At 41.6% G+C, this 144,179-nt stretch overlaps 1 protein-coding gene across 6 annotated transcripts; it reads left to right on the top strand.

The window, feature by feature from the left end:
* The first annotated feature begins 25,545 nt into the window (after positions 1-25,545).
* On the top strand, positions 25,546-140,432 carry MBNL2 (muscleblind like splicing regulator 2). Of its 6 annotated transcripts, XM_065678038.1 has the most exons (9): positions 25,546-25,693; positions 63,758-64,614; positions 102,932-103,096; positions 106,091-106,291; positions 107,460-107,723; positions 114,419-114,472; positions 115,152-115,302; positions 120,152-120,246; positions 137,461-137,561. In XM_065678038.1, the coding sequence occupies exons 2-9, from the start codon at positions 64,441-64,443 to the stop codon at positions 137,473-137,475; spliced, it is 1,119 nt and encodes a 372-aa protein (XP_065534110.1). In that variant the 5' UTR covers positions 25,546-25,693; positions 63,758-64,440; the 3' UTR covers positions 137,476-137,561. The 6 variants fall into 6 exon arrangements, with proteins under 6 accessions (XP_065534110.1, XP_065534108.1, XP_065534112.1 ...); XM_065678036.1 differs by lacking the exon at positions 120,152-120,246 and having other exon boundaries at positions 137,461-140,432; XM_065678040.1 differs by lacking the exon at positions 114,419-114,472.
* Positions 140,433-144,179: the final 3,747 nt, after the last annotated feature.

The following is a 144,179-nucleotide window of genomic DNA, read 5'->3' as shown; positions in this document are numbered from 1 at the left end:
GAAAGGATCATTTAGAAGGATTCTAAATCCTTCCCCAGACACTATAAGGACTATACAAGTACCTAGTTTTCCAAAGCTTTGCCATCATAAACCCCCTAGAATGTACTCTTCCACAGTCTTCTGCAGCCTTCCAGGCAGATGCTTATTCTGTGCAAACAGCTCACAAGATCTCTGTAGAAAAATGTCCTTGCAAATTTAGATTGTTTTCCAGTTCACTTCCTAGAGTTTTTGACCTTGCTAGTCAAAAATGATTTCTTGAGCCCTTCGACAAATAGGTCCTAACCTTCTATGGACAGTTGCTGTGCTCTATATCAAATTGCAAGGACTTTGATAAATGGTTGTCTTGTCTTCTGCTTGTGTTCTCACAGAGGGTCAACAAACTGCTAGCAAAATAAAATCAAATCATCTGGATGTGATTATGCTAGTAACCATGCCCAGACCCTCAAGTGTTTTCAGCCCTATTGAAACCCTAATAAAAGCAAAGATGCTTCAGTACTTACAAGACTGATACATATATATATAATATATGTAAAATTACCACAGAGCTGCTGTATCCCTCACAAAGAAAATGGAAGAAGTCAGAAAAGATATATTCAAAATTATATCAAAGGAAGGAATAAATCTGACCGTAACTGGACTGAGTAATTCTGCTCCTTCCTAAGCCCAACCTCAAAACACAGTCACTTAACAGAAAACAACAACATTATTAAAATGAATAATTGGGCTAAGAAGAGAGGAGGTAACAGTGTACATAAGTCTGTGCTGCGTAAAGAGATAGTAGCAGGTAATTCAAAAAGGAAGCAAAGGAGCTGCTACCATAAATCAGTGTTGGACAAGTCAAGAGGAAGAGTGACCTCCATGGCTGCAGGAGGCATCAGCAGAGTGCACTGAGGAGAAGAACACCTGGCTTGGAAAAGCCAGCTCATCAAAGAAGAAAATAGTTTTAAAGGACAACGGGGCAGAGCTGATAGGAAGAGAAAGACCTGAAAGTGGGAGAAACCAACATAATGGTTAGGGCTTCTCTGGGTCACTGCTTCCTCCTAAAAAAAAATAATTATTAAAAACAGAAAAGTAAATATGTGACAAAAATTATGGCAACTGCTCGTTTTTTCTTTCTTTCAAAGGGGTTGTTAGCTGTAAGAAACTGAAATAAACTTATCTCTTGTTCTTATGCTGTACCCCAACAGTATCCCATGGCTATCTCTTCTCTACCTGTACTATAAATGCAGCATTATAATTTTATTTAGGGTTTTGGGGCCTAGTATGCTTATAGAATCATATAATCACAGAATGGTTTGGGTTGGAAAGGACCTTAAGATCACCGAGTTCCAGCTCCCTGCCGTTTGCAGGGACACCTTCCACTAGACCAGGTTGCTCCAAGCCCCATCCAGCCTGGCCTTGAACACTGCCAGAGATGGAGCATTCACAACTTTTCTGGGCAACCTGTTCCAGTGTCTCACAATAAGGACTGGGTTTCCTCCCAGCACTCAGCTCTGTGGCATCTGTGGAGTGGTATGTGGTGGTGGAGAAGGTCACCATCCCCACCATTACAGCAGGGGGGGACCATTGTGCACAAGCATGTGCAGCAAAACTCTTCTCAGGGAAAGCTCAGTGCTGTGATGCTAAACCACAGTCTCATGAACATGTGTTTTGATGGTGAGAGATGACAGGAGCCAAAATCCTGCCGGTGAAATATAGCAGCATCCAGAGTAGCTGTGTCCGGCAAGTCATTTGTCTTTAGCAGGTGACAGCATAATGTTACTTGTCAACAATGTGCTTTGAAATTTTGCTTTTTATTTCCCATGAAGTGGGACAAATGTGCAGATGTTTTACTAAATTCTGACAAATAAAGCCTTAGATCTTTTTTCCAAAATGATTTATTTTTGACTTCGTGTATCAGTCTTGCCCACTGGTGGGAAAACAGGAGTTGTCCCCTCCATACTGAGTGTCATGTGGATGAAATTGGCCTATATCTTTAGATATATCTTTAGATCCTATATCTTTAGATATGACAGTTTATCTCTTCTGAAACAGAACAGACATATTCTGTGGTGATGACTCTCTAAGTCTCTCTGCAAACCATTCTTTTCTAGGAAATCCCCTTCTACATGATTCTGTGCTTGCAAACATTTCTGTGCTTGCAAGCGTTTAATCACATAAAGTGAATGTATTTGACTTCCTTTGAACAGAAACCTCCCATACTATTCAGAACATGGGAGCCTTGCTGTTTGTTGAATTATGAACCCCTCAGCAAGACAAAATGTGGATGGCTACAAGTCAGGACAGATAGCAAGCTAGTGTGGTAAGTGCTGGTGGTAATCAGTGTTGCTCTATAGTAACTGCCTAGCTTCATGCTTTTTTACCTTTTGCTGCATGTTAAATAGCTTGTTCTTTCACTGAGGGGTAAGCAACCTCAAATTATGCCATAGACTCTCCACGTGCATCAGCACCATGTCCTCTAATTACATATTGTGCTAAAAAGTGTTATTTTTTTATCAGTTTTTCATTTGCTACCTTTACAATTTCACTGAATGTCTCCGTAGTCTTGTGTTGAGCCAGGGAGCAAAGCTGTCTCAACAAAGCTGTTAATCTACTTTGCCTGTACGATTCCTCACCTTAAATACTATTATCATTCTCTCTTTTAAATGTCTGCTTTGTGACATGAACAATCGCAATCACTTCAAGGTATTTGTGCATGGGTTTTCTGTACTTCTAATCATTCCTGCTGACTTCCTTTCAATACCCACAACCTCTGTTTGTGTGTTCTCTTGACAGAAGGTGCCATCACTTCTGCTACCTGTTTTCTTTTAATACAATAGGTAAGTGGCAGGTTTTGGTGGTTTTCTCAGAGCCGCTCTCAGGCAATTTAATGCCAGATTTTGTTTCTGCATACAGTTGCGTATTGAAGAAAGGCTTTCACTTGAGATGTCCCCAGTGGTAAGCACGTGTACCGCTGAATAAGAGTCCCGAATGCTTCCAAGTTTCCCTTCACACGTGAGTTACCTAGCAGCATTGAGTTTAGTCTGACATTGTGCTATTTGTTTACCTCACTAGGGTAAAGTCCCTTTGTGTTCCTAGGGGTCTTTTCAGGACTTGACCAGCTTGAGTAGCCATCACTGCGTGTGTAGCTGATAGCCAAGTCTGTAATTTGAGGAACACTTGAAGCCAGAATAAGCTTTCACTAGTCCCCAGCTGCTCACTCCCTGCTTTATAGAGTCATACATGTTTGCGTGGTTACGCCATGAACTAGGCTGGGGAACAGACCAGGCTAAAAGCTAACACAGGGCCTGACCCGATCTCCTGTCTGACTGAGCATGTAGCTGTGCCCACAAAAGGGCTGCAGTAGAGCAGAGGTGGGAATGAGCTGTGGAGTGTGGAGGAATCTGGGGACCCCTTCTTTCAGTGGCAGTGCTATCTTAAACTGTTAAGCATTCTTTGACTTACTCATTTTGGAAAAAGCTTTGTGCAGAAGTATCTGTTTACAGCCAACAGACTGATGATACCCAATCTGAACGCTACTGCTGAAGCCCCTGCTGCAGGGGGGATCTGCTCAGTGTGCCTCTCTGTGCTCCAGATTCTCTACCCTGGAATCCCAACAGAAGGGAGAAACGAAGAACTTTCATCCAAATGTTGGTATGAGATATTGTTTAAAAGCAGAGCTGGGCGCTGCATTAAAAATCAAATTGAACAGGTTTGGTATATTTAAAATGTCAGATGCATAGCAGAGGCTCTCAGAAACTTCCAACAATAGGCGTATGAAGAATTATTAGCCTTGAAAACCTAGAGGATGAGATCACAAGCACACAGTCCAATAAATCACATCGGTTGGGTTTGGAAAAGTTGATGTAGTATAGCAGCAATTTGTTTGTACTGTGATGGGTCAATTGGATCACAGTCAGATCTGCGGGATAAAAGATTTTGGTTTTAATGCATGTTCTTTCCTGAACTGCTTCTATGCAGCCTTCATATCAAACACCTCTGGTCATCCTCAGGATTACAAATGGCAAATCTAAACCAGATAGAACTGCTAGAACAGAATTACTGCAGGATTATTTCAAGATGCAGATTTCGTATTGAAAGATCTCCAGAGTAAAGTCGCATTACACGGCTCAAGTTCAATTCTATCTCAATCATTTTTAAATGTTTCTAGTATATTCTTATAATCTTGGCTTTAATCACAACCCCTTTTGAGAGAAGATTCCCTAATGCATATCTTTCTGAGGGAGACTTTAGAGCTAATGTGATCTTATTATTACCTTTCTAAAACCTTGACAAAAATTGTCTAATCATAGAAATAGTAATAAAGTTGGGAAGCATGATACAGATATAGAACCTTAGGCTTTTAATGACTGTAACACTGCTTCGACTGCTATGAATTGATTTGATAGCAAAAATCACTACACTTATGAAAGCCTTCCCTGCAATAATGCCCCAAATCTTTGCAGCATAAAAAGCAGATATATTAGTGTAATAGTGAAAATGAGAAAATGCAATTAAGACAAAGAAGAGTTGATACTAGTCTACTGTCACACCAAGTGAAAGATAACATGGCTACTCCTCTGGGGTGTTTTAACAGAAATGGAAGCTGTATTTTATGCTTTGGGCAATCTAACCTTTTGTCCCAGTTTACTGAGACTAGTATCACAGAGTCACTACTAATACACAGGTAAACACTTAATCTGAGTAAATCCTTTCCTTCTTCCTGTACTCACTTTCTACCACCTCATCTCAGATCACCACCCCTTTTGTTCTTCGCACATTGCACATCACAGTTTCAAATGTGGCCACCAGGCAGAGCAAAAATATTTTTCCAGATTGCCTCTGTACTTCACTAAAAAACAAACAAACAAACATCTCAAATGTGGCACAATCTCAATTGTTGGGTTTTGTTTTGGGTCTTTTTTTCCTTTTTAGGCAACTTTTTGGTAGGAAATGAAGCTCTGATAGTGAAGAGTTATCTTGTACTTAGGGTTTTTTCTTTTTCTTTTAATGGTGGTTTCTGCTGCTGTAAACCAAAAGGGTGATAATTAATGTCTCCTATTGTTTATGCTTACTGCCAGCTACAATGATGAGCTATTATTATTCTGTCTGCTAATACTTGGAAAGGATATCACTTGGATGGCTAATCCAAAATAGAGCAAGTAAGGATCATTGTCATGAACGCCTGGAATGAAGACATTGTTGGGAAATGAAAGGTTTTCTTGTATTGGATCATCCAGTCCATCTGCCAAGACTGTGCTTTGTGGTGCACTCCCTAACGACAAGTGCCAGGATATTGTAAGTACTAAATACGTTACATTCCTTGAAATACATCTTGTTCACTTGAAAAACTTCCTTAACTATGGTGCTAGGTAGACCTGATCTTGAAAAGTGGTACCGTTCAGTGGGGCTTTCTACAGCAATGTACTGGTCTTCTTGCTCAGATTCAGTTACTGGCCTGGAGTCAGTCTGTGGCAGTTGTTAGATTAGACAAGCTTCCTGTGGAGAGCTAGACTGCAAAACAGCACAGAATAAAAAGCAAGGCTCATCTCTATACCAGTGGGCTGAATGAAAAGAGAAGAGAAAAGGCTGGGGTTTCTTTTTTTCTGGATTTTTTTTTTCTTTTTTTTTTTTTTTTTAGTTTGGATTTTGTTGAAAAGAAGTCTCTACGTCTGCAAAAACTGTCAGGCTGCAGTTCTAAGTCTCCATATGGTCTCTTCATGGAGGCATGAACATAGTATGTTAGCTGTTACTCTCTTGTGTTTTCTGGTAGAAATCCAGAAGATTTCCAGAAAAGGCCAGTAGAGAGCTCCCAGCATCTGGATTTCACTCTTTTTACGTGCACTGCCCTTGGCAGTGGGAATGCAGAGAAGCTATCATCTTCAGTAATTTGGAGGAAGGTGTCTCTTAGCCACCTGGAGTGCTGCATTCATCACCGTGCTGACTCATGTGATGCAGCACTTCTTGTAGCTGACAACAAAAGGCATGGGATAGCTTGAGCTCTTTCTTTATTTTCAGTTCTTCTCTGCTGTGGCTGCATATCTCAGAAGCCATGCCGCTTCTCACAAATGACATAGAAGCCACCCCTCTTGTCAGTTCTCCTGCTGCAGGTGGTACAGGACCCCCTCCACCTCTCACACTCTGTCCTGGGTTCAGCAGTAGCAGTCATTTTTCTCCTTCTCAGTAGCTGGTGAGTGCTGTGTTTTCACTTTCTGCCTGGGAACAGAGCTGATAACACCGATGTTTTAGTCTGACCAAGGACTTTCTGAGCCTCACGCTCTGCCAGGGAGGAGGGGAGGCCGGGAGGAAGCAGAGACAGGACACCTGACCCAAACCAGCCAAAGAGGCATTCCATACCACAGCACGGCATGCCCAGGATGTAACGGAGAATTACCCGGAAGGGCTAGTTCACTGCAGGGTTGGACGAGGTATCAGTCAGTGCTCGGTCGGGTGGGGTTGGGCGAGTTATCGGTTGGCTGGTGTTGAGGTGTTGTATTCTTTCATCTTGTTATTTCCTTTATCATTATTATCATTGCTGGTAGCAGTAGTGATTTGTGTTATACCTTAGCTACCAAACTGTTCTTATCTCAACCCGTGGGAGGTGCATTCTTTTTGATTCTCCCCTCTGTCCCTCCGGGTGTAGGGGGAGGCCAAGAAGTGGGGGAGTGAGAGAGCAACTGCGTGATTTATGGCTGACTTTGCTTAAACCATGACACACTCACAAAATCTTCTTTTACCATTTCTAATTGCCTTCACCCCCCTATGTAAATCTATCTGCACGTTACCGATAAGCTATTGCGATCAATACCTATTGTTAGTTAAGCCCTGGAAGCCAGCAGAAAGTGTCATCAATGGGTCTCACTGATTATAAGCCAAAAGTACAAGACAACAATGCTTGAGTATTTAAAATAGAATTTAATTCTTGACAAGTCCTTCCAGTCTGTGGAGTGTTAAACTTTTGTCTTTCTTCTTGTAAGTAAATGTGACTGAAAAATAATTTAATTCCCTCATAACATGTAAGGGAGGAAAAAGCAACACTTTATTGTAGAACTTATGAATGACAGCAGCTGAAAGTTAAATCTATTTGATGGTTCCATCAGCCTTCCAAGCCAGCTCCTTGACTACACTGAAATGTTTCAGTGGGATGTTGAAATGTTGAATGTATGCGGGAGAGATCTACACTTTACAATGCTGGGGACCAAGAAACAGTGTTTTACACAGCACACGTGTAAAATATAATGAAAGTAAGTGCTTTCTTGCAGTCAGTAAGGTATTGATGTATTGATTAAAAAAAAAAATAGGACTTAAGAACATCCTTCCCTGTAAGAATCATGTACAATCCTCTCATTGTAGATATTTTACCTGTACCTCAAGTTTACATGCCTGTTGAATCACCATTCCCAAAGTAAGGGCAGGGGTTTTATAAGAAGCGAAGGAGTAGAGATCTTTAGAGACACCTGTCTATAGGGGTACCTTGGTGAAACAGTTACCTTAAAATAAATGTTTAAATCTAAAATGTAGCACCTATAGTGGGCAGATGGATTCACTGACCACATTGCTGATTTTTAACCCTTAGTGCAATTCCTCAAACTATGATTGTTTCAAGCGGAAAGAATAATACAATATGCTGTTTATTGCATCCTTTATGTAGTTGTTCCTACCTACAGTTTATCTTTGTTTAATGGAGAAGCTCAAAATGTAATACACTGCTCCTGCTCATCAAAGTTGGAGAAGAGCTGGTTTTGTTCTTGGCTTATTCAACACATGCAAATATCTCTTGCTCTTCCCTTACTTCTCTGTTTCACCATTGTTTCCTTGTTTAAGACATGTTTACTTTCACTATGCATTTTTAATAATGTGCCACTGCTGCTGTCCTAGGAAACTATTGATTTTGTCTCTCTACCTGTCAGTTGGTTCGTTTCAGTCTGCCCTAGACTCAGGATCTTTTGAAGCCATGCCTCAGGTTCAGATGAATTTGTCAAAGGGGTTGAAAGTTCAGATATTAAGTTTTCAGGAGTTTTAAGGAATTTTAAGTTTTGCTAGGTAGGCAGCCACATTAGCTGGACACCGCTGGAGAGGCTCCAGCATGACTTTGATCTGTTTGGCTTGCCCGTTAGCCAGCTAGCACATGTGTACTGGCCTGCTGTTCAGAATTCACACAGCTTGGAACAAGCCCAAGCACATGACATGAATCATATTCCCCCACAGTCACCCTTTTGCTAGACTAAGCAATCCAAAGCCTTTTAGTTTCCTCTCGTAAAACAAGCTTTCCATTCCCTGCATTACCTGAATATCATTGGCAACCACTGGAATTTCAGCTCCTCTCTTTTAACCATGGGTGGGCAGAGCAGTACATGGGAGTCCAGCTGAGGTCACATTAGGACTAGGTGGTACTAATTTTTGCTTGACTCCAATAGGACTATCTTGGCTGATTTAAGAGTCATTTTCAAAAGCAGCAAGAGAGTGCATACATTCATGCAGCAAGTGTGTTTGAAGAACTGCTGAGGACAAAAGGCCCTTTTTTACTCACAGCTACCTCTTTTTTTCACTCTTGAGTTGCACTGGAGCAGACTACCTTCTGCATCTGTACATCTCCTTAAAATGCCTCAGTGACATTTACATGTCTGTACATCTCCTTAAAATGCCTTGAGCCACACGATGGCTTTGAATGTCTGGCTGGTGACAACACCTTCAGTGAGTATCTCTAGAACAATGAAGATTACTTGTCTTGGTCTGGGACAGTCAGGAGATACAAACTTAAGCTTTTCCTTCCTTTTATTTACCTGAGGTTTTAAGCAGTAAAATCAACTTTATGAAAATGAAATTCTGTGAAATGCCGGAAAGCATTTCAATGTTGCATTCAGAGTTTATCTTTTAAGGGAGATTAATAATTTCTTGACTTCTCCCTCATTTATTCTTCAGGAATAAAACTCACAGTAGCAAATTTTGCTTCTTGACTATCCAGGTGTCTCTATCCTGCAGGAATAATGCTATTTTTTGAACAAGCTGTTACAGATTTTAGTCTTAACAATGTATCTGTGTCTGATAAGACAGGGAGAGATGAGTACATGCAAGAAGCAGAACTAACTGGAAATTAGAAAAAGAGAAAGCAAATTTCTTCAGCGTGGTGGCTGTAGAGACAGCCAAGCATTTAATGCTGGGCATTAGAATTTAGCACTTAAATGTATGCTTGAACTGCCATTTCTGCTTACTAAAGCTTTTTTTGGCCAAGCAAGTGGGTGTTCTGGTAAGTGTCCTTGGAAGTTGTGTCACGAGACAGAAACTGTCTTCTGGCCTGTTTGAAGTTTGTCTTTTTCAAACACACTGGTGGATTTTTAGCTGAAATACTGAGCATATGTGGGAAGTTTGCTCATCTCTACTTTAGTTGATAAAAAGAGTGAAATGAAAGCAGACTTTTTTATTTTTTTTAATGAGAAAAGATTCATTTCCCTACCTACCTGAAAAGTATTGAGTTATGCTATTTCATATGAAAGCCAGTTATCAGCAATGAAAGTGGTTTTCTTTTCACGTGATCAGACAGCTGGACTATAAAGTACCTATGAAAAGGAGGAATAGGAAATATATTACTTTAAAGAGCTACACCGTGTGCTTTTTGTTAGGATTGTTTTGTAAAACAGACTTGCTGGAAGTAATCCACAAATAGGCTTAAAAATAAGCCTCAGAATTTTATTCTGGATGTCTCATCAACAACAATAAGGGGAACGTTATGTATACTGACAGAGCTGTTGCATTTTCAAGTGTGTTTGCAAAACATCTCTGGACCTCTTGGACCTACTGAAGCCATGATTATTTTAATCTCTTATCTGAAGACTTCCTATGATTTCCATTCATTAATGTGAAAAAGGCAATCAACCACATGCATTTAGATAACCAGAGCTATGAGGAGCATCTGTTTTCCAGACATCTCTGTGTTCTACATGACCTATGGTCCGATTTGGCTGAAATCTGATAGCGTTGTATAATTTTGCATGCCATCATTAGAACATTCCTCTGAGGGGCACCGGAACAGGCCCCAGGCTTGGGAGCAGTGTCTTTGGGTGATCTTCCTGCTCTTAAAGAAGCTCTGTGCAAAATCTTGTCCAGCACATGTGGAGCAGTACCCTGAGGATGGTCACACAGTCTTTGGTGGACAGGCATGAGCTGGTCTGCATGCTGAGCTGCACAGTAGCCATGTAGCAGTGTTAGTGCAACCATCGACATATCTCATAACAAGGTATAGTAGCTGTGATTCAGTCAACCACAGCAATGGCTGTCTCAGCGCATGGGCTTGCACAATGGTTTGCAAAAATCGTGTAGGCACGTCCCTCCTTTTCTAGCTGTAGCTGTCCTACACATGCAGAGAAAACAGAGGCTATGTGCATGTTGTCCAGCAATTTGATGCATTAGGAGTGGGTCAATAGATCTGCTGTTAGATGCTGAGCCTTCTAAATCCTCAATAAATGAGGTCTGAAGTTTTGACTCAGAGTAGGTCTAATGTGGTGCTCTGGACCAAACGTCTCTGGCACACATGCAGTTAGAAACCTTCTGATGTTTGATTTGGGCATTGTGGTTAGGATCTTTGCACTGGGATGGAGCACATTTGGTGAGCACCTGGTGCAGTGCTTGAGATTTAGCTTCTCTGAAAGAAATCTAGTTTGTATGTAAAGAAAACATTCCTTCTACACAACAATGTGCAGTAAGTGTGAACAACTGGGGAATTTTATTCAAAACTGCTTTAAGGGTCCAAGACAAAATGTCAACATAGACACAGCCTGATTAATTTTCTAATCATATTTGGTCTCTCATTCAACGTTTCCTTCAGATCAGCAACATGTGTAGAATTCATGTACAGTTCAAAACCCAGTGTCATTCAGTATGCCTTCTCCTGAAAGAGAAGGCAAAAGTAACTGAAGAATGAAAAGTGGGCTATAATGAGGTGGAAAAATCCAAATGTTTTATTTCAGTGGCTTCCTCTGGAAAAGAAGCATGAATTTTATCAATATGAAGTTTACTTATGCTGTGATGCTGCATAGGTAATGGATTTAAACACCAGAGAAACAAGTTAAGCTATCAGAAGTCCTGACATGGTGGCTACCACCACAGTGTGATTGTTTACACAGACTTGAAAGTTATGTTATATTTTTGTGCAATACAGGAAATTGCATAAAAAAGTGATTCCAATAAAAAGCCTCTTGAATGCTCAAGTGCCTTTACCTTTACAAACTTGGGGAAAATGCAGCAGAAGAAAATTTTAAAATATGTATTTCAATTGAGATTATGATTTCTGATCCATGCTGGGAGTTGTAGATGAAAGGAGTATGAATTATATCCACTGACACTCAAAAAAGAAAAAATCGATTATAAATCAAGTTTAAAGCTAATCCTTTGATCTGTGTTTTAAATCAAATCCAGGTCAGTAATGACTGAAAGCTGTTATCATCAGGATGACCAGTCCCTAAAACAGTTGAGGAGATGTCAGGCTCACTTCCCTAAAGACTGGCGGGTATACCACAACACTCTCCACCACATTCCACCAGACCTAATGAATAGCTCAGATATCTGAACAGTAAGTAAATGGAGGAACAGAGAGATAGAAATGCCTTCTTAAGCCCACTGCCACTTCCATTTGAGGTTGGGCAAACCTAGAGGACTGCACTATTCAGTATCACATCCTTCTCTGCAAGTTAAGATCTCAGGGTTCCCCTAGTCCAACACCTTTCATAGCTATTCTGTCTAAATATCTATTTATTTGCATACAGGTTGCATGAACATTGTGTAACAGACTAATATTTTAAAGCAGTTTAGCAATGTTTAGTACTAGTCAGTGAGTCGTAAACATTTCTAAGTCTTAACAGAAAAAAAGCGCAAGTAAGAGTAACTTAAATCTTACATCCAATGTAAATCTTCCAATAAAGACATAAAAAACAAGTCCATGAAACATTATAATAAAACAAATTCCAAATTTTTACTTCATATTTTATTAATCTGAAATAACTTTATGATCTGATATGGGGCAAATCAAATCCTCATTACACATGAGGATAAAAGTCTGAGCATCTTTAACCCATGCCGTCTACAGATCTGGTGTCAGAATTGCTGTATTGAAATCACCACTCCAGATGACAGCAATCTAATGTGTTACCAGCCAAATGAATGAAAAAGGGAAAGATTAAAAAAAAAAAAGAGAAAGAAAAGCAGCATCATAAATAATCCTCTGTAGCAATATTGAAAGTGCTTTGAAGCAACAGTTCATTCCTTACTCAGAAAAGCTGGAGGCTGTAAAGGTCTCCAAGATTACCATAGTAACTAAAAGAATAATTTAAGTCTGCCTGTTAAAGAGTTGTAAATAATGCAAGTGCAATATCAGTCACTGCTCATTGCCATTTCACATGCTCCAGAAGGCAATTTGAAGAACATTGTGGTATCACAGCTCCTCTTGTAAGGAATTTCAGCATAATAAAATGATGTGTCCAAATCTATCCCTTTCTCTGTTGTTTCTTTCTCGATATAACTGATGAGAAATACGAACTTGTACAACAGGCTTCATTTACATGTCTCTTCAGGAAGCTGAAATGGTTGTAAGCATCCATTTCTCGGTTTTTCCATAAACCATCATTATAAAGGATTGAGACGATTAATTGGACACTTTCTCCACATGTGTGTGTGTGATGAGTTTTGAAGGATCTGCTGGAAGCATTACAGTGCTGGCACACAGCTGCAAAACGCACGTGAAGGTCTTCAGTGTTATCTGCAAGAGTGGAAACACACAGTAAGTGCTGCTTTCAATACTATTCAAAAGATTATCAGCAGGAGTCTTTGGGATGGGATTTTAAATACAAGGAGGAAATGGTGCTGATGATCTTGTACGGATTACTGTAAGTAAAAAGGGACAAAAAATTCCGATCCTGTGTGTTAGAATAAAAAATACAGCAGGCCAAGAAATTCATGAAGAACCACACGGATATCCCTCTTTGTCATCTAGAGAGTAGATATTATAAATAATTCAGAAGATATCCAAGGTACATGTATGAAGAGAAAAGATATAGATGCCAATTAGAGGGAAACTAGGAACTCTGAGCCAGTTCTCAGACGCTATCTTAATTCCAATGCAATTATTTTATAAAATACAGTAAAGCAGTGGTGTGTGTTTTAAAAGAGCAAATGTGTGTATGCTTTTAAGCATTAGACTTCAGTCCCTTTCATGGGTAGGTGTAGAATTTCATAGCATTCCTCCCCTTTGACTGGAATCAGGTGTTTCTGTATCTCCTGGGTCAACCTCTCATTGTCATGCTATCATGATGGGGCTGAGAAAAGAGCCTTCTGAAAGCAAGTTGAAAGTTGTTAGAAAATTGTGTAAAGTACTGCTTAGAAATTATTTTCTTTAACAAACAACTTACACACATTTTTGCCTCAGCTAATTACTGAGGTGGCCATCTTTGGGTACAGGAAAGGAACAGGTTCAGTTTACATTCTTAAGACAGCTCAGTTTTGGAATGTGGACAAAAAACTTTTCTTTCAGAGTCTCTGCCACCCACATTAATCTTCCCCCTGGAGAAGCCATGTTTTCTCAAAAATATAATGTTCTCCATGCTGTCTGGATCTGAATTCATGCATTGCTTGTTAGCTTCATTGCAGGGCCTAGAAATAAAGTCTTCCTTTTGCTTAGACTGCTCTTGAGCCCAGGCAGCCTCATGGACTGAGAATATATGCCTGTGTTGTCTGTGCCAAGGCTGTTTGGCCACGATCCAGGCAGCCTTTATGTCTTGTCCTAAAGGGAAATGTGCTGTTGCTGCCTTTTCTCCTTGACATATGAGACACCATCTCAGGAAACCTATACGTAAGATGCATTTCAAAACAGTAATACTTACCGCTAATGTTTACGGTATTTAATGGAGACTCAGTTGGAGCAAGTAGGAAAAACCTCTGGCATAGAGAGATATATCTAGAATTAAAAGACAGGGAAAGAAATAATAATAAAAAAAAGGATGTTGTGACAGACAATCTGTTAAAATATATTCATTTTAAAGAATCAGGTTCAGTGCCGACTATTAAGGCATGAGCCTTTGCCTTTTTAAAGGTATGGGAACTTCATTTACGTTGCAGTATTGGTACGAAGTGTACAAATCCTATAATGGCTCAGGCAGGGAAAGAGTAAAAGAAATTAGGCCATTTAGGACTGGTGTTAATCTTTGTTTAAAGACCCATATAGGTGGGCATAGCACTGGGTCTTAGAAGAAAACAGCTAGTTCTAATCAATAACACAAATAAAAGGACTTACTTTAAGGTAATTTCTAACTTGATAGCCTTCTTTTAAATTAATACAATCCTAGCCTATTAAACTTTAGCCTAACATCATATTGAATTCCTAGCACTTACGTTGCCCTTTGAAGAGGCAAAGAGCTGTGAAGCATTGATCACACAGCAAAAAGTTGTTACTGACTATTTAAAATTACTGTTTTACTTTACTACTGTTTGGTTGGGGTAGAGAAGATTACATCAGTCACTGAGCTCCGAAACCCAAAACTGAGATTTCCACTGAGTTAATTATTCTGTGCAATCCTCTGGTTTTCCAAATTTATTAGAGAGATCAGTAACAGAAATAGTTTTGAAACAACCCCCTCAATTTATACACAGTGCACTTTTAAAATTATCCAGTGATTTCATATCCATTTTGCCTGACTCATTTTTCCTATGTTGTCACACTTACTTTGTATTATGGTGCCACACTTACTTCGAATTTGCTCTGCAGACAACTCAAGTACCCCAGCAATGGTACATTTAATGGTAGATAATGGTAGGTAAAATAACAAATAAGATGGGCTAAATCCTCCTGACCTTTGATATTACCTAGGAATTCATATGGTTGCAAGTTTTAGCTGCACCCAGTTTTCACAAACCAGTTTAAAATGGCCCAAAAACTAACAGAAATTTTCTTACATAATTTAAACCCTACCAAGCTTACTTAAGATTTGCTGCTATAAAATAACCGTACTTTTAAAGATGTTTTTTTTTTATCCATAAGATTAGGTAAGGTGAATTTATATTATATATTTATATACAATCTAATATAACTTCTAGCATCACAAAACATCACTGGTGGAGTATACCATGCTTCCAAATGCTTCCATGTGAAACAGGTTTCAAAGCTTCATTTTTTAAAGCTTGGTTGTCTGGGTTTTTTTTTTCAAATAAAGCTCTGGTTAAGTTTTTAAAATAAAGAAGACTCTAACCCAGGTAGGCAGAGGACTTCCGCTGTTAAGTTCTTTTTGAGTCAAGTTGGTTAAAAAAAGGGGATCACTCAATAAATCATAGAGAAAAGGCCAAGCTAAAATAATGGAGATTACACCCAACATGTATTCCTCTTCAGACTTGTAAAACACAGTATAGACAACCACTGAAGTATAAAAGCATACATTCAACATACTTAAAACACCATTTATACCCTACATGCTGTAAATTCAGTCCAGACTAGCCAAATCACAATTAGAAATAGGATGCTGCCAAATCAGAGTTTTATTCCATATGGAACATCAGTACAAGATGGAAAAACAAGTACAAGGTTTCCATATTCAGTGCCAGATACCCTATTAGTTAACCTACAGATGTGTCTTCATAGTGCAATGTTGGATTTATCCACAAGAAAGTGTTGATATGAATCATACATTAGCGGTGAATTATGTAGATGTAAAAGCATGTATCACTTTCCTATCTGCAATTTCACTTTGTGTTGCTCTCTCTATTGATTTGGAAATAAAAATCCTGGTTTTGCTCAGTTCCACTTCCATGTTCTGCCAGGCTTGCCCAACATGATTGTCTTATCTGCAGCTCCTGGCTGGCCTCTCTGAGCTTTTGCTCTGTGGTTGCACCAAGTGTGTAGCAATGCCCAGCTCAGATGGCAATTGGAACTCAGTATTGTCTGGTTGTGAACCTGCTTCATTGCAGTTGGGATAATTCTACCGTACAATTTTTTTTTTCAATTTTTTTTTATTCATTTTAAAGGTGGTGGTTTTTTTTAATCTAAAGTGATTAGATGTCTCTTGTTTTCAACACTCATTGTTTATGTCAGAATTTATGCAACTTACTTCATAAAATCATGTTGTGAGGTTATGCAGTTGTTCACTAGGTACCCAGTCCCCTGAGCTGGAAGACAGGGACGGAGAGCAGAATGGAGCCACCATAATCTAAGGGGAAATGGTCAGTGACCTACTACACCACCTAGACACACACAGGTCTATGGGGCTGGATGGGATCCACAAAAGGGTGCTGAGGGAGCTGTTGGAATTGCTCATGGAGCCACTTCCCATCACTTACCAGCAGTCCTGGCTAACCAGGGAGGTCCCAGCTGACTGGAGGTTAGCAGATGCGACACCAGTATATGAGAAGGGCTGGAAGGAGGATCTGGTGAATTGTCAGTCTGACCTCAGTGCTGGGGAAGGTTATGGAGGAGATCATCTTGAGTGCCATCAAGGGACATGTACAGGATAACCAGGTGATCAGTCCCAGTCAGCACGGGTTTATGAGAGGCAGGTCCTGCTTGACTGACCTGGTCTCCTTCTATGACAAGGTGACCTGTTTAGCGAATGAGGGAAAGGCTGTGGATGTTGTCTACCTGGACTTTAGTGAAGCCTTTGACACTATTTCCTATGGTATTCTTCTGGAGAAACTGTCTGCTCATGTCTTGGATGTGTGTACTGTTTGCTGGGTAAAACTGGCTGGATGGCCCAGCCCAAAGAGTGGTGGTAAATGGAGTTAAATCCAGTTGGCATCTGGTCTCAAGTGGTGTTCCCCAGGGCTCAGTAGTGGGGCCACTTCTGTTTAATATCTTTGTTGATGATCTGGATGAGGGATTGAGTACACCCTCAGTGAGATTGCAGGCAATAAAAAATTGGGCAGGAGTGTTGATTTGCTTGAGGGAAGGAAGGCTCCTACAGAGGGATCAGGGCAGGCTGGATTGATGTGCTATGGCCAATTGTATGAGGTTCAACAAGGCAAAGTGCCAGGTCCTTCCTCTGGGTCTCCACAACCCCAGGCAATGCTACAGGCTTGGGGAAGAGTGGCTGGGAAGCTGCCCAGCGGAAAAGAACCTGGGGCTGTTGGTCAACAGTTGCTGAATATGAGCCAGCTTGTGCCCCAGGTGGCCAAGAAGGCCAGCAGCATCCTGGCTTGTGTCAGAAACAGTGTCAGCAGGGCCACGGCAGTGATCATCCCCCTGTACTTGGCACTGGTGAGGCCAAACCTCAAATACTGTGTTCTGTTTTTGGCCCTTCTCTACAAGAAAGACACTGAGGTACTGGAGTGGGTCCAAAAGTACAACAATGAAACTCATGAATGGTCTAGAGAACAAGTCCTACAAGGAGCTGCTGAGGTAGCTGGGGCAGTTCAGCCTGGAAAAATGGAGGCTTAGGGGAGAACTTACCGCTTTCTACAACTACCTGAAAGGAGGTTGCGGCGAGGTGGGTGTTGGTCTCTTCTCCCAAGGAACAAGTGATAGGACAAGATGAAATGGCCTCAAGTTGTACCAGGGGAGGTTTAGACTGGATATTTGGAAAAATTCCTTCCCCAAAAACGTTGTAAGCATTGGACCAGGCTGCCCAGGGCAGTGACAGATTCACCATCCCTGGAGGTATTTCAAAGATGTGTTGATGTGGCAGGCACACGGTGTAGTGGTAAACTTGGCAGTGGTAGTGTAATGGGCTCAGGTACCTAGGAGGGCACCTATGCTTGCCAATGCATTGCACGTAGAAGGAAATGAATTATTTAAACATTATCCATTTTCAGCAGTACTGCATAGGTATAAAACTCTGGCATAACTTCTGTGAAGCTGTGCCAGTACCTTTAGGGATCTGTTAAGTATTCATTGAGCATACCCCTGTAAGGGTCATTTGCACATTTTAAAAATTTACTATAGCTTATAAACCAGTGGCTATTTCAATACCTTGTTCTGTGTTTCCAAGGATAAATAATAAATAATATGTCCATATTTTTCATAAGTAATTTTAAAATCAAAGTTCTTAAACACCTATCATTCTTAGACATTAAGTAGGAGAAACACTGAAAGTGTGTATTAAATTGCAGAATAAGTCTCTATTTCAGAAGAAAAACCTGAACATGTGTATTTAAATACACCTCTGTTCAGCAAACCATTTAAACATACCAAGGCTCCACTGGAACTTCAAGACATACTTAAGTGGCCTGACAAATAGCAATGAACTTAAACAAATGCTTAAAGTTAAGTGCTTTGTTGAAACAGAACTTAGTGATGCAGTTCCCACCCTGTAAATTATTAAATAGATGTAGGTGAAACTGTAAAGTATGGACTTACTAATGTATCTGAGAAAACTTCTCTGTTTGGGAGCTAACAATAGTTTTATGTGTGTGCTATCTTTTTACAGAGTTATACAGTTTGGTTATGTTTGGGTACGAAACTGCTAGCTTTAAAAGCACGTGTAGAAAAGGGTACATGATGGAGTTTTGTTTAACATCAAAAAGAGTATTTTAAAAATACAGCCTCTTTAGCAGATGAGTATCTGCAGCATTAACTGATTTAGACAGTGTCATAGCGGTAGAAATAACTGGTGCAACATCTGACCTCTTGATGTTGTGAATTTAGGGGGATATGGCCTAGATGTAGCTCCTCTTTTAATGCAGGTCTGATTGGATTATTGCTTTGGTCTCTACTAGCCTTAAAAAGCTATAGGGTAAACCATGTGAAATATGTTCTCCTATATATGAGTTGTCAAAACTTATCTAATGACAAATTGGTTTATGCTAAAGCTTATGAACTACATATAAAACACCAAGATGGAAACTACATACCACTGGTTAATTTGACCTATGGAATGTTTGCTGGATAGTTTGTACAGAACAAAAGAAACTACAAGTTTCAAGGAGAAGGGTTATTTTCTTTTTACAGCTTCTTAATGCAGTACGCCCTGCTCCCAAAGGTAATGACTCATTATCAGACCTTCTCTTGACAAAGAATATTTAATTGTAACTCTAAAAATTACTCTGTTGTTTATGTATTTCTGATTAGAATCTGATTATACTCCATTTGCGTAAACATGTAATGATAGCACAATATCCATCCATGAAACTTCGAGAGGAGCTAATTACCCAAAGCTTAGACTAATTGTCAGCATAATGGACAGAGAACACGGCTTTGAAGTAGGAAGTGTTAGGAGAATCTGCCAGTTGTTCAAAGATAGCCAGCTGGATATGCAGACAGACATGATTTCATGAGCATGTACAGCTTTTACTGGGCAGAAAGCCACCCTGGTTAAAAAATGAAATAAGAAAATATAAAATCTATTTATAAAGACTCAGGTGGGAAACAAAGAAATTAATGACAGGTATTAAAATAACAAGATAAAAATGTTACTTCCTGGAGTACTAGTGGGCAACTGTATTAAATACAGTAAAGGGTCACTTTTAATAAGCATTAGGAGGAAAAAAAAGGAAGAATCCTTCATCAATTACACGTGAAGTGCAGCAGGTAAACAGTACAAGAGATTTCTGTTCGGTATTTAGAGCAAAGGGATTATGTATCCACACGAGAAAGAGGCAAAAAGAATAAATACCTCCTGCAAGAAAGCAAGCAGGCCAGGATCTGCTTGCTTCAAGTTCAAATTAAACTTCAGTCTTAACAGAGTTAGATGAGTACCTGTCATCAGCTGCTAATAAAACATTTCCCTAGGTCATAGGTAATTCCAGAAGTGTATTGTCAAAACTGCATCAGTTTTGACAGGCTTGAAAGGACCTACTGAATAATTAATGATGTCATTGGTAACCATGGCAAAGAGATTGCCAATTTGGTATCTTATTAACAAAAATCAGAGGTTAAATATAATTAAGATCAGTCAACCCAGAAGGTAAATCTTGCTATAGCTTTTTTTGACTGGGACGGTGTCTGTGTTTCTTTGCTTGCTTTGAAAAATATGTAACTCTGAAGTGCTAAAGATGACTGTGCTCACATAACAGCCATTGATTCCTTCAAAGCTTTTTAGTCAATCCACAATAACACTTTGATAGAAAAGAACTTCCATTATACGAAATTAACATTACACAGATTAAAAACTGACTCACTGGTTGATCTCCAGATATCACTGTTAATGAAAAGACATAAACAAAGAAAAGGATTATGATGAAGTTTTTTTCCCAGAAATCAGTTGTTTGGGGGTTTTCATTGTTGCTTGTTTGGGGTTTTTTTTTCCGCCTAATGCTTTAATCAGTGATCTAACATAAAACGTATGGGAAAGTTTGCAGATGATAGTACATATTGGAGAGCATGTTCTACATTTTTCAGTGGGACTGAATCATCTCATTGAGAGTCACAGTCAACAGAAAGGCAAATTAAAAGGGCCAAATAAAATGTATTACACATGAGTTTTGACAACATTGGCTGTATCTATGGGGTAGGAGACTTGGGGTCAGAAAGAGTTTTACCATGTGAGTCTTGAAAAATACAGTGCGTGTGGTTTATCAAAGACTGACAAGAATTAAACTGACAAGCAGAGGAGAGGGCTCAGTCCGGGCTGACTTTTCAACCTGGACATCAAAGGTATAATGCTATTTGATGGCTGGAAGTTTGAAGTTGGCTAAAAACAAACTTGAAATTGGAGACCACATGTTAGCAGCAAACATAACTGTCAGAATAGTTTATTTGGGAAGGTGGAAGATTCACGCTTACTAAAAGTGGGTGAAAACTAATAAAAATTCTCCACACATACAGTTTAGCCTAGTTTCAGGATGGATAGTCATAGCACTGCCATGGTTGAGGACCCCATGAGGTTACATGTAACTGCACAGGGCAAGAGTACAAGCTCAGCACTGGCAATTTGCGTTGGTCTATACTGTTTAATGACTACCTAACACATAGTGTAGTTACACAACAGCTAACATGCTTTCAGATGATACTGAATGAGCAAACAGATACCATCATCCCCTAAGATCAGGGAATAACTGTGCACACTAGGCAGCACAAAGGTGGCCGGCTTTACTGGGCCATGTGCATGCAACACAGAGTGTGTCACTTGGCCATAGGGTCAAAGAAGAGTCATACGTAGTAGTATAGAGATCTTCTTCTGCAGTCCTGGTGGAGGGTGTGAGTGCTGTATCATCATGAGCATGTTCTTTACATTTACAGCTCTTAATTAAGACAATGAATGCATTAAAATCTTGTATGTTTGGACTTCAGTTGGTTGGCTGCTGCAGTAAGGAAAGGCTCCTTTCTGATGAACAACAGCCCAACTGTATGTTGTGGTAGAGGGTTGTCTCCCTCTGACACACTGGAAATCAGCCTCTCCTGGAGCTGGAACAACAGTGGGAAAAATCTAATTTTCTCATTTTCTGAAATCATATGGAGAACCTTCCTTCTCAGATGCTTGTCTGCTATGGCTTTTTCACACAAAGTGTCAAAGTGTTCAACACATTCATAAATGCAAAAAAATTTGCTTCCAAGTCAGGGGTATCCTATCTTCCTTTGGAGCACAGGGCATGGGCTTTCTCTTAGGATCATCCTGAGATAAGACAGATTGAAAAAGCAGCCAGCCCCTGCCTTTCTCCTTTTCTTGGAGTGTAGCATGTAAAGCTCAATCTGCTGTGGAGCAAGAAAGCTTCTGCTGTGATTGCTGAAGAGGAGTGACAAAGTCATTGGGCTGGCTTTCTGTGGCTCTGTCTTGAGAAAATTTAATAGCACATGGCACATAGTGTCTGTAATCTATTGATCCACTATGGCCTTAAGTGCTGAAATAATGAAAGTTTGTGAAACTTCCTAATAAATGCACTGTGAATGTATCTGAAATATTATTTCAAAAATGCATCCTGAACAGATGGGTCAGATGCCAAAATCATAATATGAAAAATGTAATGTTGCATACATGAAAAAAGGCATTGCAAAACTTCTGCAGAAGCAGCAGCTTGCAGACTTAGTTTCCTTCGATGATGGCATTGCACAGACTGGGTGAATTGTTTATTGAAACCTAATGTTCCAGCATTAATTAATAAAATATTTGGTCAGTTATCTTGCATGAGTTCATAAGTTGTTTCATGTTTTCTCCTTATGATGTACATGCATATATACATTTAAAAAAAGGAAAGAAAATGATTTATAGCACTGACTATGAATCCTAATGGCCTTTCTATGTACATATAGGTGCCCACGTACAGGAAATCTTCATACTCCACTGAATTTTTCTGTTGTTTTAAAAAATGAGACAGTTGAACCGACGTGACTGCCTTTGAAACAACAAATTAATCTTACCTGTGTAGACAGGCATAACGTGAGTGAAATTATGCCAGCTTTAACTTGCTGCAGCATAGGAATATATAGACACCAAAAAGGGTCATTTGTAAAATTTCTTTTTAATGGTAGCCTTGAAAATTAAGGGGCAAAGAGAATTCATGTCTGAACTTAGGAGTTTGCCATGATCTAAACTAGGTTGTTAGATTTTCTTGGTACCTAATATTACTCAATTAAAAGCATAGCTTATGCCACTATGGGCTCAAGTTACTTCATTCCATACATCTTCCCTTACATGAAATTCCCCAAACGATTTAAGGCTCCGGAGAAAAAGTCGAACAAATCCCAATGTTTGAAATTCACGTGTGGAGACACACGAGGGCACCACTGGGCGGGGGATGGCCGCTGCTGGAAATTTGATGTTTGCTGGCACCGCCTACAGGCTAGCTCAGCTCATGGGATGCTCCTGGCTCCAGGCAGGGGACGCGGCTGGTGGCCTCAGGACAAGCCCCTGAGGTGCAAGTAGATCAGGAGTGGAGGGTGAAGACCAGAACAATGGCGCTCATGATCTGTTGAAAGATTTGACAGGTTGGCTGTAAGTATACACAAAACTTCTGAATCACATTTTGTAAAATATGAATGGCCCTATTCATACACTTTAATGGTAAGATACTGACAGTCTTTGTGGTACGTTATTACTAAAAAGTAATAACACAAAATAAGACAAAATAAGACAAAAAAAAAAAAAAAAACAAAACCCCAAACTCCTGTAAATATTAAAGAGTTAATAGTATAACTTTGTCTTGCTTTCTCATCAATTTTTTAGGCTACACCTTTCAAAATAGGAAAATATTAACTGAGCCCCCTTAAACTGATCTAGAAAGTATTTTTTAAAGAAGAATGTAAAACTAATGATCCATGATCTAATAAAAATAAGCCACTTCAGAATGTACACTGGTAAACTCTTGCTGCTAAAAATACTCTCTATTGGTGAATTGTATGCAAAATGAACAAGATGAGGGCAAGTTCTGGGTAGGCACTTAGGAAAGCATGAAAATTTATACTCAGTGAGTCAACAAGAAGTTGCCATTGCAACAAGATCAAATCCCACTGAGGGATTTATTGGCAAATAAGCTGTATGTTAGTCACCATTAATGAAGAATTACAATTCTTCTCATTTCTCCTTAGAATGATTGAATCACAAGAAGAAGACAAAATTTAGTTGGGTTAATTTGCAGAAAGAGGGGCTTGTGCAAAAACAGTTAATGGGCACAGGAAGATGCCTGAAGAGAACAAGCACTTCACTTGATGTTTTTAAAAGCAGGGTAAAAAAACATGTTGGATTTGGCCTGCAATATGTTTAATCCTGCTTTGCTATGAGTAGATGCCTAATAGAAGGCCTCGGGAGATCCTGCATTTTATGATATCAGCTGTGTACTGAGTGTCTTATTGATGGAATGTACTGTTGAGGCTTTCTGCATATTTAGCAACATCCCTTTCAATTCTGCTTTCTGTCGTTTAATGAAGATTAAAAAACAACGTGCTGCGAGAAAAAAATTACAATCTCCTTTATTTTCCTTCACAGAACTGCCATTCACCAAGGCCAAAATCGTACAGAGGGAAGGAACGGGCAGAGGTGTTGCTGTTGTTGCTCCTGGTTGCTTTTATTCATGGGGTCACCTCAAACATGTTAAAACTAGTTTCCAGTTTGCCTTAAAATATTAGTTCATTACTCTGCTTATTACTTTAAAAGAAAAAAGGGATTTTCTTTTGGTCTCTCAGCCTCTGAACACTGAAGCAGGCGGCTAAGTTGACAGGCTCACTTTCTTTCTCAAAATGTAACATGTTTTGCAGTAGCAGTTCAGTTACTGATTCTTGCGAAAGACTTCAAGGACAGATGAAAGGAATTTAGTTGAAATGGAAGTGCAGATTCTTTCTAATTTACTTCCTCCCCCTGCCTTTACATTGGAATGCTGCAGCAGTTCAGATCCACTTGGGCTGAGGCAGCTGTGGTCCAGCTCCTAGCCAGGCTTGACCATCTCCTTGCTGCCTGACTTTCTGGAGAGCCTGCTCAGGGACCTGAACTGCCTGGGAGCGAATAGTGGGGTTTGTCATATGAAGCTTCAGCCCTTTCAGTCCACAGAGCAGGAGTTAGCTGAGTTTGTGGGGTCCGCGGAAGATTCACAGCCAGAGTCAACAGTGTGCCCCAGTACAGAGTCTTAGAGTCAACTAGGTGGGAAAAGACCTTTAAGGTCATCAAGCCCAACCATTACCCCAGGACTGCCAAGACCACCAATAAACCGTGTCATTAAGGGCCTCATCAAAAAGGTTTTTGAACACTTGCAGGGATGGTGATTTCCCCACTGCCCTTGGGCAGCCTGTTCCAACGCCTGAGAACTCTTTCTGTGAAATTTTTTTTCCTAATATCCAAACTAAACCTCCTCAGGAGCAACTTGAGGCCGCTACCTCTTGTCTGAGCATTTGTTACATGGGAGAAGAAGCCAGACCTTCCTCTATCCTTTCAGCTAGAAAGCGGTAAGGTCCCCCCTGAGCCTTCTCCAGACTAAACAGCCCCACTTCCCTCAGCCGCTCCTCATCCGACTTGTGCTCCCGACCTGTCAGCAGCTTCGTTGTCCTCTTCTGGACCCGCTCCAGCACCTCAGTGTCTCTCTTGCAGTGAGGGGCCCAGAATAGAACGCGGGATTTGAGGTGCAGCCTCACCAGTGCCAAGCACAGGGGGACGATCACTTCCCCGGCCCTGCTGGCCACACTACTGCTGATACAAGCCAGGACGCTGCTGGCCGTGGTTGCCTGGGCACAGCTCCACCGAACCCCACAATGAGCTTCGGGTGGCAGAGCACAGGCACAGTTTGGTGGGCTGGGGGCAAACCAGGAACCGTTGCAGCTCTCCCTCTCTGGAGATACTCCGTGGTTTTGAGGAAGAGGTGGCATCCCCTGCCCCAAGAAGAGCACTCTGCTGGCTGCTGTGGGCGAGGGGAGAGCCCTTGTTTGCCTGTGAACGACCAGAACACTTCACGAATTCGGGCCAAAATCTGAGAACGAGCTCTGGGAGCCAAACCTGTTTGTTTCCTCCAGAAAATCGCTCACACTAATGGTGACACTTCACGGTTCCCTCAATAAAGAGGAGCCAGAACAACAGCATTTCTTTGAGGAAGCCTCCAACTCAGATTTCGGCCACTCTTCCACCACCGCCGTCGTCCTCCGTAGGAAACGCTCAGCCCCGGCCCGTGCGGGCTGCGGGGGGCGGTGCGGGCTGCGGCGGGCGGGCCCGGCCCGGCCCCGGGGCGGTGCGGAGCGGCGCCGCGCAGCGCTCGGCTCCGGCAGGGAGGGGCCGGACCGCCCCGACGCGAGGAGCCGCCGCCGCGGCGGGAGAGGTGACAAGCGGCCGCCTGGAGCCGTGTCCGCTCGGGTGGCAGAAGCGGGCGCCCTCCCCGCTCACCCCAGCCCCGCTCTGAGGTAAGGCAACTGCCGGCGCCGCCGCCTGGCCCCCGCGCTGCGGTGCCGCGGCGGGAGAATAGCGGGTCCCGCGGCGCCTCCATGTCCGTTCTTCTCCCCCCCACCCCACCGCGGGGCCGGGCCGCTCGGGGACGTTGCGGGTGCGCGGCGGCGAGAGTTGGGTTTCTCCGCCGCCCCGGGGAGGAGTCGCGGCGGCGGCGGTGCCAGCGGCCCCGGGGGAGCCCGGCGGCGGCCCGGGCGCCCTCCCTGCGCGGGGCGCGCCCAGCAGAGCCCCTGTCTGTCCCGCTGCACCTGGACGGGCGGCGGCCGAGCCCGCCTCGGCCTCTCCTCCTCCTGCCGCCGCAGCCGCCCCGGCAAGGAGCCCCGAGCCCGGTACTTGTGCCGGTCTCCTGCCCCCGCCGCCCGTTTCCCTTTGGGTCCTCCAGGGGAGCCGCCGGCGGGGCGGGACGGGCGCTGCTGCCTGCCCGCTGCATCTGGTTCAGCGGTGATTTATGGCTCTGTTAACTCAGCGTTTGGCACGGCGCGCTTGCGGGGAGCGGCAGCGAGCGCGAGTCCTAAGTTTTTGTTACTTCTGGAAGGAACAGGAAAAGGGCTCTTGAGGGCTGGGGCCATCCCGGCGGCTTCCCCTAAATCATCTCCTTCATGCCCTCCAGCCCTGCGGCCGCGGCTCGCTGTGGTCAGCAGGGAATAGTGCTGGGCAGGTTTGGGGACGAGGCGGGGATTGCCACCCGTGAAGGTGAGCGTGGCAGGAGGGAAAACCTGTCACAAATTAAACATTTGTCTGAGTGAAGGAACTAAAAAACCCAGCCACAAAACCCAGCACGTTTTTCTCACTATCACTTTTGTGTGGAAACCCTGCATATTTATTCTTTATGTGTACGTACATGTATGTTTATCTCTGCATGCCTGGAATACATACACATATTTTTTGAGCCACGAGAACATTGCCTATAGGCTTCTGTTTCCAGATGTTTTGTTTTCTCTTTCTCTTAGGCGTATTTGCATTTCTGCTGGGAGGGGAACAGACAACAGTAATGTTGCTGAATATGTATTTGAACAGTAGCACAGAGCAACTTGTGTGCCTTTAATTCAGCTGCAGAGGATATCCATGTGGGATTAATATACTTAAGTGATCATGTCATGCTGACGTATCTTGTTCAGACTTGTAGATTTTTAAAGCAGTGTGGACTTGTAGGTAGTAGCGGAAGTGTAATTATTTTTAAACATGTGACTTGGCCCAATGCTTATGATTTTAACGTGGTACTCGTACCTTGGTAAATAAGCATAGATTTAGCTGTCTGCTCTCTGTTTCCCCTTTGTGCACATACCACACTGTGCAAATGAAAAAGGTACCAGTGGCAGACCTTAGGGATGAATATTAAAACTGTTTTAGAAAGTGCTCTGAAGTTGTCAAGGACTAGCAGAAATCTTCCACGCAGTTTTTGAGTTGCTGCGGCATCAGTGATGCCAACTCGTAATTTGTATTTGGCATTAATGCTATTTACATACATCCAGTACAGTTGATACTGCTGCTAGAAGGCATATAATTCTTCACACTATGGACAAGGGCCTTTTGTGTAGCATCAACCTCTTGTGCTTTTATTGGGGGTATGAACCCCGGGCAGAGCCCTGCAGTTTCTCCCTCCTATGATAAGGTGGTGGGGTGCCAGCTGGTGTTGATAGTTGGAGATCTGAGGAACAAAACTCCAGCCATGGGCTGGAGCTTTGAGTTATTGTGCATTCAGTCTTTGGCACTTGCTGTATTTGCTGGTGTGTGCTGTGGCTTATCCACATGCAGGTGAAATTTGGAATAGCAGTGGGCTACAGTGGTGATGAGCACTAGTGCTGGCCTCTCTGTCCAAAGTAACTTGCAGGGCAGTGGCTGTACAGTAATGTTTTCCTATAGTCGAAGAGTTGGGCTGTTTTGTTGTGGTATACCTGCTGTCACCACTGGAGTGGTACTTCTGCGCTGTGCACATGGGTGGGTGGATGACTTGGGTCTGTTACATAGTTTCCCTCTGAAACTTCATCCCCTTTATCATTTAGGGCCCTCTCTCTGAAGAAATGGCCTGGTTTTAGACATGAGCAAACCTGCCAAAATCTCACAGTTTTGGCTTTGGTATGTCTGGGATTGTGATGTTGAAATCTTCATTTGAGCATCATTTTCATAAATTTGGCTTTTACAGAATAGCAGTTGTCATAAGATGGTTAAAAAAAGTCTACTTGCGGCTAACACTTGGTGGGTGAAATCTTCATCTCTTCTACTACAGCTGCTCTGTAGTTTTTCTTCTGGTTGCAGAGTTTCTGGAATTGTGGTGTGTGGTACTAAATAGGCTCCTTTTTTTTTTTTTTTTACTAACCTAAGGATTCTTAAACTGCGGTACACCTACCATAGCAAAAGATATGTGAAACACACTGCCACCAGTGGTGTGTGACTGCCATTTCTGGAACCTCCTTAGTCTTGCTTTTTCTTGGGTTAAATGCTTGATCACATGACACTGGAAAATGTTCTGTTAGCAATTTATGGCAGGAAGAAGTAAAAGCATATTAAATTGGTATTCCCATTGCTGCCTGACGGTGCTAGATGTTTTTGCACTATCCTCTGGGTAGCTCTTGGAATCTCAGCAACACTGCAGGATTGTTTTACTTCTTCCAGTGCTGAGTAAAATTGTGCAGACTAATTTATTTAGGTTTGGCATGTTCTCATGCCATGCTAGGTAAATTAACAGCCTGCTTTTATATTGCTTTCTTTCCCCCACTTATAATAGGCCCTCAAAGGTCTTAACATGATTCTACTGGAAGATTTCAGAATTTGGTCCAACCTGTCAGTAAAACCAGAAATTAAGAAAGATGAACCATTTTAAACCTGTTATTGAAGAAGTATTTTCATACTGTCAGTTATCAGGGTAGAAATCTCTCTTCACATGGCTCCAGCCAGTCCTGCAATCGCATTTACTGCTCTTCTGTAATTTTTTTTCCTGGCAGTTTATTGTTAGCTCTCTGGGGCTGAAGTACTCAGGGGAGATGTGAACTTGCTACCTTCATCTTTGCAGAAAAACAAAATAACCTAAGTGGCTTCCAGGTATCACTATCTTTCTTCATGCCCCTTTATCATAATTCAGACTCTTTCTGTTTACTTACTACTCCTTTCCAGATGTCTTTTATCAATCAGATCTTTGCTGGATCACTTTTCCCCAGACAAATTATTATTTATTTTCTCAGAGGCATACAAGAAATAAAATGCCTGATGACATTTTCTTCCCCTCCCCCCCATTACCTTTCTTCAGTGCTCTCCCACGTTCATTTGCAACTTTACGTAAGTAGAGCTAGTTAGAAAGTGTTCATTAAAATGTCATTTAAGTGAAAGGAAGAGTGTTGATCAAAAATGCTTTGCAGCTTCAAGTCACTTATTTCTGGTGAATAAACCTTCAAAAACAAAAATAATCTCTTTCTTTTCTACAGTTGCTATTTCCCCTGTGCATTTTGCTGTCTTGAGCATTGTGGTTGGATTATTTGTGATAACTGGGTTTGACATAATCAATTTTTTTACAGCTTCAGAGAAACACAGCATTGAAACAGTCAGCTAAGGTTGGAATTAAAATGCAGTCAGTATGGCTCAGTCAACTGCAGGTATGAAGGAAGAATAGACCTCTTGAGAGCTTAAGGCATTGAATAGCTCAACAGTTTATCTTGACTTGCAGCTGCACACCAGCATTGGATGCTGATGACAGTGATGACTGCTGGGGACTGTTCCTCTGCAGAGCCCAAGGTGGCCCTTCTGCTGCTGTGGATTGGGGCCACAGAGAGCTGTAAGATTATGGGTAGGTGTTTGAGCACTGTGAGGATGCAGCCTGGAAGATTGGAGGATGGTGGTATGCAGCTATATTACTTGGAAAGACATCACATTCTGGAGTAATCAGATTTCCTGTACTGGAAGGTTTCATGAGCTGCCTGCAGCATACTGGAGATGCAGGGCACTCTTTGCCTAGATAGAGCTGATACAGCAACACTGTTACTGAGTAATGTTTCAGTATGAAAGTATAAAGTCCAGAAATGCTTCTGACCTATGACCGGTTGGGATCATGTTTCTCAAACCACAAAACTAGAGTCTGTCTGTGGCTGCAAGCTCTTGACAGTCTTCTTCTCACCACCGAATTCCAGGTTTAGGTTTAATTTCAGCTACTCCTTGTTTTGGTGGTGCTGCAGCTGCTCAGGCTGAAGGATTAATAGGTCTGTTGTGTCTTCACATTGAGAGAGCTTGAGACTGTTTCTGCCTGGTTCACCTGGTGGTTTGATGCTGATGTTAGAAAGTAGTGTGGAGGGGATCGAGCTTTGTAGCTCCCTACAAAGGGAGGATTGAGTGATGTGGGAGTGGCTTCCCACTGCAGCTAGATTGCACTGCTGCTTGTTTCCTCATTGCTCCTAGTTTATAAAGGAAGGACCCAGACTGTTCATCATATTTTTGTGGGTCCTTGTAAGGTGTCCCCACCCCCTGGGAAAGAGACAAACATTTCATGCCTGGTGGTATCAAAAAGGAGGTCTGGCAGGTTGAGTATATATCAGCCCACACCTCCTCTGAAGGGTGATAATTTTAAGTACAGGAAGGTCCATGTCCTCTGTTTAATTTGGTGTCCCTGATCTGTAGCATTACATTCACTTAAACGAGCCAGTAGTTGGCTTTGTTACTGACTTTTTTTCAGGAATGGGAGATTAGGCACAAGCCACTTATGGCTTGGGATGGTATAGCCATGGCATGTTTCTTCAGTGGTGGTAGGACTGTTTTCAAGGAGGAATGAAACATCTGAATATGTTGTTAATGATTTAAGACTACAAGAAGTATTGGTTGAATTCACCAGTCTCAGAGAAAAAACAACTATCTTAAGCTGAGTACGTTACTCTTAAGATACGGGGGTATCTAAATGTGCTCAGCTTGTGTTGCGTAAGCTGTTGGTGGGTATGGGTGATGTGTATTTTTGTTACCCAGGAGGGTTTTCCAGAGCACAAGGTTTTAATGAAGTAGAGCATTTCTTTGCAGTGCAGTATGTCTGTATGGACATTGTAGGCCCTGAGCATTGAGGGCCTTAGCATAGGCTTTGATGCATTAATTACTTCAGCCTTTATTTGCCGTTCTCAAATGCAGAATTTCTCTGAGTGTGTATGGAGAGACATTGAAAACATCAAAGTGGTTTTGGGGTGTGTTTCTGGAGCAGTCATTGATCATCGCTAGTGTGGGGTTCCCTGAGCCCTGGGCCTTTGTCCTGCTGGCCATTTGTGAGCTCTGAAAGACTTTGGAGTTTCTTGATCTTTGATCTACTGAGGCTTTCTTTAGTTCCTGGGAAACTGGACATTCTTTCAGTTGCTGGAACGTGGTGATGCTCTTTCTGTAACAGCTGTAGTGTTGTGATAGCCTTTAATTTTCAACTTCACTGCCAAGCATCAGGTCAAAAATACAACCAACTTGCAGGTTGGACTGGAGCTGACCTGTGAAAGTGCTGAGGGGACTATAAGGAAACCGGCTTTTCATATGAAACTTGAAAATATGAAGTTTTGGAACTTCAGCATGTTCAGCCTTTCTAACGTATCTGTTGAAATTCCCAGGATTTATCATTCTGCGATATTTTGCTACCTTCTGTTACAAGATATTAGTGCTAGCCTTCCTAAAGCTGATTCTTTATTGCAGTCTTTGAATAAATGTTAGCTTTAGCTTTTCAGATTAATGAGATATAACAAAGATGCCTTACTAGAGGCACCTTAGATATAATGTTTGCAGAACAGGTGAACCAAGTGCTTCCTGCCATCTGCTTGTGCCTGAGTCTGTGACTCCATATCATGGAGGGGGGAGGAAAAAAACGTGGGATTTAGAGCTCATCTGGACAGCTTTGGGTGATGCAATGCATATCAGGTATTTCACTCTTGGGATTGTGTATTGCATATTGTTAGTTAGAGGTGGGTCTTGCATTACTCAATTCATTCTCTTAATTTCATAATGCTTTATGCTCTTTGCTTCCTGTTTGTATTTCTCCTGCTACTTGCAGCTATTAGAAGGTATCCGATTTCTCTGGTTCTTTTCGTAATTCCTTGAACAGTCCATTCCAGTTTATATGATGGCAGGTGAAAAGGACTGTGCCATTCAAATTACTGGGTGCCATGGGAGAGGCATGGGAATCACCCTGTGATTCTCCCTGGGAGGTGCAAGCTGTTGAAACGTGGGAATGGTTAGACCTGGGTATATATCCAGAAGGATCAGTTGTGAGTGTCGAGAGGAAGGGTGAGGGTGTAATAGTCATAATGGTAAGATTAAGACACATTCCAGCAGAAGGAGGTGTTGTTGGTGGCTTCAGTCACTCATTTCCTTGAAATAACGTGTTCTCACTATTGCGAATTAGAAGAGGGAAGGAAAATCAATACTCTTTTCCGAGCTATAAAGAGGCCTCTTGAACTACTAGTGTGGCAATAATTGGAAGCCAGAGCTGGGTGGAGCTCAACACTCCTCCCTCATGAAGCAGCAGAGTGGCTTGGTCATCTGAATTGTGGTGGTGGCCCCGGGGCTGACAGGAGGATTATTACAGCATTGTTCTTGCTTTCTAGAGAGCTTACCTCATTCTTCTTTACAAGTTTCAAAGATGATCGAATCACTTTTTCTTACATGGTACCAGGCAGTGCCAAACCTACTAGAGCTGCTCCTTGCTGCTGCTGTGTTCCTGGTAGAGCCTGCTGCTGGAACTTAACTGAAAAAGGGGGAGATGTCAGTCCGTGTAGAGCTGTTCAGAAGGCTTTTTAGGATTGAGATGATGAGTTTTCTAAATAAGGGCAATGAAACTGCTCTAGTTCCACTTTGCTTACTTAGGCGGATTTTGTCACTGGGTTCATAGTTATTTGTTGCTTTCTGCATAAGAGACTGAAAAAAAGGAGCAGAATGGATGGGATATCCTTAAAGGTTGGGGGTTTTTTTGTTGTTTTTTTTTTTTGTTGGTTTTTTTTTGTTGTTGTTTTTAGTTGTTGGTGGTGATTTTTGTTGTTTTTGTTGTTTCTTTTTTGTGCTGCCAATGCACTTACAGTTATGTTGTCTCAAAAAGAAAACCTTGGAGATAGCCGTAATTGAAAGTGTCCACATTAAATTTTTGGTTTTGAAGGATTTATAAAGAACTCTTCTGCAAAGTAATCACTAATAACTTCATTTTTTTGTTCTTAGGTGGCTTGGTCACAGGTATCTTCATAAAACGGAAGTGTATTTGATATGCATAATATCTGAGAGAAACTAAGGTCTAAAATTCTGTCGGCCTTTCTGTACAGGATCCAGAGCTTTAACCTATCCCTCTGTCAGCGGTTCAAAGAAGAATCAAAAGAAGCAAATGCAAAACACCTGAGTGATATTCCTTTATATATGCTGCCAACAATAAAGGGAAGAGAGAAAACTACATGTCTTTTTGGTTCGTCATTGGGAAACTGAGCACACAGTCACTGTTTTTGTCAGAGGTGGTACTCCTAGTTCATCTGAAGTGCTGTTGCTGTGCCTAGATCCCATGAAGAGTTATATTGTGAATGGGGGTCTAGGTTGAGGGAGTTGGGCTTCTTTAATTGGATGAAAAGGAGGCCAAGGGTCAATCCAGCAGCTTTTTACAGCTACTAGAGGGTGGTTATGAAGATTACAGGGCCAAACTCTACTTGGTAGTGCCAGATGGCAGTAAGAGACAATGCCAGTAAATTGTTGCTTTGGAGATTCAGGTTGGGTTTTGGGGAAAATCTTGTTACTAGGAAAGTAGTGCAGCACTGCAGCAGGTCATCCTGAGAAGCTAGTGTCTATCCTAAGAGCTTTTCAGGGCTCATCAAGGCTAAGCCACGACTGATCTGATATGCTATTGGTGATAGTCTTGTTTTGAGTCAGAAGTAAAAGGTAACCTCCAGAGGTTTCTTCCAAGGTTTTTATGCTCAGATAACCTCCAGAATAAAGAGTTATGTAGACAATCTTGAACTGAGCTGACCAGTTACTGTGGATACTTGGTGGTAAACTTAATTTCATGTCATAGACCTCACTACATCTATTGTAGCTCATACAATAATGCTTTGATGACCAGTACCAAAATTGATATTGTTGGCCTAAGTGTTTATGGCCTGAGGGCCTGCAGGTTATTTTTGTCAACAGGTTGCTTTTGGTCTTGTACAGCCCAGAGGGAAGGGGCAGATGGTTAATACTGCCCAAAAAGGAAAACCCCTCTTTGTTGGGCTGCCAAAGATGGCTTCAGGGGATGAAGTCACCAAGAAGGCAGGTGGACTGAGTGAAATTTGCTTTATGTTGTAAAGGGCATAATACTAAATACCCCACAGCAAAAGGTCTGCGTAACCTTCATATTGTGCTTTTCCTCTGCAGTCCCCTTTGCCTAGTACTGCATTTAAGGAAGCCAAAGACTTAGTTTGGTTATATTAATATGTATTAGTGCTTATGTTTTTCATTATTTGAGTTGTATGAGGGGGAATAACTAAATGAATGGCTTTGTCAATTTTATAATGCTTTTTTGGGGGGGGAGGAGGTAGAGGAAGAGTAGAGTCAGAGAAAAGTACAGAAGAGTGTTAGAAAGCTGGATACTGCCTGCTTACAAACTTTTTTTCCTGCAAATAAAACTTTCTGTTCTATCTTTGCACCATTGGTGAATGAAGTCCCCGTATGTGTTTTGATTTTTGAGGCATCTTTTCTGATATGTACTTAATTTTTGAGGTGGCAGGATTATATCTCGATGTGTGCTGCTTGAAACATGCTGTTGGCAGAGATCAGGCTTTTGGATGCCATTTTATCCCACACTTAGTGCTTATGCTAGAGGACCTTGTTTTTTGCTCTTCATTACTGTCATTTGCTTATTTTTCCTGCATGAAAACAATTCTTCTTTCTTCCTGTGTATACAGCTACTTATTTTTTTTGGTTTCTGTTACATGACATTGGCAAAAAAGAAAGTTCATGGATCATGTATATGATATTATGTATCTGAGTAATTAGGCAAAGATCCACGTGCACTGTTTAAAAACATTACACAAATAAAAGCATTCCTGGCACTTTACAGTAACTGAAGAATGAGCTGAAACAAAATGATGTCTTTTGAGGTGAAAATGGAAATTTGGTGCAAAACTCCTAACTGTTTGAATGCGTGTAAGTGATGTTTAAAGAAAAGCTTGCCTATGTGAACACAAACTCATAAACTTCACAAAACAGAGCTGCCTGCAAACCAAAAGACTAGCTGCTTGCCAGCAGTTCACTTGGCATAGCTTTCTCCTACCTATCATCTATACTTCACAGAAAGAAATAAAACCCTGTACTTACATACTCCAGGCCTTCCCTCCTTGCCAAAGAAATGCTTTGTTAATTATACGGAGTCCTCTGCTCTTACATGTGCAGGTTATTAATTGCCCTAAAAGGGTGAGGAATTGAATCCTGCTCTTGCTGATTTTAAAAAACAAAAATTATCCAATTGGCTCTCATTTTCTGCGAAGTCTCCTGGAGCCTATTTGCTCTGCTTACAGTAGAGATTGCTTGCTGATTTTGCTGCATGCCCCTGAGCATCTACCCTACAGACTTGTGCTGTTAGGTGGTAGTTTACAGGGAAACGGGAGCTAGCATCACCTGTTAAATAGCAATGGGGTGTTTTACACCTGTATGTGTGCAAAACCAACAGGATAATTTTAATGAATTAGACTGCCTTGATGTATTTTTGTGCTAATTGAAGATGGGAAAAATTCAAAATGTAGCTTAGTTTCAGTGCCATCATTTTTCTTTTGCGTTTATAATGGAGTAATGAAACAGAACTTTTGGATTGAAAGGATAACTAGAGTCCTCATTACATCACTGTCTGAAGATATATTATTTGCTGCCATTGCTTGAATTATATGCAGCATCTCGGATACATTAGAAGCTGGTAACTGAAGCTTCATAGGAGATAAAAAAAGGCACCTTGTTTTACCTGCAGAAAACATCATTAGAATATTTTTCTCATGTAGTTATGTGAAGTATTATTTTTGATAATTTAGGAACTTTTTAGAGGACAAATCTTGCTCCCCTGTAGGTTGGCTGTTGTGTGAAGCCAGCAAATTCTCAAGGTAAAGGGTAGTATTTAGTATATGCATCTTCCACCTATGCTCCCTGAAACACGAGGGTTTTTCTATGCCCATGTAACTTTGTGGCTGAGGCTAGTAGATTCTCTGAAAAGGTGATTTATCAAATGGTTTCCTCCTGTTGTGGGCTTGAATAGGAGCTACTCCAAACCTGAGGCCAGAACAATGGCTACGGAGGAAATTAGTCATGGAGGGATCTGAGGAGGAAGGAGCATGTTTTTATCAGCAGTGGAAGAACTTCCCAATACACAGGGGTCTCACTGAAGATAATTTAGGCATTAGTGAATAGTGGCAGTTTGTACCTTCTCATTGTTTCCAAATGGGTATTAAAGACTAAAGGGCACAACGCTTGTTTTCTTCTTAATTTGACACATTTGGAAAGTATTCTTCATAACCACGTAGATTGAAAATACATTTTTATGAAGGCTTAAGCATTTGGTGTTTATTTTGGCTGGAGTGAGAGGCTTGGGAGACTTCCATCACATAATTCCCTGGTTATGGTAGATGCTGAACAATATAGGCAACATGAAGTCAGTTAGCAAAGAGAAGGATTTATCTTGAATTTATGATTTATGTTCCTGGCTTAAAGGGTGCTTATGCTTTTACCCTATGATTCCTTGTGATCTTAAAACATCTATTCTGAGTAGGGTTCAGCAGTTGAAGATAAAGGATTTTGGTTTGTATGTAACCCTTATACGTTCTGCTAGAAGAGTTGGGAAGATCGATTCTGATATGTATCGATGAAATGGTGTAGATTTTTGGAAAGAGACAGGTACCTATATATATGGCATCTAAAATGACACTAAACAATTTTATATCTGGACATCTGCATGGGGCTGGCAGATAAAAGCCAAGACATAACTGTAGCCCGGGCCAACAGGAATTCCCTAGGACATCTAAGAAGGCACTAAATGCCTGGGTGCCAAAAATTTAAATGTTAATGGTTTAATACTTCTGTGATTTGGTATTTCAGATCAGCAAACTGCAGACAGCTTGTGGGGTTTGGTTTGGTTTTTTTTTTTTTTTCAGCTGTCATGAAGAAAAATAGGATCACTTTGCTGAAAAAAAAACCCCAAACTTTTGCATGCGTGTTGTAAGAGTAAGGTGATATAGGCTGTTTGGCAGTTTATTTTACCTAGCTTATTATTTTGCCAGTTTATATTATCCAGATTATATAGTCAGAGTCAACATGATATTGGTTGTTTTGTCAATCTTCCCTCCTCACAGAAAAGCTCCCCTCCCAGGCCAAAAAGAAAATCAGGAGGATCCCAGGCCAACTTCTCTTATGTTAATTTTGTATCAATCAGTTGTTCAGAGGAAGAAAGCCTGAGTGCAACATTGATGTTCAGTCAGGTGAAAAAAAAACTGGAACATGTTCAGCATAGCTTAGAGAACAAGCTTATGCAGCTTATATAGCAACATATCTGAAACATGCTTATGGCAAGCTGATTTACACCTAAGCTGTAACTGTACATTGTCAAAATACAGGTGTTCTTTAGCTGTATGTTAATGTCTTTAGTTATTTTAAATGAGTTTGGAAATCGAAAGTGCTATCCAGTGCATGCAAGTTAAGTGTCTAAATATTTGTGTTCCTAATAAAGCTTCTTATATGTTTAATGAAAGACATGATAGAAGGAGCCTAAGAGTGATCATCTCAGGTAACCAACAGAAGAGACACATAAATGCTTTTAGGATATGATGGAATCTCTTAGAATAGCTACTTTGGGATAGGATGAATCACAGCCCACAAATTCCTATTTCTCTTCAGTGGCTATAAAGAGAGAGGGGGAGTAGAGTGACTCAGTGAGATGTGGTTGTTTATATTTGGTCAAATGTATTTCAAGCTAAGTGCATAAGGCTACCATCCAGAGGCAGCTCAGCTCTCCACGGCACCCAGGATATGTATTCAAATGTTCAGCTATACAAAGCCTGGTTGGAGTGTACTGCAGCTCTGCTCTGCCTGGTGCCTTCAGCACCCTTCCCAACTGGGACCACCCTGTGGGAAGGCATGGGGCATATGTACTCAGTTTTCATCCTGATGGGGAATTGGTGTTATCCCGAAATAAAGTCAGGATGCAGACTGCATGTGTATGTGAACCCATGTGTTTGGATCTCACAATTTAGACATGGCTTAAATTCCTTGTGCAACCAGCGGAAGGAGAGGGGATTTGGAAAGCCTCCAGAAGACACCTTAATTTTGGTAAGATTGAATCTTAACACGTAACTTGAATATGTGCTTGCTTCAGTGGTGTGTTTTCATTTCATATTTCAGCATATATGATGAAAATAGAATAGTCTGTTTTCATGTCTGTGCAGTCAATCTCCAGTTTTCCTTGGTTAGGGAGATGTTGGGTTGTCTGCATGCTAGGAAGTTAAAACAGTTGAAATCCTGGACTTCTGATAACATGTCCTTTCAGTACAGCATACCTGCTTCCAGTTAGTAACTTGAATTTTGGCATTACTCTTTACTTTTGTAACTTACAATGATTTCTACCATCACTTCAGCTCTAAGAGAGAGTGAGGTATTTTGCAAAGGCTGGCATCAGTGGTATTATGCATGAATAGGTCTAGATGCCTAGTTTTAAAGTCTTGGCAGCCACCTAGACTTTTCTTTATGCTGTCACTCAGACCATAGCTACCAAAGCTGAATTTTGCTAGTAATAGTGAAAGTTACTACAAGAGAAGTCTATTAGTGACATAGAAAATAGTTTCAAAGTTCTGCTTGCCATTGCCGAACTTGCCAAAATGTTTCTGTTGCCATAGGTCATCTACACAAGGCTCAAAATCATATTTCTGCTATACTAAATGTCACATAAGTTGCTTGGTGCCTTCAGTGTTAGTATTATAGATATTCCGTGCTTCTTGCAAAACTCCCTTTATATTGAGACATTTTGTTGTTTCTGGGATTAATCACTGTAATTCAAGAGCTAAGAAGGAAAAAAAACGTCTGTGCAGGTTCTGTGTGTTCCGGTTCTCTTCCTCTTTATTGCTTCCAAAATAGTCTACTTTTCTCCGAAAGTTTTGTCAGAAAATTGTCTGTAATAGCCACCTTTAGCAGCATTTCCCCCTTGATTTATTAATTAAAGGAGTATGTCAAGCAGAGCAGATGGCATTTTCTGAGTGGGGAATTTACCTTTATTTGTTATTCTTTGTTGTGTTTAACATCTGAATTCTTCAGCTTCTCTAAGAGAATGTCATTTGGAAATGAAATCTATAATATGATTATAGAAGTTGGCCTGAAAACTGAAATCCTGGCCTTTTTCTTTGTAACTGATGTGAAAAATGAATGGGCACATGGGCACACCTCAGGGTACAGAGCAGGTATTTTTGAAATCATTTTCTTCAGTCCATGAACTCGTGCCTTATTTGTTGCACACAACTCGAGTGCCATTTTTGAGAAAGATTGTACATTTTCTGTTGAGCTTTTTGATGGGGCCTGACTGAAGGGTTCACAAACGTGATGTGATTTATTTTCAGCATGCCCTATTGAGTTGAGTGGATTCTGATCCTTTGGCAAGGGAGGAACTAAAAGGTAATAATCCACACGAGGAGCTGGGTGGGCTGCATGACTGACAGTTTTGTGTTCAGAATTCAAGAATCCTGGGAATGATATCAGGGAACACCTCAACCCTGTCTGACTGCAGTTGAAGCTCTGCAGTGATTGAACACTGGTGTATGGGCTGTGAAGTGGTGGTACTGAAATGTGGTTGTGCAGCCAGTGCTGAGCCCTTGCATATTGAGGGGTTGTGTTGGCAACCTGTCATGGGTTTGTGTTTTTTGTGGTGCTTTTGTTGGGGGTTTTAGTGTTGGGTGGTGTTTGTTTGTATTGTTTTTGAGGTAACCTGGAAGCTTCCTCTGTCTCTAGAAGCAAACTAACGGACAACAAGAGCTCTCGGCTTCTGTTGCCGTATGAACATAGACATTGTCCATGTGGAGGATGACTGGCTCCTGTTGACTGGTGGCGGCTGTGCTGCTTACTCCCCCCAGCTCCTTGTCAGGCTTGGGCACCATCATCTTCCTTGTTGTAGCCTTCTGCTCAACCAGACCCAGGATTTCCAGACCCTAGCTCGTGTCTCTCCCTCCCTTTCCCTCTCATTGCTCTCTCTTCCTCTTCTCAGCTTTGTGTCGCATTTTGGTCCACCAGACCTTTCTCACACCCCCTTTGCAGTGTGCTCTTGAGAGCTTGTCTCCTGCATGTCCGTGGGGCACTAGCCGAAGGGTCATGAGAGCAACAGGCAAGGTTGTCTTCCTGCTGTCAGCTCCAATGTCTGGTCTCTGGCAGATGGGAGCAGCAGTTACAGGGGAAATCCTGCTAATCTCCTGTAACTTGAGCCCATTACATGCTCAGTCACACTGTGGGGCTGGTGCTTTTCCAGCCACATACGGACGGGTGGCTGGAGGAGGTGGTGGACGCTTACTGCAGAATGTTTTCTGAGGTTTGCACTGTAGGTATCAGGAAAAGAATCAGAGCGATGGTGTGTGTCAGCTGAATTCTAGCAGGTTTTAAAGCTTTCTCAATAGGAAAATATTTTCGTAAGTATAGCAAAACAACATAGCCTTGATTTAGCAAAGAAAAAGCAAGGGATCAGCACTCTGCTAAATTTCAGACTGCCCCGACATGGCCAGGGGAGCCAGAGCTCCCCGGTGAGTGAGTTACAAGGGTAGCAGAGCAACATGTTTTTGTCTTAGCTGTCTCGGAAATGGGCAAACTGTGTTTTGGCAGAAAAGTAAATAAATCTTGCAGCAGATGTCCAGCATGGAAAATTTTTAACACGGGCAGCTCGAGACTGGCAAAGTCAAAAGGATGTGGAAAATACCAACTGGTCATCTTAGTAATGGATGGCATTACCACCCCTGTCCTTGAGGTCTTTCAAGAGCCATCAGAATCAATTATTTGGGGTTTTGGTTGGGTTTTATATACACACGCACACACATATATTTATAGATATAGGGCAAAATAGAGCAGAGCGGAGGGGGTGATTGAGCAGAGAGTAAGGGCTGGCTGGTCGGAGCACATTTTGGCTGTGATAGGGAGAGGAGGTTTTTGACAAATTGGCTGGGAGATGGCGGAGCCCAACGGAGAGTTTTTGCTTGTGGCATAGAGGAATAATAGATTTTTGGGAAGCCGTGTTTCTAATATGCAAAACAGCCCATAGGAAACAATGGGGCCTTGGGACAGAGCTGCCAGTGAATAAGAGCTTTGTTTTCCTCTTGTCTATTCATATTTCTAAACTTTTAGTGGAATTTTAAACACATTTTACACTTTTTTTTTTTTTTTAACGTAATGGATTGAATTGCATGAATGCTGTCTAAAGTAGTGTTGTACTGCAGTCTTTACCCTTCTCTGGATAAAGATTGACTTTCAGCTTAACCTCCTTTTTGATATTTTTCTAATCTGCAGCTCTCTCTCAATAATCCTTGCCTGCTTGTTCTCCTGTTTGAGAAAACTTCAGCAAAATTTCTGGGGAGAACTGACTGGCAGCAGACCTTGAGTACCAAGTGTATCGAGCTGCCCACAGTTTGACTTGAAAATGGCAATTGGTATCATAGTCCTTATGCCAGAGCCTTGATATAAATGAGCATCAGTGGTAAGCTAATCGCCCGAACCGCAGTTTAGATGCTACTGATGTGATTTGTCTGCCAAGGATATAAAAACACCATTGTAGAAATTACGTTTTTGTTGAGAAGGATCCCATACCTGCAGTCCCTAACAACTGGTCTCGAATATTCGGAAAGACATTATGCCTGTGTTGCTGTTAAATGCAAAGACTGCTCGTAAGATTATGCAGCATTAAAATATTGCTGCCTGAATTGGAGTGCGTTTTGGCTACGTGTTAAAAATAAGAGCTAGTTGGTTTGGTTTACGGTGCACAGCTCACCTCTACAAGCAGAATGGCATCCCTGCGGTTCCGCAGTTCTGGAAACCTTGTTTGTGCACGCGTTTACAATTAGCAAAGCTTTGAAAATCCTTGTATAAGAAGACATGGTGTAGCTGCTGTTGCAGTAGAGGGGAGGGGAGTTGTTTGCTTTTGCTGTGTATGTTATTTCATGGAGGTATCGCTTTACCTCACTGGTAAAACTCCTTCCCTGCGTGAGGGAAATTCCTGGTTCATCAGTATGGATGCATTGTTTTTACACATTAGAAGTGCTGTGTTGCTGTGTCAATCATCCTGTTAGGATTGGTTTGAGAGCACAGAGCTGACGAAGCTGGGTGTGATTGGTTGCCATATGCTGGGAGGGCTCTGGGAGAAGGAAGGGCTGCAGTCTTTCAGCAACAGAGTTTAGGCTGTGTCTTTGCTTCATCATCTGAGGAAAAATCCCCAGATAAGGCACAAGGCTTTCTGAGTGGGGGTGGAAGGGGAAAATTACAGGCTGCTTATCGTTTCATTTGAGAATGACTTGCCATGATGCGATGGGAAAGATATGGCTGTTTGTTTATATCAGATGTTCCTGTTCCCGCTGGAAATGTGCCGAATAGACAGGGCTAAACAAGGTAGGAGGATCGCTGTCTTTTATTGAATGTTTAAAGAGTTTGCTGCAGTATGCTGCATACTGTCTGTGTTGCTTGGGGGAGTCAGGGAAATGATGTTTCTCCGGTGAATATATTCTGTTTGCGTCCAGTAAGTGGATTTTATGGTAACTTGGTTTCAAAGGGAATTAATTTCCAACGTAAATAGCTCTTGTCAGAAATAGAATGTGAGTATACGCATATTAACGCAAGTAAAAAAAGAAATAGGTCAGTGTGTTTCAGAAGTGCTGTTACCCTAATTGGATTTTTAGCTGGGTTGTTGTCTGGTGGTGCTTCCTAGCTTTCAGAAAGAGGAGTCAGCCTGGAAATCTGTGAAGTTTATAGCAGCTATGTTTGAAGATTTAGGTGAATTAGACTGGCTGAGCTATGTAATTCCCTGTCGGAAGCTTTAACTGAAGCCAAGACTCCTTGTCTTAGACTTGTAGGAGCCATACAGTGAGATTACAATATTTTGCCCCGTTATAAAAGTGTGAGCTTTTTTGACTGCACTGTGATTCCTTGTGCTCTTGAAGGCAAGCTGGGAGAGATTTTTGTATTGTAGTTTATTGGAGCGTTTCCCCTGCCCTTTCCAGGTCTTTGTCTTGGCAGCAAAAGAGAACCCGTACATGAAAACAAGGTTAATAATATGTGCTGCAATTATCTGATCATTATACATTTTTAATGAGAGAACACACAGCTAGCAGTATAACTTAATGAGCAGGCTGGCTTTTAGAGCAATGATTTCACTGTGCTGAGGCACATCAACTTTCTTGCGGAGGTGGAGCCTCAGAAAGGAATGGGGAAAATTTATGTTAAATGCTGTGGAGAGAAGGAAGAGAGTTATTTGGACAAAAATCTGTAAAATTCTGGAAGAATGGAGCAGTTGTTATTTGTTAGATTGGAAGCAAACTTTACTGTCATATTGCGGAGGGGTCTGAGAACCATTGCCTCATCCTGTGATGTGCTGAAGCCCCATCAACTTTTAGACTGCCATGTGTACTGATGGTGCTCAGTACCTTTCAGGATCCCACACAATTAGTGACCTGAATTAGCGTGCTGTCTTCAATTATGTTATAGCAGCAATGTTTTATGTAGAGTATATAATGTAGGGGGTTTAATTTTTTTTTCCTTCAAGACTGACAGTAAACAGCAAAAAATTTTATCAACGTATTTCACCTGTAATAGCCATGAACACTGCATATAGATATTTGTATTCAAATAGCGTGTCAGTAGAAAAATCAAGCGGAAGACTAAAGATCAATTTCTTAAAGAAGAAATTAAAGTACTTCTTACTGCCTAGGAAAGCTCCCAGTGGTGTAATGTTGGGGGAGTTTTAAGATTTTTTTCCTATTCTAGGAACAGGTTACGCTAGTTTTAAAAGTATTGCATTAAATAGGCCCTTCTAGACCAGCTATCTACCCCTGACCTCCCTTTTCCAAGGAGAAGTGCAGGACATGGGCCCAAAACTCCTGATGTCGCCTCCTGGCTCCTCACAGCTGACTCTGCTTCAGAGGAGGTTGATTTAACTTCCCTGTGCCCTGGCTAAATACTCGAAGACCTGCAGTTAGGTTGTTGGCACATCTTCAGTTCATGAACCAGATATTTTTAAGACCTGTACTCTTCTAAGTAAAGTCAATCTTGTGTCTTCTGAGAATTTCAAAGTGGGGTAACACGTCAGGCTATAGATCATTATCATTATTAAAAATCCATGGGGTACTGATATGTATGTTTGTCTATCCCTACTGATGTTTAAATGGGTTGTTTGTGTGCAGAGCATGTTAAGCAAGCAAGGCAAGGCTTGGTACTTAGAAGCAAGTCAAATAATTTTTTTCAAGCTATAAAATGTGAGCTGAATTTTTAATTTTTGCAAGTAAAACCATTTTCATGCAGAGCTTTTGGAGAAAACTTTTGAGTCTTGTGTTTTGAGACTCTCACTTTCGGATAATTAAAGTGGCTGATTTTTGTACCTTGGAGATTGCAGTGTTTACAATTATCCTTATTATGCCTGACTGCCAAAGTGAAATTTGCATTCATCACTTAATCAAATAGTTTGGTACAAGCTATTGACAATCAAGTGACAAAAGCATTTTAAAAAATGATTCTTGCTCAAGGTGTATTTATACTACTACTTTATACATACAGGTAAGTGGGCTTTCGTCTTGGGGGGGGCAGAGGTGGTAGTAAATATTCTGCAATTACATTTTTATGTAAATAATAGCTAATAAGAGTATTTTGGACTAGATTCTGGTACCTCTTTTCATTTAGTAGTATCTTCTCTGCTTAATTGCTCTGTGGATTTCATCAGAGCTATTAGTGCGATAGCATCTTGCTGTATGCAGTCCGTTTTCAAGGAATAATTGCTGTTTAGAATTAGTTTCTTCATTTTCCTAAGGTAGGATTTTCTCGTAAGTTACAGGTCCTGAAGTATAGTGTTTGGTTATAGAGTGTTTATAAAGTCGAATCAAATTCTTCATTTGTAAGCTTTCATTTTATAGAAATCTAAGGTAATTGTATGGTGCTGAGAAAAATAGCTCTTAATGTTATGTGGGATTTCAGGCACTCAAGTCTGGTAACTCATCTCTGCTGTGAATGAATGTTCTTCTCTGTTGCTCACAAGTATGTCGGGAATAACCTGTACTGTGTTTATTTGTAAAAAGCTCTGTAAAATGTTCAGGTTTTATAGTACTAAGAGATGAGAAAAAGACTTAGTGTTCAAATGAAATTCCTCATTAATGATTGCACATATGGTTTTAATTTCCTAAATCATTAGTTAGACATATTGCTAGGATTTAAATTTCACATAATAGCTATTAATGATACCTTGTTCTCCAAAGTTACTAAAAAATTTCTGATGTTAAGGATTTTTTTTAATTTCTATTTCAGGGAAAAAACTTTTTTTTTAAAAGCCAAGTTATTTTACCCCATTTTTTGTGAATGTAGCTGTTATAAAAGCAACAAAAAGAGAATAAAATCACTTGCTTTATAATTTATTAGTACTTTTTTTTTAATTAAGCATTTCCAGCATTTGATTGTGAAACTAATTTGGTATGTTATATTTAATACAATGTGTTTATGGTTAACTAGTATGAGCTAGAGCTATGTAACTGGTCTGTAATCAGGCTGAAATTACAGCCTGAGGAAAAGCAAACTCATTTCAAGAGGCTGTCAATGCTGACAACTAGTTCAAATAATAGTAGCATTAACTGCTTGGCTAATTAAACTAATCTTCTTATACATTATTAGCAAATGCAGTGACAGCAGTCGGATATTGATATATGAGGTACAAAGTCTTCTTTTACAAACAAACTTTTTTGGCTGTATTTGGGGTAGAGGGTGCATGAGGAGAAATAAATTGTGCAGACCCGTTCTAGAACCTGCCAACTTCTTAATCTCCCCGTTTCTTTTGTTAATTATTCTTTTTAATAAGGCTGTTAAGACACCAAGCTCTCCCTCTGACCATGCTGGTGAGACAAAGTTCTTAGTTCAGTATTTTGGGCACACTAAAAAAGGAAAATCTGTGGGACTGTGAAAGAGCATACCCAACAGGAGATTAAATGCAGACTCCTTAGAACTAACATGAAGAAATACTAATTACGTAGGGGACTGTGTGCTACTGATGGTTACTGAAGCTGTTGAGAACTGCCAGTGTGCAGCTGGCTGCTTCTGCAGAAGACCTGTAGGATTTCTGGAGCCACGTAAGTCTGGCAAAAGGACCTGGTGGGCTTGTAATCAATACCTTAAACCTTGTATGTTACAGCTCAGCTGTAAACAGCAGCTAATAAAGACAGTGGGAGGGATTTAGTAGTGCAGTTGCATGAAGATACGCATCAAGACATAGGAACAGATAGTTCATATCAGAGCTTATGAGTGGTTGTTTTTTTTTTTTAGTTTAGATCAATATGGTTTTTAAAATCAGTTTCTGAGTGGATGATAAGCAGTGTTTCAGGAAGATCTGGTTGCTGCACATTGATGAACTCATAAATAGAGACAAGGTCGGTCTGGAGGTTCATGTACTGTAAAATCTTGCTTCCTGCAGGGAGTACAGCGCTTCTGACAATAGACAGGATTAGAGAATACAAGTAAGGAAGAATACAGAAATGTTTTCCCTCTGTAACTTTATGTATCTAGGACTCTGTTAAAATAACTTTTTTTTTCTTTTTTTTTCTCCTTGTGAATTCTGAAGACAACTTTTCACTGTTTTCTTGGGGTTTTTTTGTGATTATTTATAGAAGAGAGGTTTATAAAATATTGTTTTATTTAACCCTCTAGCATTCTCTCCTATCCAGGCTGAATACGTTTTTTTTCCCCCTGGTTTTTTTTTTAGGATTTTTATGTGTTGTGGGTGTTTTGTTTCTCTCCCTCTCTTAACACCCCTCTTCCCTCCCGTCATGTTCTGTTACATATGCTTCAGGTATACTAAGTGGCCCAGGCCTTTGCCCCCCTGTTTCCTGAATTGTCATGATTTCTGCATTTCATAGCTGTTACAGACAGTGTTCTGAACTTGGTCTAAAACTAATCTGAAACTGCAGAGTGGCAGGATTTCAGTTTATTTTCAAGTACTCAGAAGAACGATTTTTTTTTTCGGTGCTGGGTTTCAGCATGATGGGTTTATTAAGAAGAGCTTTAATGCTTTCTTCAGACAGCACTCTGTGGGAGACCTCCTGCTGACATCAAGGTGGGGGGAAGTAGCCACCTTGTAGGATATCAAAGCCTAGATATAGTCCATTTTTATGTTTTTCTGGGTACTCTTTCCCAGTTTTTGGATGGTCTGTGGTGCTGTTCCCAGCAGCTATATGGGTATTTCAAGCATACAGCTGCATTGGTTGTCAGCAAACAGCTCTGGCTGTGCTTCCAGTGGGACAGGCAGAAGCATACCTCTGTGCCTGATTAATGATTGAGGACATCAGAGCTGCCTCGCTTTTGTATTTATTTTAAAGGCTGCAATAACACGTATGGGATTTCCCTGATGACTGTTCACGCATGGCACAGCATTCCCAGCTACAGCCTCTGCCCGACGTTAGGAGACCAGTGCTGGCTTCCACATTTATCTCCCGAAAGCGCTGAGGCCTGGGGCATGTCCTCTGGCTGGCAAGAGGGTTTTGCAGAGGAGGATGCTGGTGTGTGGGCTGCTTGTGCTAGGGATTGCAGTGCTGCAGTCCTTATTGGCATGCTGAACATGCTCCGGCAGCACGGCGCGCCGCTGTCCTGGAGCTCTTTAAAAGGAGCTTGCCTTTAAAAACTTCGAGCTTTGCATGTATCTCTTTACAATTCCTGTGCATGTTTTAGTTCCCCTCTGCTAATGTTGGGGGACATTTTGGGGTTAGGTTGCTTTACTGCCATAATGTTAAAGGGGCAGGAGGAGCCAAAAAACTCTTAAAGATTTTCTTTCTGTGCCACAGTGGAGCAGGCATGAAAGGCTTTGGAAGTGGCTGCACCAATGTGTTTATAAAGCCAGTGCTTTTCTTTTTTGCTTTTCTTTTTTTTTTTTTTTTTTTTTTACCTTTTTTTTTCCTTTTCTTAAAAAAAAAAAAAAAAAAGAAAGGACCTCATTTAATGCTCATGACTTTGCAGTGAGGCCACTTTCAAAGGCTTTGGTATCCACAGTAGCAGCTCTTTGAAGTGGAAACGCCAGGGGGGAGACAAACCAGCAGCTTAATTCTTGGTGTAAAAAGTCCTAAGTGGTCAGAAGCCACAACATCCACCTCAAGGGGAGAAGTTGGAGAGCTGGGACTAAATCCATCTTCCAGACCTCACCTGTGAAGATAGACGTGGTTGGACACTTGTGTTGGACATGAGGTATCCAGTCCTTTTCCTCTCTTTTTTCCCCACTGCCTTTTTTTGCCCCCTTTCTTTCCCTGTTCTCTTGAGCAGGACACAACCACTGAAGGGCAAGGGAGTGAGTCCTGAGAACAAACACGTGTTTCTGCAGTGGGTTTTTTTTTTTTTGCATTCCCAAATTGATAAATCATCCCTCTGGAGTGCAGAGCAGTTGGCACAGCTCCTTGTGTGATCTGATGGTCCTTGTGTGCATGTGTCTGACCTGTTAGGTTGGTGGCTTCCTGGTGGCCCCAGGAGATTAAGCCATGCCTTCACGTTCTGCATCGTCCTTTGGAGATAGATGCCTGTCTCCCCTTTGGCATGAGGACACCAGAGATTGAGCTTTTTGGTTGCCAGTGCACATTTAAATGCCTGAAGATAGGGGGAATGAGTTCACCATCTCTGAAATCCATGTGTTTGAAATAGAAGATGGAAGTGTTGAGTTTCTTATGGGAGAACTTGAGGATCAGCATGTCCCTAAAGATCCATAGCCAGCTCTGGCTGCAGAACTAGGCTGCTTGTAAGGAGTTGCAGTCCCAAGGTGGAGAAGGCAAAAGGGTCAGCTGGCGACAGCAGTACATGCCTTGACTGGCGCATGACTCTAGCTGTTAGTCGCCAGGGATGAGAGGCACTCTGAGGAGGCCTTTCCTTGTCAACCACTGAATTTAGTATCCGTCAGTGATTCTAATGACTATTTAAATAACCTGATTAAGTTGAAAAATTATTTTTCACTTGTTTATATTTTTTGACCTTCAGTACATCACCTGTCACTTAATTTCACACTCTGGCTGTTTGGCATATGCAACGATAGAGCTCTCTTTTGTGTGGTTTCCTAGGTGGTAATTCACTGAGTCCCCCCTGCCTCCTAGTCAAAATTTAGTGGTCCTCATCATCCATCTGTATGAACATCATGTTCTTTCTGTGGTCAAAAGCATCACTGTGGCCTTTTCATACATGTCTGTCCTTTTGTAGTGCTGTTGGTGCTGTTGCTGTTCACCTCCTCTTTCCTAGCTCTGCAGTAATCTCCGGGATGAGTGGCTCTGAACTTGATTTATCACTCAAGAGTTACATGCTTCGTGACTACACATAGTAGCGTAATCCTTTTCTGGTTTTCTTTAATACTGCCAGATCTTCTGCTTGCTTTGTACTCCATCAGCTGCTGAGTATTTTGCCGCAGTTTTCATCGAATTGCCCGTAATGTCCACAAGGTCTTTCCTCTGTGGTAATGTCTTGTTCAATCCTAGTGTTGTATAGGTACTATTTATTACTTTTCAGTTCTTTCCTTCATCTGCATTATTTTGCCTTTGTGTTAAACTGTTGTATCACTTTATCATCCAGTGTACTCATTATCATGAGAACCTTTTGTAATTCTTTACAGTTGGCTTCAGATACGACTTTGCAAAAATTTCATGTTAACTGCAAACTACCCTTTATTGTTTGTGGTTATGTTGCAAAGCAGAGGATGAAAACTCTGTTGCCAAACTTCGTTATGAAAATTACAGTAGAATATTTAAAGTAAAAGCATGATCTTTAACAATGTGATTTTGCTTGGTTCAGGGGCTTTTGTAAAAGTGGTTGACCCTGAACTTCTGGTCTGACGTCAGTCTGCATATCATCTGCAAATGCTTAGCACTTTTAGCTACCATTTTAAATTAAATGTCTTTCAACATTCATAAGACTGACATCATCATGAGAACTAGGTCCCACAAAAATCAGCAGGTTAAAAAGGTGAGATGGTTAATTTGCTTTCATTTTGCTTATTTTTGAGCTTTTAGGATTTGTGTTTTCTTGTTCTTCTCTACAGTTGTCAGAATAGTACTCCTTAATAAAAAATGACAATTCCTTGTAAACATACTTGTAGATGATAAAGCTTTGTGAAATGCACTTATGTTTTCAGCCTTCCAGTGAAACGGGTGAGAGGTATCTGTGCTGCAGCAGGATTGTGTAGTGAGTCCTTAAGCTTGAGCATTCTTGTTTGCTTTTTTTTGTTAGAGGAATGAAATTAAAACACACTTAGTTGTAGTGGTCTGTAGTGGTCTACTTTGGTAAAGATAACTACCTGTATCTCAACCCTCTTGGCCTGTAGATGCCAAAATTTCAGCATACTTTTTACTTGGGAGAAAGGTAAATGTGCTGGGTTTCATTTCCGGAGTGCTTCGCTGGAAGCTAAAAATGGATGCCCTGAAACAAGACTGTAGACACAGCAGGCAAGTTTCTACTTTTCTGATTTTAAAGTACAAAACTTTGTGTGGCTCTGTTGGCTCCAGTGCTGCTGTTATGAAATTTAGTTGTGCCTTCTGCATCAGCAGGATTGTTCTTTCTGTATTTTTTTTTTTTTTGTGGTGAATGTTCGGCAATAGCAAAGCCAAAAAAAAAGTGGGACCTTAAATTGTGGATTTCCATCCCAATTTACAGAACCATAATAATTAAATTTAAGAATTCCCAAATCTTTCAATATGTAAATTTCTTTCCCCATAAGAAATCCTAAAATCATAAAACTAGAATACCACTGCATCTTTTTAGTCTCTCCCTTTTCTGTCTTTTTAGAGCATAACAGCACTTTTTTTTGGTAGCAGACAGGCAGTTCTGTTCAGTTGCTATAAAGTGGTACCATGGTTACTCCTATTTCAGATGATGGGCAGAGGAATAAATGTGGAGAAGAGCCTTTCAAGTAGGTTTTCAAGTTGAAGAGCCTATGCATTGTAATAAAGTGGGTATCTCTGTGAAAGCCAAATATTGGTAATGTATACTTTGCAGCTCATAAAGTAGCAGATGATTACTGGAGGGGATAATTTTGCTTGAGAGAGAGTTGGTTAATTTGTTTGGGGTTTTATTCTATTCCGATTTGATTTTTGTCTTACCTGCTTTGTCCTGGAAATGTTCTACGAAATGGAAAGAGGTCTTATCAAGTGTCAGGGCTATGTATGTAAGCTGGAGGTTAGAAGATATAAAATCTCTTATTTACAAGCTAAGCAGATACTACATTAAAATTAGGCACATTCAATGCAAAAACTAGCAAAGTTGATTTTTGGAATAGAAATGTGTGTAAGCGCAACAGCAGCAGTCTACTTTTTTATGTTTATATGTGGACAGTTTTTTATCCCTGAATGTTATGTTGAGGTTATTTATTTGACCAAATACAAAATATTTTTTGTGCTATTTATTGGCTTTGAAAGCTAATGTCAGATTTTCTGTGTTACAAAGACAGAGCTATCTAGCAAGGTAAGATTTATGAAGGGTTAAAGGAAAATTTTGAATTTTGATTTAACATAGAAGTTGTGCAAGGCAGTATAAATCATATGGTGCAAAACAAAATGTGACTTTAAATACCCATTTGGGATTAAGCTTGAAGTGCAACAAATGAATTAAACCTTTGAAAACAACAAAACTGTCAGGACTTATTTTAACCAGTCCAAATTTTCTGCTGCGATGTGAGCAGAAAACTCTCTTTTGCCAAAAGCCAGTTCTACTCAGTGTCACAAGCATATCCATTGCTTTGGAAGCGCTGGTGAACACCGAGCTGTGCTTCACAGTACTGACGTCCCCAGCAGGAGGGAGAAATCTCTGCAGTTACAGGTAAGCAGAGATGGCAGAGGAAGGTCTGGAAAAGTGCTTTGTCAAAACATTTCTGGGAAATATATTAAGTTTTCACTGCAAAGGTGTGGCAATTCATTGTGTCAAAGGATGAAAGAACTCTTTCAACTTCTCTATTGAAAAACAATTTACAGTGTATTCTTGAATAACTCTGTTCTTATCCATTATAATATTTAAGTTACAGTAAATGATTCAACCATATGAAAATAAAGTTTCAAGATGGAATTGTTTTTGTATTGCTGAAATACTTCTTTCTCCACCCCTTAGCATTTTCACGTTTCATTCAGCGAAGTAATTGAGATGCTGAAATTTCCTTCAGGAAAATAGGAGAGATTTCCCCCCCCACCCTCTGTCTTGCTCTCTTTCTGTATTAAATGTCTGAGTTAAAATAGAGAGAGATGTCCTTTAAAGATCGAGAAAATATTTTTATTTAAGACAGGGACATGCCTGGGTCTGGGACCTAGGAGTACTGGATTAATGCTGCCTGCCACTCAGTATTGCTGCCTGAATCCATTCTCTTTTCAACTTTAAAATAACAGAAATGAAAAGGAAGGCTCTGTACATTAAAGTTGCTTTTCCAAGACACTAGCAGGTTTGGTTTTTTTCCTTCCAGAAATCTGAATGTAGTTTATGTCCCCTTTTACTATTGCAGACAACTGAAGTATGCACATGGCAGAGAAGTAAGTATGAAGTCATCCAATGTCCTTACTTCAAGCAAATAAACTTTCTGGGTTTGTTCCTGTGCATCATCTCTGTGTGTTAAGTACTTTGTCTCCTGTTACTTAGAAAAAAAAGAAAAAGAAAAAAAGAAGGTTTATTTTCCGAACTGAAACTGGGTTAAAAAGTAACTTTCCTCCAGTGGTGGCGAGCTTTTTGGACAGAGGGAGACATGTTACACAAATTTTAAACAACAGATCCATATGACCCATTTTTATTGGGTCAGTGCTTCTTAATCAGTGTTCAAGCAAAAAGGAAGGTCAGCAGCAGTACTTCACACCCAAACTAAAATTCATCATCCTAGAGACCAGAAAAAAAATGTTTGCTCTGGTAGGCAGCATCTGCAGGCAGTTACTGTGTGCTTCTTCTAGTTGTAACTCCATTATTTGCCTTGGGATTAAGTAGAAGTTTTTGAGATTTCCAGAAATTCACCAGAACCTGCAAGTAAAAGCTGAGAAAAGCTCTTCTTTGGCAAAAACAGTTTTACAGGAAAAGTATTCTGGTTTTGAACTCATGATACCTATTTGACAACAGAATAGTGGCTCAAGAAACACAGATTTATTTTATTCCAGGGAGAATAGATTTCTATTCTGTATTGTCAAACACAACACAGGTAGCCTCTTCAGTTTTAAATGTAGGTTGTTTTTCTGTTTGGGTTGTTTTGTTGTTTGGTTTGTCGGGTTTTTTTTTTTTTTGGTGAACAAATAAATGGCATGAATTTTGAAAAGAGAGTAATTTACTGACATCCTCACAACTGAGCTTGATTGAATATTTTCTTTACTTGCCTTGAAGGACCAAAGATAATCAGGCAGGAAGCAATCTCTCTGTTCAAACACAAAAAGGCGACTTACCCTCAGGAGAGACCAGTAACCTGGTGAATGCTACCTTTTCTTCTCTAGGGCCAGTACTGGTTTCTCCTTGACTGGGAAGAGGCTTTTGGAAAAAATGGCTTTTAATGAAAGATTTCAGCTTCTGTTATACAAAACATATGCTGTCTGAATGTTAGCATAAGAACATTATTAAAAAAATAATTAAATTGCCTTTGAAGTACTTGATAACAATCTGCTATTCCATAGGTGACTTTCAATTTAGGTGGCTGATCCATCTTTTTATCTCCTATAAGATATAAAGTGTTCTGGCAGAGATGCTTAATCTGGCTTTGCATTATGTCCCATGAGATACGTAAGAACTAAAGCGCTTGCATATGTTCTGCTTCATGAGGATTTCTTTAGGTTTGGAAGTAAATAAAACTGTTGTTGCGTGTTATGTTCATGGTACTAATGGAGAGAGATGGGGGAATTGAATCCTTGCAATAAAATGGCTGCTAATGAAGGCTTGCTTGGGCAACCCTCTGAGAAGTAAAGACACTATAGAGGTTTCTTCCTTTCCCTGTTGGAAGCATAATCCCATTATTATGAGTTGCTGCTTCCAGAATGTGTTGAGATGGTTGTGAAATGCTCCAGGACTGGCAGAATGCAATTGGACTGCCTCACTTGGGCTTCTTTGTACATGCTCTTGAGTTTCCCTCCTTCTCTGTTGGATTGCTAAGAAAGGATTGCTTCTGGGAGTGGTCTTAGGTGATGCAACTTGGGGTGCAGAAGGAGGGGTCTTGGTATTTCTTCCTCTTCTTGTAGGTTTTAAAAGTGCTTTTCTCCGAGCTCCCCTTTTGCTGGGATGAACAGGCACATTCTCGCTTCACATTTAACCCATTCAGGGGTAATAAAAACCCCAGTAACAACACAGATTCACTTAAGGAGGTTTGTAATCAATCATCTTGCTCCCCAGCACCATTTGCTGTTTTCAAATCTTTGTAAATCTCAAAGTCCTGAAGTGTTTCCTTCCATATCCATGTTCCTCTCCTGAGAGTCCAGGCTTTTGTCAACAATTATGAAAATCAGCCAGGCTCCCTCTTGGTACCCTACTTTCCGCACACATGATGAAAGACAGTTCTGACAGAACAGCATTGAAAAAGGGAGTGGGCAAATCCATGGAAGAAAAATCCAGAGAGACCTATTAAATACAAAGACATCAGCTTTGTATTTAATACAGCTTCCAGGTTTCTGGAAGAAGATTCGTGGGAATTATCATGCTCTGCCTGCCCTGATTTTGCACTTCTCTGTAGACATCTGGTCTTGGCCATGATTGGAGACTGGATATTGAGTGAGATGGACTCTTTGGCTGACCTGCTAAAGTCATCCTTGTGTACTTTGGTATCCTGCTCTCAGGTAAAATGCAAATGGAGAAAACAGCACAGAAATGCAGGTATCTTACCCAGAACAGCAGTGCTCCTTGGATTCTGCGCAGGGAATCTGTACAGCAAAAAGGGCATAGTGATTAGGAGGTGAACGGAGTTAATAGCATAGGTAGTGCTCTTGTTGTCCTTGCCTTGGGAGCTTTGTTTGGATGTGCCATGCAACCTCCCAGAGCTGGGTAATTTTTTGGAGTATATTATTAATAAAGCTGTTGTCAGGCTTCAACATGTTTTCAGCTTGCAGATTCAACATATCTTAATTTACATGGTTTATTGAGACCTGTCCTTGTCTTTTGGTACAGAAGGATGCTGTTTGTCACACAACTGCGTCAGTAAGAGTTCTGCCTTCTCAGCTTAGTAGGAAACCAGAGTAGAGAAAATAGAAAATTGACAACAGCCTGGGCTCTTTTAAATCGTGCTCCTGTGTAACAGCATGTTGTCGGTCCTTTGGCTGGTGAGAACAGTCTGATCATGCATTCCCTCCATGCCAGTCTATAAAAATTTCACAGTACATAAGCACACTTTTCTATAAATATTTTTACAGTCCTAAAAAAAAAAAAAATATAAATAAATACAATGCACGTCTGCAGCTGGATGCGAGTACAAGCCCCTAGTGCACTGGGGTACCCTTCCCTGGGTAATTCGGTTTGATTAATAGGTATTACATGGTGCTCTCTGCCAAAAGCAAAACATTTGTTTCCACAATAGGCCAAGTGATAACGTCATTGCTGCCGGGGATGATAACACAGAAGGCACAGAAACAGAAATTGCTTTTGCCCTCCTGTCAAGGTGGGAGCAGAATTTTGTGTATGAAATTCATACACTTAAGAGGATAAAATCAGGATTCTTTGGACTTAGAAGCAAGAAGTGTTTCAGTTACAGACAGTGAGAGAAGGTTAAGTGGAGTGGAATGACTATCATTCCAGGGGGAGGATTTTGCTAGAAGAAAAACTGTTTTCTACAACTGTGTTTTAACCAAAGCATAATGAGCATTGGTTTTATCAGCATAACTTCCGAAGCACTTCCTATTAGAAGATATTCCTGTGGGCTCCAGTCATCTACAGACTTGAAGTTCAGGAGAAATATTTCATGGTCCATTAGCAAAGTAGTACAGGGGATGTGGTGGATGTGTCCTAGGCTGTTGTTTAGCAGTCAGGTACACCTTCCTCCTCACCTGCTTCCCTCGGGACAAAGGACATTAACGTTATTATGTTGCAAAGTCCACTTGGAAGTAAACCGGCAGGTTTTAATAAGAAGCTCATTGCCGTACTGTAGGTAGTGTGGGACATGCTAAAGAGCCTGACCTTGCACATTAGTGATCTTGACAAGGAGAATATGGCTCATTTAGCGAAACTTATATGTGGAGGTCATGCTCAGTTTAAATAAAATGGACCGATGTTTTCTAACCTGTCCCTGGACTTCTCTTAGCTTAATAAAATAGGATTGACTTTGAGTTCATCTGAATTACAGCTGATAAGTGTTCATCTCTGGTGTATAACAGGAAAGGAGAGATGTTGCAACAGTTATCTCCAAGTCAAGCAAATAAAATAATGGTTCTTTTGTAAGTTGGGGCACTTTTGACTTCACCTGAGTTTAGGTCAATTTAACACAGGAACTGGGATTAGAATTTTAGTCCTTTTGGCTCCCAGCTGCCTGGTCAATTTAGTGGGTTGCTTTTCTGTTAGTGCAGTTCTGGCTTCTCTTTTGAGCAATGCTGTTTTGCTTGATGACAAATGGAAGCTACTTAACATCTGAAAGTGGAAAAAAAATCCTTAAAATGATCAAATAAATGTTTATAAATTTAATTTGAAATTTGTAGAAGAAAACTCATTCACTATAATTGTGGGGTGGGTTTTTTTTTTTTTAAATGTTACAGTAGCAGAAAGGTTTTCCCTTCATATTTCAATCAAAGAACAAATAACATGGAAGTCTGTCTTGTTTCCCCTTGTTTCTTGAATACAGGGAATATTGTTTTTTGTGACTTCACAGTAGTTCTGAAAAGAGCCAGATGCCTGGTTCTGGTTTTAATGTTGTCATTTTCCCGAACTATACAAAGACATTACTAAACTCTACTGCGAAGCACTGGAAGAGGTTGCCCAAAGATGTGATAAATGCTCCACCTCTGGCAGTGTTCAAGGCCAGGTTGGACAGAGCCTTGGGTGACATTGTCTAGAGTGAGGCTTCCCGTCCCACGGCAGGGGGGTTAGAACTAGATGATCTTAAGGTTCTTTCCAGCCCTAACTGTGCTATGATTCTGTGTTACCCAGTCTTATTCAATATCTAGTATTAGGTTACATATCAATAATATGAATGTTAGAAATTGATTCAAGAGAAGTATATGAAACTGGCATAGTACTCACTGGGTGAATGATACCTCTGTGCTGTCGCACCACCTTCTGGCCCTGTTTCCTAATCTGGTTGGCTGATGGAGTGAGAAAAGCCTATTCACCCCACAACAATCTCTTGAAGAATGTAATTTATTCAGATGTGATTAACAAGCGTGCCGACTGTCACATTTTTTGTCTGTAAAATTGCTTTTTTACATTCACATTCGCATATTCTGACATAAGATGCTCTAGGATCTTAGTTAGCAGCGGTTTGCACAGTCAGGCAGGCTTAAATTAGTATGTGATGAATGAGAGTCAGCCTCGCTCTCTGGGGATAGGGAGCACATCCTGTGGGACATAGCTTCATAATTACAGGAACTGGCAGGGAGGAGCCAGACCTGCTGCAGGTGGGGTGGTGGAGAGGGAGAGGGGCTGCAGCCTGCGCTGTCATACCCTGTCCCGCTTGCTCTGCTCTTTACTCCATCAGGCATGGGGCACTGGTTTCCAGTTTTAGCCTAGGATTAAGATGTAGCCTTGGTTCCTCAGCAGGGAGTCTGGGGGAGGGCGAGAGAAAGCAGTGCGGGGGAGTCATGGAAATGGCAAGTAGCTGGAATTGAAAGCGATGCTGGAGTGTGCTTGTGAAGTCATGACGGTCCTTTGGTGTGCAGCATCTCTTTGGTTTGGAGGCCTTGAATGCTATTTAAAGCACAAACAATGGGGAAAAAAATGACATTTAAAAGAATGTAACAATGAGGTTTAGTTGAAAAGCTGAAGCAAAGTCCCTCCATCTTTTGGACTGAAGCAGATGCCAATGTCTCCTAAACGTGTGTCTGTGTTATGAGTGCTTTGAAAGTGGAGTCAGTCCACTGTGCAGCTGCAAACAGGAGGTATGACTTAGTGGGATTTAGATGCTTTTTCCTGGCCTTAAGGGTAAGGGTTCAGTAGCTGTCAGTCTTTAAATTTTCCACTGTGAATGTTCAAGGTAGTTAACTTGATCTGGTTATAGAAGAATCCCTATGTGTAAAGCTGACACAGAGAAACTTTCCGATGGGTTTTGGCTGTAAACATAGCAAACTGCAAAGTTTCCTTTGCAAATGTGGTCAGATGCTGAAGGAGTGGCAGCTTTTTTGAAGGAACACAATGCTTGTCAGTAGTCTGAAGATGCATCTGTAGGGTGGGGCACTTTGGTTAATCCTTGCGTTTGGATGGTCTGGAATATCTGGGAGTGGTTGTATTTTATCCCGCATTGTCTGTCCCAGGTAAAATCACTGGCTCAAAACTATTAAGTACAGGTTGAAGGGAATGGCTAAACTGGTGGTATTATATTTTATAGAGCAGTTTATCTCCTGGACAAATAGGAGTGACATGAGAATCTGAGCTAAGGTAACGTGGATAAGATGTTGCTAGTTTGCGAACTTGCATTGCGGAGTGTGAAACTAGTGATGCTTATAGTTAACTGTGTCAAAGGGTAGAGAGCTTGTTTCCCTCCCTGCTTACAACTTCCAGGCAGAGCTTAAAATTTCAACTTGAAATTCTTTGTGCCTGGTGTCTACTGCAGGATCACTGTTTTGTTGTTTGGTTAAAAGATTCCTGCGGTGAATTTTAAGACTACGGACATGATTTTCTGGAAGTCAGCGTCATGAATTTGCGTTTGTATGTGAGCATATAAAAGTTGTAGCAGCAGGCTGCTTTGGGTCAGGGCTTAGAATTGGGCAGTTCCGTTTTCCTGGGGTTAGAGATGTGAGTTTGGTCCTCTTGAAAGTGTTCCCATGTTTAGGTAAGCGAACTGTCTCTCTCGGAAGAGTTGCAGTGTATGTGTGCTGGGGTTGAAAACTGAGTTCTCAAGACATTCTCTTGGCATTAGAGTATCCAGCAGAACCATTTTGGTAACTGTAGGTTGGTCCTGAAGGTGAGTTTTTTTCTGCGAGAGTTCAGGTGTTTACCTGAATTTGGGCAGCGGTCTGTTCTGACAGCAGGCTTTTGCCTGAAAGAGGAATACCCTGCTTCCAGAGTGTAGTGAGTCTCAGGGTTTTTCTTTTTCTTTCTTCATGCCTTATTTTTAAAACGCTATTGTAAATGATCGGATTTGTGAAGCTAAGTATATTTAGCACATCCCCTCTGTTTTTCAAACATTTTAATTCTTGAGTTTCTGGTATATACATAGAGGAAATATATGGATCATGTTGATAAACTTTGACAGTAGGAGCAACAAACTGAGCCTGTCTTGACATTTCTTACTGAAGATTTTAAAATGATGAATAATACAGAATGTTTAATTCTCTAGGAGTAAAGTAAAATGCTGTTTTAATGCCTTCTAAATTAACTTAGTGGTCCCACTAGAGATCTGTGTTGCGACCATGTAGAGGACTCTGCTGCTTTACTGGAAGTCATCACCTGCAGAATTAACTTTTTGAGGATGAGTTCTTTACTCATTACTGCACGTTATCTACTGAATGTCCAGAAGTCTCAGCTTCTCCATTAAACAGATACGACGTAATCCATTGCCACATAATCTGTTTGACAAGTGAAACTACTGTACGAAAGCAGCACATATTTTGTACAGAGCAAGAGTTTCTATTTTCCAGCTGAGAGATCCAGCTGGTTTATAATAGGACAAGGCTTTGTGCTCGTTTGCAGCTCCTAAAGATGCTGGGTGCCTAGTATTCCTCAGAATGTGAACCTTTTCTGGGGTCTCTGAGTGCCTGTGTGCTTTGAACAGATCTGGAGCCTACCACAGGCTCTTTCCAGCTCTCTCAGGAGAACATGGAATTGGCAAAAACCTCCTCTTCCTCCATGTTGTGCTAGCTTTCCACGAAAGGGAAGTGGTGCTTGTCTGAAAACAGAGGTTTAAAGTTAAATAGTTTTTACAAATACAAGTTTGTGAATTTAGTTCAGTGTGCATGTGAAAACATTTTTAGATGTGTATTCTGGATCAATTCCATTGATCCAAGTGAGTGAGAGACTGCAAATAAGCAGCAGTAGTTGAAAAACAAAACAAAGACCCTGACACCACAACTCTTAAGTTAGTTCTTTTATACTTGCTATGTTGAGGGCTTTCTTCAGCAGCAATATTTTGAATCTCAGTTGCCAATGTGTAAGTTTTGGTAGTTTGTTTAGTTTGCAGTTCGTAAGTTTTGGTAGTGGTGTGGTTTAAACCGATCCACACAGCTCGTCCACTCACACCCCCCACACCCCCCCCCCCCCGACCCTCCCCGCTCCCGGAGGGATGGGGAGAAGTATCAAGAGAATGTAACTCCCACGGGTTGAGATAAGAACAGCCCAGTAACTAAGGTATAACACAAACCACTGCTGCTACCGCCAATGATAATATTGATAAGAGAAAATAACAAGAGAATACGATACCACCGCTGAACGAGTTCGATCCCCCTGAAGAGAGGGAGCCTGCCCTTCCGGGTAACTCCCAGTTACCTCCCTGGGCATGACGTGCTGTGGTACGGAATACCTCTTTGGCTAGCTTGGGTCAGGTGTCCTGTCTCTGCTTCCTGCCAGCCTCCCCTCATCCCCGGCAGAGCATGAGACTCACAAAGTCCTTGGCCAGAATAAGCATTACTTAGCAACAATTAAAAACAATCGGTGTTATCAGCTCTCTGCCCAGGCTGGAAGTCAAAACACAGAGCTTGCACCAGTTACTAAGAAGGAGCTCCTGGTAAACCCAGGACAGGTAGTTTGTGGGGTGTGTAGGCATGATCTGGAGTCATCAATAAGAAAACAACAAAATGAAACCCCCAAGCAAATGAAAAAGCAAACCTTCTGCCATGGTAAGGGACCCCGCTGGTGCTGAGGGCTCTAGACTGGTGAGATCCTGTTGGTTTTGGCAGGACAGCTAACTTTGGGTGATACATTGGGACACAAATAGAAGTTAGAAGCAATGGAAAGAAGAGTAGAGTTCCCATTTGCTGAAGGCCCTGGTGTTCTCCATATGGTGGGAGAGTGGGTTTTGTGACAAAAGGTCAGGGTGCCCTGTGATGTTAGTAATGGCCTGTGGCCTTGGAAGCATTTATTATTATTGTACTTCTGTAAATCCCATGTTTCTTTCCCTCACTTACTTCCCTCTGTTTACCCAAACGACTGGATATTTCCCTGTAATCAGTCTCTTCTGCTTTCATAAAATTCCTTCATGCCTTTTTTCCCCAGTGTTCATATCCTCTCTCCGTTTTGATTCCACACCCATCTTTTCTGTATTTCCCATGAAGTCTCTCTCATCCTTCATTTTCTACAACCAGCTATTTCACTTTCCTACCTTCCACTCCTGTTTTCTCCTTCTCTTGAGCTCTTTCCTCATATCTCAAACTTTACTTCCTTCGGTTTCTCCTGTAATTTTTCCCCCTAGTTTGTTTTCCCTCTCACATTCAGGCTTTCCAGGTGGCATCTCTTCCTTCACCTTCCTGGTGGAGGTGATGGGCAGAGGAGGTATGGCATGTGCCTGTTTGTGGTCATGAACACACAGGCATGTAAGTGATGGGGATGACGCACTCCATATTCTCCTGTCTCCACCATGTTTGCACCTGCCTCCTGCTGAAGGCATGGCCTCCTTCAGAAAGGTCTCAGCTCTGTCTCTCCCAAGACTGCAGGAGTAGAAACTGCTGGAGCACTCACTGGCTGTCGAGAAACCAAATAGTGTTGTGATTTTTGACAAGATGTGGATTTTTGAGACTTTTTGTGTTTCCCTTTCTTTAGAAAATGTTCATGTAATAAGAAGATAGGAAGTAGGATGATGCTGTATTTCACTTCTCTTCTACCCTCTGCCTGCCCCCCTCCACCCTCCCTGATGCTTTTGGGTATTCTTGCTGCAGTTTCACGAAACTTCATATGTGATTATTGTTCACTTTTTAAACGCATGGCTGCTGCCATTTATAAACTCTGTGCTGTTTGCTTTGCCATGTGTGATATCTGGTTTTCTTTAAGCTTAACACCTACTACTCGAGAAACAACTTTGTCAAGTTTAGTAGTATGCAGCCCGGGAGAGTATTACTACTTGTGACTTTTCAGCAGTGTGTGGTATAACATTTACCCTTTTCCCCAAATTTCCATCTGTCTCCTACAGCTATTACTGAAAACCGTTACTGGCGTTTCTGAATTGGAGTGGATGGCTCTAGGGAGAATATTTCCTCTTTCACATTTAGCCAGCTAAATCATCAGCCCAACAAGCTATCAGTAAACAGGCTCTTGTGGAGAGGCTCTCCTCATCTTTCTCCCTCTTTTTCCTTTTCATCAGTTATAAGTATTTTCTCTCTTTTTTTTTTTATATTCTCAGCTTAACCTAACTCTTCATTGATGCTGTGGGAAAACATTGATAAGAGTATTTCATTTGAAGAATACTTAGCTCATGTACTGTACCATACTGCAATTACGTAGAATTATTTAAAAATGTACTAATTCTCTTACAACTCATTCTTGATGACCAGGTAAAGTTAAGTGTCATCCAGACCCATCTTACTGCATGTTGGTCTTGAAACTAAACTTTTGAGCAATTAGAATTGCATTACCTTTATTCATGCTAGCAGTAGCAATTTTGGTGCAGGTATCGGTCACGTAGTAAAACCCCTTCTGCTAGCATTACAAAGTAATAGAAAAGCCTTTTGATGTGAAGACCTGAAAGTCAGACCTGGGATCTGTTCCTGAAACTGTGTGGGAGTAATTCTTACTCACATTACTAACAATCCTCACTTCAGTTAAATCAGATGAATCCAAGCACAGAATGGTAATTATTCTGGCATGGGAAAGCTCACTGTTTTTAGAGCTATTTTTATTGATGTGTTTTAAAACCTCACTTATTCCAGTCCTTCCCCCTTTCTTTATTCTTGCACAGAAATAATCCATCACCTGTTTCTGGCTGGTATTTGCAAAGTGAAAGTTTCTTCCTTTGAAGCTGAATAAAAGGAAACATCATGTCCGGGTTTCCCTGTCTGTGTATAAAATAGAGGAATTCATTAAAAAATATTTATAGTAGCTAACCCTTTGATTTTCAGATTTGCTTATCTGTAAAATATCCTAAGTATTTTGTAGTCCACAAATAGCTTAAGTTCTGTATTTAAGTCTTTAGATTTTGATGCTGAATCATCTATTTGTAAAGTTACATGAAAGCTAATTTAATCAGAGAAAAATTGATATAAACACTGCTTCATGTTTGAAATAACTCATTAGATGATGATGATTTAGTGGTGAGCCCTTTCATAGAAGCCTTTCTAAAACAGCCTTTAGCTTAACAGGGAAACTAACTCTATTTTCTGTATGCAGAAAGGTTTTTTTTTCCCCTATAATTTTTGAGTGACAATTTCTTTGGTTTGGTGTTTTTTCCTTGAGAAACGGGGAGAGAGACAAAAAATAGGAACAGAGTTCTACTATTCTTATTTCTAAGGAAGAACAAATAACAAGCGTCTATAGGGAAAATGATAAATTAATGGAAACGGGTTCTTGTGTATTGTTTTGGAGACTAAGCACATTAGATTGAATTGTTTCACAACCAGCATGCCTAATTATTTTGTCTGCCACATTCATCTATTTAAATCATTCCTAACTTTTGGATTGCTGCCTAGAATATTACTGCAGTACGTGTTTCAACTGGTTATTCCCTTGTCATGTGTAACTTCACGAGGGAGGCTGATTTTCTTTGGAAAAAAGAAGTGAGCATTGGCAGCATGTTTATAACATCTGATAAAAAGGGATGATAGGTTTCGTAATGTTGATTTGAATGAGTTACACGTGAACTGATACTGTATTTGTCTTGTCAGGTCAGTGACTTAAAAAGTGCCTTTGTCAAGTCACTTCTATGAGCGAGGACTGCTACACCAGTGTTCTCAAAATCCCGTCTTTGCCAGCCAGACTTTGCCTTCACCGTACAACTGGTGGAAGATACCTCAGCTGTCTCCATTTGCCAATGAGTTGATGGAAAACTGAAAGCAGAAAAAGAAGAATAATTATTGTTATTCCCAGAACATGAACAAATGACTGCATTGCTTTTCGTGTGTAATCAATACCAGCAAGCAGCCGTCAAAGAACTACTATTCTATCAAGGAGTGCCATTGCATTGAAAGACCTTGGCTTAAAACTGGTGCATCTGTGATACAATCAACAAGCCCATGTGTTTTACAGACAGAAATGCGACTGAGCATGTTTTTTCCCAGCCAAAAGTCTACAAGCGGGACTTAATGATTGATGAGTGACTGCTTGCTGATAAACTTTCTCTGTTTATTCTGCTTTGTGTGTGTTGGACATTGTTAATCTTCCCCCACATTTTTGTTGGTTTATTTTTTTAACTTTCTTTTCAGTTGGAATTGAAGTTATTTTTTCTCCCCCCTTTTTTTTCTTTTTTTTTTTTTTTCCCTCCTTTTTCTTTCCCTTCCCTTTGCCATTAGTTTTGGAAATTTCTTCAGCATAATTCACTTGACAGCAATTTCAAAATCAGCTTTTCATCATGGCTTTGAATGTTGCTCCCGTAAGAGATACAAAATGGCTAACATTAGAAGTGTGCAGACAGTTTCAGAGGGGAACTTGTTCACGCTCTGATGAAGAATGCAAATTTGCACACCCCCCAAAAAGTTGCCAGGTTGAAAATGGAAGAGTTATTGCCTGCTTTGATTCCTTAAAGGTAAGAAAAAGATTGCATATGTAGTGAAAATGCAGTTACATTGTGCGGAAAGTAAATGTGAAATGATGAGTTACAACTAAATCGGGTTAATCAGAAAGGGATTTTTTTTTTCTTGGTAAGTGCATATTAATACAAATGTTGTTTGTCATAACTGTTATTTATTGAAGCTGTCAAAAGATTTCTTTCTAAGGATTTTCTTTTCCAGTGTCAATGTTGTTTACAAAGACTGATGTGACTGTGAGACACAGGATTGCTTACAGCTGCTGAGACAATTGTATTCTCCCTAAGTACATTTTATGAATTATCATTGTTTCATGGCAAATGAAAATCCACGGTGGCGCAGTACTAGGCCATTACCAGAGTCTTAATGAAACAAATCATATGGAAAGAGTGCAGATTCTTTCATTTAAATCAAGAAGTTAAAAAAGTCTATTTATTACTTAAATTTTGACAAAACGGGTTGTTTACCCTTGGTATTGTGGACTCCTAGATAAATTAGTAGCATTGATAATTACATGTATGGATAGAGTAGATAGCAGAGTAAGTTTAGAACAGAGTGAAGGGATTCTCTCCTTTAGAGGATACTTAGCAATTGTGTTACTAGGATGTCAGCTGACTTCTAACTTCCTAATGACATCAGGCACGCTTGAGAAAACTATTTTAAAAGTTCTGTGAAAATACTTTGTGTACTGCATAAAAGATTAATGACCCCTTGGGATCTGGGGAGTACACAGTGTCTTCTGTGATGATACATTTGTGTTCTTGCGTTGACAGAAGGGAAAAGCTTATTTCATATAAGTAATTAAAGAACGAAATTGAGCATTTCAGATTTTACTGTGAAAGTTTTAAATGTGGTTTTGTCTTTTGGGCATGGGAGAATGCCTTGGCCTGCTTTTTAAATTTAGCTCTGTAGGTCAAAATTCTGGTCTGTCACCAAAAACTCCCTTACTGTGAAAACATCAGTGTGAATGAGAAGAAAACTCAGTGTTATTTGATCATGATAATTTATTTTCATTATAACTTGTTGTTTTTTTGGTTTTGGGTTTTGGTTTGGCTTTTGGGTTTGTTTTTTGGGGGGGATTTTTTGTTTGGTTTTTTTTTAATGCATGCAGGCTATTGTGCTAGGCATCTTTCTTCTGGGCTCTCTCACTTCTTTTGAGGATTTAGAAGAAAGTGACTCAGGAAAAACGTTTTTTGGGGGGAGCCGTTGTGTTCTGTATGTTCTGGAAACCAGAACAGCACCTTTGGAGTCATGGCAGGATGTCACTGAGTGCTATTAATGACCTTAATCCATGGATTACTGCTCAATAAAGTGTAACAGCTTCTTTGTAGATGTTCTTGTGTATTGGTTGCCTGCCAATGGGATAATTTTGTTATTTTTTTTCCTATAAGAACAAGCAGGCTAGTGTCTGCAGCAAATGGGCAATAATCAGCTTTTACAAAAACCAGGCAAGTCAGTAGGGGTTTTTTAATACATGTTTTAACTATTGAAAAGGCTTGGGGCTATGAGGCAGGAGGTGGCCAGCAGGGCTCACTCACCCATGGGCTGGCAGGGCAGTGGTTTACAGTGCAGGAGGAGCTGCTGCTGCTGAATCATTCTGGCTGAAGCAGCGCTGCGCCTGTCCTTGCTGCCCGAGGCAGCATCATGCTCCCTGGCAGCGTAGGGCACTTGCAGCAGAGGTGCCAGCTATTCGAGCTGGAGACTTCCGTGCAGGGATAGCTATGACCCATGAATCAAAACTGCAGTCACAGCCTAAGCTGATAATACCATGAAGAGAAATCCTGAGGGATTGCTGTGGATAACTTACTGAGCAGCAGTGCTGGTTGTCAGTGGAGAGAAGTTCAAAACCATGTAAGAAATGTAGTCGAAGCAAGCAGGAGTGTTTTGTTCTAATGTGGAAGGGCATCTGCTCCCAAGGGGCCAGCTCATTCCAGCCCAGCTGCGGAGGCTAAAGCAGTGGTGCTCCATCCTACTGCCTCTCTTTCTAGGAGGCAGAGGACAGCATACACTTGGGCTTCCCACCTTGTGTCTTCTAGTTCAGTCTGTTGGGTTAAATTGCTGGTAAAGATGGGATTATACCAAGAATCACAGAATCACAGAATCCCAAGGGTTGGAAGGGACCTAAAAAGATCATCTAGTCCAACCCCCCTGCAAGAGCAGGGTAACCTACAGTACATCACACAGGAACTTGTCCAGGCGGGCCTTGAATATCTCCAGTGTAGGAGACTCCACAACCCCCCTGGGCAACCTGTTCCAGTGCTCTGTCACTCTTACAGTAAAGAAGTTCTTCCTGATGTTAACGTGGAACTTCCTATGTTCCAGTTTACACCCATTGCCCCTTGTCCTATCACTGGATATCACTGAAAAAAGCCTAGCTCCATCATCCTGACACCTACCCTTCACATATTTGTAAACATTAATGAGGTCACCCCTCAGTCTCCTCTTTTGCAAGCTAAAGAGACCCAGCTCCCTCAGCCTCTCCTCATAAGGGAGATGTTCCACTCCCTTAATCATCTTTGTGGCTCTGCGCTGGACTCCTTCAAGCAATTCCCTGTCCTTCTTGAACAGAGGGGCCCAGAACTGGACGCAATATTCCAGATGCGGCCTCACCAAGGCTGAGTAGAGGGGGAGGAGAACCTCTCTTGACCTACTAACCACTCCCTTTCTAATGCACCCTAAGATGCCATTTGCCTTCTTGGCCACAAGAGCACATTGCTGGCTCATGGTCATCCTCCTATCCACCAGGACCCCCAGGTCCCTTTCCCCTTCACTACTTTCCAGCAGGTCAACCCCCAACCTGTACTGGTACATGGGGTTGTTCTTCCCCAGATGCAAGACTCTACACTTGCCCTTGTTAAATTTCATCAAGTTTCTCCCCGCCCAACTCTCCAGCCTGTCCAGGTCTCGCTGAATGGCAGCACAGTCCTCTGGTGTGTCAGCCACTCCTCCCAGTTTTGTGTCATCAGCAAACTTGCTGAGGGTGCACTCAGTTCCCTCATCCAGGTCATTGATGAAAATATTAAACAGCACCGGTCCCAGCACCGACCCCTGAGGAACTCCACTAGTCACAGACCTCCAGCTAGATTCTGCGCCATTGACCACAACTCTCTGCCTTCTTCCTTTCAACCAGTTCTCGATCCACCTCACTACTTGATCGTCAAGCCCACACTTCCCTAGCTTATCTATGAGGATGCTGTGGGAGACAGTATCAAATGCCTTACTGAAATCAAGAAAAACCACATCTACCGCTCTACCATCATCCCTCCACCTAGTCACTTCCTCATAGAAGGCTATAAGGTTGGTCATACATGACTTCCCCCTCATAAAACCATGTGATGATAATTTCTTAATGCAAATGGTGGACGTACCAACTAGGGGAGCAGCGCTGCTAGATTTAGTACTCGCCAACAAGGAGGGTTTGGTCGAAGTGGTGACGGTCAATGGCAGCCTTGGCTGCAGTGACCATGAGATGGTGGAGTTTAGGATCCTGTGTGGGAGGAATAGAATACCTAGCAAAGCCACAGTTCTGGATTTCCGAAGGGCCAACTTTGGCCTCTTCAGTCAACTGCTAAGGGAAGTCTCATGGGAAAGTGTACTAGGCGGTAAAGGGGCTCAAGATAGTTGGTTAGCATTCAAGGACCGCTTCTTCCAAGCTCAGGATCGGAGCGTCCCAATGAGTAGGAAGTCAAGTAAGGGATCTAGGAGACCGGCGTGGTTAAACAAGGAGCTGCTGGGCAAACTCAAGTGGAAAAGGAGAATCTATGGATTATGGAAGGAGGGGCTGGCCGCTTGGGAGGAATATAGGACAGTTGTTAGAGGATGTAGGGAGGCAATTAGGACAGCTAAGGCCTCCTTGGAACTCAATCTTGCTAGTCGGGTTAAAGACAATAGAAAGGGCTTCTTCAAATACATAGCAAATAAAACTAAAACAAGAGGCAATATAGGCCCACTGCTGAACGAAGTGGGTACCCTGGAGACAGAGGATATAAAGAAGGCAGAGGTGCTGAATGCCTTCTTTGCCTCTGTCTTTACTCCTGCAGACTCTCCCCGAGGGCCCCGGATTTCTATAGCCCCAGAAGGAGTCAGGACAAAGGAGGAGTTTGCAAGAAGCCAGACTGTGGCCTGAAGCAAGTGTACGTGGAGGTACAGGTTTCTTTCCACCAGCCCTGGTGCAGGCAGAGGGAGGCCCAATAATGGGACAACAGTGTCTTCAACTGCAGCTCCTCACTGCTGAGCATGAGGTGCACCCATGCATTTTACTATGCTGCCTGACCCCGCAATGCATGAAAACTGCTGGGACCACGACAAGTGCATAGCTCCTGGCTATATCATTTGGTATCCTCGCAACTATTATCTCTGTTATTCAGAAGAGTGTTTGTAAATTGCTGTGTATCAAATCAAACTGGTTTGGGTTGGAAAGGACCTTAAGGTCATCCAGTTCCAACCCTCTGCCATGGGCAAGGTCACGTTCCACTAGACCAGGTTGCTCAAAGCCCTGTCCATCCTTGCCTTGAACACCGCTAGGGATGGGGCACTCACAACTTGCTTGGAAACAATGTACGGTAAGAACATGCCTGGTGAGCTCAGTTTGCTTATACTACTGGTTGAGGGACTTAAGTCACTAGTCACATAAATCCACTTGATGCGTAGCTTTCGGAAATACTGGTGTTAATCATACAGTTTCAGAACAAGGCTTTGGCACTTGGCAAGGTAACTTTGCATGTAAATAAACAGAACAGTCTAGAACTATAGATAAAATCAGAATTTAATTAAAAAAAAACTTGAGAGTTATTTTCCTTGCTGAACATTGAATGGCTCTTAAATGCAACCAATTACTTAGAGTTTATTTACATAATACTTAGAGCTTTGGAGACTTAGTGTTTTAACTGTCTTGGTTTGGTGTACCTGCTGTAAAAATAAATTATAACGAATATGTTGAGTCTTTTTGAATAAACATCTTCCTACCCAGAGAAGACAGAATTTTTTAGTCTCAGATTGAGGTATGTGTTACATTTAGGTGGTGCCTGGTAGTTACAGCTGCTCCCTAAGAAGTCAGTCAAACACAATTTACAGTGCTCTGCGACAGGCTTTCCTTTCCTTTACATGCTGATCAATCAAAAGAGCCCCTGTTTTGGGAAGGTACCTGCACTTTCCTGCATGCTGCGTTTTCTCCAGATTTGTAGGGCAGACGAGGGAGCATGGTATCAGTATCTGCCATCTGGATCAGGATGCCAGAGCAACCAGTATGGAGATATGGGACAGAGTCCAGCAAAGGGCCACAGAGATGACATAGGGTCTGGAGTATCTCTCCTATGAGGAGGAGCTGAGGGAGCTGGGGCTTGACAGTGGCACAGGTTGCCCATCCTCAGAGATACTAAAAAGCCGTCTGAACATGGTCCTTAGGCAGTCGGCTGTGTGTGGCTCTGCTTGAGCAGGGGATTGGACCAGATGACAGTCAGAAGACCTTCCAAATTCAACCATTCTGTGACTGTGTGACCCGAAGCATCTTCACACTGACTTGCCTGTAGCCTCAGGGTTGTTCTAAACTAGTAAAAACTGACTGAAGGAAATTGGGACTGAAGGAAATAGTTGGGCCTGAAGGAAATAATCCCAGCCAGGGACACCTGCCTCCACGCTGTGCCATGTCCTCTGTGCTCCCACCGCTGTCTTTGTGATGGTGCTGTGTGCCACATTGTGAAGTTGATTGTGATTAAACCTCGGTGGTGGATGTAGTTGCTGTTGACAGAAGGGAAAGGGGCTGCATGGCACTGTGTCACTTTCTGCTGGTGATGGTGCTATGGCCTTAGGCCAGGCTTCTGGAGTAATATGATTGCATCAGAACCCAAGTTTTCCTGTATTAAAGAAGTATCTTTGTAGGTCTGTTGGTTCCAAGTAAAAGGTCAACAGAATTTGACGAACACTGTTTGCTTTTAACTCAAAGGGGATTTTTGGCTCTGAATGCCTGTCCTTGCAAAACTTGACTTTAAACCCAGCAAAAGTTGCAACAGCAACTGTTGGACTGATTACAGTTTTCAGGAGCCAAAATGCTCTCTGTTGAAGACTGTCTGGGCTCTGAATATCTTTCATCTGTGACATGCTCCAGGCTAGACAGAAATAGCTAAAGACTAATGAGCCTGGTTCAGATTCAGGCCAGAAACTTGCTGATTTCAAGCCAGGTTCTGCCGCATGGGTTCCTGAGATGCAGCTCAGCATTTGTTTCTCACTCTCTCATGAAGGATTAAGCCTGGTCTGTCCTGAACAGGGCATTTTTGGGGTGTTAGGAGGGTGTAGGTGGATCCCTGTGTACCCAATGGATGGTGATGGATGTAGCAGTTTGCCAGACGCATGTCCATTAGCTGGTCATAACATCACCTCCAGCAACAGGGCTCCTTCCAGCAAAAGCCCCTATGACTCAGCCAGCCAGTACAGCCATGTGGGCACACCCAAAACTCTACTGGCCAAGTGGCCTCTGAGCTTAACGTGATGAGAGTGACTCCAAGCTAATCAAGTTGACTGTGCCCAAGGTGAACAAAGGAGTGCTTCCATGGCAAGGCCCAGAGCCCTGACAGTGGGCAGGAAGTTGGAGGATGCTGAAGTAGCACTACCAGAGCTTTGTCTGCTTCCTTAAACCCTGCTGAAGCCTTTTCAGAGCCTTTATAGGCTCTCCTTTGGATGCTGCAGTGTTTGTGCATTGGGAAGGGTCTGTGAAGAGGCCTGTGTACCTGGGAAGTCTGGATTTCAGGAACTGCTGTTTATATTTTTATACTTCTTGCTGGATACAAGTTGCTTTACTTAAAAGTGAAGAACGTGGATATAGAGCACTTAACATATCACGCAGAGTTCCCTCCACTTTAGACACTATAAGCAAACCTGTTTTCAAGGCTTTCTTGCCCTGCTGGTAACAAAGAGCAAAATCCTTTCAAAATAATACTAATTAATACATAGTATCTGGAACAGGAACACACAACACTTGGCTGTATTTGAGCCGGAATTGAAAGCATCCAAAACATTAAAATGGATGGTGGTGTCTAGGAGTGGGAGAGGGGAAAAGCTTGGCAGATAAGAAAATATGGTCATATGCATTTTGCTGGGAGTTGACTCTCATGTTTTCACACGAATCTGAGTTTTAAAATCTGGTGTTATTTCTCAGCTCAGATTTCTACCCTTTTTGCGGGTCAGCTACTAGAAGGATATGTTGTCTAAGCTAACACAAGATAACAGAGAAAGTGTCTTGAAGATACTGACATTGCAAGTTTTATGGTGGTAACAAGAAAATGAAAGCATCTTTAGGACTACAGACAGCTTTTTCCGTATTCTTTTATCTATTTACTAGTGTCTAAACACTTTCAACTCTTCTATTTATTGAGCCAGCAGACTACTGTGAACTGTTCATTTGCATTTTCATGAAAGCCTTTTAAGAATATGCCTATCTGGTCTCAGTTGGCACTACAGAATAAAAGGTAATTGAAAGCTGTACTCAGAGACCTGTTTACCAAGTTAAAAAGGTTCCAGGAAAAAAAATAAATTTAGGAATATCCACTTAGTTAAAATACCTGGAACTGCAAAGAATCTGTTTAAGATGGCCTCAGCTTCATTTAGAAAAAGGAAACAAAAGTCTGTAAAGTGAACAGGCTATTTGTAAGAGTGTGAGCTCAGAGCTGGAATGCAATAGGTAGTCATTTGCCTTCATTTACATTGTCATTTGACATTTACAGATGTCAAAGGTTCAGGATCATCTCATACTTTAAGTAGGTGGTACCTGCTCTCACGTGGCAGGTGAGGCAATCTGGACACTGTAGATGAGCACCAGATGTACAGGGGATTGGCTAATTTTGCCTGTACTAGGAAGTATTTAAATGGGTGTTTCAAGTGTCCTAGCTGGCTGAATTTCTGCCCGTCTCCCAGTTATGTGGTGTGGCACTGTTCAAATTCAAGGTGAGGTCAAGGGCTGTGCCTACAGCTAGTGGGGAGGAATGACTGAAACAGGCAAGCTCATTTCTCTTGGGTGACAGAGTGGCTTATTCCTTCTGGGCCCATGAATTTTGCCTGCTTTGCTGCATAGTGACCCAGTTTCAGCAGGATGGGGTGGGTATAGGCTGCTCGTTTCAGTAGTTGTGGGCTTTGGGGATGTGGAGGTTGCAGGCTGGAATCTTTCAGGTGAGGGATGATTCAGATCTCACTCTTCCTGAAGAGCAATAGGTTCAGCCGCAGCTTCAGTTTTTCACCCATCGCCTTTTCAGGTTTTGTTATTTTTTTACAAAGTCCAGAAAACTTACAGGCAGTCTGAAAACACCACCTGGCAGGAGCTTTCCTGTGTCTGAGATGTTGCAAAGTGTGGGCATGAAGAAGTGGTGTCAATCAACACCAGTTTTAGATGACTGAGAATTAACTCTGTAGGTTGCTCCTGCATTCAGAACAGGAGTGGCCACCCTGGCTCAGATCAAAGCCACATTTAGCCCAGTGACCCTATAATGGGCAGTAGTGGGTATTTAGGAGGTGGGGTAAAGGTTGGACTTGATGATCTTAATGGTCTTTTTCCAACTTGGTTGATTCTGTGTTGTGCAAACATGCAGTGGCTTCCTGGAGTACTCTCCTGGCTCCTCGTGGTGTGCTCCTTCGGGGATGTTGAGAGCCAGGCATGATATAGTTGTACTTAATGGCTCTCAGTGACCATCTGTCCCCTCGATTTGTCCCACTGCTTTCTGAACTGTGTACACCTCCGGTACTCACAGCATGCCGCAGTTCGGACTTCCACAACTTTGTTACATACAGAATGGAAACCAACTTCTGTTCATTTTCAATCCTCATCTCATCCCCAGTTCTTGTATTGGAAGGCAAAAGAGAGTCTCCTGTAAATTGTGCTATGGATTAATTTGGGTGGGTTTTTTCCACTGACTTCTCTCTGGAAGTGGCATGTTTCTCTCCCATGAGTTCAGAGGAAATCACTTGAGAGCAGATTTGATGTATTAAATGTTCTCTGTGAAAATATATTCCCAGGACAGGTGTGATTCCTGAAGGCCCTACTTTTTCAGGCTATGGGAATTTTTTGGCTCAGAATAAAGTGCTAGACGTCAGATGCTGCGTGAAATTACGCCACCCTTATTTCCTGAGACAATATTTCACCTTATACCCAACCTGTGCAACTGTGAGCTGTTGCTAAAAAGAGATGGTTACATCCAGTTCTATGTCCTATCACAGCTAGATCCCCTTTTTTATTTCTGTTCGAATGATTATATAGCCATGCGACTTCTTTGAATTGATCCAAAGAAAAGGGAAGAACTGCATTAAACATAAGATGAAAGTATGAATTTCGGCAGCAACATCTAGCATAAATTGAGATACAATGGGGTTTAAGAAAGGGGAATATCTTTCTGAAGATCACTACCATCTGCGAGTTTAGGGACTCAGTATTCTCTGTGTTGTCAGTCCCCTGTTCTTGTTTGTTTTCTGCAGAAAGCCTCTATTTTCAGGTGTTCTCCTGTCGTCCCCTCAGCAGGCACGAGTTTCTTTATCACTTCCTTTTTTCTGTTTGCCTCCCTCTTTGTCTATTCATGGAACTGTCTCTGTTTGAGCCCTTCTGGCTCAGAAGGGTTAGAAGGAAGGCAGGGTTAAAAAACAGCTAGCTGAATGTGGACATCCATGTCCCACAGCAGACACCCTTAAAAATTTATGAGCTTGGCTTAAACTGGTAAGAAGAAAGTCTTTATGAAATAAGCCTTTAATTGTTGTATTACACAGTGCTCTGCTTTCCTTAAGTAAATGAAAGCTGTGGACGCTTGCTCACTGCAGAGGGGGCCATGCCACTTGCTAGGATTTACCCCTCCTTCGAGAGGGACATTTCTCAGCTGTGTTGGAGCAAAGTCTGAAGGCACAGCTGAGACTGGGCTGGACTCTGCAGCAGAGGGGCACAGCCATCAAGTCAGCCTTAGAGAAGCAAGTCCTAACCTGCTGCCGCTGTCTCTGCCCTCAGACTAAAACTATGAAAAGGAGAGAAGTTGAAGCAGTTGGAGTTCATTATTGTAGAAAAGCTGAGTGCCTCCTTCAGGCCCTGTTTTGTTTCCTCCTTTGGCTCTCTCAGCAGCAGCACTGAGAGGACGAGGCTGTCCTGGCTGTCACTGCTATCCGCTGTCGGCACCTGCCCTGTCGTATTTTAAACCTGCACACTTTGTTTTAACTTGATTCTCAAAGAAAACTCTGGGCACTTGATCATTGAGCTATCCAGACCCTGCTTCCCTCTGGAGGTGGGGGAAGCCCCTCTTCCCAATTGCATGGTTTAGTGGCAAAGCATTTCACTGGTCAGAGCAGATGCCTTGCGCAAACAGGAGACCTGTTCCAACAGCTTATGCCTCCTTTGGTCCGTTAGGACCGCCTGATGTGAGCAAGTGGGTGTTTACCAGCAGTTTTCACTGCTGGTTTCGGTGTGGTAGAACTTGCTGAGCAGGTCGCCTGGCCCCTGGCCTGGGGAGGAGGGTGAGCACTAGGAGCAGAAATGGTTGAAAGAAAAGGCAGTTGAAGAACAGTCACTGAAGTATGTAATACAAATATATCTTATTGTTCCCTGAATTGCGTTGTCCTGAGAGACTAAAAGAGCATTTAGTAGTTCTTGGGCAGTGGTCTTGCTGGATTGAGTTAACCTTGGTGCTTCCAGAAGCGCCAGTGGAGACTCGCAAAAAGCATTCCCAGGTATTTTGCCATGCCTGTTCATCTCAGGTGCAGCTGTCACTGAGTTACCAGTCGAAGTCCTATTAGATGAGGAAGAGCAACTAGGCAGACTAGTTAGAGCTACAGGAAACCTTATGTGAAAAGGGTATGGTGTTTGGTAGGTGTTCTTCAGATTTTTGGGCACTTGGGGGTGCTTCATATACCCATCAACTCACTGTCTAGTTTTTGTTGCTGCACCAACCCATGCTCCCCTGAGCTTTGTAATAACCAGTCTGTGGGTGTAGTGAAGGCAAGATTCAATCAGAGTCTCTGACTCATCCCATCACTAGGATTCTGAACACAAGAGCAATTGCTCGCTGCCCACTCCTCCCCCACGCTCCCCATTAACTGAGGTCACTCACTGTTCCCACAGGCTTGCTCTCTCCAGGTCTCCCCACCTACTCCTTTATTTTTCTGGCAGGTGGTTCCTCTTTCATTACAGGCTCCCTTGGCCCTGTCTGTGTAGCTTTCTCTCAGCTCAGGCGTCAGCTGTTCTTCCCAAGCTGTTATACTTTGCATCATCAATACAAAAGACAGGGTTGTGCTCAAACGCAGGTTGCTTCCTAATGTAAAAGCCTAGCAGAGACAAGATCCAGATTCCTGTTAGTCCTGGTCATCCCAGCACTGGAAAGGTACTTTATAAAAACAAACACAACAAGGATCGAAGAGTTTATTTGCAAGTCTGTTTGATAACCATATGCCTCTCCCAACTTGTATCTCCTCATATGAAAACTGGCACCTTGCTTTTGAGGAGGTGGATTGTATTGGAAACCCACTGCAATAAAAGGGAAGCTGTTGTGGGTTTAGAGATGTTGGAACATTTCATTGAAAGCCTGCTGTGAAGTACCCGTTCCACAACTGAAATGCAAGAGGAAATCGTAAACATCTGTTTTCTGTCACATTGGTATGTTTCTTGTGGTTGTGGGCATGCTCTGCCACCCAGCATTAGATTCCTGCAAGGTCTTGACCACAACAAAGAAGAAATTAATAATGGGGAAAGAAATTGTCTTCTCACGTGCTTTGTCAATGAGCTGTATGGCAAGGTGTTGTGAACAATGCCCCAGAAGTCAGACAGTCCCAACGCTTGAAAAGACAAATCATTGCATGGTAAAAAAGGAAGAAGTAAACAATAATGGAAAGTTGCATTAAAATGTGTGAAAGACGTAGCAGCTGGGGTGCAACACCCTTGTGTGCACTTGATGGGGGCCAGCGGAGCCCTCCTGCTACCTGTGGGCAGCTGTAACCCTGCAGCTCACACACTGGTCCAGAGCACGGCACTGTTCAGTTCCACACTCACAACTGAGAGGCGACCTACCCTTTTTCATGAGGCATTACAGGTTCTCAGCTCTTGCTTCCTCCTGTAGGTTGGTCTGATTTGAACAAGAGAGGATCTGTGGTGCACAGTATAGTGGCTGCTGCAAGAATGGCCTGGGCTAGCATCCCATCAGGTGTGCTGCTGCCACCTCACTTGCTTGTCCCTTAGGCCAGATATCTTTTAAACTTTGTGGAAACCAGATTTGTTTGCTTTTGTTTGAAATTGTATTTGGGCCTAGAGCACTCCGCAGGCAAGCTGTACCTCTGACTGAATGGCTTCACGTACTATCTTGCATGTTACCATGTTACCTAGCGTCAGTCTGGTGGCACCTCTAAAGATACACAGCGGCTGCGAGAACGGTTCAGCTGTGGTTCAGAAGCTGAGCTGCTGGGACCTTCTCTGTTGGTTCGCAGTGAGCCAAAAAAATAAAACCCAGCATGTCAGAAACTAGACCAAGCTCCATCGCTGTTGTCAAACAGGCCCCTAGCTCTCACCTACGGCCAAGTACAAAACTCAACAAAAGCCAACTTTTTAAGCTAGCTGTAATATAGGGAAGTCGCTTTAAAGTTAATACATATTTATTTGCTTCAGTCTTTGGGCTTGATTCATTTACCAAGCAGAGGCATCTGATACTGTTTGAGATGCCTGCTCTTGATGGCTTTCCAGTGACATGTCAGAGGAGCGTGTCCTTCTGTTGGCACCAGGCAGAGGCCCGGTATGTCCCAGGGTGCTCCAAATGGTCCTGCTGACTTCTCTATGGCAACAGAGTGAAGCCTTTCTTGGGAGGCAGCTTTAGCTCTTGTATTAACAGGAGACTCTGACGTCAGCTGCCTTGAGTTAAAAGGCAGACGATGCATCTGCCACAGTTATGACCTGATTGAAAGGTGAAAGTTGGCATATAGACCAAAACCAGAAGGAACTGTCTCCTGTAGCAGAACAATGCCCTTACAGAGACCAAGAAGGGGATGAACATTTTCGGATTGTACTTTATAGTTCACCAATAGTAATGCTAAGAGGTAATTAATTCATTCCTTAATTTGAAATAGTTGTGACCCACCTAACTGGGCTCATCTTTTGCTGTCTATGTCAAGAAAGAAAATCTTTCTAAGCAGAGGGATGTTATGACAGGGAGCTCAGTCTATTTAAAAATAAAAGGATGGACAACCTTTTGCAAATTTAAATTGAATAGCAACCATAGCTACCTCCTTATGAAGATTTTAAAGGTAGAAATTAACCAGAATATGGTCTATGCATTTGAAAACTGTGAAAGTGACAACAAAGAAATCCCATTCGTCTGGAGGATAATTCTCTATTGCTTCATTTGCACATGAACATATGTCAAGTGCCATCAAATATGCATGTTGTTGGTTTCTGATACAAAATGGGAAAAAATACTTTCTTTCTAAAGAGTATCTTACTGGTGATTTTCCTAAAATAGTAGATGATAATGAATGTCACAAATCAGATTCAGCTAGGTTGGAAAAAGACCTTTAAGATCATCAAGTCCAGCCGTTACCCCGGGACTGCCAAGTCCAGCTCTAAACCCTGTCACTGAGGGCCTCACCTACATGTTTTGTAAACACTTCCAGGGACGGTGATGCCACCACTTCCCTGGGCAGCCTGTTCCAATGCCTGTTAACCCTCTCTGTGATGGAGTTTTTCCTAATATCCAGTCTAAACCTCCCCTGGCGCAGCCTGAGGCCTATCACTTGTTACTTAGGAAAATTAAGGCTACTTCCCAAATGCTTTTATTCTGTGTGCTTCATAGCACTGGTCATCCAATATTTGTCAGGGTTATTAAAAATGGAGGCAAGGGCTTTGCATGTGCAGAGGTGGAGGTGTGTGGATACAGATACAGACACACTGTGAGCATCTGCAAACTATGGTGCTGGTAAGTGCTTTTATGCTTCATGCAGAACACATTGGTGCTCTTGATGTTTCAGTCTGCAACAGTCCCGAGTATAAATCAATACAAATATTAATTTGCTGCAAAACTCATTACTTCAGTAAGAGCAGCGCTAGCTGATTAGTATGCATTAGGTTTGTGTTCGAAGTGCAGGAAAGTCTATGGTTCCCTTTCTCTAATTGAACCTGCTGGCTATAATTGTTTTTATCCTGGATTCTTGAGGAAATGAGACTTACGGAGTCAGGCTGTCTCTCTTTCCTTCCTCCCCCACTAAGTTGCGAACCCACTGGATTGTCAGCCAAGTTTGACAAAGAGGTCATAGTCTCAAGGATAAAAAAGTTGCTACAAGTTTTTTAAAAACAGGCAGCCAAATAGGAGAGAAAGAGGGAGAGACCTATAAGCCCTCCCAAATGAAAGAATTCCTTCTCAGAGAGTGAAGGTAATAGGACATCCTTAAAACTCAGTTAACCACAAAGAACCCAGGTTTTCGGGTGTGCAATGAAATGTGTCAAGCTCCTGCCTTTCTTTGTGCCGGTGCTTGCAGCACTACCCATTTAATGATAGTAGCGGTCTTCGTGCTGAGTAGAGCAATAGCAGAGGACTGCTTGCAGTCATTCCCTCTTACCCTTAGCCTCTGCTTGCTTGTTAGGTGTAGTTTTCATGATACTTTCCTTTTTTAATCTTTTCAAATAGCAGATTTATCTTAATGAGTCATTGGTACTTCCCTTCTTTTTCTTCAAGGAAAAGGAAATTTCCATTAGGAGTGCAGGTTTAGCTCTTATTTTAGATGGGTGTGCAAAGCAGTGGAAGGATCCTGGATGACAGGTGGGGAAGGTGACATCCCTTACTGAAGCTGGCTGTTCTACAGAAAGCACCACAGACATTATAAAAGGCAGTAAGAGAGAGCAACAGAAGGTGTAAGGATACGGTTAGGTCTCTGGAAGGAGGGAGTTTGCAGTTACCATCTCTGCTGTGAGGTTTCTTGAGGCCTTTTTTTTCTTTAGATAGCCACTTGATGAAAAAAATGAAACTATCCTGGAAGCAGAGGTGACTATGTTTTATGCAAGAACCATGTGCCGTTTTGTCCTGAGCATCTCTTTTTGTTTTCAGGACAGCAGCCTATAAGGCTCTTCCTGTATCCTGGTGTAAGAGGAAGCTGGCTTTTGGCATTACTCGAGGCTGGCCTAAGAGATGTTTGCTCTTTCTTTCTTCCCCCAAACTTGGCATTTTTGCAGTGTAATTACAACCTCCATTGTTCCATGCATAGATGATCTATTAAACAAGTACTACTATAAAAAAAAACAAAACCAAAACCCAAACAGATTTAGCCAGCTTTCCCTGAAGCAGCAACAATACTATAAGCAGATTTTCCTTCATCAGATATATCAGCATGCCAGCTGTTACAATATATGTAATGTGTTTAATGAGGAAGGGAGTTTATTATTAGATAATTGAATAAAGCTGTTCTTTCTAATTAGTTATTTGCCTTTCAGTCCTGGATGTTGCAAGAAGATCCTCTGTGATCTGTGTCAATTGTATCTTGGTGTGCTTTGATTTGCTATAGAGCAGCTGCGCATCTCAGTGATGAACGTGAGCATCAGGGGTGTGAAAGTAGCCAGGAAGTTTTTTGTGTGAAATGAGAAATACTGTCACTGGCTAATTAAGTAGCGAGCGAAGGTCAGGTAATTCATAACATATCTGTATACAAGGCCAATTTCTGTTTAGCAGATTAACTTAATGATTGATAGAGGTGTGGAAACATCAAATGGAAAAGTAGCACAATAAATTAATAAACGTGTAGCTTTTTTAGCTGCCATAAAGAATGATGGGTTTTGGTTCAGTTTAACAGAAGTTAATTAACTGCTGGACCTAACAGGTTTTGCTGATACCAGTGTGCTTGTGATCCAAGACTGCTTTATTGCTTGAAATGAGACATGAGTAGAGCACCTCAAATGAAGAGAGGGTGACACTGGTGTGGGAACAGAACCCAGTAGTAGATGCTGGTGCCCTGCATCCCTGTGAATGCCAGGAGGAGACCACAGAGAAGACAACACAGTTTGGAAAAGGCTGCACTGCTTTTTCAGTGACTTTTCTAATAATAAAGTAGGGATGTAGAAAGGGAAAAAGCTGCAGGCAGAACTGTGTGCTGCTGTTGCACATAACACGTAGCAGCCTTCTCTCTAAACAACCTGTTTTCTGATATGGTGATGAAAATACACCTGATACAGAGATTATAGGAATGCCAGTGCGGTTATGACTGTGTTTAGATAGTATTGCATGTTCTCTGGCTTGGTTGTTTAATTCAGACTGGCTTAGTTTATGGAATAACAATTTGCTGTGCGACTATAGACGGAAGAATGAAAAAGACCTTAAGTGATCTGAAGGGAGGACTGAAACTTTCGGATATGGCATCTGGAGGATTATTATTAGAATTCATTAGTTTATTATTTTTTGGCTTTGCATTTCTTAGGAGCATACTGTGTGTGGTTAAGAGCCCAATTCAAATAGATAAACGTAATTTATTAATATAAATATGGTAACTTTAACATCCTTTCTCTTCCCTGAAGAATGTGGAGGGGACCTGCTTTGATTTTATTTAGTTACATATTAGAGTCAGGTCTCTCCTTCTGAGAGATGGCTCAGATGTTTAAATTTGGGCTCCCTGGAGTGGAGACAGGTTGCATGAGAAGTCCCTTGAGTGAGAGACATCCCCTAGCCATGTCGCAGCCGCACCCAAAGCCTGGTGCTGTGCTGCAGAGAGTGGGTTACAAGTGATGATTTGAGCTGCAAGAGAGTTCTTTATCACGGGCAGCCACGTCATCTCCTCACTAAAGTTATTTACTAATCTCCATATTGAACGTGGGTAGAGTTTTTTGGAAGGGTATTTTTGTGCTTCTATCAGAAGACTTTCCTATAGCTTCACTTTCAATGTGCATTCTTCTCATTTCCAGCACGGATTTATTCACTGCCAGTTTACCTCCTTCCAGATGAATGTCATTGTTATTCTGCAGCTGAAGCAACCCATTCCCCCTTCCTGTTACCTTTACCTGCCACCCAAACTTCTCCTGGGATGTTCAGTGGAAATAGGCATACCCCTTCTCAGCCTTTGTTTTATTCAGCCAAAAAACCCCACCGTGCACTATTTCTCTGCTTGTAAGACAGGCTTCCCTTTCTTTGAGTTACCTTGGCAGCCCTCACTTGTGCCTGCTCCAGGCCAAATCCATCTTATTTGGATGTTGGTGACCAGAAGCACGCACAGCATTGCTACTAGACATTCGCCACAAGAGAAGAATTGGCTTGCCACAACAGCCTGCTACCTTTCCTAGACAGTGCTTGGTTGATACATCCTTGGTGCTGTGATTGCCTCTTACAGAGTTTGTCACACCAGCATCTCCACCATCAATCAGCATTTGATTAAAGCATCCGTGGTGTTCTCTTCTGCCATGGTCAGCTCCATCCTCAGGTTACAGCTGAACACCTCCTGTCTGTGTCTGCACTGGTATGGGGGGTTCATGTTGCTGGCTACGAGTACTTTGTTCTTTCATACTGGTTCTTATTCTCTGGGTTTCAAGGTTTTAATCTTCTATCATACCCTGATTCTTTTATCTTCCCATTGCCAAATGAGCTTGAGTCATCGGCATGTTTCATTAGCTTATCTGGAACTTCTGAAAAACACAGATTTGGTATCCTGGAGATATGGAGCTTAACAATGTAATCAAAGCAGTTGGTTTCTGCATCTATGACTTTATAGCCCCTCCAGCCTATGACCCCATGGATGACTTATCCTGGGACTGATCCCATGTCCAACTAAGCCAGTTGTAAACCTCCAGTTGATTTCATGGGCTCTTCACTGTCCCCACATTTTCTGTACTTTTCTAGAATGCAGCTTGTTTTGCCTGTTTCCAGTAGGGTGCCTTAATGGTTGTTCCCCTGTCCGGGGCGTTAAGTGGAACAGGCTTACCCTCTGTCTGACGCATAGACTTTTTGAAGCTGTATTTATAAAAATCCATTAATATAAATACTTGGGAGCTCTCAGCTGTGATGCCATGACATGGATCCCTCCCTGTAGGTTTCTGTGAGGACTCCTTCAAAAAGCCATTGACACGCATAAGGGTTTTTAAAAACTCTCTGTCCAGTGATGTGCATCAGTGTGTGTTTACGCTGTTTCTGTGAACAGCAAGTGAGAATCTGGGTTTTTCTTGCTTCTTAAAAAAGAAAGAGAAAAAAAAAGGCATCTGTAAGATTTATCTTCCCCTCAGTTCTCTTTTTATTTTGAAAGGAATGTTTCATGCTTTTGCAAAGGGTGTGTGTGTTGGACTCTGTTTTCTTTTGCCTTTTTTCCCTTTTCTGTCAAAATTCCATCTCTGTTTTCCATCAAGGATATGTGAAAAAGATTTTCAATATATATCATTAAATGGTTTCCTTGTTCTTATACTACTCCCTAGGCATCTGCTGCTGACTGCTTTTGGAAACAGGATACTGGGCTGGATGGACCTTGGTCTAACACAGTACAGCTGGTTTTATTTTCTTAAACGCTGAATCATTTGTCAGAAATAGTGATTTTTATTTATTTACTTGTATGCAGCTGCAGTGGCTCTTGAGTAAGTGGAGTCTGCGGTTTGCTCTTGAGAATATGAACACAAATTCAGAGGTGTACAACAGCTCATCTAAGTAATTACAAGAGTGTTCCTAATTGTAACCTTCTGCTGAGCGCAGAGGCTGTAAGTGTGTTTTGCAGTCAAGTTTGTCACTTGCAGAAAGGCTGGATGTTTGAAGAGAAGAGAAGCAGGAAAAGAGAGGAACTACCCTGGCTTGCACTCTGGAGGGAAAGAAGGGGTGCCAGAGGGGAGCAAAACCTGCCTGAGACTTGGTAGCTGTTGTTCCCACTGCTCAGGAAAGAGAATAGGAGAGAACTGGGGAGAGGGGGGCTCCAAATTCCATAATACTTTATCAAAACTGTGGATGGTAATGTTTTATTAATCGTGAGTTTAGCAAAACTTAAAGGGCCCACAACTACAACCTTTCTCACATTCTTTAAGAAACTATGTTATAACATTACTTTTGATCCCTATTTTTTCCTTTCGATATGTATAATAAGAACAAATCAGTGTTGTTTTGGTTTGGGTTTTGTTTTTGTTTTGATTTTTTTTTAAGAAGCAGACATAGAAATGTGAGCTCTGTTGCCTTATAATGTTATTTTGTGTGTGTGTTCTTAATCTGTATGCCTCTAGAGTCAGTAACAGGTTTGTGCCATGCTACAGTGAGCCCGGACATGGCTGGGAGTCATAGAAATAATGTTATTAATGACACTGGACTAATGAAGATGGTCTTACAAAGACAGCCTCAGGCTGAGGTCTTTTAAGGTTCCTGGGCATTGATTTTATCTGTTCACATTGCCATTTTACCTTTACCACATGCTAAAGGTAAAAGTTTTCTTGGGATTAGGATTTGTGTTCACAGAATTTCCAACCAATTTCTGCATTTGGACATCAAGATTAGACTGTGCTTTTATCCATTTAATTGTCAGAACTGATTTTGTAACTAAATGCACAATCATCTGGTTTAGTTACTTTCTCCAGGGTTAGTGTTCTTCGCTTTGTGGGTGTTTCTTTAATTTATTTTTTGATGCACTCGCCTCCTACCTGGACATTCTTTCATATATTTTTTAAAGGAGCTAGAAATTTAGAAAACCTTGACTCTTAGGTTATAAAACGTCAGAGCATTTATAGATACTGGGCTTTGTTGACTTGTTGCTCAGGAGTTAGTTGAAGTTGACTGAATATCTGTTCTAAATACTTCCTGACTGTGGTACTTAGAATACCAGTTTTCACTTCTCTATTGATGGCAAACTAGGCAATAGGCAACATATTTTTATCAAACTCCGCTGTCCTTGAAGCAGCTTCATTTTAAGGAATGCCAACATGTATTTTTATTTCAGGTTTAAACAAAGAAAAAATTAAACTGCTGGAATATGAATTTACTTTTTCTAACTATAGGGCAGCTAAAGAGATATACGGATATTAGCATCAGTCCCTAATCTACTCATGAACATGAAGGAAAAACTTGGTACAGTTTGCTTTGTATATACGTTACCTTTCCAAACAAAAGATGATGTTTATCTGAAGAACATTAAAATAGGTGCTTCTGTATAGCTATTTATTTGAACACACAAGCTCAGGCTGGCTCTCCCCATGTTTTGTGGGATCTGCCAGCACTAAAGTGAGGGAGATTGGGTTGTTTTGGATAGGGTCCCTTGCTATCTTTTCTGCTGGGTCCTCAGAGGTGGGCATTGGCTTGTAGGCAGCACCAGCAATCTCACACCTCCCAGTACAAGTACTCAGAGCCACTCTAGTAATCCCTCTGTCCATGTGAGAGGAGGCAATGGGAACTGGGGGCGTTGAATATTGTTGTGGAGTACCGCATGATGTCCAATAGTGAGGGACTTTGCTGGCCTCCATAGACAGCTTGCTGCTTGGATCCGTGAGCCACGATACCTGCTTGGGCCATGCGCAGACATGGAAAACTGTTGCAAAATTACTTTCTCATTCCCAGATTGGTGAATGCTCAGTTGCCCATACTGCCCTGTAGCATAAGGGAGTTTGTGGAGGTTTGTAGAGTGCTGGAGAGCAGTGATAATCGTCACATTCCCATCATAGCAGGTTTGTCATTGTCCTCTTAGCTGTAATCAGAGATACATGAAAAATACTTCGTTGCACATCTAGGGTCTAGTGCATACATGAGTTTGGTTTCAATAGCAAGCATAAAAGGTAGATTTAAAATATTAGTATCATGTTTTAGAGGTCTTCATAAGTTATCAGCTTTTTGCATGTCTGCAAGAAGTACATGATAAATTGGCAGCCAGCTGTTTGATGATATGTAAATTGTTGTCTGGTACTTAAATAGCTTAACATTTTCCAACTGTGATCAGATGTATCTGAAATTGTTCAGCTTTACTCTGAGAGACCTTCAGTTCCTCATTAATTCTAGTACTCTGTGAGTAATTAACAACTCTGTGGAAGGCTTTGTATTTCCAAAAAGCCATATTTAATTACCTAGTGATTGGTGGCCTTTATGTTGGCCTTTATGTTGGGGGTTTTGTTAAATGCTAAGAAAAGTACTTTGTATCAGACTTGATGGTGTTTTTGCATTGTTTCCCTGCAGTCTCCAAACTGGTAATTCCACTTGTTAAATTGGGTTGGCTTTTGCGGTCTCCTTTGTTGTGGGATTCTCCTTTGCTTCCCCCAGTACATTCCAGAAATTGTTTGCTTGCAGGCAACTTGGTTTATAAGCTTGTTTCATTTCTGTTTGATGTTTGAAAAGGTTTTTCATAGCTCTTACCTTTTCTTTGGTTTTGCTATGATATGCTAATCAAACGTTCCTTAACTAGTTAAAACTGAACACTTTATTTGCTAAATGCAACCAGCCAAGGGAATCCTTTGGGCATGCATCCCATTCTTTACTGTCTCTTTATTTCATTGTTCTCAGGATTATAGCATGGGAAAGTTAATAAAGTATGGTCTACATTATGGTGGGTGGATGTACATATGACGAAACTTCTATTGAGGCTGTGATACCTTGAAATTTCACTGCGTTTCTTCTTCTTTAAAGCAGAGTTGACATTTAAAGCTAGTTTGGCATTCTCTATTCACAGAAACTGGGGGACAGTCATTGCAGAGAACAACTCGGATAAATACTTGCTGATGAAACACTGGGCTTTCAGTGTGGGATGGTAAAGTAAAATAAATAAAAATCCCTGTGACATCTACTGAAGGATAGAATTCTTTTTAAAAGTGTTAACAACGCTGCCGTAGTCTTAATGTCAATTTAGAATTCATTAAAAGACGTTTTCCACATTGGCAGTTTCTTCCTTTCTGCGGAAGTTACTTGCCAAGGAAGATTGAGATTATTTACTATATTTGACATGATCTACTGTAGGAAGGCAAGATTCTTCTAATCAGTCTGCTTTTAAGGTATCTGGAAATCTATGAAAGCAAATGGAACTAAGTAATTGTAAAGCTAATAATTAAGTGCTTGGAGTGCATTCCTATTAACTCATCTCCAAAGTAATCTCTGCATCAGAGGCCCTGTCGTTAGTGGTACAGAGGTACCTTTATAAAAATCTCACTTTTTCTATGTGGTTGGTCTGCCTGTATAATAATATCCTGTAGTGTGTGGCTTGCCTACCAATGAGAGGAGATGAGTGCAGTCCTTCCAGCCTCCTGCATCTTTTACCTGTGTGCTTGTGATCTATTTAGCAGTGCCTAGCGTCAGAGCTTTGCCCTCATAGGAAGATGCTCCATCTGACTCATAGGTCTTCCAAAGGATTCCTAATGAGTTTTAGGTTCCCATACTGTGTTTGTTGGTACCCTGATACTTACCCCTACAGAGCAGCTTACTTGCCCCAAGACTGGCCTGAAATTGTGAAAACATCTTTGAAAGTAGATCTTTCATTTTGCCTTTATTTTTTTATTTATTTACCGAGTAGTATAGCATAGAGATTTAATAGCCTGAAGAGTGATATTTTGCAGGCTGTCTTGTGAATGAGTGGTAGGAGGTAAATGACAGCTTGTATCAGGAGCTGTATCTTTTGGCCACGATTTTCCATTACATTTGACAAAGAAAACTCTAGTCTCTGTCATGCTAACTTGGCAAAATAGCTTTCAGTGCTACATACACCAGCATTTGTGCAGTCTCTGTTGGCTGAGAGAATCTCTCTCTCTGCTGGGCTGGGAACCCATGATGAATATTTCTACGTACTAGAGGCTGGATAAAATGTTTTAAAATGTTTTTTAACATGTTAGTGTTAAATTCATAGAATCATCTAAACTCCCTCCCACCTGCCCTCCATCCAGACACTGAATCCCCAGTGATTAAACAAGGGAGTTGGTTAAACCCTGTCTAGATGCTGGTTAGTGATCTCATATTTTGTCTGTTTCTCCTGATGAATGGTACTCATCCATCACAATTTTTCTTCACTGAAAAGCAGCAGGATAGGAAAAAAAACCCCACTCATTTGGTCATTTGAATACTTCTTTTCCAGACTGTCTGCAATTGCAAAGGCTTTTTGGAAAATCTGAGTCAAGATTGTTTCAATTATGATTAACATTACTTACCATGCTACATTTTAACCTGAATGCCCTTCAAATTGAATTTGACATGCCACAACAATTGTAATCCCTTTGTGATGTGTGTATCAGACAAATAAAAATAGAAAATAGAAACAAATACTTCATGGTTCCTGGCTGTGAAAGAGCCACTCTTGTGAAAAGCATGAGATCATTGTGCGGGGTTTTTTTTTTTTTTTCCATAAAACTTTGGTTCGTTTTGTGTAATTTTAGTTTTAATATGTTCTTCAGCCTTGTGACATTTATAAAGAATATTTAAACCAAAGTCCTGCGATGTAGCTGTGATTAATGATTCTCCTGGGAATGATAAAGACATGGTTAAGCTGTGCTGCCAGGCGAGGTGGTGATCCGGATACCTTCTCCGAATCTGTGTCCAGTGTTGAGGACTTGGTGGTTGTGGTTTTCTTCTCCTTGCTGCTCCAGAGAGGAAAGTTCTCTGCCTGGGAGCAGAGAGGGAAAAATGTCTGTCAGCTGCAGGTGGTGTAATCTTCACCTGGAGTTTCTCACTTGGTTGTTGTTGCTACTTTTGGAGTAAAAAGCAGTGTTGGAAGCCTTGACTGTGCCCTTGGCTTCTGACCACATCCTGCCTCCTCCTCCTTGGCACTCAAACAAAGGGAAGCATTTGACAAAAAGATGTTTGATGGGAATCTCCATCTTGTGACTGCTGCTCAGATAAGGAGCAGGCAGTGAAAACACTTTACCCTCAAAGGAAAGTCATAAATTACATGGTCCTTTGGTTCCTGTTTGGAGAACACTGTTTCAGACCCTCTGTTGGTTTCTCCTGAGAAACAGATGAGAATGGTGCCAAACTTGTGAAGGCTTTCAGGAGATAGACACTGAAAGCAGTTTAGTTTGTCACTGTTGCAGGGGAGGTTGCTTGTCTCTTGTAGGAACTTTAAGGGGAAGGAAGAACAAGTCACAAATGTGGTTCCTTTATCCAAGCGGGTTTGCACATTTTATAATAGATCTCATGATAGCCTGTCAGTACTTGATGAACTTCTTTTGCCTGCTAAAAGTTAGGGTGGGAAGGTATCATCTTCAAAACAAATAAAGAAAACAAATCAGAGAAGTCATCGTTGCTCAAGTCAAATACTCATGACTTTTTTTCTTTCTGTATAAATCATTAGGGCTTTGCTATGGCACTGGGAAGTCTTGGTGCACTAGTACATGGCTTGCCTTAAAATCATGTTTAGGTGCTTGTAGACATTATGTTCTCCAAAAGGCTGTTCAGTAACTCTTTGTGTCTGCAGAGTTCATCAGCCAGGATGTGCAATGACTACTTGCATTAAAATATTTCTGGACAAACGGTTCATCAGATTTCATTTTTAACGTTACTCAATGTTTTGTTTACTGTCATTGTTTTTAAATACTTTTGCATTTTATACACAGAAGTGCTTGGAGTTCCTGCAGTCATTAGCCTTTGGTTGAGTGTGTTGATGAGGCACGTATGAGTGTTTTATTACCAACAGTGTGCCATCGTCATCACCTGGATTTAATCTTGGCCACCACTTTCCAAATAATATCCTCCTTTTCTGCGGTTTCTAAGTCTCTCAAAATGCAATTATCTGGGCTGAAACATACGAGTGACTGACTCAGAGTGTTTATTTAAAGTTTTCAGTTAAACACTTCAGCCATTTTTGAGAAACAGCTAAGACGTAAATACCTTGTTTTTCCTTCTTGTTTCTTAAAACTGGTTCAGTGCTAAAGTTGGTTTTTCATTGTTTACAGCTGAACCTTGGGATCTAGCAGCAGAAGGTTGCTCTGACATCTGCAATTTGCCTTATGCTGCTTTTGTGAGATTTCACTCACATTTGGTCATTTTGGAAGTGTGAAAACTCGACATTGATGCATGCCTGGCAGAGGCTGGTGTGCAGGTCGGACAGACTTGTGCACTCTGGGCTGGCTTTAGAGCAAGGACCGAGCACACTGCTCTTTGTGTTTGCTCTGTCTGATGTCACATGCTGGTGCTGGGAGTGGGGAAGAGGCAGTGCTCTTCCATGACTGGAGTGGATTGAGGAGAAGGACCTGGGGGTGTTGGCAGACAAGAAGCTCAACAAGAAGCAGTGTGCGCTTGTAGCCCAGAAAGCCAACAGTATGCTGGGCTGCGTCAAAAGTGTGTCCAGCAGGGCAAAGGAGGTGATCCTTCCACTCTACTCCACTGTCATGAGACCCCCTCCTGCAGTGATGTGCCAGCTTTGGGGCGCTCAGCCTGCTCGAGTGAGTCCAGAGGAGAGTCACAAAGCTGATCAGAGGGCTGAAGCACATCTGCTATGAAGACAGGCTGAGAGAGCTGGGCCTGTTCAGCCTGGAGAAGAGAAGGCTCTGGGGAAACACTACAGAAGCCTTTTAGTACCTAAAGGGGGCCTATAAAAAAATCTGAAGAGGGACTTTTTACATGGGTCTATAGTGATAGGAGAAAGGGGGGATGGATTTAAGCTGAAAGAGGGTAGATTTAGATCAGGTATTAGGAAGAAATTCTTTCCTGTGAGGGTGGTGAGGCACTGGCACTGATTGAGCAACCTGGTTAGGGGAAGTTGTCCCTCCCCATGGCAGGGGAGGTTGGAACTAGATGATCTTTAAGATCTCTTCCAACCCAAGCCATTCTGTGATTCTATGAATGCTGTGGGTGAGCAAAGGACAGGTGGGACAAGCAGTAGGAGTCTAGTGGACCACCTGCATGTGCCATGCCTCTTTCCACAGCAAAATGGAAGGAGGGCAGAGATCTGCAGCTGAAAACTGCAGGCGCTTCCCAGCCATTTAATGGTATTTGGTCTCAGTTTATTCTGTGCAGAGTGGAAGTAATGGTGTCTAGTCTCACAAGAAGACTGACAAATCCATTAATAATTTTAGCAGATCCATTCCTAATGTGTTCCTATAGAGCCAGCCCTATGGATAAACCCAAAAGGAAATAAGTATCTTGCATTCAGGCCAGGAGTTAGATGAGCATGTGTTAGAGTTCTACTCTGCTACTACCCCACTGGCTAAGAAATACCATTCAGCTGCCTGTATGCTATTTGGGAAAGAAGGCTGAGTAAAATAGTAGATGTGGTCATGCAATTCAGGTGGGTATCAGTGCATCTACTCAAAGCACTGGTGAAGACAGGTGCCATGGGCATCAGAATACACCGACAATGTCATTGCAGTATAATAAATGGTGGGGAATCCAATGTGTGCATTCCCCTGGAAGTCAAGGATATATGCCTTGGAAAACCTAGAGGCGCTATTTTAATTTGAGATTAACCTAGAATTCTATTTATTCAGTGCTGAATCTGTCTCAACAAAGAGAATAATTATCTGCTCCTTCAACACAGTGTTGAGAATGTATAAGCACTTTGAAGACCACAATCATGTATTCTAATACTTAGTTGAATATAGTATTCAAGGAAGGTAATAAGACATCCCAGTGTGTCTTATCTTCTCTCATAACTGTGATTTAGCTGCCTAATTCAGTAAGCTACCATTTGAGATAAATGTAACTGCATTATACTTCTTGCTATTTTTGCTAGATCTTCTAGAAGCTTCATAATACCAGGTGAAGGGGGACAGATAACCCTTCAGCAAAAAGAGAAGGGGGTTTGGCAGCATACTTGGATGCCAGGGCTTCATTCTTTGTTCTTGCTTGAATTTCTGGACCTCTTCCCACCCTCCTCCTTCCCCTGATTTTTTTAAGGTGATCTCGTTTGTTGATTCTCTGAGTATTTCACACTGATAACTCTCATGTTCTGCTTCTTCGGTGCAGGGGTCTCTCTGGCCATCCTGTTACTAGCACTGCTTTCCCCATTGCCTGAAGAAGGTAATCTGAGGTGTGCTGGGCTGCAAGAAAAGATAGAAACTGAAATGTGTCACTGATGTTAAGAAGACAATTCCCAGAAGAGGAGGAGCATGGGCTGAATATAGAAAAGGCTAGAAAGGTGCCTGCTTACCTTTCTCTTTTCAGGTCGGGCACGCTTGGTTGCTGTCTGTAGGTGGTCCTACAGTGATGCGGTGTCTTTTCATCTCAATAATTTGTTTCCCACTCCTCATTCGGTTCTAGAGAGTATCAGGAATTTTATGTGTGATTCTTCTTCAGAAATGTAAATATATTTTCATTTTGAGGAGCCATTTTTGAATTTGTGCTTTTCAGTGCAGCTCCAAATAAAGGGAGTTTCTAAACCACCAGGAAGTTTCTGTATGTTTTCAAGAACTTCCTGGTGAGTTGAGAGCTGGTGTCAGACTCCAGCCCTTGCTGGCTTGTCCCAGGAGTGAAGCCCCTGATTTATTAACAATGCAGCTGCAGTTCCAGCACTGTGCTGAGGGTGGGTAAACACTCCTCCCCTGCAGAGGGACTAGGCAGCGCACTTTCCACCTCTGCAGTTACGTGAGGTGTCCTTGGCAGTTTGTGTGTTTAACTCAGCCCTTGCTTTTCCTTTTGTTTGTAAAGCAGTTGGTCAAGAAAACATGCAATCCCCAACAGGGAAGAGGCTCAGCAAGCCACACATAAACTAGGAGCCCTGATGTGTCATTTGGGTGCATAGTGGCCTGGCCAGGGTGAAAGGATCCTGCGAAGAGTGGCAGAGGGACTTGCCAACAGCAGATCAGGTCACCCCTATGAACTGCTCAGCAGTTCATGGTGTCTGGGCATCCAGCTCGTAAGCTGGAGGATTTGACACGCCAGTAGCCAAAGTGTGTCCTTGCTTGCTCCTAGTTCATTAGGTCCGTCCTTCTCCGTAACACAACAGTGGGATCCCTTGATACCTAAGGGATTGCTACATTATGCTGATGATTCTTTCCATATTGTGGGACTCTTGCAAGTAATGGGCCTTTCCCAAATGTCTTGATCCACTGCTACTCTCAAATGAAACATCTTCTCAAGGCTCCCTTGGGAAGGTGACTCTCTGAGGAGGCTAACAGGGCCAGTTTTACAGTACTCTCTTCCTATTTCCTTCTGATCTGGTCAGCCAGGCTCCTCACTGCCAAGGCATGTCTTCTGCTCCTTTTTGATGCCATATAACTGATTTTATGTCTTTTTATGAGGCATGTTAGTATTCCTGCTGTGTTGTTGAGAGAACCATGGTCAGCGTACCAGCCTATTGCCTGGTCCTTACTGGGCTGCTCACCATTTGGCCTCACGGGCATCCTAGTAGCAAAGACCTGTCCTCACTTCTCACTCTTTCTTTTTTAACCAGGTTACAGTGGAAGACAAGTGGTGTGGATGTTGGAGGGTGTAGTCCATATGCTGGGGCATCGTGGCGTTCCTTCACAGGCCACTGAGAGAAATAAGGTGTCTCAGGGCTTGACTGTCGGTTCTGCAGTTATCTTTGACTGCCTTTTCACTGCAAACGAGTGTTTCCAAAACAAGGGAGTTTGATCTCAGTCCTGTTTGTATGAGCAAACTTGCATTAAGGTCAGCATACACGTGCTTGAGGCTTTTATGGGAATTGTAAAGGAGAGGAGGAAAAAGGTATGTCAGGAAGTGGCACCAGGCCATGCCCATGTTCTTGCTTGGTTTTCTGCTGTTCTGCTACACTGCTGTTGCCTTTTCTCTTGCCAGGTGACATGCAGTCAAACAACTTACCTTCCTTTACTGGCATTACTTTTGGAATGGCAATTTTTGTCTGCTCTTGAGATACTGAGAAACACTGAAGAAAATTGCCCCTTTCAAAGCCCTTACCTTCTTTTACAGTTTAGTTGAGTTAAAGTTAATAGTGGACTATGTTGTTTACCAGCAGCAAATCCATGTCACCTTGAGTTACTGTGTGGTCCCACCTGCAATTTACACAGCTCTCTTCTGACTTTGACAAAACCACTCTGTCCTTGTGACGAGTGGGTGCATTAAAGCTGCCCAGACATCAGTTAGCTGTATGTAATGCTGTATTGTGAGACTCCGTAAAGGTTTTATATGTTTTGTCCGTAATGCAGGAACCTGCAAATACATTGGCTGCTCTGAACAGGCAGAGTTGGAGGGCTTCAATCACCGCTTTCCTACTGCAGCCTGTCTTGAGTTGCATGGCTGCATCTAGGCCTTCCGTGGGAGGAACTGTATGTTGATTAGAGCCTGCAGAAGGCATCCTGTGAAGAGTCTCACCACCTATGTAATAGAAACAAGACATTTGAGGAATTTTAACTAAGCGAGGTCATACTCTCCTCTGCTTTCTTCTGTTTTTTTCTATAAGGGTCTTCCCCTACACTGCCTCTTGTTCCATGGAACATGCCTCTGTGCATTAGAGGGAAGATTTCTAGCGAGGGTTTTCTACAGTTGCTTGTGATGTACTGTTCAATGCTGGTAGGCAGACGTGAATCTAAGTAAAAATAACTGGTTTAGATTTTGAGTGCCAGTGAGGGGGGAAATAGAAAAAGGAAAAGGAGCTATGTAATTGGAGAAGAAATAATCTTTGTTTTCCTATTATTCTCAAATTATTTTCAAGGCAGTAAACACAAAAACAAAATAAATGGATGCTGGTTTAAACTGTTCTTTCTTTGTCTGAATGTTTGTTGTCTTATTTGTTAGAGGCATTTCAAGGGTATTTGTCAAATGACTTACGATTTCCTAAGTGTCCTTTTTTTCAGCGTCTGTGATACCTGCTTGAGTTCTCTCTCTTCTGAGCAATTTAGTATTGAGTACACTTCCCTCGATATTGTAAGGCAAATTATTAAACCATTCTCTACAGCCATCCTTCTCAACATTTGTTTGAAAGAGCATCTTGAGAGACTCTGAGCTCTTTGTGCGTTGCAAATGTGCTCTTCAGTAGAACATTTGGTCTTTTTCCATTTAAATAAATATCTCCTATTAAGTCTTTAGTGTTAAGACTCTGACATCATTTCAACACTCCATCTTTTTGTAAGGCTTCCATTTTTCTTCAAGATTTTTCTATTTTTTATGTCAGTTACAGGCAGTTCTTGTTCTCTAACTTCATGGATAAAATTATCATTTGTATTTTACCAGCTTTTAGTTTCTTACAAATAATTGAAATCATTAGAAGAGCAGCTAATGGGTTCTCTTAGGCTGTTGGGGCCTGAATCAAGCTGAAGTCACCTGAGAATTTTTTGCCTTCTATTTCTTTTCTACTTTAAAGTAAGAAAGTGAATTTGCTTTCTATTTTCTCTTGAAACGGAAGTGTGTAGGTGCATATAAATATGTATGCACGCTCACTGACTTGGGTGGGTGGACTTGCAAGGTGGCTTTAGAAATACAGAATTAATTTCTCAGTCGAGTTTTTAAGTTGGTTTTGTTGGTAGCTTCTGTTTGTTTTTTGGTGTCTGGTTTTGGGTTTTATCCCCAGATCCAACAGTTGAAATACAGGAGATGCTTGTTTTCTTAAATACGTTTTTTCACTTAGGTCTTTGTGCTGGTAGAGTGTATGGCAACAAGTGAAGGTTGAGGCATTTGAACTCTCCATCAAAAGCTTAATATTTCTCTCACTAGTACAGTTTGGTCCTTTTGAAATTGTTTTTCTCAAATAGTTCAAGTATGTCTCATTTTCAGGATAAGGGATCTTATTCTGATCTCCTTTTTTTCCCTATAAATTAGATGCAATACTGCTTAGGCTAAAGGAATCGTGTTTTCCTGAGCATTCATATTTGCAAGTCAACATACTCTAGATGTCAAATTATGCAAAATTCCAAAAACGTTTGAAGCTTTTTTGTATACCTTAAGGAAGAAATAAAATGCTAAGTTACATTTTTAAAAATCTATGACTAGTCGTTCTTGAGGCTTAACTAAATCCCTTAAGTCCTTGCACATATGCTTAACTGCGGGCATGTGTAGTCCTACAGATTGTGTGAGATGGTACATACTCACAACAAGTGCAAAGGGAATACTTTAATGGAGGTATCTGGTTTTTTACTTTCTGCATAGGAAAATTGAATTCCCTCATTATGATACTAGATGGAAAATACTTTTTACTCAGTTCAAACTGAATTCTGGTGTTTTTCCTTCCCTTTAAAATGCTGGTGGTTGAGCTCTCATGTACCAAAATATATATAAAAATACATAAATGCAAGCCCTGTAGAACAAGAGGAACCATCCCTATCTGCATATGAATAGACAGTTGGTGTTTTCTTTATTTTTTTTTTCCTTTTTGCTATTTCTGCACTTGAAAAATAACATGTGAACTGGATGTTTGGGGGTGGTAGAGCTAGTGTGGCTGTCTATGCACAGGAGCAGAAGCTTAAGTACCTCAAAATACCCTGCCCTCCTATTGACTGAGTCTATCTTTAGCGCCAGGGAGCCCGGGATTATTGGAATTTAGAAGCTCCTGTTTTATGCAATGGTGAAGTTGTTAAATTGATTGGGTGAGGCCACACACGTTCCCAACCAGACGTTGCTGAGGGGTTACTGAGAATGAATCCTGAAGGAGAAGAAATAATTTCTCCTCTTGTCAGAAACTCTTCCAGAGGATTATTTACAGCTTAGGTACCTCCACAGCTGCTGACTCGGCTGTCTCTGTGGCTATTCTTGCTGTGTGCTGCCACCGCCCCAGGCAGTGGCCTGTGCTAGCTCTTACTCTGCCAAGGTTTGAACAGTATGTAATACCTCCAGGTACCTAATAATATCAAGCAGGTGATATATAGCTAACCAGCATGGACACAGTTGCAAGTGCATTAGTTTATTAAAATGTGATCTGATTTTACAAGCATGTTCAAGTTTGCTAAAGCTGCATGATACAGAAAATTGCTTTTTCTTTTCATTTTTTTCCCCAGTAGGAGAGGTGATTGTGGCATCAGGTGATTACTACTCTTTAAAAAATACAGGGTTTGGGGTGTATCTTTTCTAACTCCAGCAAATATTTAGATCTCAGAGTCTCTAGCAGGAAACCAGGAAATCTTTCTGCCCTTGTAGAACCAGTTGCTCAGTTGCTTTCTAAAAGGCATGTCTTAGAAGTCATATACCTTATTTTTTATTGGTTTTGTTCCATAAGACAGCATATTTAATCCTGAGGGATCATACAGTTTCATCTGCATTTGTTAGTTTTAGCCTGTTTTCTTAAGGAAACAGGGTTTGCATAATTGCACTATCCATATTCTTGCTGGCATCATCCTCACACCCTAATAACTTTTGAACAGCCTGGCCCATTTCAAGCAAAGTTGCTAGAAGCAGACATCTCAAAGACATATCGCAAAGTTCTTACTTGTTATGCGAAAATCAGTGTCTGGGTAGAAGAGAGAGATCCAAGTTACTACCAAGCTAAGGAAGAGGCTAGAGCGTGCACTGAGCCGCTGTGGAGCGTGGTCTCTTGGCCACATGCGCATCTTGGCTGGCCCTTCAGGACATGCACAGCTTGAGCAAGTTATATTTATCATGTGAGTTGTTTCCTGGTCTATACTTAGGAGAGGTGGGAGGGTGTTCTGGGGGAGAAGGATGGAGGGAGGCGGGGTACAGGAGGAAGCTGAGAGTCATGTTAAGCTATGCTGTGAGGAGGGGCTCTGTTATTTCCCAGTAATAGTATCAATAAATCACATCAATTAACTTTGGATTTGTATGCTTAGCTTCAAGCTGGAATTTCCCCATTTCAACTATTTAAGGAAAATACAAATAATTTGATCAGTTTGGTGATAGATAACACTGCTGCTCTGGTAAAGCAGGTAACCATGGCTGCTACCTTCCCAAGGGATGAGGTAAAGCATACAAGGAGTCTTAATTTAGCTGGTGTGGTTTAGAAAAAGGTAACATGTATCCCTCAGGGTACAAACCTGAGAAAGGCACCCTAACAGAAGAGGATGTGACGATGTTGCATGCTGATGCTCCTCCTGTAAGAGCTGCCTTCAAGGGCAAGAAAGTTGTCTAAAGGTGCAGCCCAGCTCCTCACAGCAGTGCATGGTGGGAGGACATGAGGCAGCTGGCGTAAGCTAAAACTAGACAGGTTGAGACTGAGTGTAAGGAGAATCACCTTCACTGAGAGGACAGTGAAGCAGTCGATTACATTGCTCACAGAGGCTGTGCAGGCTCCAGCACCAGAGGTATCCAAGACCTGGCTGGAGCAACCTGTCTGACCCCAAGGCTGACCCTGCTCTGAGCGGGTTGGACTGGGGACTTCTTGAGGTCTCTTCCAACTTGAATTATCCTCTCCTTTTGCAGAAATAAACCCAAAACAGCAACCCCCACCACATTATGCTGCAGGAAAGTGTTTTACAGCAGTTTTGGATTGCCTGTATAGATTGGGGCTGTTACATGTAATAGTGGGACTTTTATGATAAGAATGCTAAGAACTCATTCCTAGGGTTTGAAGCAAGAGACCTTCCCATTTTGCTTGCTTAGCGGCACTCTGAAAACGCCTTCCCTAATCTGTCCCTTTCTATCTTGACACATGACTTTTGGGATGTGCTTCTCTAATGGAAAAGCTTGAAAAGCTGGGACTTGATGAATTAGTGACCTTCTTTAGAAACAGGTAGATGGGGAAGCTGAGACTTGATTTTGTGAGGGGTGCATGGTGTACCCATGGCCTGCTGTCTGGTGTGGTGGCCTAGTGTTCTCCTCTGTAATAAACCCTTGGGACTCTGGCTTTGTATGTGTTGAAAGCAATAACAAACCAAACCGTGCAGCATGGACAGGCCTGCAAGGGTTTTGATCAAATACAGTAAATGGAAGGACTCTTCTCCCAAGTAACAAGTGATAGAAAAAGAGGTAACAGCCTCAAGCTGCGCCAGGGGAGGTTCAGATTGGATATTAGGGAAAATTTCTTCACCAAAAGGGTGCTCAGGCATTGGAACAGGCTGCCCAGGGCAGTGGTGGAATCACCGTCCCTGGAAGTGTTCAAAAAACTCTTTTGATGAGGCCCTCAGTGGCACGGTTTAGTGGAGGACTTGGCTATCCTAGGATAATGGTTGGACTTGATGATCTTGAAGGTCTTTTCCAGCCTAAGTGGTTCTGTAATTCTGTGATTCTAATATGTATGGACCCCCATCTTAAAAGCAGAATTCAGCACCTGAGAGAAATGTTTGTGGGTGCATTAGTTAATTCTCAGCTTAAGAGATAAAAGAAGCATTATTTTGCCTTCTTTTAATTTTAAATTATTATTCAAACGTCTTATTTTGGTATTATAAAACATAATTTTATTAAGTGAAAGCTAACTCATTATAATGCATAAGCAATTCCCAGCCTGGGCCTGGATGAATTATTGTTGTTGTTACTCTTAGAGCAATAGTGCAAAACTGAAGAAAGCTGTAGGTTTGTAAAATATTCAAGGCAGAGATGTGGCTGTACAACTTGTAGGCAGGAAATGGGCTCTTAATATTTTAATATGCAAAGTTATGGGGTGTTACTTCTGCACTTGCCTCATTTTGCTTGTTTTAAAATAATAATTCTTAGCACATACCTAAGTTTTTTTTAATATATTCCCATCCGTGGGCTGTCTTGTGCCATTGATTTTAGGCACTATTGTTCTTAATAGGGAAATCTACTGATTTAAAAACAAAAGTCAGTGGTGTGCCATGGCTTGTTAAGAGATGTGATTTTGATATTAAGCTATTCAGGCAGCAGTTTCCAAGACCCCCTGCAGAAGTGGGGCCTCTTGTTGCTGTGCTTGGGTGATGGGCACTGGAGTCATCTGAGTTGCCAGGTCCTTGGTGCACATTTTCCCTCTCCCACTTCTTTACTGGAATGAAGCCTGTGGCATAGCCCCCGTGCGAGACACAGCATGTTCCCAGTCTGGATAATTAGCAGTAGAAAAGTCGTTCTGTGCTAAAACCTTCCATTAGCCGCCTGAAATGTGGCCCTATGCATTAGGCTAGGCTAGCTGTAGAGGACAAAAACAGAGAAATGAAAGGTCAGAGGCAGGTACCATCCTTGCAGGATGAGGGGAATAGCAGAGTGCTGGGAATTTAATCTGATGTCTCTTTGTCTTTACTATCCATTGCAGATAAGGACACAGCTCATTGAAAGCAATTTTTGGGGGAGAACTCTCATGGGAAGTACACAACAGCTTATGATGTGCTTGTTGATAACTTCCACTTCATGGGCGACAGGAGTTTCTAGGGATCGAGTTTCAAACCAGTCTGTCTGTGCAGTCAGTTTCAGGACTGACTCATATGTGGGAGCAGGTTAAAAGTTGTATGGAGCAATTATTTTCCATGCTGCCTGCCTCATCCTGCTGACAGAGTTTGTGCTGCTGTGCTCCGGGGGGACTAAGCGTCTGTGGAGCAGCTCCTGAACAGCTGGGGTTTTAGGAGCTGTAAAGAAACAAGCCTCACTTCAGAGGCTTGGTACTGATGCATCTTAAAGTTAAAGCACTCAATTTTGTCTCTGAATTTATTATGAGGTGCCCTGCTAATACAGTAGCTTTTTCAAGAATCCAAAGTGGGCTGTTACGTAGATGGTTACCGAGCCAACATGTTGAATACCCCTGCGTGTTGTGTGCCTGTTCTGCTGCTTGGCTGGTATGTGCTGTTATCTCAGTTAGACTTTGTATTTGGCTTTTTAATAAATAAATCAAAAATCCAGAGTCCCATTTGATTGAGGTGACACTACGAGTTTGAATTACTGCTCTTACAATGGTCAGTAGCTGGGAATCAGACCAGTTCCTCTCTGAAACGATTCTCACCAGGAGTTCACAGGGACATGGGGTATTTGTTAAAAAAGGAATGAAAAGTTGCTTATAGGCATTTTCTTGCCACCATTGTAGGTCCAAAAAGTGAAAGCTGGTCTCAGAATTTATGTAATTTTGGTAGCAAGGGCTGGATTAATCTGCTCAATATTTTCAGTGCTCATTCCACCGCAGTTTTATTTTGGGTCATTTAATTTCAACAAGGCTTGATCTGTTTACAGCGCTTTCCATAGGAGCGTGATGGGGCCACACAGCTCTTTTATAGCACGTTCACTGCTAAATGGGAGCTCAAAAAACTAGTAAAGGAGGCACAGACACGAGTAAGTTCAAGGAGGACAGTACATTTTTGTATGGTTGGATTATTTAGGAAAGTTTTCTGAAATAACCAGTCTTTTGTACACTGTGGGTCGTTCTGCAGAGCCTGAAGTGATGGTATGTATTAGCCGTGTGCTTTCATTGTGGAGGGCTGGCTGAAGGTACTCTTCAGGCTGAAGGTCCTTCAAAAGCCACTGTGGTTGAGAGATGCTGCTCTCAATCCTTACCAGAGGAGCACTTCTGTTTCCATAGGTTGAGACTTCCACTAGGTAGTTTCTTTTTATTTTGCTGTTTTAATTTTCAGGTTTGCTGTATGAACCGTTCATATGCAAAATAGACTAAGGTTAAATAGATCTCGGTTGAAAACGTCTTAATCAGTTTGCCTCATCAGCCAAAACAAAAGCATGTGCTCATTGCCTGTGCTGAGCATACTCCAATTTAACATTATGAAGGTGATGGTGGCCTTGTTCGCCCTAAATAGAAAAGCCAGCCATCTTCTCTGTCCATCAAATAATGACTATTTCTGGTTCCGCTCATGCCAGCTGATGAAGTAGCATTCATTTTGTGTACTTCATTGAACAGGGCAGCATTAGTGACTCGCACAGTGGAAGTCAGAGCGAAGGCGTGATGTCCTGAGAATGGCTGCATCTATACTAGCAGATATAAACAGCACCAAGCACTGCTCCTGAGAGATGAGACTGGTGGTTTTTTCTTAAATTTTTAGCTTTCTTGAATTCTTCTGGCTTCTGCCACTTAGCATACTCCAGGCACAGTTCACAAAGAGCTGTTCTCAGTAGTTTAATAGTGTGGAAATAGCTGTTTGCCTTCGCATTGGCCTCAGTGCAGGAGAACCTTCCTGAATGTGTTCAACTCACTCCTGTGTAGGTAGTTAATATCCTCATAGCAGATTAGAGGTAGAATCAGCAGTGTTTTGATGTCTGAGTAAAAAGTATAACGTGAACACTGTTGTTCTGGGACATTTGAAGCGTACTGAAGATTTCATAGCAGTGTGTATGTGTGTGTATACATACACAGAGTCAGTGTACATGTGTACACTGTGGTGTTCTTGAATAGGGATCTTAATGTTTTCTTGGCTATAGGAGGATATTCCTTCTTTGGCTTAGATTGTAAAGCCCTTATACCAGTGAATGGAAAGCTTAAAAAGCACATTTAAAAAATGTCTCAATTTGGAAGCTTACCTTCTACAAGTTGAGTGTGTCAAATGCAGCTTGACTAATGCTGTAGGACCTCTGGTCACAGCTCTTAAAATTTAATGTCTGTTTGTGAGCCGTGTCATCAAGGAGCCTCTGATCCCAGCATATCCTGCCTTGCAGCTGCACAACCTGCTGGTGCACCTTACTGTTTCCCTTTCTGGGGCAAAATGTATTGGTGCGTCTTATGCTACTTTACCTACGTTTTGGTCAGAATGCAGTTCTTGTAGAGGTGTGCTCCGTGTCCATTTCCTCCAGCACAAGCCACTTCAGAGGTGACTACCCACCCATATTTTTATTGTCTTTTATTGTCTCATAATAGCCTAACAATTCCTGCTTTCAGGTTGATCCAGGAGCTCTCCTTTTGCTTTGGAGATTCAGCTCCATGCACTGCTTCTAAATTTAGGCTGCAAAAGTACTAGCTTGACTTTTGTTCTTCTATACTTGAATGGAAATAATTCAAAGTTATGCTGATGTAATAAAAACAGGAAGCCAGAAGGCAGTGAATTGGAATAAGGGTGAACGTACGAGAGAACACAAGCAAAGAGTAGCCACTTTTGATCCCTACTGCCATGAACACAGAATTACATTCTAATATAATGCACTTAAAAGGTGCCTTTTGATTAAAGAAGGTTTTAATTTTTTGCAGTTAAAAAAAATTAATTGGGCAGGGTCTTGCAGAATTATTTTGGGGACACTGTACAAATACATGTCACACACAGGTAAATTGGAAGATCTGGTGGAAGGTGTCTACCCACGGCAGGGGGGTTGGAACTAGACGATCTTTAAGGACTCTTCCAACCCAAACCATTCTGTGATTCTGTGATATTAAAAATGAAATAAATTTGTTATTCATAATGTAATGTTGTTATAAAAAATATCTATGTTATCGTAACACCAGGTACTCTAACCAAGATACCAGGAGATATAGTTTGGGCAGTCTGGGTGATACTCAGAGTGATGGCAGTGATCTGTACTCAACAATGAAAATGCTGTTTCAAAATCTCTCCTTTTTTTTTTCATGGGTAATAGCCTTATGATCAGTCAGAAGTAGTGGGCTGAGGCAGAGCTCAAGGCCATCAGCTCCTCCCAGCCTGCTACACAGTTCCCAGGAAACACCCTGTATTTCATTAGTTCTTGCTTAGTTTATGGTGTAATACTTTGCTTGAAGGCATTAAACCGTCATCAAAAGCAGCAGACCGATTAACGTGACTTCTTTTTCCAGGGTCGTTGTACACGGGAGAACTGCAAGTACCTTCATCCACCAACACATTTAAAAACTCAACTGGAAATCAATGGCAGGAACAACTTAATCCAACAAAAAACTGCAGCAGCAATGCTTGCCCAGCAAATGCAGTTCATGTTCCCTGGGACACCGCTACAGCCAGTGGTAAGTATATTTCTCTGATGGTGTTAATGGTAAGTAAAGTTGAAGTACAAGACTATATTGACCTGCAAAAGTTCTCTAAACTAATGTCAGTAAAAATAGTCCCCATTCTGTTGACTTAAAGAATTGCTGAGATCCTAGAGATATGCTGATTTATCATTTGCATTTGAAGATGTAATAAAGTGATGGTGTAAATTTGATAAATTTTTTTATCCCAGAATAATTTGCATTTTTTTCCTGTTTTGTTTTGTTGGGTTTTTCTTTTCCTTCATTCAGTTCATATCAGGTTTAGTCCAGACTAGCGAGGTTCTTACCTATAATCCTTCTGGAAGTGAAAATTTGCATAGTAATAATACTTTGCTCATAAACTCTGTGAGTAGGAGTCTGTGGGTTTGACTGGTTTAAAACTATTTAATCCCAGGACCAGGAAAAAAGGTCATTATTCAGGGTAGCATTTTCTTACTTACCAGAGAATTGCTGATGCACACACTTTACAAACTCAGCATTTTATCTTAAGGTAATGTGTATGGTGCCCGGGACACTTCAAATGCAGAAGGTGACATAAAACTGGTCTTGCATATATGAGCAGCACCTTTGGATATACATTAAGATGATCGTTGCTCTGGACTGCCCTTGCAGTTGAGTTCCTCACTGTACCAGGCTTCAAAAGCATGGTTAGGCAAGTAATCTGAATTAGACTTTTCACACATGGCTACTAATGATGTTTCCTCAATCTGAATGCCTAGTCTAAGGTATCTCACTGGAGTGGGATTTCTTTCTCTAACTTGAGGCATCTGGAGTCTTGGCATCAACTTCTGTGTAGGGCTTCCATGGTCCATTTACATTTTATCAAAAGTCATAGGCAATTCTATTACTATTTGCTTGACTTGTTTCAGACATCTGCATTCAGATTATATTATTTGGGCTTTTAAGTGCCTTTGTCTTTCCACGGGCTATCACAGGAGCCAAGCGTAAGCATCTCAGAGAAAGATGTCTGTAGCTGGTAACAGGAAGCTCACCCCAGGTGCCCCTCTCGAATGTGTTTTTGTATTTGAAACATCTGCTGTAAGCTGGGAGGCATGAACAAAAATTGGGTGTCAGGAGTCCCTGGATTTCTGGTACATGTTCATCAAAATGTATCTTGCTATACTGGCATAATGTGTTTTCATATTTCCTAGGGTTTTACTGCTTGAGTTTTCACCAGAAAAATTTTTGATGAAGTAATAGATTCCACTTCTTAGTAGGATAAGAAAAATTGAAGTGGCAGAATTATACTTTTTTCTAGTCACTCGTGTCATCATTTGAAGTTTACAGTTTCATTGACGTAATGCCTTCTGTACTGACTGCTGTGATAAAAGTGCCGTATTTTGTTTCACTGTCTCACATAAACTGCCAGATTAAGATGACTCAGTCTTGACCAAATGGATAAAAAGTGAAAGAAAATTCCACAGAAGTCATTTGACACGTGGTTTTGTTCTTAAAATTATATCTGATACAAAGCTGTTATTTATATTTTACATAACACATATTGTCCTCAACATAGTTGAACCGTTGTTTCATATAAATGCTTATTATTACCCTCTAAAGGATTTAGCTCATACTTTATATATGAACTGGGCTGATTGATATCAAGCGGTTTTGATCTCTGATAAAAACAGGGCGACATTCATTTTTAACTCTCTGTGACAGGTAGATGCTATTTCCATACAATTGGGTATTCTGGCTAATCTGCTGCTCAAAGCATCTTCTTGGTACTAACTCACATTCATTTATAATTAGTAATTGGTCCCAAAGGAAAAAAAAAAACCAAAAACTACAAAATAAAACCAGAAATAAATGTTCTAACTCCTATGCTTTCTCTTTGGTATTTTCTATATACCGTGCATGGCTTTTTTCCTTTCGCTAACAGAGTCCATGCAAGCCATCTTGATGAGAAAGACACTCCTCCTCCTTTAAGTGTTTTTGAGTCTTTCCATAGTGTTCTGCTGTTGGGTGGTTCATTTCTAGCTGCCAGTTTATTTGGGAACTTAATTTCTGACAAAGCTAATCTGAGATGTGTCCTGTTTTACTTCATAATTTTTCCTCATTTATAATTACAGCTTTGCTCTCTGGGGTAAACGTCAGCTCTTGCAGAACTAAAGTACTTTCCAGATCTGACCATGGTCTCACCATGGTGATGTTCTTCCTCCACCCCCCATGGAGTTGGTGGTAACAAACCCACCATTCTGCCTTGCTAGTGCTGTGTTTTAGCATCACACAAGTGCTCTTTCTTCTGGTCATGACTTCACTGACTCTCTGTAGGAAGGCATGAAACAGATTTACAGACCCGTATCATTCCTTCCAATCAAATTTTTTCGTAAGATGAACTCTAGCTAAGCCTGAATAATCCCTTTCTAAATATTGTGTCCAGCTGAGATTATAATATTTATTCTGCTTGCCACTGGTGACAGCTGAGCAAACAAACATTTGCAAAGGTGAGGTTTTTCAATATGTGAGCCAAAGTAACATATAATTGCAGGAGGTGGCAAAAACAGCATGCAAACAGATAGAAGTTACGTGACAAATAGCTTGTTATGTATACTCTTATTAGAAATATGTCTTTAATATAGCTAATAACGCTTCACCTATGAAATCTGGTACTTTGAAAAATAGCCTGTTTTCCCAAGAAAAACGGGTATTGAGAAAAAGCAATAAAGTCTATGTTATTTCCACTCTTAGATGTGTAAATAAACCTGCAATGTAAGCTGGACCTCCATAGAGATTCAGGTTCAAAGTACAACTTCCTTTGCATCAGCAGCCTCTTTTCCAATAACAGAGCTACAAAGGCGGTTCTTCGTATGCTGCTGGAATATGTAACATGATTAAAAGTAGAGGGAATTTTGTGTGTTTTGGCAGCTGTTTGAAATCTTTTCATTAAGAAAATGAATCAGTGCCAGAAAGAACATGCAAAAGGTGACTAGTAAGCTCTTCATCTTGGTCTGTGTTTTCCTTTTGCAGCCCACATTTCCAGTGGGTCCCACAATAGGAACGAATACGGCTATTAGCTTTGCTCCTTACCTAACGCCAGTTACACCAGGAGTTGGCTTAGTCCCGACCGAGATCCTACCCACGCCGCCTGTCATTGTTCCTGGAAGTCCACCGGTTTCAGTCCCCGGTTCAACTGCTACCCAGAAACTTCTCAGGACTGATAAACTGGAGGTACTGTAGACACCGTGGTGACTAGAAACACATCCTCTGTTAGGCTGTGTGAAAGAACCTGGAGGGACCAACTCTGTTGTTTTAGAAACGATGCTTAAATTTAGTTGCTACAAATACAGACTTGTAACCAGGAAGGATTTCTACTCTTACAGCCAGGGTTAATTAAACAGTTATTTTTAAGGTAGTGCATTTGCTCAAATTTAATGCGTGGACATCAACATGAATTTTCATCTTTCATAAAGTTTATCATCTCCAAGATACCTGAAGTATACATGCCTATAAAGTTATGCCTTGATGAAATATCTAACAAGCACATTTTTATTGCAGTGCTAATTCTGTCCTGGGTTTTATTAAGGGAATTTTATAGGATTGTGGATGGATGTTAGGGGAATGGTATAGTCCTTTATATAGTCCTCAAGCTACAAATGGAGGTATTGAATGTTACCAACCCTACAGCAGGCTGGAGCCAGCTACATGCATAGCCTCTCTGGTGTTGATGGATTTCCACATGGCTTGGCTCAGTGGCATCTGTGATCCAAGTACATGAGAAGGCCAAATAGCTGTTGCAAGAATAAATGTGCTTTCCCAAAAGCCTAAGCAGCAGTGTCTAGAGCACGTTTCTTCTTAGGAAAATGAGAGTGTTCATTGTGCCTGGTTTTGGAAATTATTTTTAAGGACGCTCTCCATCATTTTGTTTGTAGACTCCATAAAAAATACAGTTCATCTGATGCATATCTTCCCTGGGTCTCAGCAAGAGGAACTCCTTCCCTACCAGTGGAGCTGCAAGACCATAAAGTGTAGTCAGAAAGGGGCTGAATATTTTGTGATTCCCAGCTAGTTTTGCAGGGGCAGTTACCTCAGTAAGTATCCTTCTCAGGTGTTTTCTAGACAGGAAGAGGGAAAGGCATTTGGTAATGCTTCTGTTGCATGTCAGGTTCATTTATCTGTGGTACCACAGAGTTACCTGAGGAGCCAAGCATGTAAGGGTAAAATAGATGCATTTCTCTCTCTCAGAAGAAGATGGAGGGTTTATTAAATTGAATTCATGGAAAAATTTGACCTAAGCAGGGAATGGGGGTAGGTCTGTCTTTTGAGGGTGCGGGGGTCTCCCTGCTCTTTCCCATTGCACCAAGCTCTTCCCCTGCAACGCATGTTGTTTTGCACGTAGGTGTGCAGGGAGTTCCAGCGGGGAAACTGTGCACGTGGAGAGACTGATTGCCGCTTTGCGCATCCAGCAGACAGCACAATGATTGACACAAACGACAACACCGTAACCGTGTGTATGGATTACATAAAAGGTCGTTGCATGAGGGAGAAATGCAAGTATTTTCACCCTCCTGCACATTTGCAGGCCAAAATCAAAGCGGCGCAACACCAAGCCAACCAGGCTGCAGTGGCAGCCCAGGCAGCTGCGGCAGCTGCGACTGTGATGGTAAGTGCTGGCATATATGGCTGCCTTTTCTTTGACAGATGCTCTTTGATGCCTATTTTGCTTCAATTTAATGCTGTTTGCTTATACTTTCTTTTCTCTTTTGCCTCTTTTTTCTTTTCTTTTTTTTTTTTGGTGAAAGTTAAATTTTATAAAATTATTACTATTGCTTGATGGGAAGAAGCACTTTTTGATTTATGCCCTTATTTTGATGCTGTATTTCTATCTAAGACAGTGAAGCAAATGACACTCTATACCACTTCTGTTCTCTGCCTTGATTAGGTTTGTTAGATTTATCCTTAGTATTTCCAAACAGAAACAAAACCATTAATCTTCAATGTCCTCTGGAAAGCAGGGGCACATATGCTGGTTTAGCTCTTTTATGACAGATACCCATGTGGAAATTTGGAAGAAAAGGAACAAAGCAAAGAGAGAGCTTTTGCCTCAGAGATAGGTAGTAGAGAAGAAACCTGTATTAAGATTCAGTTCACCTCACCTTAGATGTCAGTCAGATGTCTGAGCCTACCCTAGCCAAGTTGGTCTCACTTTTCAGGTAGCGGAGGAAAAACAGCACATTCATCTGATGTACCATTAGTGCCTGTCTGAGGATGAGAAAGAAGTGCCCTCTGTAGATACACGTATATTCCTGCTGACTAAAAGTTGTTGTCTGTATCTTTTTCAACTTTGGTTAGATGAATTTTAAGCTTAGAGACTTCTCTTGCTTCTCCCGCTATCATGGGCAAGTTATTTGAATCACAGGGTTTTAAAGTTGGAAACATCAAGAAAAAACCTAGTAACTATAATCAGAAGTAAAGAGATTGAGGGCTTTCTATTTTCAGATATTTTAAACTCTCACTTGAAACTTAGGACAAGTCAGCCTGTTTACTAGTATTGAACCTCTCTTACTGTTGCTACCAGGAAAGCTGATAAATTTAAAGACTGTATTGGTAAAGTTCAATAAATCGAGCATGCAGGATCTGACTTGGGAGACAAAATTTTGCTGGCAGCAAATCACAGAATCATTGTCCTCATTGCTGGCAGTGGACGAATAATTAAGCAGATGTGGTTTGTGGACTTGTGGGCAGTGCATACAATAGTTACAGACAATACATGTATTCTCTGGGTAAAAAGCCTACCAGAAACACAATGCAGTACAGTATATAACTACCCCAAGCTATTGTATGTAGCAAATTAGCAAAGGGGAGACTTTTGAGGGACAAAGGGTAAGTTATGCAAGAAAGTAAACCACCAAACAGAAGAACATTTCTTAAGTTTTAATGTGCTTTCTCTTATAGTAGCCCCAAGCTCTGTTTCAAATCGGGTGATTTTTAGTTAAACTTTCCTGTGTTTGTATAAATTAAATACTCTCTGGAAATTAAAGCAAAGGAGATTGGGTTTTTATTCTAATTAACTTCTATTGTGCAATATTTTTTGTCCATTTAGAGAATGTAATATTTCTAGGCAGTATACTAAGGAAGAAAGGAGGGAGATGAGGGCAATCATGGTTTTGCATTTCAGCCATAATTGGAGTTTTATTAGCTCAAAGCAAGGTGAAGCAGCTTTGGAACATACAGAATTTAAATGTTAGGATTCTAGTGTCACGGTAGAAGGCAAGGATCTGTAATTCAGGGTAACTTTTTTCCAGAAAAATGTGTACAAAATACTTTAATGGCATGTTACCACCAAACAGAAAAGATTCTTTACAATCCAATTATTTATGTTTAATATAGATTTGAAACCTTCAGATAGGGTGAAGGAAAAATCACTGGAGTAGCAATAACAACAGAAAAGCGGTAGAAAAGGCACATGCCTGCAAGGCCTCTCAAGAACAGCCAAGGATACTCAGTTGGATGCAGAGAGGAAAAGTAAGGCAGAAATGCGAACACTTACTTGTAAGGTTCACTTTGCAGGATGCTCCCAGGTTGAAATTGTGGCTGAGAGATTTTCCTTCCTGGGGGAACTGGCTGCATTGCTGTGGTCCAGGGGGTACTCGTACAGGCGAGCACTGCAAATAGGGTTAGAGTACTGTAGGCAAAGCTCCTGAGACCACTGAAGGTCAATGAATTCTGCAGTCTGGGACCTGGTAAATAAGCCCCTGTCTGTATTTCTGTACGCTGAAGTTTAGGAATTTTTACTCAGCTAACTTAGGTGATCTCATCATTGGAAGTAAAAAGAAAGGAGAATGACACTGTGAAAGAGGTTGTAGACCGTGCAGCTTGAATGTGAAGTGCATTAGGAAACAGTTTCATCTGTCGTTATACTTGGGGAGTTCCAAATACTCATACGGTGCATCAGACGGCATAAAAAGTCACTGAAGAATGTACAGCCTAAATTAAAATGTGAATTCATAGTTGGTGTTGGAAGCGGTCTCTGAAGATCACCTAGTCCAATCCCGCTGTTCAAGCAGGGTGAGCTAGAATAGATGCCCAAGGTGTGCCTACTTGGCTTTTGAAAGTCTCCAAGGGTGGAGACTCCACAACTTCTCTTGACAACCTGCTCCATGGTTAAATCATTCTTACAGTAAATAAAAAGAATATAAATCTTAGTTTATGTGGAATTTCTGGTATTCACATTTGTCCCCATTGCCTCTTGCCCTGTCACTGCTAAGAGGAGTCTGGCTCCATCTTTACTCCCTTATCAGGTATATATATACATTGATGAGATCCCTCTGCATCTTTTCTTCTCCAGCCTGATCAGTCACAATTCTCCAAGCCTTTCGTCACAGGAGAGGTGCTCCAGACCCTTAATCATCTTTGGGCCCCTTTATGGGACTCTTTTCTAGTATGTCCATGTCTTTCTTGTACTGGGGTGCCCAACCCTGGACATTACTCTCCATATGCGGCCTCACTAATGATGAGTAGAGGCGAAGGATAACTTCCCTCGACCTGCTAGTGATGCTTTTTCTAATGCAGGCTGGGATGTTGTCAGCTGCCTTTGCTATGAGTGCGCATTGCTGGCTTGTGTTCAATTCCTGGTGTCCACCAGGATCTTGAAGGCCTTTTCTGTTGAAACTTGGTGGCCCCCAGGATGTACTGGTGCAGGGGGTTGTTCCTTCCCAGGTGCAGGGCTTGGTATTTCCCTTTGGTAAACTTGGTGAGGTTCCTCTGTGCCTGTTTCTCCAACCTTTCCAGGTCCCTTTGAGTGGCAGCACATCTATCTTGCATATGAAGCAGTCCTCCAAGTTTTGCACCACTAGTGACTGGCCTCCATCTGGGCTTTGTGTTGCTGATCACCACCCTTTGAGCCTGGCAGTTGAACCAATTTTCAGTCCACCTCACTGTTTCCATTTTAGCCGTACAAAGTAAATTTGTCTGTGAGGATGAAATGTGAGACTGTTAGAAACCTTTCTGAAGTCAAGTGAAACAACATCCATTGCTCTCCCCAAGCCAGTCTCATTGTAGAAAGCTGCCAGGTTGCTTGAACACAACTTCTCTGTCATAAATCTGTACTGACTACTTTCCATCACCTTCTTGGCTTTCATGCTGGGGAGGGACTCTTCCTTAGGGACTGTAGTGATAGGACAAGGGGTAACAGGTTCAAACTTAAACAGAGGAAGTTTAGATTGGATATAAGGAAGAAATTCTTTACTGTTAGGATGGTGAGGCACTGGAATGGGTTGCCCAGGGAGGTTGTGAATGCTCCATCCCTGGCGGTGTTCACAGCCAGGTTGGACAGAGCCTTGGGTGAGATGGTTTAGTGTGAGGTGTCCCTGTCCATGGCAGGAGGGTTGGATCTAGATGATCTTAAGGTCCTTTCCAACCCTAACTATTCTATGATTCTCTGTGTTTGGAGATTGTTTTCAGGAGGATTTGATCAATTGCTTTTCCAGGGACTGAAATGAGGCTGACCAACTTGTCATTCCTCAGACCTTCCTTCCTGCCATTTTTGAAGATAGGAGTGTAACTTACTTTCTTGAAATGTTTAGGACCCACTACCCCAGTCATAGGGACCTTTCAAAGATAATGAAGAGTGGCTTTCCAGTAACATTGGCCAGCTCTCTCAGCACCCACCAGTGCATCCTGTCAGATTATGGGCTTGTGTACATCCGTTTTGTTTAAATGTTCCTTACCCTCCAAGGGTAAATCTTTTTCACTTCAGACTTTCCCACTGGTCTCCCACTGGCCTGAAGGCCAGTCTTAGCAGTAAAGAGGTGGAGGTGATGTTCAGTACCTCAGCTTTCTCCATGTCCTGTGTCACCAGATTGCCTGTCTCGTTCAGCAGCAGGCACACATTTTCCCTTGTCTTTCTTTTGTTGCTGATACACTTAGAGAAGCCCCGCTTGATGTTCTTCACATCCCTTGCCAGATCCAACTTCGTGTGGCCTTTGGCTCTCCTAACCCATCCCTGAATGCTCAGGTTGTGTCGCTGTTCCTCCCAGGCCAACCGTCCCTGCTTCCACCTCTTACGTGCTCCCCTTCTTGTGTCTGAGTTTAGTCAGGAGCTCCTTGCACATCCCTGCTGGCCTCTGCTGTGTGGATCTTGTTGGTATTCCAGGAGACACTAGCCTACCATTGTCACATATGGCAGACAAATACTGTGCCACGGTGTATGTCTGTTCATTTGTATTACTATCTTAATTTTCTTTCTGTAGCCTTTTCCTCTCAGTCTGTAGCTATTGATTTTTTGGTTGTAGGAAATCAAATGTTCAGAAGGAGATAACCTGATGGGACAGAAAGAGATAAAGGAGGTTTTGCTATCAGGACAAAATGAAAAAAAAAAAAAGAGAGAGAAGATGGGGGAGAAAAATGGAGAGTTGGTCTGAAAGCCTGATAGAAGTGGGAGGCTGCATGGAAACAACGTGGACAAGTAGGTTTAGAAATGTATCAAGTTAAAGGGTTCAGTCTGGGAAAACTATGAGACTGACCTTGCTGTGCAAGGTGAGGGGAAAGCCAGCGAAAAGGTTCAGAATAGGTGAGGTTAAGAAGAGCATGGAGAAGAAGGGGAGCAAGGCAATCATAAACAGAGATAATAAGTGAACAAATGAGGTCAGATGAGATCTGCATTTGGATAATAAAGGTAACTAACTGAAACACTTTACTGTTATTGATGTTTCATTTGTGGGCTTGATCATGGCACAATGCTGCGTTCAGTCGTAATGCTTCACCTCCATGTAGATTTTCACCTGTGGTGGATGCAGAGTGGATCTGAGTCTATGCCATGTGCTGATGGCGTGATGTCCTCCATGGGGGTACCCATGGTGGGTACCCACATGTTGGCTGCGCAGCACCCCGAATAAACACAAGAAGGCTCTCCAGATCCTCTTCGCATCAGGTGTTTATTGTTATGTCCAAGTCTCGGACACGGGCAGATGAACAGATCCTGTAGACCAGGTTAAGTAATCCAGAAATGTGCTGAAAGAGAGATGGGTAGGGCAGTGGGAAGCCTCATGGAATGTGGGTGCCACAGAGCCAGGAAAAAGGAATAGATGAGGTGAGGGCTATCCAGCAAAATATATTCCCAATTCGTACTAGCTAATGCTGTGACCATGAGCTGTTTGTAGGCATTTTGTGCCTCATCCTCTCTTCTGAGTTTTTTTCACTTTTGCTCCCTATTTCCACATACTGATGTCAAGGTAGACATAATCTGCATATCCTGAAAAGAGCTAAATACCAGCCTGTGTTTAAAAAAACAAGGAAAAATTCTGATTTCTAAGTAAATCTTTCCTTTCTAAAGGTTTGTAAGAATTATTTACACTATAAAATTAGAAAGTAATATTTCATATGAGAAGATTATTTACAGAATGCCATCCTATCAGCCATAAGTTTGATCTTACTATGGAAGTATACATTAATGTAAATGCTTATGTATTATGCCTAAATACTTTATTAGGAAAAAAAATAATGCTGGACTAGTACCATAACTCTTCCATTAATGTTTGCTTGTGAACTGGAAGCAGTATTTTTACTCCGTGCTCCTGAAGGTTGTAGCAAAATTTAGAAAAATATGTTTTAAATTCTGAAATACTTTTTTTCCTCTCAATATAATGTGGTAAGTTCCAAGGAAAAAAAATACCTACAAAAATGACCCAGCTGTAGGGGGAAAAAAGGAATTAATGATAAGTTAGTGTGACGCTATTTATTCTGCTTTGTATTGAAAATGGAGAACCTCTGTCATTCTGAAGCCCAAAGCTATTGAATGATTGCACTTCGTCCAATTAGAAGACCCTCACCTTGCAAGCACTGATATTAATAGCCTTTGTAATGCATTACAACTTCCACTAGTGCTTTGTATTTGAGAATGTAGCCTTTCAAATTGATTTTTCCCACTTTAAAATATGACTGAACTAACTTATCAGGAATTCTTATAAGCTTATCCTTAAAACTTTCTGCCTCTCTGTGAAGTGTTTATACGATGCTTAATAGTGTCTGCAAGCTGCTGTTTTACTCAACTTTCCTGAATTTCAAACATCTATATTTTACTCTCTTATATGCTTTTAACTAAGGTATAGTAGATGCATTTTTGCTTCGGTACTAATTCGAAATGTAATATTCATTTCTTTAGAAGACATTTTTGTTGTTGTGCATGCCTAGTGTTTTGTATGTTGTATATTGCATTCAGAATATTTTTTTCCTTCTCACCTATCCACAAATGCAATGCCGTTCCCATGATGCACCTCTGCTTGCTGTTTACCTGTATGTTAATTCGCTTGAATCCCATTGGCCCACTGCCATCATGTGCTCGCTGCCTGTTATTAAAAGACTCAGTCGACTGCCAAAGCAATGAAGCGACCTCTCGAAGCAACTGTAGACCTGGTACTTTGACCTTTCACCTTTTGCTTTGCATGTAGCTTTTGTTTAATTTCTTTTTATATTATTTTATTATTATTTTTTTTTCAGAGAAGCAACTAATGAAATTCGTATCGCTTTACTTTTTGAACATCAACTGGAAATGATTTCACGTACTTGTTAATTTACCAGAAGCTCTATTTATCCATCTCATTCTCATATGTAATAAACGCAGACGATTTAGTTTGGTTCCTAACACAGTTTCATTTTTTTAAATATCCTCTCATGAAAAGTTGAATTGAGATAAAACTGCTTCTGTAATTGAAAACGCTTAACGTAATCCATTAATCTATATAATAATAGGAAGCGATATTTAAATTTTAAAAAGCAAAAATACTTGGCAATGAAACACAAGTGGTTTTTTCTCCCTGTAATATTTGAAAACCTATTTAAAGACAATGCCATTTTCGTTGCTTTAAAGGCCTTTCTTTTCAGTAGTTGTGCTGCTACAGTTTTAGGTTAATAGTACCATGCTTTTGCTATCAATAACAAAATTTCACTCATTTTACATTGCTGTGCTTGGAGTTAATATGCATGGCAAGGCATCTTTAGCTGCTTTAAAAAATAATAAGTTTTTGTATTTATGTACGTGTTACGAACACCACCTTAAAAACGATGCCATTTTAACTAACTTCCTTATTTACAGGCCTTTCCTCCTGGTGTTCTTCACCCTTTACCAAAGAGACAAGCACTTGAAAAAAGCAATGGTGCCAGTGCCGTTTTCAATCCCAGTGTCTTGCACTATCAACAGGCTCTTGCCAATGCTCAGTTGCAGCAACATGCGTTCATCCCGACAGGTATGTTGTACCCACATTGAGCCAATTTTATGTTCCTTAGGTAGCCTCTGTGCCAGGCATTTGCACTTAACACAAGGTTTTATTATGCTCCCTGCCCTACTTGAGGCGAAGTCTGCACAGGTATTTACACATTGGTTTAATTCCTCCTTCAAAGTACGAGAGTTCAAGCAGCAATTTCAACATGACGCTAGGCTACTTTTCACATTTATAGCCTCGTTCATCATTGTCCAGAGTCACCCCTTTTTTCCCACCTGAAATTGGCTGTATTCTGACTTTAACCTGCAAGCGGTCTCCTAGGAGATGAGAGTGCCAAATTCCATTACCAAAAACACTGGGAAAAGCATCATGTTTCAGGGATGCCATGGGAAATATGCCATGGCCGAGGCATATCCTCCTGCTCCCTTGGGTGCTGTTCTGCAGTTGTGGGGGTTACCCCATCTGCAAGAAGGGGAGCACCAGCCATAACCTTCCAGTCTGTGCCTGTGTGGAAGCACTGACAAAGCATGTTGCTCCCCGCAGCTACACTGAAAGGTTTTGAGGCATCAGATGCATTTTCATGGTTTTCATTTTGGAACGCCACCAGCACTTTTCCTAGCATTGGTGCCTAATAGCTGGGGTCGTAATTCTTCATAGGGGTGATCTGGAGAGGAGTGGACATAATTTGCATTTCAGTGCTCAGAACTATGTAAAAGTCAGAGCATTCAGAAATGGCTTGAACTGCATGGTGGCTGGTGGCAGGGCTTCTCTTTAACATGGTGAGAGAATGCGCTAGGTGCTCATGTAAACAGTAACAGCATAATCCTCTAAATTTTGCCAGTCACCCCAACTCCAAACTTCCAAAGTATCCTGCCTGATGAATTCTGTGCTTTCATTTGTAATTAACAAATTGCATATTTTAGTATCAGAATGTTATCAAGTGTGAACTTCCAGAATCATTTAAAACTATGTGTTTGCAAATGCGCTTGACATTTCAGCGATGTTATTTTAGTTTATAGAAATAATGTCGGTTAAACAAGGAATGAAATGCAACACACGATGATTTCCCGATCTATCAGCATTCCCATATGTTTTTAAAGATAAAAACAAACACAGATGGCTTTGACTTCATGGAATTTTTCTGTAAGGCCTGAGTAACAACCTTGGAGCCTGCCCCTGTATTTATAATAGTAAGTTATAGCATGCCATATTTTTAGCACTTTGGTGCTCCGGAATATCTGAGGCAGAAAACATACCGACATTTATGGGAGTGTTTGAACAAAAGGAATTAATTGTGAGACTGCCTATTTGGACATGAATGGAAGACTGCCCTGTGCTTGCAAACATACAGAGATTTCCTCAAATTTGTTTTACTTTGTAGCCTTAAGAATTTGCAGTATGATATGCATTATGCCTTCTCTTAAGCACTCACTCCCTTTGAGAGCTTATCGCTATTATGTGCAATTACCAAGGTTTTAAAATTAACTATGGAAAATACAGTAAACCTTTTTGAGAGAAATAGCATTTGGATATTTTCCAGACTTTTGGAGTGCTCATGCTTCTTTAAGTAGCTCATTCTTTGTGCTTTTTATTGTCAATTACTCTTTCCAACCAATCAGTGGTTGTAATTATAGTTTTATATTACAAATTTCTGATGGTAGGAAGGGTGGATCTTGGAACAAAACCTTAAGGGCCATGTTGTTTGCAAGCCCCAACACAAGTGCATGAAGAAAGAAGATACAGAGAGCTAACGTAGCAGATGGAGCCCAAGCCCAGAGTAGAAAACCTTTCTCAAAGGGCTGAACCTCCTGGCCCTTTGCAATGCCACAGGACCTATGAAGGATGTTAGAGAGAGGAGTGGGGTATGGGAGGAGATTAGGAAAGGGGAACCCCCTCTGTGTGAGCGGGTGTCATGAGCTTTTTGTAAAAGTGTTACGTCTGATAGTCCCACATTTCCTGGGCAGGTTGGATTTGGTGAGTGTAAGGGCTGTCATGCCACCTAGGTCTGTGGAGCAATGCATGACATTATCTGTTGGATTTTCAATGATTATGTGATATTTTCTGAACTGGTACAATTTTCAGATGTGTTCCTTGTGTGTGTGTGTGTGTTGTTAAATTTTAAAAAAGTTTTGCTGCTGGAATATATATAAAACTTAATTGTTTTATATAACTTCTTTGCTTTCTTAACCACTTGCTCCCCTAATAAGAAGTGTGGGGCTTGACTTAGCATGGCTTACCTCCAGAGCTCTGCACTTTGTTTGTTTTACATCAGTTTGATTGCTTTGTCGCCTTTTCCTTATTGTTTGGTGAATGATCTTGAAAACAGCAGATCTTTTCTCTCTTCCCATTGCTGTTTGTTAGTATTTCTATAGCCTCTAGAGGAAGAATGCTGTGTATTCTCTGGGGACTGTTCTTGGGTAAGGTCATTCATAGTTGCACTGCTACTGTTACAGTCCAGTAAGGGTCTGCGGTAGTAACGAAGCAGGAATTGTGGAATCATAGAATGGTTTGGATTGGAGAGGACCTTAAAGATCATCCAGTTCCAACCCCTGTGCCATGGGCAGGGACACTTTCCCCTAGACCAGGTTGCTCAAAGCCCCGTCCAACACTTCCAGGGATGGGACAGCCGCAGCTCCTCTGGGCAACCTGTTCCAGTGCCTCACCAGAATACAGGAAGCATATTTGACTTTGTATCAAATATGAAAGTACCTGGGACTAGTCTCGTTATCTGCCTGCCATTAAAATATGCTGCATTTTCTTATTTGATCTTCCTAGAAAGGTTAAAGGTAGACTAGGTGTCAAACCTGAACTGCATGGCAGGCCAGCAGTCCTTCCAGAGCATCTCTGAGGTGCACTGGGAGCATTTTGCTGTAATGTTACACACTTTGAGGTGTTCAGCTTGGGTAATTGTCAAAGTAGTGTTTTCTCTGGTCAGGAGCACCTCTTCACCTCTGGCGTTGTGTTAAGAAAGAGTGTACATCAGATGCGAACTCAGCAAAGCCCCTTCAGAACAGTATCAGCTAATTCCATTTTAACACCTCTCTCTGGTGTACATCAAACTGTTGGTTGATCTGTGCAATAGTTGAGCCATTTGAATTAATGAAGTCAGTTCTAAAATTCCCAAGTAATGTGATATTCAACCAACGATGTTTCTCTAAACAAAAACTGTTGCTGCAAAAGTACTAAGTGAAAGGATAAAAGCACTAAATGGAAAAGTTAATGAAATATCTTGTATATACACAAAAACTTGCCAAAAGGCACACAGTATACCCAGGACTTTAGTAAGAACATAATCACCTTTTTTGTGTTAAAGCAAAACTATGAATGACCTTACAGTTTCATTTAACTAACTTACTTCTCTGTGGTTATGCTTGAATCTCACTTTGAATGTTAACTCTAAACGGCTAACCTGTTTCTTCCCTTTATCCACTTTTTTCACTATCATTGCATGACACGCAGGGTCAGTTTTGTGCATGACACCCGCTACCAGTATTGGTAGGTTCCCAATTTCTTTATTGATCTCTTTTTATACTGTATATGATGTATATTCACTTGTTCCAAAAATTCTAGGCAAGGATTAGCCACTGACTAGAATTACAGGTTCGCTTGTCTTTTTGGTTGACTTTGCAGAGTGTCTAGCTTTGTAGATGAAAGCCGCAGTTTAGATGTGATATCACCTGCTATAACAACTACACTGCAAAAGCATAATACCATGAATTCCAGTCTGCTTTTCAGTTTTCAAAGTTTTATTTATATTTTATATTGTCTAGTACTATAAAATCATAAAATACTGGAAAAAGCCAGCAGATTTCATCAGTGTTTTAAAGTTTCATAGTGGTGTGCCTATTTCTCCTTTTTGCTGTGTGTTAGAAAGTTTTATCAGCGTTTCCCAGAAATGTCTACTTTGATCCGCAGAGGTTCTGTTGAAACCCATGATCTGAATCTCACTCCTTGAAATATATTTACAGCTTGGAATTAACATTTGGGGCATAAAAAATGGAAGTCCAGTGGAGTAGCCTGTGAGATTGAAAGCTAATCTTTCCTCTATAGCTCTATCCCAGTGATTTATATTTTTTGTGGGACAGATAAGCAGTTGAAATATCAAGCCTTTAAAACATCAAGTTAGTAATTCTTCCACAAATTCATTCTTAAAATGAGCAAAAGCAGCGACTGTCACCGAACTGACCTTGCTTTTCTAGAACGAACAAAGTAGTATTTAAATCGGGAAAATTATTATTATCCTTCTCCCAGTTTTTGCCTCAAAGCAGATGGTAATTTAACTCTGATAAAGACAAACAGTTTTCCAGCGGTAATAGAAAAAAGCACATAAATTGGATTTTAAAGGAAGACAGTGAGTATCTGGCTTACTTCAAAATGAAGATACATGAATTCATTTTTTAATTGTGCTTAAAAATTAAGATAAATACTTATCAATTTTCTTCCCAGTGCAAACCACTGTGGGGGTTGTTTAGAACTGTAGTATGGAGTGCTTTATACTGATATTGGGAGAAAACAAATTGCCCATGTTAACAGTTCTTAGGTAACGGGCTAGTTTGGTGGAGACCTCATTTGCACAAGTAATCTTCTTAGATGTAACACCCGCTATTTCAGTGGTCCTTGCTCTTTTTTTTTCTGGGAATCGCCGATTGTGTTGACAGCCTTCCTTTAATTGTACTTGTAATAAGCTATTTTCCCTTTTTTTTTATTTCTCCGCCACGCTTTCTCGCTTTGCACTGTGATTGCATGCCATCTGCCGGTTTAACCCATGACGATGGCTTGCCGCTCTTGATATTCACCATGCCAAAAATACCACTTCTCTTACCATAATGCTGCACCCTCCTGTTCATTGCTTCCATGGTTCCCCTCCTGAAAGTACCCATGATGCACAACGCTACGGCCGCCACTGTCTCTGCAGCAACAACTCCTGCAACAAGTGTTCCCTTCGCCGCAACAGCCACAGCAAATCAGGTTTGCTCCTTTTAAAGCTTTCTTTCACAAGATCCCAAACTCTAAATGAGTGCTGAGATTTTTATTTTTTTTTTTTTTTTTTTTTTTAACAAAAAAAATTCTCCCGGAGAATTTTTTTTTTCTTTCTGTGTTTACCCCATCAAATTTTACTTTTTATTTTTAAGTCGTTTATAGCAAGTGTTTGTGGGACAGGTTGCACTTATTTAGAGTTAACATTTGTTGCAAATAATGATGTAGCTGTGTTTTGTGTTGCAATGTTTGTACCTAATTATTGTGTAATTAACCCAGCTGGAGTTAGAATCACCATAGTACTGGACTACTTTCAGAAGTCTGTTATTAACTCCTAAATTCAAAAAGAAGATTATCGCAGGCTTATAATGTTCAGGTGTCTTAATGTAGCCTTCTCCATGTGGTGCGTGGAAGTAACTAACTTGCAAGCACGGAAGCTGTCTAAAATCACAAGCAGGACAAAGCAGATGAAAAAAAAATAGGAACAAAACTGAACGATTTTTTTGTAAATCAGTGATCAAAACAGTAAATGCTAGTGATCAAAACAGCGCTCAATATAGCTATGTGTCTGCTTTATGCTTGAATGTGTATCTCTAACATGGGAGTTATATTTCCCTAAGGAAGGATGCTCTTACAAAGAACACCTAGAGTTATTGACAGAGGCAGGCTATGGAAGATGATACCTTCGCCTTTTCTTATGTGTTTTGTTATATTAATGGCAGTCTGCATTTTGGTAGGGTCTTCTCCTCCCTCCTATAGGACCTGATTCCCAGAGAAGAGTATCTATTTTCAGCTCAGGGTGTGTAGCTTTGACTCCTCCACTGGGGTTGTTGAGATTCCCACTGCAATGTGCCCAGCATCTGCTAGGAGAGGGGTTTGCACAGCAGCTGGGTCACTCTGGCTTTTCTGTTACTTTGCCACCATCCTCGGGTACTTCCACCTGAGAACTGTTTTTCCTCAGGTTTTTAGAGGTCAGACTGAGGAGGAAGCAAGCAGATTTGCTTGTCGAGGGAAAGCAAAGGGCTATGTTCCCATCTTCTTCCCTCGTGTTGCTCCTGCCCAGACCAACAAGCTGGTGCAGACTTGGTAGAAATGCTCGCCCCCTGATTTATTCTCCTCCACCTGCCACGAAATTACAAAGAAATCAATGAAAATGTTTTGCTTAATAATATTATACCAGTAGATTATTTTTTTACTGTTGGTCCCAAAACTCCTATCCCATAGGAAAATAGAAGTTGCTGCAAGAGTTTATAATAATTTGGAAAAATATACTACCTCTGAAATACACCCTACTTCCTTAAAGAAACACAAACCAGTCCCTTTTCTCTATTTTTTTTAAAGGGTTGTTTGCCAGCATTGTGGTGTTTGTGCTGCTAGCATTTTCATCAAGAGGGTTGTCATTTTGTGCGTTATTTTCTTCGAGCTAGCTTGTTCTAGTGAAAACCTGCTTGGGACGAGGAGGGGAGTGCAGCAGGCAAATGTGGTGTTTCACTGTCCTGCCCACAGCAGTGTCTGCAGCAGCAAATTGTTTGGTGGTATCAGTGCAATTTTGTGTTCCCCAAGGGGCTTAAAGATGCCAAGGGACTATGAGAAAAGGGGAGGGGGTCACCTGGGGTTCCTCCCCAGCATGAGAATGCAGCCAGGGCAGCCCCACCACCTGCACCTCTGAGCGCCAGAGGGGCTGGTTGTGGCTGGAGTAGAATAAATACCCATACACCTACAAAAGGACCACTAATCAGTCTTTGTTTTCTTTAGTTAATAGGAATACTTTCACACGAGTAACTAGTGCCACTGGGGAGACATAGGTGTGCTTTAATGCGCTTTCTCATCGAGCAGGATAGCAGGCGAAACCCCTCCTTTCCCACTACAGATTTTGTTTGCATTGGAGGATTAGAGCATTTTAAATTTAACAGGAGTTGTGGAAAGTGTGTCTGTATTTATTTAGTCGCACATATCTCTGTGTGTGTATACACATAGCTCCATGCTGAAATTAAAGGATAATTTAACATGGGGATGGGTTTCCACTTGTTTAGTTTGCCATCCTGTTCATCTGCTTTTCCCGGAGTCCATGTTAGGGCAGGATGAATTGCCCTGGAGGGTTCTGCCTCTTTCTCTTGCCTGTGGAAAGAGCATATCTATGTAGCAAAGCTCTGCAGCACTGCATGAGGAGGAGATGAGTCCCACTCTGGCAGCTTTTCTCGTTGGCTTCTGTAGCATGTGCCATCGCTGTCTTTCTCTTCTCACTCCTGTCGTTGTGTTTAGTCATTGCAAATCTTTAAAAGCTACTGTCAAACTGTTTATTTGGAAGTAGTGAAAGTGGTAGTAGTCACTTCTTCTTTGTAAGGGGCAAATGTCCAAGATTGCCATTTACAGCCTCGTAAAAGTTGGAGGCAAAGCTACGATGTTGGAAAAAGCCCCATAATTTTGTGTTCCTACCTATCAGTATTTCTTTAGCCCAAGAAACACAGAAGGAACAGATAATTAACATGAGTTAAGACTTTATTCATGGTCATAATGTTCTTTGTTTGTGTCCTTTTGTATGGATTTAAACTCTCCTTCGTATTTCAGAAAAGGACTTTTTTATTCCCATCTAAATTATATGTCCTTTCTTGGCCTGTGCCACACTGCTTTACATATCTGTGGGATATGGGTTCCTCTTCCCAGTGTTGTTAATCAACCTGCAGCCTTCAGCCCATCCAATTTCAGCTCCTGCGGCTTCTTCTCACAGTGCCAGGCAGGAAAATGTACTTGTAGCAGGGCTTAATAATTTAGCTCAATATCACTTGGCCTGGTACTCTGGCCTGGGGAAAGATTGCTGGGCTTCCTTGGGTTCAGTGTGATGATGCTGGTGCCCTTGAAGCACCAGCAGAAGGAGAAGTCAGCATCCCAAAAGTTATGGAGTCTCGGCTGATGGCTAAAAAAACCTAACAACCCTGTTGGGTCCAGTAAATTATTTAGTGTGTGCTGTCAGCTTGTATGTTGAAAAAAGGTGAAGGATGTCTCATGTCTTCTGTATGTCCTTTCTTTCTAGAAATAACGTGAGTAACAGCTCAGAATGTGCCTGCATTGACACACACACACAGCCAGTCACACTTGCCCAGCAACTGTATGTGTTGTGTGTTCAGTGTACATGAGAAGATTGTGTAGGGTTAAAGGCTATACCACAGTACGTTTGTGCAGAGTGACACCAGTTAATATATGGAAAATTGGAAGTCTATTGCTTTTCTTGTCTTACAGAAGTTAGGTTTTAAAACCAAAGGAATTTTCTTGCGGTGTACATCAGAGGGGAGCAGAATCACTTTGGCTCCGTGCAGTGAAAATAAGATGGAGCAAAAGTGCTTTAGCAAACCCTGTTTTCCAAATGCTGATTAAAGACTGACTCAGTTGATACAAGAGCTGGCGTCTTGTGAGAAGGTGTCCCCGCTTCCTCTGGCTGCCAGGCTGTGATGGGAGAGGATGGAGGAGGGGAGTTGAAGCTTGAGTTTTCCAGTGAAAGGCAGGTGGTCTTCCAAACGTATGTGGCGAGTCTGGGAGCATGACCAGTCAGAGGCAAGAGAGCCTTCCCAGTTTTCCTCTTCCCCCTTCACAACTGCTCCAGCCATTCCCAGCAGAATAGGGCTGGATGCCATAGCTACTTAACCTCGCTTCAGGGTTAGATCCCTAATGAACTTTAGTTCAGTTGTTGTTTGGGTATGCTGACACCGTTTTCTTGGAGGATGGAACCAGCAACGTTCCTAGTGTGAAACAATTGTGGAAGCAATGTCAGAGCATGCCTGTGGACAGTTTGGTCCTGGCTCCCTCTAGTGCACATATGTGGGCAGAGGTGTGTAGAACATCTTAAAATATTAATACAGTCATTGCCTGTCAATACATGCTTCAGATATCTTTATCAAGGCTTTTAATTATTATTCCTGCAGCTAGTGGTCTGGCAGTACTTGATCAAGCAAGGAAGCTGTTACCAGCTCAGCTTCACTCACAGGTAGAATCACAGAATTCTTTAGGTTGGAAAAGACCCTTAAGATCATGGAGTCCAACTGTTAACCCAGCACTGCCCAGTGCACCACTAAACCATGTCCCTAAATGCCACATCTCCATGTCTTTTAAATACCTCCAGGGATGATGACTCCATCTCTTCCCTGGGCAGCCTATTCCAATGCTTAACAACCCTTTAGGTGAAATTTTTTTCCCTGATATCCAATCTAAACCTTCCCTGGCACAACTTGAGGCCTCAAGTTGCTGTCATCCTATTGCTTGTTACTTGGTAAAAGAGACTGACCCCCACCTCACTACAACCTCCTTTCAGAGAGATGTAGAGGAACAGAGCAATATTTATTGATTTTCTTTAGGCTGTGCACTGCTGTAATTTCAGGGTGAAATCAAAGTCATAGATCTTAAGGAAAATTATTTTGGAAGATTGTTTCTCTTTATTTTATATTTTCTTTATACGTAAATACAGGATTAGAAACTTGGGGAAATATTATATAGAACCCACTTGGAGCTGATGATGTGCACATTAATTGAAGATGCAGAGAGCTGTGATTTCCTCTACCCCACACTCCAAAGATGGTTTAACAGAGGGTCAGTGCATGGGATATTCTACCATAACATTATATGAGAGGTGTTTATCTGAATTCTGGGACTGAATTTCAGTTTTGAATAATGCCAACACCTGCCCAAAATTAAGCCACTGAAATGCTGGTGTCTGAGTATGGGTGTCTGCATGGTGTATGCAAGCTAGAAATAGAAAGTGTCTATTGTAGACTGTAAAGGTTATCAGTCAGATGAAGTGTGGACAATAGTCTGGCTCAGAAAGTCACACAGGACTTGGTTCAGTTGCCTAAATGTGTCTACTGACGATTAAGATTGTCCTAAGATAACCTTGGATGTCTGGGTTATCCTGGACATTTTGACAAGCTTGGCAGATGCAATACAGTACCTACAGACAAATCTGCATGCTTCTGAACCGGCACCTGGATGGCAGGTAGTAACTTTGCTTGAAGATGTTATTTATTGACATTATTCTACTGGTTATATGACCTTTAACCAAGAGGGAAAAATGAAAAGGCAGATCCAGTAGAAAAATTGAATGCTCATAGGCACTGTCTGAAAAGAAATAGAAGATCAGCAGGCTTTCTCATGCTAAGGCTTGTGATTATCTAGCACAGCTGTTTTAAATTATGCATCAGCATTAGCACTAAATTAGGTGGCAGTTGCACAGATGTTATTTATGAAATCATTCAGTAGCCTTCAGTTTTGTCAAAATCTGCAAAAATACAATGAAGGGAAAATAAAAATAGTTAAGTTACATTTGAGCATCACAAACAAAAGGGACAATTAAAATACTTGCTCCGGAATCCAAAAAGTAGTTAACAGAGCATAAAATACTACCAAATGTTTAATGGGGATGTGAGGCACCAAGCATGACAGCTCCCTCGGGAGGGAGGGGAGCCAGACGTGCAGCAACAGAGCACCTCTCCTTGCCAAGGTGCCCACAGAGGCAGCCACCGCTCCCAAAGGAGGCAGATTCTCCTTAGACTGCAATGTCATGTGGCACCTACTCAAGCTGATTTCTCCTTCTGTATGTAGTGGAAGTGCCAGTTGCTCCCTCTTGCAAATAGCGTCCCCAAAGAGGGCTTCCTCTCAGCCTACCCATCTAGCCCCAGGGAGCCTTCTGGCAAGGTAGAGGGCTGTCCTCCGCACTGCTGACAAGACTTTTTCTGTCTCCATGTTCCCTCTCTTCCTAGTGGAAGCCTGCTGAATTGTAATTGGAGAGAACAGTAGCAATATACTGAGAAAATGAATTGGAAAATCTAGTCGTAGGAGACGGCCTTTTTGTTGGTTAAAAGCAAGCTTTTGAGAAGGAAGGTGGGAAGGGGAAACTAATGTTATTTACATCTTTAGTGCCAGTATACAAAAAAGTTACAAATAAGAACTTGTGCAAAATTCTTGTTAATGATTTGACAAGCTTTGATTGCCATTAGTAAGGGAATAGGGGAACAGGTAGAAAAACACTTCTGTGAATGATAGCTATCTAATCAATTTTTGTCTTTTTTTCTTTTTTTTTACTGAAAGTTTTGGTCTAAAATTCCATAATGTCCCAAGTTAAATATTTCTGTGTAAAATTCTGCTCTAACAACATGAATCCAACATGAAAAAGTTAGTTAAAAAAAAAAATGGAGGTGGAGGAACAGGTTCCTTTCTCAGCCACATTATTGCAGGACTGCTTGCAGAGAGCGAGCCCTGGACATAACAGTGTTGGGCCTCTAATGAGGGCATGTATGGTACCAGGCTGCTCCACGCAGAGGTACCGGCAAGCCTTGGCATCTGGGATGCAGGACTGGATATCTTGCCTTGTACCTGCATCAGGCTGGAAAAATGAACCTAAACAATCCTTGATCGTGAAGAGCCATTTCTCTAGAAAAGGTATTTTGAATAGCAAATTTAAATTGCTTGCTGCCTCTTTCATGCTGGACACCCAAGAATCACAAGTCTCACTCAGTTCAGTAGCTCGCTTTTCTGAAGACACTGAGTTACATGTAAGTAGCTGTAACTTTCAGAATTAACAGTTTGCAGGCCTTAAAGCCCACACAGTCTTAAAGCCCACAACACTTCTTAAGCAGTATCAAGGAAATACCCTTTGAATTGCCTTGAAACAACTGATGTTACAAAATACATGGCAAAACTTTTTGTTAACTGCAAGACAGCAAAGATGACAAAACAAAAGGTTAACCTGGGAAGTGTAAAGGAATTCACATGCAAACTTTAACCAAACCTTTATTTTACTTCTAGTAACATGTTTTGGTCTCTTAAGATAGCACGTTGCTTCTGTGTACATGAGGAAGACTTCTGGGAGGCTTGCATACAGAGTTTTAGATCATATGCTCATATACAAGAAGCCAGTGGGAAGAAATGGGAAGAAGTCTGTTTAGGGTAGCTTTCTGGAAATTCTCCCCTCACACACTGCTGCCCCTGTAGAGAAAGGCTGAAACATGAGTTCCTCTGGTAGCCTGCTAGATGGCAGTATCGCATAACGAGAAGTAAGCAAAGGCACTTTGCAGAACACAACTCGAGATACATTTCTCTTTCCTGTTACAGACAATTTTACCATTCGTATCATTGAAATGAAAAAAAAAATCACAGAATCACAGAATCACAGAATCCCAAGGGTTGGAAGGGACCTAAAAAGATCATCTAGTCCAACCCCCCTGCAAGAGCAGGGTAACCTACAGTACATCACACAGGAACTTGTCCAGGCGGGCCTTGAATATCTCCAGTGTAGGAGACTCCACAACCCCCCTGGGCAACCTGTTCCAGTGCTCTGTCACTCTTACAGTAAAGAAGTTCTTCCTGATGTTAACGTGGAACTTCCTATGTTCCAGTTTACACCCATTGCCCCTTGTCCTATCACTGGATATCACTGAAAAAAGCCTAGCTCCATCATCCTGACACCTACCCTTCACATATTTGTAAACATTGATGAGGTCACCCCTCAGTCTCCTCTTCTCCAAGCTAAAGAGACCCAGCTCCCTCAGCCTCTCCTCATAAGGGAGATGTTCCACTCCCTTAATCATCTTTGTGGCTCTGCGCTGGACTCCTTCAAGCAATTCCCTGTCCTTCTTGAACAGAGGGGCCCAGAACTGGACGCAATATTCCAGATGCGGCCTCACCAAGGCTGAGTAGAGGGGGAGGAGAACCTCTCTTGACCTACTAACCACTCCCTTTCTAATGCACCCTAAGATGCCATTTGCCTTCTTGGCCACAAGAGCACATTGCTGGCTCATGGTCATCCTCCTATCCACCAGGACCCCCAGGTCCCTTTCCCGTTCACTACTTTCCAGCAGGTCAACCCCCAACCTGTACTGGTACATGGGGTTGTTCTTCCCCAGATGCAAGACTCTACACTTGCCCTTGTTAAATTTCATCAAGTTTCTCCCCGCCCAACTCTCCAGCCTGTCCAGGTCTCGCTGAATGGCAGCACAGTCCTCTGGTGTGTCAGCCACTCCTCCCAGTTTTGTGTCATCAGCAAACTTGCTGAGGGTGCACTCAGTTCCCTCATCCAGGTCATTGATGAAAATATTAAACAGCACCGGTCCCAGCACCGACCCCTGAGGAACTCCACTAGTCACAGACCTCCAGCTAGATTCTGCGCCATTGACCACAACTCTCTGCCTTCTTCCTTTCAACCAGTTCTCGATCCACCTCACTACTTGATCGTCAAGCCCACACTTCCTTAGCTTATCTATGAGGATGCTGTGGGAGACAGTATCAAATGCCTTACTGAAATCAAGAAAAACTACATCTACCGCTCTACCATCATCCCTCCACCTAGTCACTTCCTCATAGAAGGCTATAAGGTTGGTCATACATGACTTCCCCCTCATAAAACCATGTTGGCTGTTCTTAATGACCCCCTCATCCTTGATATGCCTAGTGATGGAGTCAAGAATAAGTTGTTCCATCACCTTTCCAGGGATGGAGGTAAGGCTGACCGGTCTATAATCGTACTTGTGTTTGATAAATCGTACTTGTGTTTGATGTGATAACTTCTTACTGTGCTCTTGCTTTCAATTATTCAACAAACCATACTTTGACAAGTTTAATAGAAGTCTTTTGGGACATATAGTTATTATTTAAACATAGGAATGTTTTCCTGAGGTCAGCTCATTTTGCAGGCATTTCGGGAAAACCGAGTTGGCTTCACTGTGCTTAGCATATACACACAGCTCATGGGAGTCTGGGTTTTTCCGTCATAAAATTTTAACAACGTAGTGTAGTGCAGAGCTCCAGATGTACTTGTCTGGAATTCTGTTGTTTGAAATAATTGCATCTGGACATCTCTAGTTTCTCCAACTATTTTCCCTTGAATTAAAGGAATATCATATTTTTATCTCAGTGTGTGATGGGGCTGTTCAGCCTGGAGAAGAGAAGGCTGCATGGAGACCTCATAGCAGCCTTCCAGTACCTGAAGGGGGCCTATAGGGATGCTGGGGAGGGACTCTTCATCAGGGACTGTAGTGACAGGACAAGGGGTAACGGGTTAAAACTTAAACAGGGGAAGTTTAGGTTAGGTATAAGGAAGAAGTTCTTTACTGTGAGGGTGGTGAGGTGCTGGAATGGGCTGCCCAGGGAAGCTGTGAATGCTCCATCCCTGGCAGTGTTCAAGGCAAGGTTGGACAGAGCCTTGGGTGACATGGTTTAGTGGGAGGTGTCCCTGCCCATGGCAGAGGGGGTTGGAACTTGATGATCTTAAGGTCCTTTCCAACCCTAACTATTCTATGATTCTATGGTATGTTGCGTGCCAGAAACACCAGTCTTTGGCTTTGAGTGTGCAGGAAGCTGCCCATGTAACCACAGCAAAAACATCTATTTATTTATTTGTTTCTTTCTTTTACCTGTCATGACTTTTGGCTTGAGGCAGAGATTTATTAACTTTGACTGACTTCATTTTTGATTCAATATTATCTGCAGTGGCTCACAGTGTTATGTATGTCTCTCTATGTGGGAGCATTCAGATAAGAAAATTCAGGAAACAGTAAGCAGTCAAAAGTCAAGAACATGAAGATTTCTTCAGAGAAGTTATAAGCATAGTGAGTTTTACACAACTGACACAGTGATGTCTGATGAGTAACCTTGATGAGCATAAATTTGGTACCTTTCTGTGTTTAAGTTCTGGCTGTTACAGTGGACCACCTCTTGCTTGGAAGGGAGTCTGAACTGGAGCAGCAGGTTTTGGAAGTGTAGTGGCACCCTTATCTTGTTCAATTTGGGCAGGCATGATGTGTAAGAGGAAAACACAAAGCAGGGCATGTTAAAAGAAAAAACAATGCTGGGTGAGGACACCTAAGAAAATACAGATTTGGAGGTGTAGTACCTCTGAAATGGATATATGGGCACTTTCACAGGTAATACAGGCTTGGCCTTTCAGTCCTTTGTGCTTTCAGTTCCTCTGCATATGTCTATTCTGGCAGTTTCTAAAATTCAAGAAGAAAGTGAAAATGACCTGAAAGGAGGACGTGAAAAACACAGATGATTGCTGTAGCTCAGACCTGCTGAAAGGTAGAATTGAATGGCTGTTCCAAACACTCACTGTACGAGCCCTCCTAAAATACTACAGCAGTAGTATTTCAGTCGTTTCTGTGTAGTCTGTCTGCTGCCTGTGCGATTAGTTAAAAATAGATTTGGGTAGAATATATTAGAGTGTATTAGGATCAATTTTTAGTACTGCATTATTTATTACTTTAAAGAAGAATAAATAAAGTCGTGCTTTCATTTTTAATACAACTAGTCCTATTTCTTCAGAGTAAGTAAATACCTATTAAATTGAACTTAAGTATTATACATTATTACTTGAATAAATACCTACTGAAGCTCATAAGCATGCTAAGGAGTTGGCAGCACAAGTGGCTTTAAGGACCGTGTGAATATTACATTAAAATGATGCTCTTGAACCCTTGAGCCTTTAAGATCCCATACTTGCCTTGATCTTTTCTTTAGATCATCATGAAGGGCTAGATACAGACATGGTCTCTGTCAGCTTTATGACACCCTGATGGCCCACAGCCTGGCCCTGATAGAATGAAAATGTGCCAGCAGATGTGTCCACTTCTGCATGGATATCTGACCCTCAGCCATTTACAGAGGCATGATATCAACACATGGGACAGGCAGAACTGAGCACAATGGAGCAGGGCATCAGAATTACCATGTCAAGGGATGGGCTATGAGAAAGCCAAGCAAATAGGACCTCCAGCCTTTAGAAACCTGGTGCCATTGTATTAGTCACTGTATGGGCAGGCAACCAAGATCATCTGTGGCCTAGACATCTCACCCTTATGTACAAATCAGAGGTCACCTTATTGATTTATACAGTAGACATATTGGGGATACATCGGGTTAATGGAGAAGCAATAAGATAAAAGTCCTCCTTCACCCCTGAATTGGGGAAAAGTTACTGAAGTTAGTGAGAAAAATGGAGAATGTTTACATTAAATCATAATATGCTGGAAATAAGAATGAGGTTTCTGGCCATTGAGAGGAGGAGCAGCAAAGAAACCAGTGACACAAGGTGGAGCTCAGTGTGTTTATGAAAAGCAGTGAAGTGTTCAGCGATGACAGCAGGGGTAACAAATTGCTTTCAGCAGGTCTCTTCAACCCTATTAGTAGTTCTTTTAGGTTTTGTTTGCAGATCTGTTTATTCAGTTTTTTTTCTTTCCAGTGTTTGCAGATGACCTTGCAGAAAGATGCTAGATTTGACACTAGCTTTACAGGAGTGCAGACTGGCGACCATGGCTTTTGAAAGTGGAAAGGGACAGATGAGTGAGGAGTCAGGCCTGAGGTTAGATGTGTGCATGAATGTGCAAATATATGTAGTAAGGACAAGGAAGGGAGGCTCTTGTGGCAGTGACAATGCCTGCAATATAGTGCAAGATAGCAGGTCAGGAAGGAACTTCTAGTGAAAGATTACAAGAGAGGGGGCAGGACAATAGCTAAGGTGGGACAGATGAGGCGTGTGTACGCAAGCACCATTCCACCCTGAGCACTGGGAGCTCAGGTTGGTGATGTGTGAAGGTGCTGCTGCTGAGGCTATGGCGAAAGAGGAGGTGAAAAAGTCCATCTGTCAGGCTATGTAATAATTAAGACAGACCAAGCATAACAGATACGATAGCGATTACCCTCGTAAGTAAACTCATCCTTTTCCACTTTTGATTAAAAAATAAATAAATAGAAGACTGATTTATTTGGAAGAATAAGGCACATGCCACAAAAGAGCATTCTGAGAGAAAATGAAAAATAAAGAGTCGGAGGCATTTCCCAGAGGCACAGGGAAATATAAATAGTCTTGAATTTCATGTCAAAGGGAAGAAATACTTGGTGTTAGCTTTATTTTTAGAAAGTGGGAGAAGTTATGAGACAGCCTGATATGAGCCGGCTGTCTGAAAATATCTGTCATTTTCAGTGTATACCCTAGATATATCTGACCAGTCTGCTACTCTGTGAAAAACATGAAAATAGAAAGTGTCACTGTGGAAAGATTCATCTGCCCTGACACAGGTGGCCAAAAGTTAAATACCTCGGTGTGAACTGTTTGCTGAAGACCGTTGTATCTGGTGGAGGGGAAAAGAGCATCATGAGCTGATAATCTGTCTCATGTAAAATCAGTTGCCTGAGGTAGGCTAGGAAGATGTAAAATAGGGTGCCCAGCTGAGGTGTACCCATCTGAAATCATCTGCGATGAATCTTGTCTACAAGAAACCCCTATGACTACATTGCTCTTGAAACAAAAGGCTGAGCAACCTAAAATGTGTAATACATGTGAGTTCAGTTTGGAGGGATAACTGCTTCGCCCTGTGGGGGTCCAGTATGATCTTAGTGCTCCCTTAAAATGTATTAACGCTGATAGAGCAAAATGTAACTGGGAGAAGTTACTTCTAAACTTCCAGAAGAGAAACATGTCAGGGGTAGTCATGTTTTCCAGCTGATCCACTGTGACAGGTCTTCAGTTGAACAAGAGTTCATGTACACTGAATTCTTGCAGAATGGTGGATTTTCTGTATTCATCATTGTATTATAAATCTGAAACTGGAAACAGAATTTAACACAGAGAGAATAAAGAAGCTTCATGAGTTGTAGCTTCAAAATAGAAAACCTTAAGCCAGAGAGTGTTCTTGAAATTCTTAGTTCACAGTCGTGATTCTAGGTAATCTGGTTAAATCTGTGAACTGTATCAAGTAAAGCAGTGCACATAGTAATGTGGGTGACAGTAAAACAGTTCCCAAAAGTGGAATTTCCACGTTAATTTAAAAGAGATTCCCAATTTTTAAGTCTTTAGACAATATCTGGTTGCAGCCGCCTTTGCTGGGTCTGAGGAAATCCCAGGCTGATGTCGATTTGCCTGCTGTGTGCCATGGGTCAGTAGTTCGGTGAGAAGCTGAAATGATTGGCAGTATCATCGCTCTTGGTTGTCATTCTCATGGATGACACTGCAGAACTGATCACCCTCAGAAGCAATCCTGGCTGAATTTAGGGATGTTCTGTGTTGCACAGCAGAGGTCTTAATGACCACAGTGGTCATTCAGAGGTCCTGAGGGTAAAGAGCCATGCTCTGATAGAAAGGAGAGAAAGTCTTGGAATCTGGGAGCTGAAAATGTCACCCCTAAAGAGCTGAAAATTCAGAAGAGCAAATGCTTGTTGGCAATTAGAAAGTAGTTTGCAGAAATAAAGGTTCACTCTATGTGTTACTGGTTTCAGTGACGTCTGGTAACTAGCACTGGCACAATTTTAAGTGATATTGGTCTAAAGGGTAGCCAGCTTTCTGGCACTTTGAACAGGTACCAAACAAGAAGGCAATGGAGAAGGTATCCTGTGTCTGTGATAGCCTTGAAAAAAATGCCCTGTACTGTCATTACATCTGTGCATTTCAACTGGAAGTGCCAGGCCACTCTGCTTATGCTAGAAATAGTGTTCTTATTAGCTCTCTTACTACAGCAGCAGAAGGTACGTTTTCTGGCATGTCTGTATCCACACCTGTGGATCTTATTCATACAGAGCATGAGAAAATGCTTTCCCATGCTTGACCTGTAGACCTTTGTACATGGGACAATGCACATTCATTGTATTGTCTCATGTTTCAGGGGGTTTTATGTGTATATATACTATGGTAAAGATGTCAACACATTATATCAAGTTACTGTGAAGTATAATGATATAATAGTACCACTGCAAATATGAGAAGTCATATATTCGAGGTACAGTTCTTCACACAGTAGCGAACATGAAGGATGTTGGACTATTTACAAGTAACGAGGTTGCGCAAACTCTGTAGGAAGTGTTTGCGGTAATGTTCCTTCATTGGTATGTTCTGCACAGCTTTTTCAGCATGCAGGCAAGCAATGGAGCAATTAGCAGTGATGCAGACTCAGATAGCCTCCATCTTCCATCACAGTTTATTACTTTGTTTGTAGATTAAACAGAAGAGGTTCACAGTGTGTTTTCCATGTAAAGTAGTTCAGCATTTTATGTTTCTCTGTCAGACACAGTGAAAAAAAGAGTTGCAGAAGCTGATACATGTGTATGGCAGAGTTGTGATATCTTTTGAGAAATAGGGTGTGAACATATAATTAAAGACTACAGGATACGTTTAACACTTTGTGGCTAAGGTTAAAAAAACATGTAGCTCCTCATTTCTGCATCTTCCCACTGGAGAGGCTTGTTCTGAACTTGAGGTTTCTTTCCTGGGAGGCCTCCTACGCGCACTAGAAATAGTCGGGGTGCGACATGCCCTAGTTACATCCCCTGCACGAGTGGCGGTGAGGACGATGTGGTGGGAGCAAGCCAGCTCCGTAGCCACTGGCAGTACAAGAAGCATGGTGGGGAGAGCTCCAGCTGCTCCTCCCGCACCCACAGCCACGTAAACAGGACGTGCTTGTGCACAAAAGGAAAGTGTTTACATTGTCTTTGCTGCTTCCTGAGTTTCAAAAGGAGGGGAGAAATGGCAGGAATAGGCACAGGGCAGTGGAAGTCCTTACCTGGCTCTGCCACTTGCCAGAGGACGGCACAGAAGCAGTCCCTGCTCTTTTGCGCTGCCCAGGGCCCCTTCATCCTGCCTGGCATGCTGCAGGGTGAGTTGCACTTGGGTTAATCCAAGTGCCAGGAAGGGTCCTACCCTTTTGCCAAGAAACAGCCTGAGATGAGGCCCTCTGCCTTCTCTGTCACAGATTTTGGGGGAATTGGGAGCATGGGGCTGTTTGACCTTTAAGACGTCTTGACATAGAGGGCAGTAATCTGTCCAAGGAGGTGATTCTGCCCCGCTACTGTGCCCTGGTGACACCCCACCTGGAGTACTGCATCCAGCTCTGGAGCCAGTACGGGAAAGATACAGACCTGTTGGAGAGGGTCCAGAGAAAGGCCACAAAGATGATCAGAGGAATGGAGCACCTCTCCTAAGAGGAAACGCTGAGAGAGTTCAGGTTGTTCAGCATGGAGAAGGCTCCAGGGAGACCTTATTGTGATGTTTCACTTCTTAAAAGGGTCCTGTAAGAAAGATGGGGAGAGACTCTTTAGCAGAGCCTGTTGCGATAGGATGAGGGGTGTTGGTTTTAAACTAAAAGAGGGGAGATTCAGGCTGGATGTGAAGAAGAAATGTTTTACAGTGAGGGTGGTAAAACACTGGCAGAGGTTGGCCAGAGAGGTGGTGGATGCACCATCCCTGGAGACATTCAAGGCCAGGCTGGATGTGCTTCTGGGCAACCTGATCTAGTTGAGGATGTCCCTGCTCATTGCAGGGGGGTTGGACCAGATGAGCTTTGAAGGTTCCTTTCAACCCAAACTATTCTATGATTCTGTTTACCTGTACAGGGAGAAAATACCTATCAGAAAATGCAAGTTTATTCCCTCAAAAGTTGACCGATGATGTAGGCAGCTGCAGTGTCTGAGATTGTGGGGTTTTTGCACCAAGTAGATTTCAGGTTGTGTCCCATTAACGCAGACCTTAGGATTCCTTAAATACACTCGTGTGATTATAGCTAACCTATTACAGCTAAAGCTGCTTTATTAATTACATTGCCATGTTGGGTTGTAACATGCTAAAAATACCAGTGCTGATAATCTTGGTCACTTCTTACTTTCAGCATGGCTACGTTCTTTGTACATGCTGTCACATCGCCGTGCTGCAGATGCACCAGGGTTATCACAGGCAGCGCTTTATTATTCCAGCAAAGCTATTTCTTTGTTATTTCAATAGGAAACAGAAGATAGGCGATAAGCTAACAAACTCACAATGGGTGGAAGTTCATTAAAAATATATGTCCTTGTTGTATGCATGATGTATTTAGAAGTTAAGCCCTCCAGAGCAGCAGGTGTTTGTACAGTGCCACTACAATGGGGCCTCGCGTGTCACCAGATTGGCAGCGCTGGTGGTCATCAAAGCTGACTCTTTGGCATGCTGGCAAGTTAGGTGGGGTCAGGGAGCTGGTAGCTGTGTACAGTTCTGATTGTGAGGTATGTGTGAGGTAGCTGAGCAGGGGGCTAGAAGAAGCACCTTCCTCAGAAGGCAACCACGTTTCTTTTTGGCAAGCTGTATGTCAGAGGTAGTATGTTGCTGCAGTTACTTTCAAATCACCTTTTTTTTTTCCTTTTTAGATAAATATTGCATTAAGCTGCGGTCTAGCTTTGTAATACACAAGTAGGTCGAAGTGCTGTCATGACTGTCTTGTATACCACCTACAAACACAGCTTAAAAATATGTCGAGTGCCAAATTAAACAGGAAGATCAGGCGATGCACCCTAATTCCTCGACTTGTGCTCAAGTCTGGAGCACAGTTTAGCAGTGGTGTGATAGAAAGAACATTGCATCTCTGGCTTTTGACATCCCTTTCACCAGCAAATGTGGTGGAAACCTGGACTGTTTTCCAGTGCTGTGAGCAGGTTGAGGAGTCTTGTTTCTGGGCACATTGTGCATTTAACCTTCACAGTATTGGAGGCACAGAGTTTGCATCTGTAAAATGGTTGCTTCACCCTCAGTTTCAGACGCTGTGAAGGTAAAGCAGCACAGTTAGTGCACACAGGTACCACTATCATCATCCCCCTGGATCCCCTGACATAAGGAAGTGTGAAAAAACCTCTCAAGTTCGCTGACCTGCAGTTAATTTTTTTTTTAGGAAATAAGCAGCTGTAAAAGTGCATTGAAAAGACACTGCAGCTTCTTGAAAGCACCCAGCCTGGAACATCTTTTTTGCTTGTTAGTGGCATTTCCCCTGGCCTCCACCATTTCCCCTGGTCATTCCTGCCTTTGTGGGAGCAGGGTGGAGCTGGGGATTTGCAGCAGGTACAGATGTGCTTTTGAGCTTCCTCTGGAGGTGCAGGGCTGCTTCCCCCTCCACTGACAGCTGCGGCACTGGGGGTGCACACCCCATCTACAGCCAGCCCCCTCCTTTGTGGCTTTGGTGCCATCTCTAGTATTTTGATAACACAAAATTCCCTCTTTGTGTGCTCTCACGCACATGGGGACGTGTGTGTGGGAGAAAGACAACTAGGTTTGTGAAGCTCAAATGTCTCTCAGGCAGTGTGAGGATACGGGATGCTGTCCCGTTTGGGATGCTCTCTGATACGAGCTGCACCCAAGCTTAGTTAGTCCAGCACTGGCCATCTGGGTGAACTGCTCTCCCACATCACCTAAAAGCGCGATCATGCTTTCCTTTCTCTTAACAGATAATCCTGAAATAGCCAGCAGGAGTGGAACAGAGTGTCACGAAGCCTCCCTGCGGACGGCCAAGCACGGCTACTGTACATACTACCCCGTCTCCTCCTCTCTAGAGTTGCCACAAACTGCATGCTAAGTCAAGAATTTGTTCTTATGGACAAATCACAAACTCAAAAAAGCTAGTGCTGCTATGTCATATATGAATATTAAATATGGTATGCTTACTATACTCCAACCTAAAATAGTTAACTACCTGATACCAGCTGTGATGTTTCAAGACATAAAGGGTAACATTTAGTTTTAAAGATTTTCTAAGCATAGTTTAATTCTTGCAAATACTGTCTTTTCTCCATAACTATACCTAATGGAAATGGTCCAGTTAAGTTAGTCTCGCGAGATTCAGTGCTTATGAATCTTTCGAGCTCAGCAATAATTAAGTTGCATTGGCTAAAATCTTATCCCAGTTGCAGGTTTAATTCTCACCCAAACTACGATTGGGGTTTTCCTTCTCGCTTAAAAAACCTCTTGGTTTTGCTCCCCCAGCGAGTCGATTCCAAGACAGAGGAAGTGAAACGCAGCCCAGTGTCCTGCACATCACCCCGCCAATCTGAATATCTTTAGCCAGAAGTCCAAAGTAAAGCACAATTTAGATGCACATGGTTGGTGTTTGACTTGTATGGAGAAGTTGCATTTGAATCATAGCAGAATAGCAGAAGAAAATTTAAAAATTTGCACAGTATGAACTTCATACCCCTTTCAATCCCCAAAAGAACAAAGTCTTGAGAATATTATTTTACGAGTATATTTATAATGTTTTTAAAAGAGACTTTGCAGAAGTGCCTAAATTTTGTCACATCAGACTTGATGAAAGTGAGCCTGATGCCAACAGTCAAATGTCACCAGAAGCGAATAATCTGTCAAACGCATAGTCGGGTTAACCAAAAAGATCTGAGCTGTTACGAAGTAACTTGTAGAAGCGTAAAATCAAACACACATACACACACACACAAGACCAAACTAACAAAAGAGAAGGCGAAAAAGAAGGCTGTAGATGAAGATTGTATGATACTCTAATTTAATTAAAATTCAGTTGAGTCACTGAAACTTCACCAGTGACTTTAATCTAGACTATTAACTGAACACTAAGAATGTAGAGTGAGATTCAGTTTAATAAATCATTGCTGTATTTGCATTTTTTTTTAATTGGATTATAAGATTGTAACCAGATTAGAGTGGAGAAAAAAATAGTTCTTTTAATTGTTTTTCTTTAAAAACATATTTTATGTCACAGAAGTATGAAGATATCTTTAATACAATTATATACATGTTATATATACATACATACATATATACATATATATGGACGAAGCAGATTTTAATGTTGTTTACTTTTTTAAATACTTTGTTGATTGACAAGGTAATTATATATGTATAATTAAAATTTCATTTGTTTGATTTGAGATTTGTTTCAAGCACTATTGTACCAAATATTTCATATTTCACATTTTATATGTTGCACATGTATCTCATAAATGACATAGTTTTTAAATTATTGTTTAAAAAAAGAAAACAGGACAGCTGTTATAAGTGGATATTATGTATAATTGTTTGCAGCATAAGTTTTCTATGTGGACATTATTAGTGATTGCAGTATTTTAACTTAACCTCTTCAGATTGATTGTAAACTGTTTTAAACTTTGGCAGCACTGCCTGTTCGGACGACTGAAGGCACTAACCATATAATTATTTGTCTAGGAAATTCTTTTCCAGGCTAAATCATGTTTGTCCGATGTCTAATTACTCTCTATTTATATATAAAGCTGGAGATTTGATCATCCGAAAGAAAAAATAAATGATCACAATTCGATTGTAAAATTAACATAGTGCTTGTAACGTCGCATTAGTTTAATTTGTGGAAAAATAATGTATCTTAACTCGTTACTTTAGCAGTTAAGGTATCACCATTATATACTATTAAAACACTAATATTTGTAGACTTTCTCAGTCATTATAACTAGGTAGTTGACACTGCAACTTGCCTATATCTGTCAAAGTTGTTTTTATTTTTTTATAATAGTTAATTTAGGCATTTGGGTAGCTTATTGTATAATACTAAATGGTAAATTATCCATGTTGTTTAAATATTTTATGTAGATAACTCTCCAGGACATTGTTTTGTGTGAACTTTTTATGTTTCAAAATAACTGTTATTCTATGTTTTTTACAATTAATCCAATACTCCTATTTTTTGCCCATGGATGACGAAGCTTCAGATACATCAGGTCTTTCATCCAGACAAACTGACAGACAAAAAGAGAAAATGTATTTTTTAATAAGAGATCCACTTTCCGACTTTATGACTTTGTAATATTCCTGAACACTGTACAAGTACAGACCTATGCTAACAGTAAGGAGGCAATTACAGAGATGTGCAAATACGTGTACAACAGATTCTGCATTTTATTTATTTATAAAGTAATTTTATAGACTATTTCAAAATTTGGGAAGATCTAAAACTATTTTTCTGTATAAATATTATTTGCCAAAACTTTGTTTATATTTTAAGAAAAAAGTCTAATGAAAATGATTAAATTTTAAATGCTTTGTTTAAGTAAAAAAAAAGACAAAAAAACAACAAATAAAACTCCCCTAAAAGAACCATGAGATGGGCCAACACGGAGACCGTGAATACTGTAGCTGGGACACGGTTTCAAGTGACTGAGATGTCTCAGTGTTTATTTTCTTCAAAGGATGTACAGCACCTCACCAAAATACCTTTTTGTTTGCCTCTCTCATCCAGCATAATTGACGACACATACGATGAATATTTCGGTAACAGTTAAAAGAAACCCCTCCATTCACTCTTTTCCAGCATATAACTACTAGTGGTCTGTTAAATAGCCATTCTATTTCTGTTGTGACGTTAAATTCATTCACCCAATGTACAACCACTGAAATAAAAAGAAGCATTTTAAAATGAGAGCGGAGTCGGGGCCATTCTTTCTTGTGGTGTGGCTCTTGGAGGAAGGGCCTGGGGTAACGGAATAGTCAAAGTGGGGGAGTCTTGAAAAAGTATATATTTTTTTATTTTATTCTACTTTGGATTATTTTCATTGTGGGTTTTGTTGTTTCCTTTTTGTTTGATGTTTTAGTTTGATTTTTGTTTTGCTTTGCTTAATTTTATTTCATTTTGGGTTTTTTGGGGGGGGTTATTTTATTCTATTTGGTTTGCTTTGCTTCATCTTGTTTGATTTAGTTTTATTATTTAATTTTACTCTTTTTTGTTTAGCTTTATTTGCTTTGTTTTCCTTTAGTTCAGTTCAGTTTGCTTTGCTTTGCTTTATTTTGTTTTATTCTATTTTAGTTTGGTTCGGTTTATTTTGTTTTTACGTTGTTTCATTTTGTTCGGTTTGTTTTTTGTCTTGCTTTGCTTTGTTTTATTTTGATTTTTTGTTTACTTTTACTTTGCTTTATTTTATGATTTTAGTTTAGTTTAGTTATTTTACTTTTTCCTTAATTGCAGAGTCAAGTAACAAATCCTTTAGGGCAGTCCCCAGATGCAGGGCACATGCAGATGTTATATGAAGAAGCACATCCACTTCTCCTGCTGGAGACTCGTGCTGAGGACACCGCGCTGCATGGCTTTATCCCCAGACAGTCCTTTCATGCACTCTCTGCTTGCTTGTGCATGCTGGGGTGCAGGCAGGCAGTGGTTATCTCAGCGGTGTGGCTCACAAATGCCTAACTGTTGGGGGATTTATTTGCCAGCGCATCCTCTGCATCTTCCTTTCTTGCCTACATCTCAGAGCATATTATACCAACAAATACTCCCCGTTATCAACTAGTTCCCTCTGGGGAGAGCAGCATCGCAGAGGATTTGCATGCCCAAGGGCAGAGATCACACAGCAAGCCACTGATAGAGGAGGGATTAAAATGTCTATCTTGCAGTTCCATGGTTTCTTCACACCATCTTCTCTGATCTGTTTTTGTTAAAATACTTTACAGAAAAGAAATACAATTCCTGCACAATCAAGAGGAGTTTGCGTCATGAAGTCGTGTATATTTTATCAGCACAGGGCTGAAAAGGAGTCCAAGGTCACAAGTGATGTGGAAACGCACCAGGTCAACCAGTCAATTTGGACATAGGCCAAACACACTGAGCCAGAAGCCTGCTGAGAATGAGCATGTGGGACGGAGAGGAGATACAGGGATGACTTGCAGGGACAGAGAAAGACTGGAGCATTAGAGGGCTGCAAGAGCACGGTAGAGCAGAAGCAGCAAATGATTCAACTCCCAGTCATTCAGGAGCGGACACCCTGTCTGTTCACACTTTTTGTGTTAAACCGCACCCTGGACAGTTGTCAAGCTGCCAAGAAGAGGCAGGGCATGTTGATTTTCTTGCGTAAAAGCTGCTTTGTTTCTTGTCAACTTTGCCACTTTGGCAGTGGAGAAGTGCTTGTGGGAGCTGTGAACTTCAAGGAGCAGCGCCAAACTGGAGACCGCTGTACACCCCTGTGTGTGGAGCGTACCACCTCCAGATAATGTCAGTGTTTCCAAAATGAAGCAAGATACTTCTAGGAAAGAGGCTTTAGCAACCTTTGGTATTCCCCTCACCAAGCACGTCCTCACGGACAGACAGTGGCCATAGCTTTGGTGCCAAAGTCCCTTGCCCCAGGCCAAACGCTGCAGCAGCATCACCTTGCTCAACATCAGCCTTCTCTAGAGCAGACCTTCCAGGTCCACATTCACAGTGCTTCTCTTGAGCATCATCACTGGCCCCACATGGTGTAGCCATGACCATAAGGCATAATTATTATTTTCAGTATGTTTTGCTTGGGTTTTAGTTCAAAAGTCTGAAGTAATCTGAGGGCTGGGTTGTTTTTCTTCTTGCAGCCCACTGGAGTTAATAGCATGAAACAAAAGGGGATGTGACATTTGAGGCATCAGAGCCTGCTGGGATAGCACTGCATGTCTGCGTACAGCAAAGGAAACCAAAACTGGTTCAGCCTTGTTTATACTGCATTTTGGGAGTATCTGGTGAGCAAGTGGCCGAAAGAGCAGCTGGGTTTTCAGGAAGAGTTATTTCTCTCCAGGAGAGAGCATAGACCAGCTCAACACTTCTGTACTGGGGCTGATGCTGGAAAAAAGACTTTAGGGCATAGCTCCTTGACAGTGTGGGCAGGCATCTGCCCACACTGACCAGGTCTTTTGCTGGTGGCACTTACTGCATGAATTCAAGGGACCCGAAAAATGCCTTGCCTGGAATTGCTGAAAACCTTCCTTGGCATCCTATCACATGCATACTGTGCTCTTTATGCCTGCAATCATTTCTCTAGCCAACCCTTTTGTTGAGAAACCTGCCTTTTTAATGTCGCATAATGGACAGTTCTGGCGGCTTTTTGCATGGTCAAGATTTTTAGTGCTGGACTGGATGTTTGTGTGAGGGCAATACCATCTTAGCTGTTGCTTTAAAGCAGTTACTATTGCTGGTGCGTAATGTATTGGAGCAAATAGCGAAAAGTGTAGGATATATAGATTATCTGTGAGTGAATAAATTAGAGAAACATCTAAATTTTTACTCTTCTAATTTTGTAATTATAGAAACTATAGAAATTGTAAAAAGTAGAGTACATTTCATTACATGAAAATACCTTATGTTGCAGCAGGGGAGGAAACCACTAAGAAATGTGAGAGGAATATATTGGTATGATCTGCTTATGCAATGTTGTGTTGCAGTTGCAGTATTTCCTCCAAAGCTTCTTACAGAGTGAGGAATATACACTTGGCTTTATGATTTAGGAAAATCACTACAGGAAAGACGCCCTGTCCCTGTCATCTTCAAAGAGCTGGATTTGGATACTACTTGTAAGGGAAACAAATTCAGGTGAGTGTCCTCCTCAGTCTAATTGCCACAACAGTCAGGGTGTGTAGCCTGCATGGTGGGTGGTTCCTCAGAGGATGCGGTGGTGCCAAGGGTGACCACAGTGGTGTGAGGTTCATCTTGTAGGAGCAGCCCCCAGGACTGGTCATGCAGAGGAGTTCCTGCATTAAACCTGAGCTGTGTTTACGCTTGCCATTAATGCCTCTCCTTTTCACAGAGAGCTACAGGGAGGACATGCTTTTATTTCCTTGGTTTATGGTTGTAGTCACCACACCGAATGCCAGCAGAGCACATGCAGAGGTGCTGAAGTTGGTAGGTGACAGCACAGCTCAGGACTGCGAGCAAGCAAGCATTTCACACTTGGAAAGCTGTTAGGGTGGGATCCAGCTTTCTCTCCAGGGATGTCAGGTATCATTTCAGACACTGCAGGATATCTGCTTGGCCTAAAGCTGCTGCTATGGAGGAGCATGGGTCTGGATGTGTATCTTAAATCTGTCAGCCTCACACAGATATCTCAGGTCACAGAATCACAGAATGGTTTGGGTTGGAAGGGACCTTAAAGATCATCCAGTTCCATCCCCCTGCCATGGGCAGCAATGCCTCACATTGCTCAAAGCCCCATCCAACCTGGCTTTGAACGCTTCCAGGGATGGGACAGCCACAGCTTCTTATAATGAAATTCTTCACTATAAGGCTGGTGAGGCACTGGCACAAGTTGTCCTGAGAAGTTGTGGATGCCCCATCCCTGGAAATGTTCAAGGCCAGCTTGGATGGGGCTTTGAGCAACCTGGTCTAGTGGAAGGTGTCCCTGCCTGTGGCAGGGGAGTTGGAATTGGATGATCTTAA

This window comes from Lathamus discolor, chromosome 4 (assembly GCF_037157495.1).
Source record: "Lathamus discolor isolate bLatDis1 chromosome 4, bLatDis1.hap1, whole genome shotgun sequence".
Lineage (NCBI taxonomy): Eukaryota > Metazoa > Chordata > Aves > Psittaciformes > Psittacidae > Lathamus > Lathamus discolor.
This window is presented reverse-complemented; position numbering and strand designations above follow the sequence as displayed.

Excerpts from the sequence above, each read along its gene's own strand:
- MBNL2 (XM_065678036.1), top strand. The coding sequence starts at position 64,441 with ATGGCTTTGAATGTTGCTCCCGTAAGAGATACAAAATGGCTAACATTA. Across the intron at positions 106,292-107,459 it reads TCAGGACTGATAAACTGGAG|GTGTGCAGGGAGTTCCAGCG; the intron begins GTACTGTAGACA and ends TTTTGCACGTAG. Across the intron at positions 115,303-137,460 it reads ACATGCGTTCATCCCGACAG|ATAATCCTGAAATAGCCAGC; the intron begins GTATGTTGTACC and ends TTCTCTTAACAG.